Source organism: Gymnogyps californianus, chromosome 10 (assembly GCF_018139145.2).
Source record: "Gymnogyps californianus isolate 813 chromosome 10, ASM1813914v2, whole genome shotgun sequence".
NCBI classification, from domain to species: Eukaryota; Metazoa; Chordata; class Aves; order Accipitriformes; family Cathartidae; genus Gymnogyps; species Gymnogyps californianus.
In genome coordinates, this window is record NC_059480.1 from 29,148,886 (window position 1) to 29,293,064 (window position 144,179).

Genomic DNA, 144,179 nt, shown 5'->3' on the forward strand with positions numbered 1-144,179 from the left:
TTTCTGCTCCTCCTTCCCCAAAGGCTGAGAATCCTTCCCTCATTTCAGAAAGCATCTCAGCTGCAGACACACGTGGATCCCTTTGAACAAAACTCTTTTTATTTTGGTTGTAACATAGTTGTTATTACTGCTCCTGCAGTTGTTACCATCCCAGCCCCGGCTGGCGAGGTGCCACAGCCGCCGGCTTCCCAGGCCACCGGCGCCGACGCCGCTTTGGCAGGAGCTCCTTCTCGTGGCTCTCCTCCGCATCTGAGTGGTTTTCTTTCCCTCGGCTCTCCGGCGAGAGCCCCGCTGCGGGCAGAGCTGCTGCTGCTCGGTACCCGCTGACCGGCGGCTGCGGCCTAAGCCCACCCCGGCACCGCCGCGGTGCGACGGGACAGACCGGACCCGGCTGCGGCGGAGGGTCCTGCGTGACACCGACCTCCCGTGGGGCTGGGGACCCAGGGGCAGTGCCGCCGAGCAGCCTCCTGCCCGACTTGGGATGCGGGAGCACAAACTGCTAGCTGCTGTCGGAGCCGTCCGATTAACCAGGGGAACCTCCGTGGCCGCCTTCATTGGTTAGAGAGGAAAATAAAGTCGTGTTATTTTTGCCAATTTAGAACATTCGTGCTGCTTGACGCTTTATTTTTTTCACTTAGCAGCTAAACGCAATGGTAAATTAAAATGCTGGTGTCATCACAAGTATGGATGCAAATGCAGTGCAAGTGAGCTGGGCGTGCAGCCGACAGGAATGAGGCGTCCTGACGTGCTGAGCTGAGAAACGAAGTAAATAAAACCCTTGAAACGCGAGCTCTTCTGCGAGGTCTCTCAGGCCGTGCTAACCAACGCGGGAGACACCCGAAATCCTCGTGGAAAACAAGTGTTCTGATGTGTTTCCTTTTCCCAATTAAGCCCGTGATTTTTCGGTCAGTAATTCTGATTCTCAGCGTGATTTGTGGGGGACTAACCCAGGAACGGTAACGCGTGGAAATGGGGCTCCCTCCAAGGCCAGTCACCGCCTCGCCGCAGCCCCATTTGCCAGCCGCGGGCACTAAACCGGGGGCAGATGTTGAGGGTCCCGTTCTTTTACCTGCATCTTGGAAGTATTGCCACAAGAGGGTAACAGCAGCTTGGTCTGGATCTATGGTATCCTGGTGCTTTGCATTTATCCTCTGGATTTAGCAATAATACCACGTACACTTAGCATTCTTAATATATATCCTGTATATTTAACATACTATGCACTGTTGAAGAAAAAACCCCAATACCAGCATATAGGTTTTTTTCCACAAATAAATTATATCCCTTCAGTCAAGCGCGCAGATAAAATTAAAAATGTGTACAAAAGAAAGCGGTGCGATTTTTAACCGGATATAGAAAAACGTAATTAAGAAAGAGAACTTTTATTAGGGCAATTTCACTTTATTTTTTTCCATACAGCAAGGTCAACTATAGCAGTAATAATAAAATAAGCATAAAAACAAATTGCAGCCCAGGACAGAGTACATAATTTGGAGCAACTACAAGCAAAAAGTAAGTCTGTGATTACATAATAGTAAAACCAAGCACATCTGTCCTTTCAGCAGATGAAAGTTGCGGGGTTGCAAATAAGTGCAACTTCATTAATTATTCAGTGTGAGTACTGGAGAGATCAGATACGGTAATGGCCTCATCACTTTTTCTTTCCAGCTTTGGCATATATAATGACGAGGTTTCTTGAACGCTTTCCGTTAAAATGGTAAAATTTCCCAGGTTTGTTTTTTCACCTGCTAAAAGAACAGGACCACTACAGCAATAAAAAATAATCACATAACAACTACAGCTACGGTGTGCTGTTTGGTTTGCCTGTTCATGATTTAACTCTTTTGTGAAAGTCAGTATTTGTTTTGAAGAATCGTTTTTGTGAACAATAAACCACTGAAATTGTCAGAAACTGGTTTGAATAGCATATATCTTTAATATATTTTTTGATACTTTAAACATGCAGTAGTTTTTGAATAATGTACGGAATATTTGATCCATGATTTCACCTTGATGGTTTGAAGTACCTGCTTTTTTTTGCTTTTTTTTTTTGCTTTTTTTTTTATTAATGATTTTCAGGCAGATTTGAACCAGTGGAGCTTTTGTCAGTCATGAGATCTTGGAAGGATGGCATATCTTTCCAGCTGAAAAAATCCTGGCAAACTACAAGCTGTCCACATAAAGCAAAGCAACTTTTTTGAAGGGGTATGGAGTGCTAACTCTGTGCCACTTTTGCAAGCAATTTTGTTCAGCCTGTCATTTTATTAGCCTTAACAAAACTCCTTGTAATTATAGACATTTTTATTCAAAATAAGATCTTACTATTATACAGGTTTCTCTCTTTTTTGACTATATACAGAAGTGCAAAAAGTCAACCTTCTCTCTATACGTTCCCACATGCTAAACTGCAGCATAATCAACCCTCAAGAGTTTGCACACACACACTAAAATTCTTGTTACGTAAACTTTGAGTATTTGGATTATCAACAAAAAGTCCCTTGATCTATTGATTATGCAGCTTATTTATAACAAGGCCTGATATTCAGGGATTTCAAAAAATATTTAAACAATATTTTAACATTTGAAATGGATACAGTAGAAAATAAATTTTATTCTAATATCTAGGAACTAGATTTTCTCATAATAACTAATTACAAACAAAATAAATCATCAAAATATTACTCAATTGTCTGCCAGGATTGTTGCGATAGCAACAACTTAACTTCTTACTTAGCAATGATTATATAATTATAAGATATCCATATAAAAGATCTTTGTTCTTTTAATGAAAACTAGACAAGAACTAACAATGACTGACATTCTTACATTGTAATATTAAATCAGTAAAATATAAATCATTTAGTTAACAATAATACGAATACTCATATGACACTACATGTAAATTCAAAACTGAGTATGTTATGAAGAAAACTACTTTTTTTTTTGTATTTTGAAAAAGTCATCAGTAAACTCTAATAAAACAAAATTCTATAAACTGAAATGGTATTCAACTGGTAATAGAAAATGAAAACAATCTAATAAATGTAAGAAATAAAAACTACACTTTTAACAAGAAAAAAATAAGTAATATTCTATAATGTTAAGTAACTACAATAACATGTGAAGTCACCTATACTTTCTTAACACGATTGAAATTACATTGGTATGGGTTTTAACCCGTAATGTAATAATCTAAGGCTTTAATAGATGTACAGTACAATCAGTAAAATCAACACATCATTCTTATACTATAAAGCATCTCTCTCAAGCATAAAAACTCGCAGTAAACTTGGAAGTATGGAGAGTTCTACAACCGAACCCGCGCTTCTTCCACTCCACGCTACGCTACCAGTGACCTGGCCCCCACTTCAGCACTTTGCTGAACAGAGCAAAAATATCCTTTACTAGCTGCAACATCCAAACCACAAAAAGGAATTCCTTTGGATGAATCCATTCTTAAAACTTGAATGCACATCTATTTGTTTTGTTTTTATTTTGTAAAGGCTTTCTAAGGCTATAAGCAGTTAATCTGAACAAAAAAATCACATATAAAACTCACCCAAGTATTTAACCCACCCAATTTCTACGCTAATTAACATCTCCATTTTTTCATATTTTGGTTTGTCATGCATCTGATGTCAGTGCTTCTTTCGTCTTTGTTTAGAGTCACCACGTAAAGCGTGACTTTGATGAAGTAAGAGTGAAACCCATCTCTGCAAAACATTTATAGTCCTTTCGACTTTCGACAGAGGCTATAAATAGAAGCAAAAGAAGTTCCTCAAACGTGTTACTGTGTCTCAGAAATGGCTTTTCCCTTTCGTATATCATGTTATACAGTAAAATATGCATAAATATTACACTACAATGCCTTAAAATAGGTTATATATATGTCCAGTATGGGTTAATTTGTACGGCTAGAGTATCTTTCTTGTGCTGTCTACTGTTACTGTAAAGAATAGTTGGCCATTTCTGAGACAGCTTTGGTTTGAAACAGAATGGTGCCCTTTGACTGATTAGTACTAATAAAGTAAGTGAAAACGTGGTTCTGAAAATAACACTGCAGAAATAATACTCTAATCGGATGTACAGTCTATGGCACTTCATGAGAATCCTTAACAACATGGTACTTAAAGCCATTGATGTGCTTTAAAATATACACAGTCGTGGTTTTGCTTGGCACATTCATCTCTGTCAGATACCTCTCTTACCACTTCTTACAATCTATTACATTAAAAATATTACTCTTAAACAAAAATTACTGTGCATGCACGCTCTCATCTATAATGGCAATTTTAAATACAAGGTGCACCTTTGTTATTTGTAAACCTTGAAAGAAATAAACTTACTTTAAAAAATTATATCTTGGTCTACAGACGTACCAATACATAATAGATTTATGGTTACATCATCGTCTGTCTTTTCAAGGTGACATACATGATTATGTAGGAAATAGACTACATATGCATATTCAAATCCATATGCATACTTCTGTGCTAGAAAAGATAGACAATGTTGCAGTTTTTAGACAATAAGATCACCTCAGCACAAATATCAATTAAATGTACAAAGTATATAGGCAACAGTGTGCAGTGGGTTTCCAAGTTCTTGTTTCATCTCGTTAACATGCAAGGTGTGGATGTCTTACTGCTGAGGGAGTTTCCGAGTGTTGCTTGACGGTATATACATTATGGCTAATGAGCTTGTCCTCTTCTCAACCCAAACACACTGTCCTTTTCTCTTTAGTTATGATCTAGAAAGGAAAGAAGATAAAGCATTTTCAACACAGTCGTAATGTTTTGTTAGCACCACATCAGCCCAAACTTTACGTTTCCAACAGGGAAATGTGCCACCGAGTATCGGGGAAGCTTGCACGAAAACCCCTGTGGGATTTCCCTTCGGTAACGTTCTTGCAGCAGAGGTTCGCTTTACACCCGAATTCTGCAGTGATAAAAGCGCACAATACGCTGGCCTCCCGCCGTTCCCGAGCCCCGAGCCGTGGGATCAGAATGCGGGGGACAGTTTCCCAGACCCCGAAGCCCAGGCCCCGGGCGGCAGCTCCCCACGAAGCGCTGTGCGGGCGCTGCCCAGCAGCCCCGTGCCCCTCTCTCTTCCCAGGCTCTGCTGCCGCTGCCCCTGCAAAACCTGCGAGCCCAACCAGTACTTGCGAGGCACCTAAAGGTCCTTAGAAATCTGGGACCTATGTTCCCAAGGCAATTTTTCTTACTTAACCGCCCATCTAGTGCGGCTATTTCTCTGGTCTCTGTTGCCTATCACGCGAGAGACACCTCTAGAGAGCGATTGCTCCCCCAGCTCGGGACGGTCTCTAGCTGACGGCAGAGGGAAGCCTGGTAGCCAGTTTAGACTGCAGATAAGAGGCATCCCACCTGAGTCACTCAAGCAGTTCAACAACATTTATGCTCAGCTGAAAGGAATAACGATTACCATAAACCCACTGCGGCAAATCAGTTAATCCTCACCCTAAGTAATAATTCCATTATGGCCGAGCCATTCAATAAAAAACCACGGCAGAAATGGAGCGCAAGGGAGAGAAAGGCAATACAAATCACAAGCTATCCTAGGGGAGGTGATGTGCTGCGCGTGGTCTTAATGACAACAGGCAATTTAGTGACAGACTGGAAACTACAATTTACTCATAGGAAGACAGAGGGGGGAAAAAATCTCTCAAGCTTAGGCACACAAACCTAGATTTCAAGCTATGCAGGACAAAGGTGACAGTATAAAAAGCTGACACACGCTATCCGCAATCGCCGTTCACACCGCCACAACGCAGGTATGAACTGTGCCTGCGCTGTGGGACCTCTCCTTGCCGTGCCACCCGTGCCAGGAAAATGCTGGACATAACGCATCGCAGTCTGACAACCTGCGTTCAAGAGAAATCAGGCTTCAGCTAGGCAGACGACTAAACCTGTATGTTCAGAGATGCCGGCTCTCCAAATCTGGACATTTAAAATTCGCTCTTTCTAAAGACAGCTTAATGTAACCACCTTCCTCCTAGACCTGGCCCTCGGCTCCCATCAGTGCTGGAGCCATCATCCTTTATAAACAAAATGTAAAACTCTAATTTTAGACTCTCTGATTTTGCTATACGGATATGTACAAACTAATACTGACATCTAGTCCAACACACTAGCTAACGTGGTCACTGCTAACTACGGGATCTCCGCTCAGAGAAGAATGGCACGTCAGAGGAGTTCAGAGCCTCTTCCCCCGTATCTTATTAGTTTTCTTAGAAAGAAAATACAAACATTCTGCCCCTGAAAAAGACAAATTATGCACACATAAAGGTAAGAAAAATGCAAGCAACAACACATTGGGAACTTACTGTTTGATGACAAAATGTCTACATCTGTGTAACATACTTGTGGCTAGTCAGATGTTCGGCAGATATTATGGGTATCTACAGGTAAAAAATTTAAACAATGAGTAACATGTGCAATGAGCCAACACAGAGACACAGCATTTTGCTATAGAACATAAGTTTGGAAAAGTGAGAATCAGCTGTGAGTTGGTGGATTTTATATTGTAACTATAAGTTTAAGTCAACTGAAGTGCTACAATAGCAACTTAAAACTGGAAAACATTGTGTTAAGTACTACTTGACAAATATAAATAAGTATTATTGGTTGTTTAGGGAATAAGAGAAGTTAAAATCTACAAAAGTCATGCAGTGCAGTAATTGAAAATAGCCCTTTTTGTTGGCCTACACAAAATTCTGTGCTTTCAGTGTATCATTTAAAATGGTAAATTCTACAGTGGCCTTGTTTCAGTCCGATTTTGTGAAGTGTTCACTGCTTTCACTGTCTTGGTTTTTGAATGCCAAACCTAAGATGCCCCGAGCTTGATTTTCACGGCTGGTGAAAATCCACTGTTGAGAAGAGCTGCCTGCTCTTCCCATGGCCGCTGCGGGCATCACGGTGGATCCGCTGAAAAGCTAAGACTCCCCAAAGCAGTGAAACAATTCTCAAAATGTTCGTCTGCGTAAACAGAATTCAGTACGTGGCTCTCTTGAAGTGCCCCATCAACTCAGTTTCCCATTTAAAAACCCATAGTATTAAAATCAGAGTAGATGACCAGCAGTACAAATAATGAACTTATATTCTACGTCCCATCCTTGGGATGTGCAGCCCTCTGTGTGCAGTGCACAGGCCAAAGTCCATGGGAGCGAGCCCAGACAGACCTTGCGGGCCAGGCCCTTGAGAAGGGCCAGCACGAAGGCACGCCGGTGTTGGAGGAGCCGTGAGTAACCCTGCGTTACAGACGGGACCAGGAGGCCGGCTGGAGGGAGCAAACAGATGCGTCCACATATAGGGAAACACGCTGGGGCACACGACACAAAATTGATTTGTACGATCACAAGTGGCTGTTGCACTTGAAAAGACTTTTTCCTGACGGATACTAAGGCTGACCTGTTAATCCGCACAAGAAAGGGAACGGGGAGGTTTCTTCTTAACTAAATCGTTCACAGGTCTTGGTGTCGGTTTTTCCACCCCTTGTGCCCTCTCCTCCCCTGGCCACTCCACACAACTCTATAAACATTGCCAACTTGTACAGAAATGTGCTTCAAGCATAACGAAGCTTCTCATACCATTTTTTTCTACTGCTGCAGGACAGGCTGTTGCACCCAACTGTGTAGAAGCATCAGGGATAGTGCTGTCGGAACATACCAAGGACCTTCAACACCAGTCAATGAAGATGAAGGGCCAGATCTTAAGACTTTTGGCATGCATGCACATTGCATCGTGTGGCATTAAATAATTTCAGCATTGCTCACATAGTATATACATATATTTGTTATATATGTATATATTGAGGTTTGGCTGCAGTACTGTACTACGTGTGTTATGAGGCTCCAGGGAGGATATGCATGAAATGATCAGATTCTACAACAGAAAGTTTCCCTGTAATCTATCTGGGAAAGTGCATGGTTATTTAGACAGGGATGATTTTAAAAAATAATGATGTTTTTCTGTGGCTTGGCTTGTTCTCACAACTCTCTGGACTTACGGAGGATATAGAGACACACTTAAATTAACTGCATGGTACAATATATTACAATACTAAGATACTTTGGGCATACAGGTGGTTGCTTGCTTAGGTGACACGTATGCAGAGGTAGTCCTACCTATAAACTAGTTTCTCAAAATACAAAGTAATTCTTACGCTAGTTTAAATCCGTGAGTGACACGGTCATTCAGCAAATGTTTCTCAAGAGCAGACAGTGCTACCCGCTAAGCAGATAAACCTGAGTAGTTTTTGGAATTGTAAAATATCCAGGTCCCTTTTGAGACTCGGGATGTGCACACCTATATATCACTGCAATAGTATAATTTTTGGAGTAATATTTTTGAGAGATCAGTAAGCAGACAGGTTAACAAAGAATGTACAGCTGGGCGTAGTACAAAATGGTAGTGCTCAGCAGCAAAGGTGGAAAGGCTCGAAGCCAAAGACTCTGGACTCAATCCTGCGAGAGCCTGCAGCGCTTGGCACCCTCAGTGGCAGCGCGGCGCCCGGCAGCGAGGCCGGGGGCTCCTGGCTCTGCAGGAGCCGGCGCCATCCACCCCAAGCACAGAGGGGCACGTGCAGCAGGGCACGGGCACGGGCACGGCTGCTTAACGTCCAGCTGCAGCTGCAAACCCGACAACTTTATGATGGGATTTTGAAATTGTTTAAGGAGTTAGCTCTAATGACTTAGGGAGCCGAGTATGTCAAGTGAGCCTGCCTTAAAAACTGACGTTTATCTCCAGAATTAATTACATATACAGAACCACACCTGCAAAATGCTGAAGAAAACGTTTAGTTCCCTCTTCTAAAAGGCACATGTGCGATTCCCACTGAGTCAAGAGTACTACCTGCATGTTAGAACAGAACTGATGGTTTCATGAGACAGGCAATTCTAACTTCCTAGTAAATCTCAAAAAATAATTTGTTTTTGTAAGAGGAACAAGAGGGTCTTTAAAAAGTTTTTATTGTTGGACTTTCAGCCAGATGTACTACAGAAATCTGCATTTTTGACAACCCAGCTAGATAAAAACAACAGGCCACGTTCTGTTCTCAGGTGCAGCTCCAGCTGGTACGTGTGGGGACTGCAGCTCCTCTGGCCCCTGGTACTCATCTTTAGAGCATCGTTTCTGGCTTTTCTGGGAGGACTTTTAATCACTTATTTAGTAAAGCATTATTCTTTTATTCCTGAAATACATCCAAACATGGCAACAATCGGGGTAGCTATTTAGAAATAAAAACAGACTCTAATGGACATTTTCTTAACTGAAGTCTGTCTACTGCAACAAGTAATTGGCCATTTCCAAGCAGAATCACAAGCTGAAACAAAGGTTTAAAAGAAGTTTCTGTGTGGCCCATGCTCAAACGTTTTTGTTTGGCTCTTGGAAGAGGAGAGGCAGAACATGTTCAGACTGCTAAATTCAGACTGTTAAAACTGTGATCCTGCAACCCCTCTGCACAAAGGTTTTACTGGCCTTCCTTGGAGTTCTGCACTAAAAGGAACTGTCGGCTTCACAGAAATAGAAATAAATAATGGCTTCCATGTATTATCCCTTTCTCTTTACATCTCTCGGAGCAGAAATAAGCAGCGTGGCCCATAAATGTTAAGACTGAGTCAGAAACTCTATTATCAATTATTTTTAGCATCAGAAATGGAACTGCAGCACCTTTTGAGCATGGATAAAGGCATATTAAGCTGTGCTGCAGGTCTTAGAGAGAATGTGTAGGCCAACAAGAGGTAAAATCAAAACCCCCATGCTCATTAAAAGCACCAATTTCAAGTTGTCTGTAAGGAACAAAGCTGTAAATTAGCAAACCTGGTTGGCTGTGGCTGTTGCAGCGAAGGGAACACTTGTGGCAGATGTTGTTGCTGCAGACACAGTGGCTGGCGTAGCACCGTGCACCATGGGAACTTTCGGAAGGAAAATCATATAAGCAAACATACAGAAGAGTGTAGCAGTATGGGAACCAGAGCGACATGTGGTAGGATAATTGAGCATGGTATTTATCACAGCAAAAAGCCCGAGACGTCATTGCCAGCGCGTGACATGCAACCACAGTGCAAAGCAGGACAACATTCCAGGGAGAAAGAGGGGAGGGAAATGAAAGAGAAAAAAAGGGGAAAATGCTTGTTACCATCAAATCAAGAAAATCGACACAAACAAGCTTAACCATTTCAATACAAAAATCAACAGAAGAATTTTTAAATGCCCTTATATTTACAAATTTTTGTCTTTTAAAAATTCAACCCAAATATTTACTGCAAACAAAAATTAATCTTGTTGAAGGACAGTATACGTCTATGTGGCTACAGTAAGATACAGTCTTTATTTAACACAAGATAGTTTCTAAACACTGGAACTCATAGTCCAATCAAAATCCACCAAGGAACAATGTGCAATTCAAAAAACTGCTATACAAAATTAACAACGTCTATGTGTCCATGTCAATTAAATAAAACAATTGCATTTAATTGACAGGTGTTAGTGCAGGAGGCTAAGGGAGATGGATTGGCACGAGAGCTGTAAGTTAAAATCTAGCAGTGGATTTTGAGGGTCCGTGAGCTGCACCACAGGTTTAAGATAATCAAGAAACAAAGCTGGCACCTACCAACACTTGTAGCGGGTGTCATGCACAATATTGAGCCTGCCCATCATGCATTGCAACAGGAAGGTGGATTTGGAAAGGGAAAAGAATTAAAACAACCCATCACACGTGTAATTAGAAATTTCATTTGAACAAAGAAGAAAAATTGTTATTATGGGAACAGTGGCATGTAACTGTCAGCACAATCAAACCATACAATAGCACAGTGATCCATTAGAACTAGTCTTCAGTGAAGGGGAAAGAGCTGATTGTGTGCTGGTATATCGTGTTTGCCTTTGCGGCACCGTGGAATATTAGCAATATTAGCATGGCTAGGAAAAGTTTCTTTAGCTTTATTTTAAAACTCTTTCAGCCTTAAATCTTTTTGCCTTTTGACACAAGCTTTGTAATGGTCTTTACCCTGGTTTCCTCAGATCAAAAGAAATGCTTTAAGCCTGCACCTGCCTACAGGTACCTGAGGTCCACCCCTGCTAGGACACCGGGACACAGGGACTAGCCGGAGCGAGGGACCAGCGCTGCTGTGCCCTCTCCCTGCAGCTGCTCGGGAAGCGCAGCATGCGGCTTGTCTGTCCGGGGCAGACAGACGGCGAGAGGAGGTGAGCGAGGCTCTCCCCTCCTGCTAGAGCAGCCTTTTCAGCTGGGGCCCTTCTCGGATGGGCTGGAGCGACGATTCCTCGCAAAGCTCTTTTCCTTGCAGAGCGATGACTTGATCTATACTGTTTCATTAGCCGCAATCTGACTGCTCCAATATTTAGGTAATATAGAGGCAAAAACCAGGTGAATTTGGCATGCAGTACTTTTGTCATATCCGTACGACCCCTGTGAGCTGCCGGTGAAGTGGAAGTGATCCTGACTGTCCTCTGGTCTGTTTGCTTAATATGCAGGTCAGAGGAGCGAGTGAATAGCTGAAGTCTCCTATGCAGCTCACGGCAGCACCTAAGAATACTTGTTCAGCATTTTTTTCTACATTATGGGACGTATTTTAAGCTGGTGGTGTCTGGGCTCACAACCTGCAACCCTCCTTAGGCTACCCAAAAATAATTAAAGTGACAGCACCTGGTGAATTCTGCGCTGCAACTTCAGAGCCAACAGCAGCATGGTGGTTTTAGGAACATGACGGTATCATTTTTTAAATATCACTAAGTTGGCAATTCTGTTTACTTTACATAGCAAAATGCCTTCCACCAGACTGAACTCAGAATCTTCTATTTTTGCTTCCAATATGGTAAAGATATACTGATATTTCAGAATATCCATTTTTAATAAGCGATTTACTTTATTATTTAACAAATAACATCTATTAACACCACTAATTATGCTTGACAGAGCAGAAACTGAAATAAACTCTGAAATCTGGGAACAGAGATTGCAATGGAAATGGGAAACGTATTCTAGAAGACTGCCAGTGGGAGCCACGGCAATGCTGCTTCCTTGACATTACGTGACCGTAACGGGGGGACAGGAAATTGTTTTAGCTGGTGCCAAGCATTGTAGTGGCTTGCACAATCTCAAGAGCATTTAACTAAGCAGGGAAGAAGTCAGGCAGTATAATTACTGCTGGGGACAAGGTTATTCTCTGTCATCACTTATCTGTAAGGCTACAAAGAAAAGGGCATAATCATGTTTCCTAATTACTCTTCTATTTCTGTGTCATGGAAGAGACTGAAAATATTCACAAAGAAAGGTTAAAAGAAGGGTAGCTTTTCTGACTTCCCCACAGACAAATCATGGCTGAAGTCAATGGGACCACTTGCAAGATTAAAAAATGGAGCACAATTTGGCTATAAAGTACAAACAGTAAGTAAAACTGCTTTCTCGGTCCCTCTTATGACATCTCTATGGTGTTACTGAGGTTAAGAGAAGAACCTTTGAGTTCTGTCTCTGTGCATAAGTGCCCTATTTATAAGGTTGTACATACTTCACTAGATCTGGAATATTACGTCATTCCATGCATAATTGTGTCTACACGCTAAAGGCAGGTTAGATACTCATAACGACTCTGAAATATCACTGTAAAGCTTTTCAGCTCAAAATTTTAGTCTGAATTATCATTAACATTATAACCAGTGCACACAGTTTTGAAAGGGAATTGAAGCAAATGAACATAAGGCAGAAATGAAAATACTAGCCAGGGTGCAATAACTTGCAAATATGAAGACATAATGCTGTATGACCCTCTTACCAGTAATAAAAATCATTTTTGCTATGACCTTAATATTCATCTTGACTTCAGACTTTGACTGACTAATGAGAATGCATTAATAATAAATGTGCAGTTTCAAATGTTCCCTAGCTTTTCAGCACAAGGCAGAATTTTAATTCAAGGATGTGCTCAGTTAACTGATCATAACTTCATAACCAGATTATGTCTGCAGTGGAATAAAGCTATTTTTATAAATATTCTAGGTTTACTGGTGTTTTAAGCATTTTTTTCTCTTCTCTCCCTCGTATTATTCCCCTCGGTCTATTTATTCTGTCCAATCTACTAAATCCTAATTAAAAGTACCACGACAGACAGCATAAGCACTCGTGTCAAGGTGAACAGTTGTGCCCGATCTTTCCCTCCCTAACATTTTGGAGGAGAGCAGTGTTTTTACACAGACCCAGAAGCCCCACGGAGGAAGGTGCTTACACAGACACTGCCTTAGGAAAGCATCTGTGCACCGACTGAGTCCCAAGTAAGTTCTCTGGTGCTGAAGCTGCGGTAACTAAATAAATATGCAATGCGTTAACTTAACAGCAGAGGTGGCTGAAGCCTTTCCATGGCTGGCTATGTGGTTCAGCCGCCCCGCTGCACTTCTGCCCCTTGCAGGAGCATCAGGACAGCAGCTCCTGGGAGTATTCTGTAAACGTGACCCCTTTCTTCTGGAGGATTATGCTTCTCCAAGACCATCTGGTCACCCGGTTGACATGCACAGGCCAGGAACAGCTGTACACGCACAACTGAGGAGACAGTGAGCTGAGGCACAGGATGGTAACAAGCACCAGGGCAGGAATTTCATCTAGTTGCACATAGGAGCTCTCTATCTGCACGTACAAACATACCCCCAGCCAGCTCACAGTTACTGCAGGACAAAGAGCATGTGCAGAAGAAGTGAATACTGAGTAACCGGTGCTCTGCAAGTTCACAGCCCCACAGCGAAACGTTTGCCCACACGTCTGCCAAGGCGTCAAGAGTTGGCAGCCAGGACCAAAGTACCAAAACAAGCTGTGAACATCTATTAAGTCGTGCAGAGCCTCCTCATTCAGCAGACTAACTCCACTTATTTCAACTAGCCAACACCACAAGTGTTCCCAGTTCTTTCTTGCAACGCCTTTTAGACTCCCCCCTCAGTCTGGGGACAGCTTCCAGCAGCCAAGGTTTCTGGGAGACCTCAAGAGGGGAGCCGTGCAAAGAGGAAGCTTTATTTGAGAGTGCTGAGATGGGTATCTAAGAGGATTTAATCATTTAAAGTGTGCTGGAGCGCCAGCGTCCATCCCCTGGCGTAGACGATCCCCTTATTTGCTTTCACATGCCCTTGCACAGAGGCAGCCAGAATTACGCCTCACAATTTAGAAGAGGTATCTGGGTTTGTCTGGAAAACTCTCAAGGGTGAAACATCAAGAGTGAAGTGCCCTGCAGAGAGGAGGGTCCTGCCAAGATCCTCCACAGGGGTACACACCGACACCGTGTAGGTTCTGCGAGTGTCCTGCCCTCCAGACCTGCTGCATTTTCATACATTGCAGCTGAAGCAACTAAGAACACATACGAGTAATTACACTTTGGGTGTCTGAACCTGAAAAATGTCACTTTAATTCAGACCCCACTGAATTAACCTGCCTCTGCTCCATGGCAGTGGAGCTGAGGGCACCCACGCTCTGTGCTCTCCCATCGGTTCTTAGGGACTGATGGAGAAACTCTATTTCCAGATAACTATGCACAAACAGGACTGATGCTAGTTAATTTTAAGTGGGGAAAACTAAAAAGGGCAAGGTGGCAAATAAAATTTTCAAACTTTCGGAAAAGTACTGGATTACTGGAAAGCTCAAACTGCTGCTATCTGAAAAATATAAAAAGAGAATTTATAGTACCTCATGCTAAAAAATCCTTTACTTTTCTTGTTTAACATATACTAAACTTCAGTGGTCAAGGAAGGTCAAATGAAGCATCAAGAACCACTGCACAAACTCCTGTAGGTTTCAGTATAGATTTGCTAGAGGAAGAGCTGAGGTAAGTTGTGTGTAAGTGCCGACGTGAAAGATCCCGGTCAATGATGTAGCGCAAATGAGATCTGATGCACACGAGCCATAATCCCAGCCTCTAAGTTCAAAGGGCGTGATTCAAAGCAGCTCGAGTACTTCCAGAAATCACCCAGCCCCTCGCCAATTTAATGGAAGCTGGAAAATTGCATGGTTTACTAACTACATCAGTTATGCTTCGCCAAAACAAATCTGTGAAATTGTTTAATATCTACAGGAAGGACTGTGATTGCATAAGCATTTTTATATGAATTTTAGTATGTGGGCTAGAGATCTGATCTAAAGCTTACTCAATCAGTCTTTCTGTTGACTCCAACAAGCTTTGCAACAAGCTTTTACTAATATATTTCAGTGGTGACAACGCATTTTTGGAACCTAAATTAAGTTATTAAAATGTACTACATCAGCAACTGATTTTTGTGCCATTTAAATGATACATGTTGGTTGCATGCCAGATGAAGAAAGAATGGTAAAAGGCATTATACCGAATTCCTGGGAACATACTTGCCAAAAATGTTTAGGGTAAAATGCTTAAATTTTTTTTGGTAAAGATTGAATAGCTGTATATTCTTTTCTGCCCTCCCCTCAACTAGTCTGCATTACGAAGGGCTGTCCTCACAGACTCCTTCCAATTTTTTGAGTACAGATCTATCAGACATCCTCTGCATACCTCCTAGAATGATAGTGCTGTTTTAACGTGGGTTCATATGTAAAAAACTAACTCAGCTGTGTTAATATAGGCATAAATTCACATGACATACTAGATATATAATTTTTCATGAAGTGCTGTTTGCAGAACCAAAACATATATTCCAACTTTAAGTCCCATCACTTGTCCTCTGAAGGGATTCCTGCTTATGTAAATAGTACAGGCATCGATTCTTCAGCAGTTACAGTAGGACAAGTGTAGATTTGATCACTCTTGAATAAGAACAAGTGCACCTCACTTCTGCTTAGTCCAAAATCAGCCCTGAGGCTTTAGTGGTAGAGGCCTGAACCTTGATTTCTCGTGTAGGTTCATGATTAGCCTATCTGCGAGACTGCCTGCCTGTGCCTTTTATGATCACTGCACCATAATTAAAATCAAAACCTTCAAGTGTGTGACTCAGAACAACTGTTGCTAAGCACATGAAGGTAAAGAGGTCTTACAGCAAAGAGAAACAAATGCAACAGCTTAAGAGATGTGTAACGAAGGGAAGTTAATCAAGGGAAAGAGGAACGAGAGAGAAGATTTCAAATTCTGATTTGGGATGACAGAGCGTGACGCAGATTTTTATATTAGACTGGAAAACACCCACCCAGCTTCCGAGAGAAGCAGAGAGAAGCCAGCCTTCCTGCATTCAGCACCTCCTCTGCCCGTGGCTCGCCAGGCACCGCAGGGCTGCCGGCTGGAGAGAGGCTGCCTGCACCTGGCAGCAGCCACCCCGGCACCAGCGGCCGCCGCGCCAGCACCTCTACGTATTTGCCGCCAGGAACAAACGGTTATTTCCCAGTGTATTTTTTCCAGAATTCCCCCTTCTCCCTCCCCAGAAAAAGGCAAACGAGAAGCACTTACCTGGTGGGAGAAAGGCTGTATGCTGCTGTAACTGCATGTTGGCAAGAGCTTGCTGGTATTGGAAAATACCAGTGTTAAAGACTGCGGTGGCACCATTGGTTTTTTCAAGCGCAGGCCTCTTTGGTAATGGGGGAAGTACAGCTTGAGGAATTCCCTGAATAGTGGATGGGTATAAAAATAAAGTCCAGTAAAAAAAAGAAAAAAAAAAAGGGGGGTGGGGTGGGGGGGTCGGGTGTGGAGGAGGACGGGAGGGAGGGAGAAGAAAAGGAAAGAGAGAAAGGAAAAAAGAAAAATCAGTAGAAGGCAAAAAAACCAGGCAGCACCATGTTTATCCATGAGCAAGCAAGCAGCATAGCAGACTTAACTACCAAATAAAAGGCGAGGTAAAAGCTTTACAAGGGAGCACTACTTTAGCCTACCATTACAGCGGCACAGGTAACGTGTTGGAGCCGTATGTTATAGGAACCAGCGTAAATATTACGCTACTGTAAAGCTTCAGGGCTTTGATCAGGAGCGAGGCTATCGGGGTAGGGGGAAGCAGCACTGCTAGCTCCATGAGGATCAACACGTAGAAGCAATGTTAATAGTCACCGTTCGGAGCGGATGGCAGGGCCGCTGGCGCCAACCCACTCCCCAGGCCCCAGCGCCTGCCCGGGCATGCAGAGCGCGCGCCGCATGCCGGCACCCCCGGGCCGCCTCCGCGCCACGAAGCCATGCCAACGCACCCTGCGCCCGCGGCCGGCCCTGTGCCGCGGCCGCCCGCGCGGCACCCTCAGGGAGGGGACGGGATGGGACGGGGACGGGGAACGGGAGGGGAGGGAAGGGAAGGGAAGGGGCTGGGAGGGGGCCGGCGGGGCGCAGGGGCGGTGGGATCCTGCTCTGGAGCCCTGCTCTGGGGCCTGGCCCAGCCCAGCCTGGCCGCCCCCGCGCCCCTTGCCGGGGATGGGGGGGACGGGGACAGGGGACCGGGATATTCCATTTCTACACATTAACCCCAAACTCGACTCTACGATACAGCTACATGCCAAGCTAAAAGGTGAAAGGTCATAGTACCAGGTCAAAGGTTGCCTCGAGGGGTCGCTTCAGTGATTTGACAGCCGACTGAGTCTTAATTAGCAGGCAGCGAGCACATGATGGCAATGGCCAGTGGGGTCAAGCGCATTAACATAAACAGCAAGCAGAGGTGCATCATGGGGGCAGCAGTGCATTTGGGTAGGTGAGAAAAAACAAATAAAAACAAATCACCGGATGCCGTGTACAACGGTAACAAGACTAGGCATGCACAGGGGGCCGGCGGGCGGCCCCCGCGCGGGCAGGGCGGGCAGGGCGAGGCGAGGCGCGGGGCGCTCGCGGCTACGCAGGAGCGGAAACGGGGCTCCCCGCAACCGGCCACCGGCTCACCGCCCGCGCCGGCCGGCGGCGGAGCGCCTCTGGGAGCCCGCGGCTACCGCCTCGCACCACCGGCGCTGCCGCTCCCGCTCCTCCTGGCCGCCGCGCCCCAGCGCGCCCGCTGTGCTCCTCTTCCCACATCCCCACGGGGCTCAGCACAGACAGGACAATATGCCACCACAGCCCTCCTCGGGGTGCTGTCCTCTCCTCGCTAGGAAACCAGTTCCTGAGTAGTTCCAGATCTGGCTGCTACAGCTACGAGGGTTGCTCTAGTGCCCCGGGAGAGCTGCCGACAGCCCTCGGGTGGGGGACGGGGGAGGTGGGCTACAAATAGCATTAACACAGTAAGATCAACTTCAAACTAAGTCTCTACAAACACGGACTTACGGTAACTGAAATACGGGTTTATCTATCTGTGCAACTAGATAGATACGCATCTGCCCACACGCAAACATACAATAAACTATATATACATATATGCACACACACGTACAGACACGCACACACGTATGCACACATATATGTACATATAGATACTCTGTACATCAGCAGGCAAAATTAGTGAAACACCTGAACAGTCTGAAACTACTTCAGAGCAGATCTGGCACCACATGCTGAGAAAGCTCATTGCACCGTGTAGTGACTGGGATCCCCAAGCACACGCACACGCACCCCCCTCCAGCAAGAACAGCTAACACATCAATTATTGTTTCTTGTCAACATACTTCTATTCCAGAGGTGTTTTCCAAACTCACCATGGCAGCTGCAGTCGCTGCTGCCTGGGCAGCTGCAGCTTGGTTAACCTGGTACTGGGCAGCCTTGATCTTGGCTTGCAGGTGTGCAGGAGGGTGAAAATATTTGCACTTTTCCCGTGAGCATCTCCCTTTGATGTAATCCATGCAGACAGTGACTGTGTTGTCGTTGGTGTCGATCATCGCGCTGTCGGCGGGGTGAGCAAACCGGCAGTCGTTCTCTCCCCTGTTGCAGTTGCCACGCTGGTACTCTCGACACACCTGCGACACCGGGAAAAGAAAGTCGCTTAATTTGGGTGACGGGTGCTGCAGGCACGGCTCGGAGCGGAGTCCGGATTTCTGAACGTCTGCGAGAGCGCTGCAAGGACGGGTGCCCGGCCCCAGGCAGAGCACAGCGGTGGTGGGATGGTGGGCTTGGCTCCCTGGCAGCAGGGACTTGGCCTCTCTAAAGCCACGTCTGATGTCAAAGAGCATCAAAACACACCAGGATCAAGAGCCAAGCATACAGCAGGTTTTATTTCGGCTCCCGCTTAGCCGCCCACAGGGCTTTTTCTGTTTTCTGAAAAAACGTGCTGTGGCTAGCTCTCAGAGATCACCCCAAGCACCACAGTGCTCGGACACGGTCGTGCTCCACTGTGATCTGGCTGTGCCTGAGTTAGCAACAGTCGATGCATCAATTAAGGCGACTGGCCAGAGGTGCCGGGAGGATGACTGCGCCGCCGCCCCCGAGCAGCCCCACCGGACGGGCGCTTCATGCCCGTGCCGGGGAGCGAGCTGCACCCATGGGGCGTGCAGTGCTGCACTGGCCACCACGATCCAGGCGCCTGCCTTGAGAAAGCAATCCAAAACCCGCAGCGGCAGCAGCTACCTCTCCCGGGCTGCCCGGGATCACCCTGCGGATCAGCAGAAGGTGGGCCGCATTGGGAAAGAGCAGAGGCTGCAGCCAGAGCGGTCACCGGCCCTGCTGTCACACCGCTGTCGCACGACAGCAGCCAAACGAAGCTGAAGGAATCAGGAATTGCACAAAGAAACCTGTGTGGCTGGAGGGCATCCCCCTGCAGCATCCCCGCTGCTGGTACGCAGGCTCCAGCCCGGCCCCCAGCCGGCACAGACCCCTCCCGGACCTCCAGCCACCACCAGCGGTGCAGACACTAACTTCATCGCCAGTGCGACAAACATCGGCTCCCTCTTCACACACCTTGCAAACCCTGTATTTAAAAAAATGACGTGTGTTCTTTTCATGGTCAGCTCTTCGCAAACCGCAAAACAAAAATGCGTTTGTCATTTTAGTTTTCCAAAGGCTATAGGAAATACAAAGGGACAAAAGCAACCAAGTTTGTATAAAAATAAAACCACTTTAGTAGATGGAATTTCCTTTTAAAGGTGGGTGCCCATGAGCTTGGATCATCAGTATTTCCTCAAGGACCTTGGCTCTGATCCCTGCAACAAACCAAATTTGGTTGTTATTTGGTTTCCATCCATGCTAGTGCGCGAGCTGCTTTTTAACCCCTGTGCTGCTTCAAGCACCAGCTGCCCATCATCTAAGACTTAGGAAATGACATCCCCGAAGGACAAGAGCAATGTCATTTGTGAACCTGCTCGCAGGAAACATCCATTTGTCCAGGGTCATTCTAGCATGACCCTATTTATAGTCGTTTTCCACGCGGTGACAAAGACTCTGGATGTATATTTGCAGCAGAGCCAGTTCAGGCACCTTCATTGCTCTCGTTCATCCCCGTGGCCCTACTGCTCGCAGCTCGGTGCTTGCAGAACTGTTTCTGCAGCACACATGAAACAGACTGGGCAAATTCCTCAGCTGGAAAATAACCACTTGCTTTCCAGGTAATTCTGCAGCCAGATCCCTTCCCTGGTCTAGTCCCCGTGCAGCGACATGGACCACTTTGCCAGCTAGCACGACACAGGGAGTGACTGGGAAAGGATGTGGCGCCTGTTTAAGCCATCAAAAAACACAAGTCATCTTCTGGTATCTGTTGCGTGCTAGCACCATCCCTGCTCACACGAGACTCCCGGTCTCTCTCCCCCCACACTCTCAAGCATACACAAAATGGAGCTGGCACGTCACTGCTTCTGCAAGAGAGGTATGTGCTGGGTCCGTCAGCCCCACCGCCTGCGTTACGGCTTGCTCTCTTTCATCGTCTACGAATACTTTCTGGGTCATGAACCAGTGTCTTCTACCCAAACACAGGCCTCCCAAATAGACAAAAATGGATAATTTCCTTTATTTGTTTGCAGTCTAGAAGTAAACTGAAGTCTTTTCCTCTGAAGATAAAGAAAAGGATGCAACTAATGTCAGTTGACTGTCTTTGCTCTTTGTCTTGTACTGGTGATCCACAAAACCGAGGTCTCAAAACCACTCCACATGTAAGCAAGAACTACTCTATTAATAACACAAAGACGATATGTACAAATTAATATATAAGTGTATAGATATATGGGGGGGGGGGGGGGGAGAGAGAGAGAATGCATCCACAGATAAGCTAATTTTATCATAGTTAAAAACCAAAGAAGATGACCAGAAAACTGAAATAGTTAGGCAGGTAGAGATAATCTTTGGCACGTCCAGAGCAAATTTTCACAGAGCTGTCATGCGGTAGCTGAGATAAGGCAATGAATGGCTCTCTCTCAGTGCTCCTTAACAGATCTTTGAACGATGGTTTACAGCAGTCAGACAGGAACCATAATACTGCTAGTGCTTTTAATCAGTGTGACCAGCAATGGCTTTTCAACCACTGTGATGGTTACCAAGAATGTTTCCAATTCTTGCTTATTTAAAAGCAAGCATTGAAAATGGTGTTATTTTTTGCCACAGGCATGCAGCAATATATCATTCATCTGCTTGAGTAAAGAGAGGCACAGAGGCATGATATGTTGTCTGGTCTTTCAGATCTGGAGAGCTTTTATTTAGTTATTTATTAATAGCCCTGTAATTAGTATCATATTTTTCAACTCAGTATCTTAAGAATCATAAACAAAAGAGGCACCTGTACATCTCTCGCCTGTCTGCAAAAATGCTGAGTTAGTGCTGCAATATTACTGATTCATTGTAATTCACTGAACTTGTTCTAACTTTGGGCTGAGTTTATTTTGATGGCCCTGCTGGGATTCAAGTTGCCCACCCTGGTGGGGAGACAACCGCTGCGTCACCTCAGCTAGGGCAGAGGTCCCACGCTGCTCACCCAAAAGCTGGGCAGAGGTCTGGCTGGAGGGACATGGACAGCAGAGCTGAGATCATTGCCCTTCCACGAGCAAGTCACACCTCCTGTCTCCTTCTCTGCATTGAAGAGAATTTATCAAAATGGGCATACTGTTATCCGCTACATTCTGAACGTTTAAACAAATGGCACCACTAGGTCAGATTTCCTGATTATCCAAGATCTGAAAATCTCCAAGAACTTCTGAGCTGCTGCTTTCTGGCAAAAAATGGTATGTATGAAACAAGCAGGAAACAGCAGCTTGGTTCTGGTCATTCTTGACTCTTGAATACTTCTAATAGAAAATGATGGCATTCAAATGGAAACACATGCGTTTTAAATAAAACAGGCAATTCCTTTCTCTCTCACTTCCCTGTCCTTCTTGCTTCTCTTCTAGTTCACTGGAAGAGCCACACTTTTGTTCAAGATATTTCTGGCAGGAGAGGAGTGTGAGGAAAGCTGCAGGAAAAGCCTCAACCCATGAAATTTCCACCCTGAGATCCAGATGCCTTCCGGGAGTGGCTGAATGCACTGGACACCCAAACATCTGCATGCTATCTGTACAGGCGACACGGTCCAAACACATATGAAATCAATCCTACTGCCAGTAACAGTCACCGACCTTATCTTACAAATATTCATATTAATTCAGGAGACCAGGCACACTGCCTGACAGATTTGTGTTGTCTGCCTGCTTTCCTTAAAATCCCAGGTATATGTATTGAGAGCTTTTAGTTGTGGAACAGTCTGATTCAGTATCCCAGAACATGTGTGCTAACTTAATTAATGCCAGAGTACATCATTCTTGAAAATAAGTATTTAAAATTCTAAGCAGAACAGATCATATTCCAAGATTAGATGCTAACATCATAGCGGTTATTTTTCTCAAGGACAGTTCATTCCAAGGGAGAGCGAGCTAAGCCTTATAAAGCTCTCTTATCATGTCAAAACCAATGACATGGTATCGAGAGCAATAAGCTCACTTGAAGAGCAGGTAGACACACGCTGGCTTCTCTGAGAGGTAACAACCAGACCATGCAAAATCTTTCAAATCAGTTCTTCATTTCTGTAATCTATAAAGTACATTAAAATGTTTTGCTGTTCATAAAACTGATGTGTTTATTTGGTATTTGTACACTAAATTTGGATACTCCAGATTAAATGACCAATACACTGGAAAGCACTAGCAAGTTATCTTCTCACCTACATATTTCACTATTTAAACTGCATTTGCTGAAGGGAAAAAAGGAGGAGGAAAAGGCACCCTCTCCCCCCAACAGCTACTAATTTTGTAAGAGAGCAGCGTGGTGTGGAATTGCAGAGTCGGTGGGTCAACTTGGATGTGCTCTTGATCCCAGTCAAAATAAAAAGCAAAACTTAAACAGCTTAAAGGGTAGAAGCAGCTGGATTTCTTTAAAGTGATCTACATGGTGCAATGGCTAGACCAGAGCCAAGGGAAGGGCCCTGTTAGGAAGGCAGCGCTGGGACAGCCCTCCTCCAAGGACAAGGACATCTCCCAAGAGCGGAGCCCACTGAGATAAAAGCAATTCCAGCCGAGAAGGCTGCTGGGTGCTGACGAGCCAGGACGTTAGTCAACTGGAGAATATGGCTGAGAAGCAAGCGCCCTGCTCGACTGCGTTCTGGCTGTGAGCTGAGCCCACGGGAAGGCTGGTGCTGCCTCCCCGGCGCTGCCGAAGGCTCTCCCCGGCACGGGGTGCTGCCCCGCGGGAGCTCGGCCAGCGCGCAGGGACCCGGACCGCTCCTGCACCGCCAGCGTTTCCTTCCTCAGTACTTATTTTCAGGGGTTTTCAACTTGGCCATCACCCTCCTTTCCATACAGGTTCAAAGCAAAACCACACGGCCTTTTTTTAAAATTTTACTGATTTCAGATGTTTTTGCTGGCTTTTCCTAATTGATAAAAATGGTTTTTACTGCAGACTGTGCCCCTGGGTGTTCTGTGAGAGTAACACTCTCACAACTCTCTCTTGTGCAGAGGAGTTTGGCTCAGCAGCAGTGTATCACTTCTCTAAATAGCTATACAAAGAGAATGCAAGCATCCGGAGGACCAAATCCTGCATGCTGAAGTCCCAAATTTCATTAGCTCCCCATGCACTTAGGTGACAGTCTGTCGGCCAGCACAAGCTCTGCCCCAGAGGCACCACATGAAGAGGTGTCCCCACGCAGCCCCTCTCAGGCTCCCACGGACGTACGTGCTTCCCTGGCCCTGGGCAGAGCTGGTGCTAGGGAACTTCGGGTACGTCCTGCTCCTGCTTACGAACAGAAAGCTTTTGAGCCCACACGTCCCCAACACCCCTGACCAGCGCCGTGGCCTCTACATGGGTGGAAGCACAAACACAGCAGCCGACCTTGGTGCTGCGACCCAAAGGGCTCCCCACCATCGGCATCCTCCTCTCAGTACTCATTTCCAAACCTAGCGTGATTTATTTATGGATTTATCTAATTGCATTTTGGTTTTAATCCACCTCTGGCAGGTATTCATCGTGAAATAGAGTCCTCAAAGGAAAAACATCCCCTGGTGATTCCAAACAGCCACCCGTGTGCCAGCTCAGCTCGGTGCGGCTGCCTCTCCTGTAACCCGACCATGCTTTGGGGAACGCTTTCCTCAGAGAAAACATCTCTAAAAAGGGAAATGATGTGATCCCGCAGAAGGGGAACCTGTGGTGACGTGAGCTCGGAGAATAGTGACAGCAGCAGCGGGAAACGCTCACTGCCAGATGACCCTCCACACTCCTCCCAGCTTGCAGCCTTCTGAGCGGCAGCTTGTCAGTCAGAGATGCAACTAAGAAAAAGGAATTAATTTTCCTTGTAAGGAGAATTAATCCCTGTTAATGCAGATGCGCAGGCAGAAAGAAAAGCATTACAATTACAACTGGCTGCATTTAAAAAGAGATCCTTCTCACTCCTCCCATCATGCTCCCTGCGTTCAGGGACCATATCCAAGAGCAGAACAACCCATCCACCCCCCGCACCCCCAAGCCTGCACACCCTCGCCACGCAGAGGAGATGTTGCAGTACCAGGATCTCCGAGACCTGCTACTGCACTAACGCTACGGGAATGCTAGTGCTGAGCCAGCGTGGGGGCTGAGGGCAGAGAGCAGGAGGGCTGGGGCTGCCAGGACAGGTCACGGCACAGCTCGGCTCTCTCCACCGCTGATCAAAGCTGCCGCTGGCTGCTGCGCAGCGCCGGAGCGGGAGAGCACCACCGGCCGTGCTACAGGGAGAGCCGACCTCTTGCAGGCGGTGTGTGCCCTCACACACAGCCGTGTCCAACAGACAAACAGGGTGACAGGAGATCACCCCGCCTGCTCAGCTTCTCCCATTGCCGCCTTTTAACCACCAGACCTGACCGGGGCTGCCGAGCGCCCACGCGCAGGCTGTGCTCGCAAGCTGTGCTCGCAGGCACGCCCCAAGCGCGCGGCAGCCGGCGGCACGTCGCTGGCTCACCGCCCACGCTGCCGCAGCGCCGATAAGGTGCCGAAAACACTGTCAGGCCTTTCAGATAAGAAAGATTCAGGGCAAGGGAGAGTACCAGCTAGAGAGCACTAACACTCGTCAGGGCTGTAGCAAGGATGATAAGCCGGGCGCAGGAGGCCAGTGGGGGAGTGCCGGCACCATCTGTCCACAGCGAAAGTAAGAGAGAAGCTGGAAGTCATCTCTTACCCAGGCAGCCGAAGCTCTGCCCTTACACCCGCCCCTGGTGCTCGGCACCCGTGCCCGTGCCCCCCCCACGTTAACACCTTCTGGGCACACAATAACGTAGTTTCAAGGCGCTCTTGCTGCTGCCACGGTCATTCCTAAAAGGGCTCAGTATTTCCATTACTTTCTGCAACAGAGGGTCAGAAGCAGAACTGCAGGCATTAACTTACTGTATGATCACTCAGTCACTCCCCGGCCTTACCCGTCACCGAGATACGACATCATCAGCTGAAGTGAAACCTGTGTTATTTTCTTTCACAAGAAAAATATTTTTTATCTAGGAGACATAATAAGTGATACAACTTGTGAGAGTAAGTTACACATATCAGCTCCTACCTCCAGCCTGTCTGTCCTCATTAGCTTTTGGGCAGCGGCGGCGGCAGCGGCAGGAACCGGGACACCGGGGTTCCCTGTCACCAGCATCGGGGCGGTGGGCAGGATCTCCGCTGGGACCAGGCCTGGGGAGACGGGCCCCAGGTAGGGGTTGAAGGCGGCTGATGCGTTGGTGGCTAAGCTCGGTGCAACGGAAAACATCGGCTGCAATCAGAGAACAGAAGAAGAAAGACACTTTAAATATTTATACTTGCCATGCCATCAGCATAATAACTTTTTGGCTATCATCTTGAGCACGGCGGTGAATTTCTGTTGCTAATGGGAAAGACGCATTTGTCGTGTTTGTGGAACACGAAGAACACCCGTGCAAACGTCGCACACGAGCAAGTCCAGGAGGGCAGGCATTCCCCACCAGCCTCTGCTGGTTCTCCTCCTCAAGCTTCCCCTGTGCGATTACAGCACGTGGCAGCTCTTGGAGCAAACTCTCATTTGTTCCGCACTTGAGCAATGCCATCATAAATGAGCGCTCCTCATGGCCACAGGAGAAAGTCTGAGGCTGTCGGAGGGACACGTCCAAAACGCGTACAAACATCCGCTCTCGGGGAAAAAGGCATCTGCGCGAGAGCCCCGACACACCATCAAACCACGCTCAACTTCAGACACAGATAAATACATTTCTGACCCTGATGACAGCCAGCATTGGTTCAGAAATTACAGAGGTTTAATACAGGAACAAGACCAGACGACCACAACCATTTATTTTTACAAAATTAAACAGGCTGTCCATGCAGATATTCAGAAAGAAATACACTGCATCAAGGATATGCCTTATTTAGACTAAAACATTAAGCCAGAGAAAGAGAGAGCGAGCATGCAAATACTGGGGTTTTTGTTTGTTTGCTTGTTTTAAAAAAACGAAGGAGTCAGATGCTCTTGTAGGCTATCACATGTTGTGAAGATAATTGGATGTAGAAGACCAAATAATGCTATAATACCAAATGCGGAGCTGTTACACTGCAGTAAAGATTAAGTAACTCCTCTGCCCCACTGAATGCAAAGGGACTGCACTACCAGTGTAATTGCCAAATAAAATTCAGTCTGGAGTGTTTATCTTTAGTATCTAAATAAAGTAGTTACTCAAGGCATTTAGATTTTTCTTCCAAACTAATTTTTAGAGGGAAAAACAACTACAGAGGTAACGTAACTCTTTTTCTCTGTTTTGTATCTACTTAAGCCAGACAGCATATAACATCACATGTTTTTGTACTCCTGAGGAAATGACTGAACCATTTGGAAGCAAGGAACAAGTCCATTTGAAACACTGCACAAAAACACATGCAGAGATTACTGAAGAAAAAAGACTGAAAGTTGTGTAAATGGGAATAATTTCTTTAACGTCTCTGGTTCTTCATCCATGTGAATGAAAAACAAACCGGCAAATTTTACGGGAAATAAAATATTACTCTTAAATACGCTATTAATTAACTGCACTTTTCACTACTGTGTTATCAGCTATGTAATAATGAACATTAAAACTATGAACCAGTCAGTATTGTAACTTCAGTGTAAAAATAAAACTACAAACCAGTCAGTAGTGCAACCAGTTAGTGTGTAACTTCAGAGATATCAGTGTTTGATTTCAGCCCAATATACTCACTGTACAGTAAATAAAAGACTACCCCATTTATTTTCTATTGAGATCATTTTATACTAATATAAATATCCTGCGGCCTTTAGACCACTGCAAAATAATAGCATATTTTATCAGAGCCACTTCGTATTATTCTGAAACTCACAGGTATTTTGCAATGTGCTGCACACATGTAAATTAGGAGATAAAACCCTGTCCTACAGTCGTATTAGCCCAGACTCGGAGCCACGTTGCTGGCAGAAAGAGACCATGAAGTGGTGAAACCTGGGCAGCACACAACCACTCCTCGGCAGCAGGACTCTGCCGGGGCACAAAGCCACCTGAACGCTCCTGCACCCAGAAAAAATTTCCGGCAATACAGTGGCCTCAGGGGACAGGCAGCACAGACTGGATCTCCCAGGGACTGTCCCCAGCCGCCCCAGCACCGACCCAAGGCTCGGGTGGCTGCGGGACGGGGAGGAGCTGCGGGACTCTGCCGTGAGGGTCACCCCAAGCACGGCCCTGCTGTCCATGAGCATCGGCTCATGGTCAGCCTGGGCTCCCCTGCCTGTAACTCCAAACTGGTCAGAACTGGGACCTTGATGTCATGCAGCAGAGGAGAGACAGGGGGGAGCTCCAGGTCAGTCCGAGCTGCTGGGCTCATCTCTGCTGTTTACTGCCCACTTGTTTTCCAGTGAGCTTTCACTTCCCCATCTTTAGAAGCAGAGGTAGTATTTCTCTATCACCATGACCAAACCATACAACTACTTACTGGCCTTGCAGTTTGGGCCCTACTATGCTGTGCATCATGCAAAACAGCCAAAAAAAGAAAAAAGCAGCTCCTGTAGATCAGCAGAGAACAGAGGTGAAGGAGGGCACAGCCTTGGATACAGCTCTGTGCTGCCAGATACCCCATAATCCACGTCGTCTCCTCTACTGAATAATTCTGCTCTAAAAATGCCTGTGCACAACCAACGGGAACCTCACCAGCAGGTCTGATCTCCACGGGTCTGGCCTTTCAGAGGCACTGCTCGCTAACGAGGTCTATCGATTGGGAAGGAGACACGGGGGCACCTTTGGAAATCGGCCTCTGCAGTGCAGCAGAGCCACAGCTCTTGCCAGACAGACAGACAGACGGGCTTGTTGCCAGCGCTCCAGCTCGCCAGCCCCGAAGGACCGGCTGCCTGCAGGGAAGGAGCTGGACTCATTTAACACATCTTTAACAGTCATCTACCAAGCACCCGCCATGCCAAGGAAAGCACAGGAGTGTACCACATACACAGAGAGAAACACTGACAACCTACAGCTACTTGTGAATTACAAACACACCCGCAGGAAGGTCCGGGACCTTGTTCTGCTGCGGATTCACACCTGCAGCGTGCAGCGGACCGCCCCTGGAGCGCCGATGCTCTGCAGAAACGCATGCCTGACTAACAGCCCCACGGTTCAGGCCTCTACAGAGCAAGCAGCCTCGGGGCTCCCCGTGCTCCCGGCGCCCCGCGTGCCCCTGGAGCTGAGGAATGGCCCCAGCGTCTCCAGCCACCTTTGCAGTCCATCTCCGCTCTTCTGGTCTCACGTCTGCATCTTCCTGCTTCTATTTAGCATTTTTCACACTCTTCCACACTGGAAAAGGCAAACCCAGGGTCTGACATTGCTATTGTGAAGCAGCACAGCATCACTCCCTGATGCGCTAGTACCAAACTGATGCACTAGTACCAAAGCCATCATCTAGCTGAGCCCAATTCCCCCTAAACTGGTTTACAAGCAAGGAGGGCAGAACCGATCTGAGCAGGCAGAGCTCTTCCTCAGCATCTCAGTGCTTGCAGTCAGGAGGACACGCAATCCCCACTCACCGTCTGAAATCCCCTCCCTCAAGTGCCAGCTAAAGACAGATAAAAGACTGAACTAAAAAGGAACGATGGGAAAAGTCCACAGACATTACTTGCAACTAAGATAATTAAAACATTTATCAAACAGAAATATGAGTGAAAGGATCCTACTGCTTTGCTTACCAAATCAGAGTCTCTCATTAAGTTAGTTCACTTACTTTTATTAAAGCATAGGGTATTGCTTTTGTAAAACAAAACAAACTGACTGAAGCATCATTAGATATGATGATATAAATCACTTGCTAGAACACCCTGAAATAACACCTGTTTCAACTGTGCTAAAAATAAAGTAATTTTAAGGCCAAATTAGTAGGATGACATCCATTTGGAAACACTATTGCTGGGACAGCCAATGGCCCTTGCTATGACTACTCGTATTGAATGAGACTGAATTCTGAAAATACACAGTCTGTAATGTTTGAACTCAAGCAACGTACACAGAAATTACTCAAGCACGGGTAGAAGGTTTGTGCTGCCCTTCAAAATCCACTGACTTAAATTCTGCTCGTTAGGGACTGTGTGAGTGTAGCATAAAGGAGAATTTCAATTTGATTCAAATGTTATCCTCACACTAGCCTCTCTTTGTATTAAAAAAGAACGTTAATCCAAAGGACTGCATTAGTATTATTTTTCATGTTTACCCAAATGTTGGTGTGTGCCCACACACTGCTTTGCATAAACCCGAGAGAGCCGTATTTGGTTACAATTCATGAAACAAACAAACAAACAAAAAGGTTAACAGAGAAGAATATTTTAAGCAATGGTTCTTACTGTTGGCTGCATTTTGACTTAAGCTTTCTCATAGTCCCAAATACAAATTTGCTGGCACTAATGCTGTATCACTGTACTCAAATCAGGAAATACAAATAAAATTGTGGCATGTGCACACGTCTGTTTTGAGCTGCTGAAATTGAAAAAGTCATTCTGAGGTTGCTCTGGAGTTAAAGCACGTAAAGTACAGCCTGCTTTTGAGCTGTCCAGCTGCACAGACACTTAATTTTGTTCCTGATCCGAAAGCCATCAGCAGCAGGCAGCCCACAGGCAGCCCCATTTCTCCTGCAAGACGGGAGGAAGGAGCAGGCTGCACGGTGCAGTGTCAGGGCATCCCCTGAAGCACTGCGGTGCCACAGCATTTGGTGTCTGCGCGCTGATGCTGCCTCAGCTCATCTCCTTGCCTAGGTGATACAGCCAATTTTATTTCAAGAAAAGCCAATCAAAAGAGAGAAAACAAAATGTGGTATCTTCTCACACGCTGTGCTAACAGGTACTAAAGTCAATTTGCTGTGACGATCCTACCACAACATTTTCTGCTTTTCTCCCCCACATATACTCCTTCTTGAAACAGCCGAGGCATAAAGCTCTGTGAGAGAGTAACAGCTACATTAACTGAATCAAATAAGCTACAAAATATTTACTGGTATTCTGTAGGCCCACAAAACGTGGGGCCAAATAACCATTTGGCACAAGTATGAGAGTCCTTTCTGCTGAGATGATTTTTCCTAAGGATTTAGCTGTATTTTGAGGAGTATTAATGGACGCTATGGTTTTTGAAATAAAAGTTGAAGAACTCATCTAACAGAGTGAATACAGGTTTCCTAACGGAAGGTATCTAGAGGTAAATTAAACTCCCTAAATTCTACCTTTGCCAGCAAGAAAGGAATAAAAGAACTGTCAGAGAAGTGCCAACGCAGATATATTTATTTTATATATATTTTTCAACTTATTTTTTCCTTTGCTGCCATTTTACCCATTGAAAGAGAGAGCTTCAGCCAGGGGAGCATTGTTTGCCTTTTTATGTAGAATATACCAGCCTTGCTCATACATTAATCAGCGCCAGTCTCGCTCATACATTAATCAGTACCCTCTAATGTCTGAGCTATAAATTTATATCAAAAGGGTTCTGGGCCAAATTTATCCATAGGTTAGCTCGAATGACCTCTCTGGATTGCATTAGAGAGGGATCTGGCACAGGGTGTTCAGCTCCCAAACGTGTATGTGCATGGCAGGTTGATGCCAATCATCTTTACATTTGCTGAAACGAGGGATTACTGCAGAGCAAGAAACTCAGCCACGGCGTTTGACTTTGTGGAACACTGCACTGCGCTTACTTACTAAGGTATAAGAGAAACAGATATGATGTAATATATGATCCCATTTTACTGTGACCAGATGAGAGATTTCTGATAGATTCTCCTGCCCCCACCCCTTGGCTTTTTGTAGAAAGTATGATTATCTGTACTTCTCCTTCCTCCTGCCAAGCCTGAGCTGTGGATCCTGCAGGTCAGACTGACGTGCACCATACATCACTCGGGGCAAGCTTTCTGCTCTGCCTGACAACATGCTGTAAAAAGCAAAGCCCAATTCCAGCAAGTAATTCCCTGAGAAGGTTCCCCTGAGTGAATGGAAAACATCCAGTGGGAATTTTCTCAAACCCAGGGATTTCCTAAATTGCAAAGGAAACTTCTATTTATGAAAACCCCATGCAGATCACTCACTTCCTTAATTTTAAGAAATAAGTTGCAAAAAATGAATGAAAGTAACAAAAGATTAACAAAATTAATTAAATTAACAATATTCCTGCAGGCAGGGGAGAATTAAGCAGTACAAAGACATAGAGACCAGCATGTCATTGTATTTGATTTCTCCATCAGTTACCGACGTTTGTGGGATTTTACAGGCATGTAAGCACACCTGCTAACTTACTTCAACTACAGCTCATTGTACTCATTGATGGAAGCCAAAAAGCGCACGTACCACAGGCTGCAACGGGGCACCAGGCATCATGGCATTGGCAAGCTGCATCTGCTGGGCCAGCATGGCCATGTTCTTCTGCTGAATCAGGTTATTGCGTCCATTTATCTCCAGCTGCGTTTTTAAGTGTGGTGGTGGGTGAAGATATTTGCAGTTTTCCCTTGAACATCGACCCTGAAGAAGAGAATTGACACAATTGGCTTAGAAGCTATAGGCATATCTTCGTTCCTTATGTCATCGGCTAAAACAAACACAACACAGGCCACAGACCTAGGAGGAACGCCCTCGGCTACTTCTCTAGGCTATCACATGCTGACCATCGCAAGACCAATTGTCAAGAGCAACTTGACAATTCTAGTATCAGCTGCTTGCTTTGCTTTTCTGAACTATGTAGACCTGCAGTATAACTCTAAAAAACACTGTTTCTTTTAAAAGTTGCTGAAGGCGAGCAAGCATCAGTCGTTTTGAAAGTATAGCATGCCCATCCTCTATGTGCACACGTCTTTGCTGAGTGAAGGCTATGCCCGTGGGGACTCAGAACGGCTCCCCGCTGCCCACAGATCTGCCTCCAGGAAGCAGGCGGCTGCAGAGCCAGAAACCCAGCAAAAGAAATGCGGTCCGGCTGCGGCAGTGAGCCTACCAAAGCTCACGTGCTGCTCTGAAAATGTTCAAGGCTCGCTTCTCTTTCTGCTGTGCAGGGGCACAAGAAGCACTGAGTACAGAGCAAGACGTGTGGTCAACGTAGCATTATTCCCAGGAAAACAGCACAAGCTCTGCACTTTCACTAGACTGGGAATACAGCATCTTTGACAAACACATCTTACACAGGATGCATTTTTGTTGCAATTGTGCAAACCAAACAAGAAAATCAGAACTGACGTGTTTCTAAATTTTTCATTAAATTCAGACATGGTAAACAACAAATTTCATGCACTGATTTTATTTGGATGAAAGGACATGCATCAACTTGACAACCACTCACATCAAGAAATAATAAAAAATAATTCTATGTACAATATATATCCCAACCCCACTATACCTCCTTGGTACCAAGTAAACCAGCTTCGCACAGAAGACAACCCTCTCTCAATGCAGTCTCTTGCTCGGGGCGGCTGGGACACGGGGAGCTGGGCCCGAAGGTGACTTCTGAAAACTAGCCCCAGGTCCCCCCAGCTATGGCTCCATTGTAAAAACCTCTAAAATGGAAGGCAGAACCAGAGAGAAGGGCACTGCCGGCACAGCCGCTCAGACACGGTGTGCGGCAGAGGGAGGTCGGGGAAGAGACATCCTGGGGAAGAGAATCCCCTCTTCTCATGGCATGTGAGCTGTGATCTCGCATGCCATGAGACTTCAGAAAATGCAAATTTATTAATATGGAAGCTTTACACACTAATTGTTCTTTAAAATTGTAACACTGGAACCCATACTTTCACTAAAGGGATGATAACAATAAAAAAAAAAACAACCCACTAAAAAGGAGAACTGAATCCTTTTCTGGAAAAAACCAGACTCCTTAAATTACATTTTATTTCCTTTACTCATTCATCTTTGAAATAAATCCAAACAGGAACAATGACAAGGCAAAAGACAGCCTTAATTTAAGTAAGAAACAGTTTTTATCAGGAAACAAATTAATTCAATATAGTTTGACCTTATACTGTAATTTTGCGCAGAAAGTTAAAATGTATTCTTGTTATAAGATCTGCCAGAAATCTAATTTGTACGATGATTTTTGTCTCCCCTTAAGGCTGGGATAAACGCTTTGCTGCTGCCCCCCTCCCAATCCATCTCTCCTGCTGGCAGTCCAAAGTTCTTAAAACTCATTTTCATAGTTATTCAACTGACATCTGAGCGATCCTTGCATAGGAAGGTATACCTGATACAAAGGAAAATACTTAAAGTTTTGTGGCTATCTCTAGGCTACACACCAAGATTACAGAAAGCCCTACGTATATGAAGACCACTACTGTAATGAACGGCAAAGAAAGTTCATCTTTCAGAGCATCTGTTCATAATCCCTGGGCATATTTCCTTGAATGAAATGCATTTTCCGTTACAAGCTCCTGTCCACCTCCAGAGACACCACAGAAGAGCTGAGCGACTGCTGCCAGGCACAGTGGGAAGGCGCAGACGAACAGAAACCCCGGCGCAGGCTGCCCCGGCGCTCGGCCGTGCCGTGATCGCTGCCGCCTTGTTGGCCCTGGGCCGTGGGGCTGCAGACATCAGTCTTCTCGTTTGTGGCAAGAGTCGGAGGGCTCCCCCGAGCCCTTTGGCGTGGGGTCTTTGCCTTCCCCTTGCACAGCCCCGTGAGGGGGCTCCCACGGGCATTCGCCGGTTGGACTGAGGGGTGCTATGGGCTGTCCTTGGCAGAGCTGATGCACGGAAAGGACAACTGAAATCACTTGCAAGAAAATCTCCCTAATAACACAGCTCCAAATGTTGGAAAGCAATCAAGACAGGGGCCAGATAATGCACAAAAGCTAAAAGCACAACTATACTACAGATAAGACAGGAAAAAAACATGTGCAGCCTGAGAAAATATTTTTACAGGGGAATAGAGTTTCCTACTGCAAATAAGGATTAGGATACTTCAGTAACAAATGTTAACGATTCATAAGTAGAAAAGACAAATTACTGGTGGCAACAGGAATCGGTGTTTATGGAGTCTGAATTTTAGTCCCTGTGCTATTAATTGAAACAATGTTCTTATATGTGTGCATATATACACATATACATGCATGCATATATGCAGCTGCTGGTTGCTGTTCCACCCGTGGGAGCTCCCCGGGACACCTCCAGCACGGCACGGCGAGAGCGGCGGGCGGCTGCCGGCGGGGCTGCACCCGTCCGTGTCCGTGGGGACCAAAGCCAGCACCCAACAGCCCGGAGCAGCGGCCAGACCTGCGCAGGGGCCAGCGCAACCTGGGGGTGGACCAGCTGAAACCATGCGCGGGACATCTCCCACCCGACGCACGGGACGTCTCCCACCTGGCTCGTCTGCACAGCATGCCTTCGCTCGGGGGAAAGGATGCTTTCAGCCTGGGGGGATGCTTTTGGACCAAATGACCCTCAGTTCTTTCCTTTAACGCCTTACTGACAACACAGTTCAGTATTTAAGCCATTTTAAGCCATTATTTAAGCCAGCACACACCCTCCCAAAGCATTTCACAACTATATGAAATGGAAAGTAAAAAGCAAGCACTTTGGAACAGCTTTATTTATGTCAATTTTGCTCTTGATACTAAAACCAATCATGTTAATTGTTGCTACTGCTAAGTAACACAGGGCAAAACTACACATTTACTAGCTGCCTGGAAGATGGTATCTTACACTAGCACAGTGTAAAAATCAGACTTAATTACTGCTAAATGAGTATCGTGAAACTACAACAAGTGTTGCTGGAACCAGAGAGGAGCAATTAATAAACCTGATTCTGAAATGCAGATTAAACTCAATGTCCTTATTTCAGTGGTGGGGTTCAGGCTGCTCCACACCTCTCCAGACTGTATTCAAAGTCTGGCAGTATGTGTTGTTACATCATGACTGCTTAACATACTTCATAGACTTAAACACTTTAAGGCCAGAAGAAACCATTCCTGTGATCTAATGCAACGTCCTCTGGCTCCTGGGAAATAAGGAGCCCCCTCCATTGTTTCCCCATCAAGGCCATCATTTCTATTCGCTTAGCAGCTGATCTTTAAGGGAGACAATTTCCTCTGAGTTAAACACTACAAGAATATACCATGTCCCCAGGTAAACTGTGCTTATGCTTAGTTATCATTAGCCACTATCAAAAAGTTTACATCTTTCTTGTTTGCTTGTCACTTTGGAGCCTAGTGCAGCGTTTAACCTTTAATCTTTTATAATTTTCAGATCTCAGCAAATTTTCCAAAAGAAATGCAGACTTCTCTGTTTGGGAACAGGGTTTCTTGTCTTTTATTCCATGGACCTTTAGAAACAGTCCACAGCACCCAGGAGTCGGAAACCGCAGGCTGAAAACCACTGTCAAAAATCTCGATCAAGAATATGGACTGCATTCATCTCCTTTATACTGCGAGCAGGTAGCTTCTTAATTACCTTTTCACTAGATTCTGGTAACTTCAGTCAACAGAGTTTAAGGCAGATTTTCATCTCTCTGAACCTCTTCTGAACCCTTTGCTGTTTTTTCAATCATAAAAAAATGAGTACTATAAGCGAGTAAATTCAGAGAAGCGCAAGTTGAGCATGCTGGCAGTGTCCCCAAATGCTGTACCAGCACACTGGCAGGGTTTTACCAGAATCCTGCTGGACTAAAACTTATTAAAAATGCTCCTGAGGCTCCTCAGGCGCGCTCTTCAGCGGAGGGCCCCCCCCCCGGCAGATCTCTGGTCCCTCGAGACAAGCGGGACAAGGCCTCCCCCACGGGCAGAGCCAGCAGGGAAACTCGGGGTGCACAGCTTGACACTAAGGGGGGGGGAACACCCACACGGTGCTGTGACATCTGGGCAAAAACCTGTTGCCAAGATCCCGCGTTTACTTCCCTGCTCAGGACTCCTGCAAGAAGAAACCCGGCTCTCCCTCGCGCTGCAGCTGACAGCCGGAGCGGCAGCTCCCCACCAGCAGCCGTGAGGAGAAGAGACCGGTCCGGGCCCAGGCGGACACGGAGCCGGGCATGGACACGGACCCGCTGCAGCACCCGGGGCACACCGGCCCGAGCGAGCCGCGCTTTGTGGCCATGTTGTGGCTTCACCACGGGCCCCCCGCGGGAGGCCAGGCCCGGGCGGCCTCTGTGGCCTGCCAGCCACGTAGGGCAGCACCAGCGGCCCTCCCCGCACATGTCCCCGCTAAGCAATCCTGCTGTCACTAACCAGCACCCGTCAGGTTCCACGCTCCCGACAGCAGCGTCGCCGCGAGAACGCGGCCCCATGCGCTGCGGTGAGCCTGCGTGCACACGCTGCTCACAAACACCCTGCAGACCCAGGAGGAAGAGGGCGAGCTCGGCCCGTCAGCCGGGCGGCTCGGCGTCCTCCCAGCAGGAATGCCGGAGCGGGAGGACGCGCGGGCCGCTCTCACATGATGTTTTTCTCCAGCTATCATATCAACAACGTTCAGGCAGAGAGCCCAGGCTGAACTAAACAGCCAGCCTGACTGTCATTAAATTAGGGTAGCATGATGTCTGCAGTATTTTAAGCTGTCTAGCCTTGGCAAAAGCGGGTGATGGGGAATGGGACAGAGAGGCGTGGGTGGCACTCGCCCGCCCGGGGACCTGTGCGGGATGCCGGGAGGTGCCCCCCTGCACCCCCACGCAATTCTAGGCGTGGGTCTGACATTAGCCGCCCCAACAGGGCTGAGAGCGAGGGTGTCGTTCTTTGCTGGTAACGCCTCCTGCCTCACTCTCCAGCACTTCCCATGCCCGTGTTAAATATTTACAGTTCACTGACCCGAGCACATGGCAAGCACACGCTGAGCTGGGGGGGAGCCGTGGGGGGACCCGGCCGCCTCCTCAGCACCGTTTGGGGAGGCAGAAGGGATGGGGCTGTGGGGCCTCGGGCCCAGCATCGCCCCGGGGGCTCTGTCCGTCCATCTGCCCCCACTGCCTGCTGGATCAGGCCCACCTCTGAATACGTGCCTAATCTAAATGCCATGCAAACATCACGAAATGGCAAGGGCTTGCAAGGCCAGTGCCAAGAAAAGACATTTGTTTGCAAGCTGATCTACCTGCGTGTTACTTTCTGCACCATTCCTCTTCCTAGCAGCATCTTGGAGAGCCCTTGTCGTGCCTGCGTGTGATGCTGAGCTGGTGCAGCTCCCATGCCCTGGTGCAGGCAGCTGGCCCCGGCCATGGGGACATGCTGCACCTCCACCCAAAAATGCCCGGAGGTCCCCGTCTGCCACTCACTCCCTGCCACTCACAGCCAGGTCCCATGCTCAGAGGGCACTGGCAGACTTGCCACTGGCTTCACAAGCACTCAGCACACACCGCTGGCTGTGCCAGCACTGCCAGATGGCATCGGCACCCGGCAATGCTCCGGGGAAGCTGGGTTTGCATCCCGGTCAAAACAGTGGCAGCCGAGTAAGTGAAAAAAGCCAAAGCGGGAGCAGCTGCAAAGATGGCAACTGCAGAAGAGTGGGAGCTGCCACGCTGCACCAGGAGCCAGGACAGGGGTGGGCAACCCCGAATGGCCAGGGCCGCCGAGATGCTACACGGAAGGCATCAAACACAGCTTTCTGACCCTTGCACAGCTCCCTAAGAAATAAAAAATAACCCCCCGAACACACAGAGCACTGAATACCTTAAAAAACTGGTTATTGCTAATCTCACTTTTTTTTTTTTATGAGCTACACACCAAGCCCTGAAATCTAGCTATTTTCCTGAAGATTACTGTGTTTTTGTAAAAACTGCTAGTCAGATTATTGTGCTGAGGAGTTTTTAAATTGGAAATAGGAATTAATAAAAATGTGTCTGTAGGAAAATACTTACTTTATTTATTCGTTTGTTGACAGAAAATGCCTGTTTTTGTCGAGTTTTGTACTTGTTTCCTTAGACAGGTGGAAATGAGTAGCACTGCCTCTCAGCATGCACCCTGCCTTCTCTGAGTGCCAGACAACAGCACTTGCCTTTATATTTGGGAAACCACTGCAACACGGAAGGGACGGAGTGCAGGCAGGGGAACCTTTCTGTGTTATATTACTACTTCCCAACCACAGGGAAATGTGTTTTTCTTACTTTGTTTTTCAAATTCTCTTCCAGAAAAATAATTATTTATTGGGGCAGACACATTTTAGATGTGCAGATTTCTGTTTAAACTATCGGTAAGATACGAGGAAGAAGTATAATCTTTTTAGCGAACAGCAGCTACTATACAAACTTTTAAATCTTATTTGAAATACATGGGCAAGTACACATTTGCTTCTGCTGTCGTTACAGAAGTAAATCTTTTAAACTCATGCTGGCTCTCCATTTTTGTCTTAGTTTTTAATACACAAATTTATCTCCTATTCTGTACATTTCACTTGCATTGCTCAAAAACGCTGTAAAGAACAGTCCAGTCCAGTCGCGGGATCGGGATGCCCCGGCCGCAGCCTGGACGTGCATGCCTGACCCCGGCGGTGTTCAGTCTCCTGTAATGCCTTATCGAGGTGCAGCACTGGGTTAATCAAGGTCTGGTGATCAGGAGTCAGGTCGGGGGTCTTTCTTCCCATTGCCTTCAGAGGAGCAGGGGCACATAGCTGTCCCCCAGGTGCCTTCCCACAGACCGCCAGAAGCATCTCCCAGCTACGCAATTTGGTTTTATTCCCCACAAAGCGGGAGGCATTTCGTGTAAATATTTGCAGAATTGTGGAAGAGAAAATATGCAAAATTCAGACAAAAAAGAAACCACAGTCAATCCTGTCTTGGAAAAATCAGCCCAAAAATTCTGCATTCGGAAAATACAGTGTAAGTATTTCCACAAGACTTGGATCATCTGACAAACCTGGTGGATTTTGATGTTACACCTAGATATTTAAGATTTTCATATAGATGAGCAAGAAATGAGTTCATTTCTGTGAGGTCAATACCATGTTCTTCTCTACAACACCATCTTTCTGTGAAGCGCAGCACGTCCTGTTTTTCAGATCCCACACCAAATGTTAGAAATACAACGGCAATTCTTGCTCTCTGAAAATAATTTCCTTCCAGAAAATACCCTGATTGCATGTTTAATAATGAAAAAGTATTCTTGGGATTCACTTTTGAGATTGCAAACTCCTTCATCCGCTGCAGTTATGGCTTAGGTAATATGGGTACTAACAAGTTTTACTTTTTCCTTGAGGGAATATTTAATGGAAATATCAGCAGAAGTCAATAACTAATTAACAAGAAGATAATTTGAGCTTAGTGTGCTGCGGAGCCCTCCGTGCAACTGCGCTGCCACCCAGCAGAGAAGCGTGACCCACCGGCAGCCCCGAGGCACGCGGCGCGGTGCTGCGACATCCCCGACGCTCACCCATGGTCCCGGCGCAGCCCACAGCTTCGGCCAAAATCCTTCGTGCCCTGCAAAGGCTCTTTCAAAGGCCAGACGTGAGCCTTCCCCTCACCCACTGGAGCAGCAAAGATCATGGCAGCAACCTCACTGCTAGCACCGGGTGGGTTTACAAATTAACGGCACCCAAGTTGCCTTCGTCCAACCACACAATCTGCAGAGAAGATCTCAGGGTGGCATCGGGTCCAGCTCCTGCACCTGTGACCCTGGCGTCTCCAGCATGCGACCGCTGGTTTCCACCTCCACTCCAGTAAGGTGTGTGCAAACCCCCGATCTCATGCACGCTCAGACCAAAGCGCACATGCTTTGTGCAAGTATCTGCACCAGGGTCTGAAAAGCAGGTCCCTGACTTTGAGTAGTTGCTATTAGGCCTTCAAAGCTGTTTTAAGAACTTGCAAACATCCACGGCTTTCATAAACTTTAAGCCAATTCAAATTTAAAATAATTACTTTCCAATACCTCCTTAGAAACACCATCCAATCTGTCATGCAAAGGAAGAACAGCAAACTCATCACACTGGTGGACTTCGCTCCAGCCTAAAACTTTCTTGGAAAGCACAGCCTGGTGATGCAATAAATAAGGTCTAATTAGCAAACTCCTGTCGCAAGGTCATTACTCCTCCAGGCGCAACCCGTCAGGAGCCCACCTGCGTGAGGGACCTGCAGGATCTCAGAGCAGCCCCCGCGCAGGGGCATCGCCAAAGCCGAGACGCCCTGTCCTCAGAAACTCTGCGAGCAGGCAATGGGAGGTTTTCCACACCGAATCCTTGCGGGGTACAGGAAGGCAAGGAGCACCCAGACCACCCCACCATGGCCTGGCACCCGCGGTGCCATCACCCAGTGCGACGCTCAACATGAACCCTCCTCTCCCAGAAGGAGTCCCGGGGAGCCCACCACATCCACCTCCAGTACCCCCCTGAATCTCAGGCTGAGGTTTCCAAAGCAGGGCTTTCCCCGCGTTTGGTTATTTCCACAGGGACGCCATTTGCAGTAACATGATGTGTAACTGTCATCAGTATTCCCTCTAGCATCTGGACAGGTTCTGGGCTGCAACGGGGCGTGCACAGCCATGGGGGGACACCGCTCGGCACAGTGCGGTTGCAACCAAACCCGCGTGACAGGGGAGAGCGGCAGAGAGGCGACATTGCATTTGCATTTCTATTTGCAATGTTACCGGTGATTAGACAGACTGATAGTGCTGGGATGCCTGCAGTTTTGGAGGGGCATCCTTTGCAGAAGAGCTGATTTGGGAGGATCAGCAAACATCAGACTGGGCACAGCCAAAGTAGAAATACAGAAAAATTTTGAATGGACAGAGACTAAATAAAGATCACAGTTACTGCTGTCATTTGATAAACACCGGAGAGTGCATACTGAGCACAGCAATCCTGCCATCGTTGTTTAAGGTTATCCTTCTGCAGCAGTATAAAACCAGAAAAACCACACAGACCCAGCAAGCCGGTGTGTGCCATTGACTCTGCACGTCCCCGGTACGGCACTGACCCCTTACTTCAGCCAGGGCAAGCTGCCTGACTCCATAGGAGCTTTTCTCTGTGCTGCTGGAGTCAGGTAACGTTGACCACCCTTTGCGTATCTGAAGTAAATACATCTGTATGGACAAGTTTCATAAATGCAGTTGGTCTGGGAAAGTCTTAAAACTAAGCTGCGCCAGCCTGCTGGGTCTGTTTGTTTATGCTATTTTTATACCACTGCGGTAGCACAGCCCGAGTTACTGAGCACTTGCTACACCACTCTGCACGTGTTTATACAAGAACTACTGCTCACAAAAGCAAACGGAAAAGCTTCTTGTTTTTCACCAATCCACCAACACTGTACCATTAAAATATCACCACAGAAGTCCAGGGGCAGAGGAGAACCGAGAGCACCGACGTGCCACTCACTGGGTGCGAAGACGTTACTGGAATAAATCGTGGCTCTTCCCCCAACGTCCCTGGAATAAATCCCCTGGTCTCCCCCGAGGTCCCAGCGCCGGCCCCGTCGCTGCAGGGAGAGCCGCAACGCCCCGCTGGCACGGCGTGAGGAGGAGCGCGGAGCCCTGTGCGGCATGGCGGGGACACCACCGGCCGCAAGTGCTGGGGCGGCTTGCTCGCCCCAACCGCGGGCCAGCCACTCGCTTCAGAGCCGAGACCCTCGCATCCCCGCAGCGCTGCCCTGCTGGGAGAGCAGCCGCCTCCCCTTGCCCCTCCTTAGCTAACAAAATTAAAGAAAAAAAAAAAAAAGGGACTGTCACCTATAAACACAGCGTAAGTACAGGACTGATGCAACAACCTTTCAATTGGAATTTTTAGCATACATTGCTGCTCAGGATGTCCTGGAGCCAATTTAATTCTCCAATTAAAAATTGTTGCTTAGCAACAGGGTTTGAGATGCAGGAGAGAAAAGCAGGGTGCCCGTGACGGCTGGCCACGGGCGGGCAGGACGGGCACAAGGAGCCACCTCTGCCCCGGGGTGCACAGCCCATAGCCAGTGCCGGACCCCCGCCTCGATGGAGGTGTCCATGGGGCACCTCGTGTGCAACAGGTAAAAACAACCCTCCAGTGCCACAGGGAAACACAAACTGCAGCCCAAACTCTGCTCCTGCTTATTCCAAAATAAAACTGAAGTGAAAGAACTACCAGCCCTGTGGAGCTGCTCTGAGTTTTGAGCAAACATTTTTTCCTCAGGTGGTTTTGTGAAATTATGGTTAAATATGTGATCCTGCATGCAGCATTGCTGTCGTCGTCACTACTATTAAATCAATGAGACAACCTCCATGCCACAGGATGCAATTAACCCAGCTTTTAAACATAAAAGCCTCGACCAGGAGCAGGCTGTCATCTCTGCTGATGGCCTTCGGCAGCTACCACGGCCTTTAACCACCTGCAACATTACGATGGACTCACCAAAGCATTTCTGTGCCATCACAGTTAGCGAGTCCTGCTTTTCAAGATCAAACATGTAACCCTCTAATATTTAACAGGCTACCTCCTAAAAACAAAAGAAAAAGCTTCTTGTGGCCCACAGACACTGCTATGAGTGCTGCACATCCCAACTGCACTGCATGAACACTTACTGCCCCATTACTATTTAACAATTATTAATGACTGACATAATAAAACTAATCACTTTTGGGTATTCCGGACGCGCCACGATACTGAATGGCAGCAGCCGCAGCTGAGGACACTCCGCTGACATTTCCTCTCGGCCAGGGGGCTCTGCCTGGCACTGGCACCTCCGCACCGGCGCCGCCGGTCCCCCCATGCTGCCGGTACCCGACCTACTCGCATCCGCGCGAGCCAGAGCTAGCAAACCAGCAGCCACACTGCGCAGCGCAGCTGTAACAGATTAAGTATTTTTGATCCAAAACAAACATGCAAACACCTCCCTCTTTTAGGGAGTACAAATTCCTTCCGACAGCAGAGAGCTCGGCATGTTAAAACCCAAGCAGGAAGATGGCTGTTACGTAAAATCCGAATATTGCCTGTAAATGGTAAAACTATTTATACTGATGCCCATGTGTTTTACGGGAAAACATTTAACTACACATAAGCTATGGTTTGCTTTTTAAAAATAAACTGTTTGCACACGCTTTCTTGTAGTAGCTGGCCTGCCAAGCATACATTCAGATAAACTTTTTTAATATTAAACCAAAAGAGTTACTGGACCTATTTTACTGACTTGAAGCATACAAACCGCAGTCCTGCTGAGTCCATGGCTACGCTTACGACTCCGAAGTCAGACAACGATCGAGAGGCAGGACCACGATCGCTGAGGCACTACACAACGTCGATGTACAGCCCGTTTTGAGACCCAGCCTGACACAAACCGGAGGAGGAGTCACTGCACCTCAGCTCCTCTGCCAGCTCCTCCGCTGCCCCGGTGCACGGCCGACCGCCCCCCATTGCTGTGGGACCGCGGGTGCCTCTCCCCAGAGCTGGTCCGACACCGTACCCAGCTGCTGGTTCACCGCCAGACCCACCGGCTGGGAGCGATGCTTGCTAATGAACCCTCAGGCAGATTGCCCGTCCGGTGCCTGTGGAGGCAGGCCCTGCAGCACCCCACCACCACGGCCAGGCCCCGGCTCACAGCCCGACAGCCTGCCAAGGAGACAGCCCGGGCTTGGATACTCCCAAATAATTTTCATGTGCAACCAGAATGCCTGCTGGTGGCAAGTGCACATCTTCAGAGGAAGGACGTGAGGGCACTGGCCCTATGAAGACCCCTCAGACCTCTCCAGGCCTGGGCTGTGGCACAGGGACGCCGACGGCGGCACGTGAGCTGGTGCTCGCACCCTCTGCAGACACGCTTTTTCTACTTAAGGTGAAAGCTGAAAATTAATTCAGTTTTTTTTCCAGGGGAAAACGGCTGTGATTGTTTTCTTTTGTCCAAAGCTGCACACTCCAGATGCGTGGGGAGCTTGTGTTTTGCTCCCCAAGAGGCATACAAGAGGGTACGGGCATCCTTCACCCAGCCACGTCCCTGAGGTTCCTCCAGAGGCTGAGCCGGACAAACCCGCCGCTCGCTGAATGGTAACGAGGTGCGCTTCATCATTAGCTGCTCACACGGGTGGTGTGAGCACATAACCGCGTGACGTGGCCCTTCACTGGGGACCAGATTACCGCGGGAGGTGTAAATCACACCTGTTAGCAGCACTCCATCCCAGTGAGCAAACAGCCTTTTAAACAAGAACTATGCACTTACCCATCCTGGGATGGAAATACCTGATTTTATACTTTGCACAAACCATCCTGAGGATCTACCCTTAAAAACAAATTTCTGTTTTTTAAATTAGGCTGTTCCAAAATTTGTTAAACTTCAGGCAGTCGGCCCCGTCACCTGTGCCCCTGATCCCTGTGCAGGCCCTGGCAGGGCCGGCCCTCGGCACACACCGCTCTTGACTTCAAACCAGCAACTTTCCTGACAGCAGAGGGACGGGGGGACTCGGGGCTCCAGCCAAAAGTCCGATTCAACATGTCAAAACAGGATCTGCCCGCAGCCTCACTGGTTCGCGCCTCCTGCACCGCAGTGATTTCATTCCGAGGGGATAAAGAGGGATGTTGCTGTGTTTTGCTGTTTTTGGAGCCATTTGAGCAGCGCATTCCTTTGCCGGTTCCTCCGCAGCACTGGCACACCAGAGGAAAGCCTACCAGCTCCAGAGCACCAGCAGAAGGGCAAATGCTGAGACAGGATAATCAATGCTTTGTGCCAGAGTAAAAAAAGATGAAAATCATCTGTGTATTTCTGGTTTTGTAAGTGGTTTCCATGCATAAAATGAAAATACGCCACAGAACGGCAAACCCCAGCAGGCTCTTGTTTCTACATGCAATAAGTACATTCCTGGCACCATTGTGGTTGGGCTACCCCGCGAGCAAGCGTGCCGGTGCAGCTGCCTACGACAAACACATGGAGAATCGGGAGAGACAAATGCCCCCACCTTGAAATACACATTTCCCCCTCAAGGACAGTGAGCGGCTCGGCGACATGCGGAGTGTCAGAGGACGGCAGGCGCAGAGGCTGGCAGTGATGGATGTGGCAGTTTAGGTCTCTCCCCTCGTTAGCAGCTCAAGCTGCCCTTCAGACCTCATCCATTTCCCCCATTATCACCGCCACGCTTTGATCCGCCCAAGCACACTTCTCTGGTCTGGCAAACCATCCCTAAATGTCCTGCTGAGCGACAGCCCAATTCCACCTCCCCGCCAGTCCCACCTCCTGCTTCCCGCGGTCGCGGAGGTGAGCAGGCTGCCACTCGCCCCAGCTTTATACTATTAGCCTCAAAATAATTAAAGAAACTTATAAGTAAGGTAGAATCCAACCTACAAAGCAAGTACAGAGCCGCAGTGGTCAAGGTAAATCCCTCCTGCAGCCATGGCGTGTGAGTGCCTTGGTCCGACGGCAGCCTGGGGAAGGCACGGCACTGAGCCAGTACGGCCATGCAGGCACCAGCAGCCACGACACCCGCAGCAGAGTCCCTGCTCACAGAGGGAAAGCAGCAGAAAATATGATAAGGGGTTGATTAAACAGCAGTGGATGAGAATAAATATGGACAACTGCTGAATTTTTATTAAACAAAGGATTTCACATGAACACACACCGGCCAGTCACAGCTGAATATCCTCATTACAAAACACCGAGCTGAGGAGCACAGCGCTGAGTGCTCACTGCACGGCCACAGCACCAAGTGACACCAGGAGGGCGGCCATGCCCTGGGCCACATGTACACTGAGACAAGCTTGCAGCGCGCAGCCAGCCAGCTTCCCCGGCCCGGTACAGCCCCGCGCTGCCCCACGTCACCAAGCACAGATTTCTGTCAGCACTGACATTAATGAAGTTCTCACAGAGAACACATTTTTAATGAATAGCAACAATAAAATAAAATGATAACTTTCCAGAGCCTTCAATTCAGCTTGAATTTTTCTCCTCGTAAGGCTTTCTGTCGAACTGCAATAGTTGCAAAGTGTTAGCAAAGAAAAGCAGAAAGTATTTTTAACAACAACAAAAAAACGCCCTGGGTTTTATTAGGTAGCTGAAATATGCATTTATTCAGCCCTTAAATACAGGTCTCGGGGAGCGGATTTGTAGTTGGGAGTGTGACAACATCACGAGAGCAGAGGTACCTTGCAGCCGGTGGTGACACCAGTGCAGCGACACCATGCACACCGAGCCATCAAGGCCAACGCTTTTCCTTGCTTGTGTTTCGACCAATCTCCTCTGCAAAGCCCCAAACCAGCCAATTCACAGTGTCAACAAGACCCAACACAGTTTTGCTTTTATTGGTCTTTACCTTCCTCCATTTACCAGTGGGCTTTAGCGTTAAAGTCCCCGCAGAGCAGGAGTTTCCCTGGCAGCCCCGGGCAGGCTCCCGAGCACCCCGGGGACCACCCTGGGCACCACCCCATCCCCACCTGGCTCTGAACAGTGCCTCAGCAAACCTGGTGCGTGTAAGTGCAGCTATTTCATTTCTGACTATAAACTTATTTATTAAACTTATTAAAGGTCCTGTAGTAGAAAGCAAGCAAATAATTTCTGCCTTTAAAGCACTGTAAACATTTAGCAGATACATTGAGGACATTTGGTTAAGTCCTGCTTCCAGGAATACCAATCAAAGTTCTGCCACGCTCCAGAAGGAGTTCAGCTTTGGTTCAGAGCTGTTTCAGGCTTGGTTTAAGACTGCTATTTCTCTAAGACCTTAACCCAGGGTCATCCTGCCTCCCCCCGCATCCCCTCTGTCCCCCTGGGGTTCACGCTCCGGTGCAGGCACCTGGACAGAGCCCCTCTTGGCACAGAGCTACCTTCCTCGGGGCTGAGGAGGAGGAGGAGGAGGGAGCCGAGGGAGCGTGCCCAGGGCAGCGGGCGGCCACCACTGCCTCCTCACGCCCCCAGCTCAGCCTGGCCAGGCAAAGCCAAACACGCTGCCTGCAAGCACGCTCCTTCCAGCTTCACACTTCATCACGGCCGCTGGTCCAGGGGATGAGCTCCGTCTCGGATAAGCCCAGCTGTAACGTCTATGCTGTGCTGCAGCTATTGCAATGCATCATTTTGATTTATTCAGCTAAATTACGTCATCAGTGGCTGAGCAGAATTATTTCCAAATACCTTTCACTGATTTATTTCTTTATCATGTATTTCTTTCTATGATTTTATGGAATGCACCCGGGTGCCCCGCCGGTGGCAGCCCCCATGTCCCTGCTCCGGCTGCGCCGCGCTGCTTGCCAGCCCGACAGTGCCGGTGATCCCTGCCTCCTGCAGGCACCTACTGTGCCTTTACAAAAGGAGAAATCTGACTCATTTGAATTTGCGAAGATGCTTTGTCTCACTTTTTTGGCACGATGTGATCTTGGTTACAATAATTAAATTGATTTGGCTACAAGTTTTATACTTTCTGATTATCTTTGTGCATCTTTTCACATCCAATGTAGCAATAAAACACACTGAAGTGACCACTTAATGACGTCTTTGTGTGTGTATCTTGTCGATAAAAGTCTCAAACCCTCTAATTTATCACTTCGGCTTACACTGCTAATGGCACTTGTACGGGAAGAAACGCAGAGCAGCCATCGTATTGCCATGAAATTCAACAGGCTTAAAAAAACAGAAGGAAAAAAGAAAACAGATTAAGCAGACTCCCAGCATGAAACCAGAAAGAAAGAAAACAGCATAGCGACAAAACCCGCCCCGCTGTTTCTGAAGTCCGCCGGGAGCTGCCCTGGGCTTTGCTGGGAGGGCTCAGCGCTCCTGCCAGCCCACGCACGGGGACCGAGGCAGGGGACGCACTCCAGGACTCGCCCGAGCCTCTCCCCGAGCCAGTGGCATGGGATGGATGCACCTTCTGCTCCGGCCCGGCCAAGCCCTCGCCCTGTCATCACCGGCAATTCAAACCGCACAACCCCGAGCGGGAGCAGGCAGGGAGAAACAAGGGGAAGCGCAGAATGATCCCCAACTCCGGGAACGGTGGCATGGGGACGGGGATGGGGACAGGGATGCAGATGGGGACGTTCACGCCTGCACCACTTTGCTTTGCACCCTCCTCCTCCTGCGCAGCACCCACAACAGCGTCACCAAAGCGTCTGTCCAGCTCAAGTCAGTCTAACCTGGGGGTAAGGTGGCCGCTGGAGACTCTACCAAACCACCCCAAATCTTTGTTTCGTAACAGCCATTGGCAAATGCATCAATAGCTTACGGAAATATAAACATGTTTCTAATCCTTCAATACAATTTGGGATTGATATTCGTGTTATTACAAATATTTGTATATCCACGTGTCTGTATATACACATTATATGTATCAATTTATCAATATTTATATTTACACCACCACCACTCCCACGTCACACAGACTCTGTAGACTGAGACAGAGTAACACTGGATTTCTTCCCAAGTAACCCTCCACCTGCCCCGCAACCAGTGCTGCACTGCAGGATGAGAGGGAATTGCATTTTTCCAGGCCTATACAGGAAAACCAAACGCCCCCCCAAGAGCTGGTTATCTCCCAGGGGTTGCACGTGGGTAACGACAGTATTAGAAACTACAAAACTTTCTAGCAGGGACTTCAGAAACTGCTCTCTCTGAACTCCTAAAGCCATAAAATCCTGTTAGAGCAATCTCTAGTAATCCGTATGATCCTTACTCAAGCATATAATAACTAACATTTTAAGAGTAAAATGAATGACTTTATGTCAAGATCAAGTAAAACACACGCAAGATTTAACCTATTTATCGTTACAGCTTCACGCAGTGCCAGCCAGCAAGCGGCTGCGAACAAAGCAGCGCTGCACAAAGCCTTGCCAGCTGCAGGTACCGAGGATTACTTTTATCAACATTTCTGTCCACAGTGTATAATCTCCCTGCAAATGACTCGGTCTGAAAAACAGTCCCTCTGCTGTCCAGCCTCCGCGCTTAGGATCTCAGTAGTTCCAAGTAAATGATTAAAATGAGCAGTAAGCTGAAGATCCATCGGGTTCCACTGCAACTGTTTAATGGATGTGCTGCAGCATAATTAATATTTAGTAATATTTTCAGGCTTCCGATTTGTTTTGACGTGGTATGACAGAAAACAGGCAAGTTGTCAAATGCTGCATCCAGACTGGGGGAACAAACAAAAAGGACATGGCCCTTGCTCAGCACAGCTGCTGAAACAGACCAATGTTATTTATGGCAAATTTAAAAAGAGAATGCCACAAGAGAGATGACACCATGTATGTTATCATATACTTTTTACATAGTTGATGTATTTTAAAATTCTTTAGAAACCCACCCTGGTTGTCTGCAGGGCTGTTCCCATCATCCCACCCCCAGCTCCATCGCTGCCTCCAGCGCCTGCCTGCACGCTCTTTACAGTCCCATTGACTCAAACATAGTCGTCTTATTAGATATCAAACGTAACTTTTAAGGTAGATATATGCACATGTAAAATACAAAAAAACCACCAGATGTAACTATTTTCATTTGTTTTTGCAGCGCACTGGCATTTTAAGTCTCTTCTACCTCTTGAAAGGGGAGGTGGTTGGCATGGTGATCTAAATGGGATAATTAGTGTCCTCACCCAAGTGTAAATACGCAGGAGAATTCTCCATTATAGGTGCTATATTTAAAACTGAATTGCTACAGTTTAAAAATAAAATCTTGCTTTTGTGATTTCAAGAGAGAGAAATTGCCATTACCTGTCGCTTACATCTGCAAACAGAGAGTAAGTTGAGGCCAAATACAGTGAGCTCGAGCTCACAGCAAGCGGGACACGGTGCTGGGGTGGCCCTGGCCGTGCCTCTGCGGCAGGAGCGATGCCAGCCTGATGCTCGATTTACAAAGCTCTTCCCTAAATTGCACAGGCACGACACAGAGCACTATTACGGCATCTTCATAATAAGTTTAACCTGGAACATACAGAACAGGCAAAGCAAACAAGCGGCACAAGAGGGGGCAAGGCACCATTGCTGCGCTGATCCTTCTGCACAGAGCCCCGGGACCGAGCCCGGCGGGTGGCACCCACTGCAGCAGGGACCCCCAGCCCTGGCACCCCTGAAGGCTGCCGTTAGCTCCCACTGACACCCGCGGCCGCAGCGCATCCCCAGCCTGGTGTCCTCCCACCCGGCATCCCCAGCCCGGCATCCCGCCGCCCACCCTGCTCAGACAGGGCACCCGGCCCTTCCGACCCACTGACAGGACCAGCACACACACCCCCCCGCAGCTGGATGCGGCCAGAGACTGAAGGGCCCCTTTCAAGACACGCATGGGGGCTTGAGGTAAGCTCCAGAACATGGATCAGGAGGGGAGAGGGGGAAAGCCTCTCCTCTTGATACTAAATCATTTACTTTAGAAAGGGGAAGCGCACCTTCCCCTCCCTGAAGCTGAGACGAGGCTTTATGGCAATGATACACCATTGCATTGCAATTATGGTGTCTGAGACGTGAGCGATGTTAACAGATTACAGCTCCAAACTGCCATGCTTCTTTCTAAACGGGAGTGATTTGATAACCAATTCATTATATACCCACTGCAAAACCAAAAAAATCCTTTAAAAAAGATATAAAATATTTTCAGAAAATTTCACTTTAATTATACATGCGATTAATTTCCCTCTTTAAGCTCTGCATCTCATTTCCAGCACGTTGCTTCAACGGCTTTCCACAACGCTGTAGCTGCATTCACAGCTGTGCCTGCCTGCACTTCCACCGCTTCTGCAAAGGGCCCGTTTTTTTTAATAATAGTAATTCGAAGGCAGTCCTTTATACAATGGGGGAAGCGGCAGAAGCCGGTGAATCCTCAGCAATACAGCAGCATCTGGAGCTGCCCACATTACACCTCACCATCACTGCTGAAATGTATCCCTGTTTTTCAAAGCACAAAACCAGCAGAGCACTGTGGACCTGTGGGACTAATTTAAAAACAAAGACAAAACCAAGAGCTGATAACAGGCTGCCACAACACTCAAACAAGACACAATGTGGAGGTGCGTTCAGAAAAGGAAAGCCTGAACACAGGCGTTCAGGGTATAACCATGAAGACGCTGGCAAAGGGGAGCCGGACTGAGACAGTCAAACAGTGACAAAAAGAGGGATGTTCCCCAGCCTCACTCTCCTGTATTGAAGTAATCTCACCAGTTTTGTGTGGATGTCAGAAATCTTCATCGCTATAAACCTCTTCTGTAACTTCCTACAACCATCAGACTTATTCTGAAAGCTCGTTCTGTATTTACTCCATCAAGAGAAGTGATTCCTACAAACTTTCATGCAGTATTACCTGCTACAATGCACATTACTTTTGCTAGTATATTTTTGCAGTGGTGGTGTTTCATCGCTCCTGAAATCTACTCGTGCTGGGTCCCTTGTAGGGTTAGGTTTTAAGCAAATCGGCATATTGTGTTAGGCAGGTAGTGAAACTCGGGAGGTGTCTAATCTGCCTCCATCCTAATTAATAATTTGGCTGTTGAGGGATGAAGCCCCAGGTGAAACGAGGACACAGACTGCAATGCTCTGCCGTGCCGGGCGAGACGTCAGCGGCCGCGCAGCCTGCCAACGCCATGCAGCCTCTTCTCGCATTTATAGTTAAGGTCATTGCTGAATAACAAAAAAATTAACGTCATATCAATAAATTGTTCTCTACTTTCCAACAGTACACCAACGGCCCTCCTTTAGCAATCTGAAGGTCAACTGCTGTCATTATTTTTTGTCTGGATTTTTATTGGAGAGAGGTTGATTCAAAAGCATTGGTGAAAATTGCAGCCCCACACCACCAACACTGGAAATCACTGCTGGAATCGTAACCTGAAAATGCCAACACATTGACATGTTTGGCCTTTTTTATTGATGTGGTTTACGTAACAATTACATATTTCTCTATTTTCTTGCCTTGCAAATGGAGTTTTTAGATCTTGCTATCCCCTTTGTAGTGTTTTTCCTTGTTCTTAGCAAATACAGTATCTTGACACATTTTAAGTACACTTGGAATGAATTTGTCAGGTAAATCGTTTATTGATTGAAAAATAATGACTTTGGATTGACTGAAACTATTTCTAAATTTTACTAAAAATAACCTAACATCTGTGAGAAAAATAACTGGTAAAATGCTATTTTATTCAAGTAAAGTTAAATGACAAATTCTGATTGAAATATGGAAAATTATTAAACTTAATTTCAAAACAGCATTTGACTTTGCAATGTAACTGAGCACAAGTGAAACAAAGCTTTCCCAGTTTGTATTTTGTGCGGCCACAGCATCCGAACAGAGAACCCCACTATCTGCTTTCTGATGGCGAAACCTCCCAGCAGCGTTCCCAGTGCCCCGGGCGCAGCGGATGGAGCTGCTGCTCTCCCACCCACCCACCCACCCACCCCACCGCATGGACCCTGTACGGTTGCTACGCCGTGGGTCCCGTGCCTGCACCGGGCATCTCAGCGTACCGGCAGCCGCCGTCAGCCACGCTCCACGCACCCTGCCCCGTTCGGGTGACTGTGCCGTGCCGCCCTTCTGTGCTTTTGATTTCTTCTCCTGGCAAAGTCTCTCTCTCAACCAGATTCTTTCCCCAAGCAAATCCAAACGTAAGATGTGCCTGTTCAGGTCCACTTCTGCAGCAGAACTACCCTACCGCAGCCCGGGCTGCCTCGTCACTGCCTACCCTCCGCTTCAAGCTTGCAAAGTCAGAGGTGAATGGATCCACCAAAGGGTTAATTAGAGGCTGGAAGTACCAGAACTGTGCTTCCTACCTCAAAACACAGCCAGCTCACAGAGGACCTGCTCTAACACCTCTTTTGTGACAGGAGAGGCCCACTGGCTTGGGATGAATCAAAGGAGCACCGGGCAAGTTCAGCTCCCCTCCGGGGATGCTACCAGCCCCAAATGTTAACTGAAATCACTGGAAGCTGAAGGCTTTCAGTGCCCTGCAGGAGATACTCAGTATTCAGCAAGACTTACCTGCATCACTCCTGCCTGTCTCCCTCCTTTGGAAGGGACGACACTGGGTACGGACTAATTCCAGCTCATTTTGGCATCTCAAAGCTGTGCTGAAAAATTACCTTATGTTTCAGTCAAATACTGAAAAATCGTACTCCAAATTTTAAACATCTAAATGGTCATTTCCACCACTTAAAGGCACATGAGGTCTCAGCTGGGAGGACCAGTGGTTCTCCTGTGAGCAGGCAGACTTGTGCAGAGAACAAAGGGGATGCCTGAGCACACACCGACAGCCAAGAGCTAAATGATGCCTTCTCCCTGCTGATACAATCGGTTTAGGAGAAGAGGACTGGTTTCTGGGGAAAGGGAAAAGACAGAATGTGAAATTTGCCGGGACCTGAGGTACTCCTTACAAATATGAAAATTATTTTCAGACAAATAAAACATTTCCCTGAAACCAAGGCCAACCACTCAAATGTGAACTGTTCTGTGAATCAATACCAAAGCCCAGTGAAATGATCTCAAATGCATCCACTGAGCTCTGCTCCGAGATGCCGCTTTTGTTTGAATGTGAGAAGCAGAAAGCGAATCTTCACCAAGTGAACACCAAGCATGCAGCTCTAATGAATCTTTACACAAGTAACGAAGAGCGGGTTAGTGGCACTATGGGAAGCAACTGCTATTTTTACCTGGAAAAGCGAGTAGCTACTTTCTCAGCGCTAAGAACGTTTTTTCCAAAAGTTTGCAAAGGATAACAATTTTGAACTACCAGCGTGAGAAATGATCCTGAATCTCTTTCAGTCATGCCACACTGAAATCTCCGCTGAGCAACACGCTCTGCTTCTCTGTGCAATTCTGTAAGAGCTAGCTGGCATTTTTAGTCAAACCAGACAAAATAAACCCAGCACATTTTGCTTGCTAGGAAAACCCACTAACTGCAGGACACGGCCATCCATTTGAGTTGCTGAAAGGAGGCACGGAGAAGTGACCTGATTTTCAGGAATGCAAACAGCTCTCCAGTCCCTTAACCCCCACATGCGCGAGACATTTTACAATACAGCAAACCTTCCTAGATGGAAACATATTGCTTCAATAACATCCAACCTTTTCTACTTAATTACTGTACGTACCCAGTACTGCCAAAATAAACCGAGAGGAGTAGCCATGGAGGGGAAAGGGGAGAGATGTCAGGGGACTGTGACAGAGACTCTCTTGGGCATTACAGCACATAACAGCATTTTTACAGCTGCAGGGACACCCATGTGGGTGCCGCTCGGGCAGAGGTGTGCAACAGCAGAGGACAGGCTGCCTTTGGCAGCTGACACTGAGTTCGGCCTTTGGCAACACCAAAAACATAAAACTTCTGGACCTTTTTATACAGTTTGCTTATACAGTAATCAAATTAAGGCCATTCAGTCTACTCATTTAAAAAAAAAAAAAAGAGGAGAGACTGAAATAACACACACAGCCACACAAGAAAGGCCTCTGCAGGAGGCAGGGTTCACATTTACCCCTAACTGCACTGGATTTCAAAACCGGTTTAGTCTCACGTCACAAGACCACAAAACATTAAGCCCCGAGATGTAATCTCCACGGGGACTTCAGCTCTGAGGTACATGAGGATGCCGGGGCTGATGGACCACTAACGTCCATCACAGCGGGCAAAAACTGGACATTGCAACCCTTAGAGTAACGGCGTGAGGTCCCACGTGCAAACCCAAGCTGACCCGCTGCACCAGGCATGGGGTGACTCACACTTCAACAGCGAAGGTTTGGTTTGGGTTCACGCTTGCCACCACCACGCTACCGCTGATGGAGGCACATGGAGAACCGACCGAGTGCTGCCCAGCCTTGCAAACCCCAGCGGTGCCAGCCCGGCTCGCTGCTCCCCGGGGCCCGGCGATGCTGAGACACTGCTGTGCCACACTGCTCGGGGACCGCTGGTGGCTGCTGCTCAGGGCAGCCTCTGCCGCAGGAGGAAGGATGCGCCTTTCGTCTGTGCTCGGCTGCCAAAGGTCCAGCTAATCCCAGTGCCAGGCACGCGACAGAATCCAGCAAGTCAGCACAGGACAATGAAATGGCACAACGGAGACTGACCTTATGGCGTTGTTTAAAAAGAGACACAAAAGAGAAAAGGAAAACTTCACAACACACAGAAAAGGAAAAATGCCTAAAGCTTCCAGTAACGAGAGACGTGAGGCCAGAGGACGTCCCTCCTCTAGCCAGCATCATTGCTGTGACCGAAAGGACAAAACCACAAATGTACTTGAGTAAAGCAGAAAGGACTTGTCCAACAAGAACTTTACAAACTAAGAAAAGCTGAAGAATTTCTGTTCTGAAAAAAAAAACCCAACAAAAAATAATCAGGAAATCTTTAACAATTTTTAAGAAAAAATTCCACCTGTTTTTCACAACAGGGAACTCAGTGAAGCCAATGGCTTCAGCTTTTGACACAACAGTGATTTCCAAGAAAACGCATCTTTAAAAAACAACCACCAACCCCTCTGCAGTCAACTTGGTCCTCCTAAGACCGATGGCAGAAATGAGCGCTGCGAGCAGCGGCTCACAGCCAGGCCGATGCACACGTGCCGGCCAAGCCGTGGGACATGCACGTGCTCCTGCACCGCAACAGCCCCCATGGCACACGGTCCCGCTGCCCTGTCTCCGAAGGACACCAGGCATCGCCACCAGTACCACGTGATGCCCCGAGGCGCAGCCACTCGTGTCACCCCGGTTCTGGCACCCCTGTGTGCCACACAGCCCAGCGGGCACGGACTGCCGGAGCCCACAGAAAGGTACCTGCGGTGGCAGGTACACATACCGTGACAAAACAGGTATTTAATTTAACTGTATCCCTGGGATGGGCGCAAGAAGAATCCAGAGCGAACAGTTGGTCTGCATATCCAACCAAGCCAAGAAGTGTCAGCATCTCATTATTATTTATTGCTCTGATGGAGCTGGAGCTGTCAGAAGCTGCTGTAAGCAGAAGTACAGTAAACAAAGTGGTAATTAATGTGCAATCATGCACCAGCACAGGACAAGGCCAGCTGTCCAAGGGTCAGCGTGAAACACAGCTCCTCACCACATCTCACCATGCTGCCCGTGCTGCAATTAGACAGCTACAAAGTTTCCCGTAGCTTGACATTACTGCACTTAACAAGTTATCAACGGCAATGAAATTTTGCAAGACTTAATCAGTAGTTCAACAGGAATTAATGAACCCAGCAGCATGCACCTATGAGCAAGGACAACACACGGACCTCAAGCCTAAAAGCATCCACAGATCAGCAACAGCTCCCGAAACCTGGGGTGCCGCTGCCGCCCACAACAGGGCACTGCCATGTCCCACACCTTTCCTCCTGATTTCTGTCGGCTGGCAATTAAATATCCCTGTCCCTTTGAAATTTTTCTTTTAAAGCTTAATTCTGTCTTTTTTGAAGTGAAAAATCAAAGAACAATCATTAAAAGATAAAGATTAGGCTGACAGAAAATTAGACTTGCGTTTTTCCTTAAATGTGCAAGACAGAACAAAACCACTGCTCTTCTCTTTTTCCTCCCTCCTGCATCACAATTATAAGTAAAATCGTTAGCTTTGGCCCTTGTTTCTGCACGTGGAGATGCATGTAAACACGCTACCTGAACTTTATATTCCACCAAATAGTGAAATCTTTCTCCTAGAGTTAGACTGATTACTAGAAATCATAGATAAGAATGAGTTTTATGTAAAGGAACAGTAAATGCACTTCAGAAGGAAATGGGAAGGGCTGGCTACCTGGCACATAACTCCCGTGGACACTTCACAGATGGAAAAAACCCAAAATTACCCACCTGCCACAGGGTAAGGCAGGGGATACTTTCTGTTGCTCTTCACAACTCCTTCTTGCTCTCCTTGCTGGCTACTCGGCGCAGAAGGAAAGGAGGTGTTTGAAGAGCGGAGGATTTGGTGGAGAAGAGAGATCACACATGCAATTTGTCAGACAGTAGGTACTGAAACACAAGGGAGATGCAGTAAGCCGAGTTTTTACGAGACCTGGAGGCCAGCTCTACGAAATGTGCCAGGAATAGCTGGTGACAGAAAGAGATGTCCTCAGGACAGGTAAGCAAAGCTCTGGAGAACTGTCAAAATCAGCGCCATTACAAAAAAAAGGGCAGGGAATAAAAAAGAAAATAGAAACAATTGATTTTGATAGGTAAGACAAAAGAGCAAGAGGAAAACGCACTGCAGAGAGCACACTACCACAAGGCAAGTGAGTGGAAAGGAGAGGAGAGGAGAGGGGTGGAGGAGGAGGACTGAAGAGGAGGAGAACAAAAGGCTTGGCAAGACGAAGAGGGGGACGGGAAAGCCCAGAGGCTCAGGCTCTGCCCACACCACGACAGCAGCACTCAAGGGGGCTGCGGTGGGAAGGTCACATCTCTGGTCCCGAGGCACTGAACATGGACTGCAGGCAGAGCGCGGGCAGAAGCCTTGCTAACAGCTCACAGCTCACTGCGTACGTGGTACCACGTGTCCTGACTGTGGCTGTGGCCACAGCCCAGCCAAACTCCCCATGCTGCCCCATCTTCCTTTAAACTTTCCCCAGGCCAGCGCTCATTAAATCCTCTCCGCTCGTTCATGTCCACTTGTTACCCCTGTTCCTTACCTTCAACGGAGGGCAGAAGGCTTCCTCTCGCTCTGGTAAAGATCCAGAAGACACCCATAATTCATGTCCCGGTGTCTGCAATACTAGGAGGTGCAGAGAACGCCGAGTCAGCGCCTGCGGGCAGCCGCAGGGGCGGCAGCGGGAGCCAAGCCAGGGCAGGCGCTTCGGAGGCAGCCCCCTGCCAAACGCTAGCCAAAGCACTCGCGCCACCAGGTACATGCGGTGCAGCTATTTATATGGTTGCAAATAAACAACGAGGACTTGCACAGATACCTTTTATAGTCAAAAAGAGGTGTTTCCTTCCACACACGTCTAACGGCTGCTCAGGCGGCCCTTTGGCCGAACCAGCCAGGGCAGCTGCCTGCACCTGCCTGTGCCGCAGACAGCTCGGCAACCAGCACGGCACCCAACAGTGCTCTTCCCTGGCCATGGAGAGAGCATGCCCAGTGCAAATGATGTATCTGTGTAAGTAAAACAGGGACAACATTAAATCTAAAATACGGGCTCTGACACAAGCACTTACAGCACACTTAAAGCCTTGCCTGCTCTTGTAGGAGAAATCCTCTAGAAGCAGATAGGGAGAAAGCCTACAGAAACGAGGAGTGCTTTGTTATATGGTCATTGCTCATCACCATAAAACCCATGGAGCCTAACTGGGAATGGGTACTGTTCCATGTAATTTAGTAATTGACAGAATTCAGCACACGCAAATTAAAACAATTAAAATTAATACTTTTCACAGTGGTACGGTGCTGTCAAAAAGGAAAAAAAAAAAAAAAGAGGGAGATGCTCTCCCCTGCGCAGCCAGGCCTGCTGTAGTCTGTGGGTGACAAGTGTTTTAATTCTATGTAACAGAAACTATTTTCCATTCTGTGTTATTTTTCATGCCCAGTTTCTGCTGGGCACTATTCATTGGCTACCAGCTTTATCCCTATTAACTTTCAGAAAATGTTCCTCTGAAGGAAAGCAAAATTTTAAACTTGTCCGAAGAGAATGTATCGCTGCAGCATCCCGCAACGCAGCCGGGGGAGCAGGCAGGGGAGGTCGCAGTCAGCTGCACCAACTTTGCAAAACAAGTTCTTTTCCTTCTATTTAACTGCGCCAGCAGCATTTCAAATATTACTAGTTGAAGAATTTAGGTATAAATTTCAGGGTTTTTTACAAATTGGCTGATTTTCAGAAGTGCTTTGTACCCCTCATAGTTTGTTGAAATGCCAGTGTAATTAATGGTATCCCGGGCACAAACACCACCAGAACTGGCAGCGGCTCCGGCAGGATGAGCCTGTCTTGCTGCAGGACCTCCGGACCTGGCATTCGGATGCCCGCTCCTCCGAGACGCAGCAGCACTGCCTGGCAGCCAGCAGCCCCTCCTGGGGCACCGACACCCCCCACACCCCACTGGCCCCCATCCCGCCTTCTGACAAACAGGGGAACGCCTCAAGTTGTTTCTAAATGCTCAGGATGTCTGAGTAAGCCCTTGGTGGCAGAGCAAGGCGAGGCCCTGAGTCAGTTACACATGGCCACCCCTAATACACAAAAATAACTTGTTTATTCCTCCTGATGTGTTATTTTTACACTGGCAGCTCCGGGTATCCGTGGCGGTTTGCTGCCACTGGTCCCAGCGAAGGCATGCAGCGGGGACCGGGCGCCGGTTCGGGGACGTCCCTGTTCGGCCCGCCTCGGTGCAGAGGGCTGCCCTGTGAGGCTGGGAGAGGTCCTCATACCCGGGGGGGTCTACAAGAAACAGTTTCAGCCACTGCCCACCCTGCCGGCTGTGCCGGGCACCCGGGGAGAGCCATCCTCCACCGGCCAGTGCCTCCACGCTGCCCTCGGAGCTCCAGAGGGAAAGCCTTCGCCTGAGCTGCTGCTGCCAGAGAAGAAACATTTGATTTCCAATCATCTGGAGGAAAGCCCTTCTAAATCAAAACGTGCCCACAGTTTCCAACGAGGCAGAAACAATTCTTTCATACACACAAGCAGCATTTATCAGCTCAGGATAGCTGAGGACAACTTAACGATGCCCACCCTGGCTGCACCCATACCGTTGCTTAAAGGAAGAACCAAAGTGCAACTTTCCCTTCTGCAGATTGAACGTTGGTTCACAGTGCATTCCTGGAGTAACCAGTTAAAGCTCTTCTGGGGTTGACTTCTCTTTATAAGTCCTGGGTTTGGTGGATACAAGTCCAACTGAGCGAATGTGAACATCCATAAGGGCTGCTAGTAACAAAGCATGGCTGGTGAAAGGTATGTGGGAACACAACGGAGCCAGAGCGGGACAGCGGCAGAGGAAGCTGCTGGCAAGTAAATATTGCTCAACAAGACACCAGTATTGGGGAAAAACTGACAGAGTGGAATAACAGGAAGCTTAGTCACTTCTGGACAAAAAAAGCAAAGCATACAAGAGAGAGGGGTGGGAGGGGAGCTGCGCGGCAGGCCGGAGCGGCTGGGCTGCAAGGGCCCGGAGAGCGGAGCTCAGCTCGCAGGACAGGCAGGCGTGGGCAGGGGACACACTCTGCTGCGGACGCCAGACAGGCCGGAGGAGGAGGGCTGTCCTACCCGGGTGCCCCGCAGGGTGCCAGGCCGGGGCGACGGGCAGCCCCGCTACAGCAAACCCTTCCCGAACACAGCAGGATCTGCTGCACAGGCTCCTCTTGTCCCCAGGCGACTCCAGCTAATGACTTGTGCTAATGACTGAAGTTAAACTGTGACCTAGTTAAACCACATCCCCAGCTTCTCCTCCGCCATGCCTAAGCATGGAGAGCACCACAACTTGGGGGCAGATAAGAAAATACTAGAGGAGGCCAAGGAGGGCTGAAATACAGCAGTTAGAATTTAAGGATATATTTAATTTTGAACAATTACCATTATCATTCAAACCTACCGCAGAACAGCTTCAGGAGGTGAGTCAAGTACGACCGATGCAGCACAGGACGCCCACCACCTTTCACAGACAGGGATCGCTTGCTCCCATTAGGAACCACCACAGAAACGGCGTTGGAGATGACCAGCGGCTGCGTGGGAGTGTGCGAACCACAGCCGAGGAAAGTACCCAGACAGGCAGACCATGGACCGTCACACCAAAGCATAACCCTGGAGAACATTCTGCTGGTGTACAGGATTAGCACATTTCTGGTAGCTCTCAAGCAATACAGTATTCAGACCATAAGGGTACTTTGCAGAAGCCTCAGAAGTGAGGAGAAAAGTTGAAAAGAAGATTAGATTTCCCTGATGTCGATCTTCCACATGGAAAAGTACTCGTTACTCTTAAAATATGGTCTGCACTGCTCACTGATGAAGGGATGTTAGTAAAGGGACTACGGTAGAAAAACACAAATCCAAAATTTTAATACATCATCTGGAGGGGCATGCATAGCAAGAGAGAAAGACAAATTTAAAATAATTAGAGGCTAGATAAAGAAAGCAACCAAACCATGCCATAAATGAAGACAAGCTTGATTAACAAAGTTTTTTACTGCTTATGCAAATGAGGGAAGAAAAGGATGTAATAAACAAACGGTTCAGCAGCAGAGAAATAAAAAAAACTTAACCAAGTTTATGGTTTAAAAATTACTACAATGAAGATTGGTCTATAAGTAATTCAGATTTCAGTGGCAAAAAAAGGGAACCAGTTGATATATTTGATACTGGGAGGAAAAGGGAGAGTTAAAAGCCTTTAACAAAGAACAAGTTTAAGCAAGCAAGGGTAGCAAAGGAAAAGTGTCATGGGCAAATAAAGGCTGATACATCAGGTTTGTTTTACCTAGCAAGTGTGTGCTAAGGCACAATAAAAGCTTCCTAACCAAATAAACAACCTACCAGTCCCTGCAGGCTAGCCGCAGCCGTGGCAAAATCAAGCAACTGGGTGTACGGCTGGAGGCCTGGGCCAGTGAATCCAAGCAGTGGAGCAACACATGAGACCTCACATAAAGCACTCCTTCATGATACATTCTGGGACGCACTTGTCATGTTTATTTAAAAAAAACAAAACAACCAAACACAACCCTGAAGTGGTATAACAGCTACATGGAAAAACAAAAAGAATGAGAGGAGGTCACCAATCGTAGCTGGTGGGAAGGGCGGCTTGCCTTGCCTCGTTAGAAACGTCCACGTTACGGACACACCACCCGTGCGGCATGGCGGGGAGCGGCTGCGAGGCCGAGCACAAGAGAGCACGCGTGTGGAGGACACCCCAGCAGCCAGCGCGCGGCTCGAACGTCCCGGGGCAGCACGGGACGAGCCCAGCACCACGGCAGGAGCGCTGCCGGACACTGCGGTGTGGCCCTGTGGACATGCAGGCAGAGGACAAAGGGCCTGCCAGCGGGCACCTGGGTGAGGCTGGCCGAGCAGAGCCGGCATTGCCTTTGCAAACCTCACCCGCTGGACGCTGTGCACAGTCCGTGCTCACGGCACGATGGGCACGGAGCAGCCCTCCACAGACCAGAGGACCGGGGAGTGCCGCAGACGCTGGCTCCTTTGGGTCTCCGCTGCTGGTACCGTCCCAGCTGGACAGCCAGGGCTGGCCAGCAGCACAGGAAAGTTCTGGAAGCAGCTCCCTGGCCACGGGCAGCACAGGACGGTGGCAGAGCTGCGGACGAGACGGCGGGGCTCAGCGGGGGATGGAGCGGGATGGCTGAGCCAGGCAGCACTGGGTCCACCAGCCCAGCCTGTTTCTGCCCGGCTCCTGAGGGGGTCACCCAATGCCACAAGAAAAGTTTTGTTTAATTTCTAATTTGTGGTGGCCAGCTGCGGCTTGCCTTCACCGCGCAATAATGAAACACCACCCGCGGCACGGGCTCAGTCCAGTGTCCAGCCACCGCGTCCTCAGGCCAGCGTCCGGCTCCACCACCGACACGCCATGACATGATCCAATAATCATTAACACTGGGACACGGAAACACTAACAAAAATTGAAAGTTTCAACCCATACCGATGAAGAATTTCTTGCTCAGAGCTCTGTACTGCGCTGCCTGAAGCGGAGGGGAACGGCAGGACACTGCTGACCCGGCAGCAAAGCTGGACTCAACAGGCCCTGTATCAGTCACAGATTTTTTTTTTTTTTCCATACAGCTTGGGAATAATTTCCTGCACTAAGTGCTTTCCAGGCCTGATAACACTGATACTGTAGATCAATATTTTACAAAGACAAAGCTGCATGACGGATGTATGCACTAATTAAACCATATCTAACAAGCAGCGCTGCTGTAATCACACACTCTGTATCCCTTTTAGCTTTTACACCAGAGGTTTGGCCTTGCTCCCTTTCTGCATAAAACAAAATGACAACAAAACAACAGAACAAAAGATTCACTGTAGGTCAGTGATACACTGTAGGTCAGCGTACAAATAAAGATAGTATCTACGTTGCCTGTACCAGTGCAGTGCAAATATAATTGAGGCTACGAGAAAACATCACTTGCTCTGAGGAGCTCTCTATCTTCCGTTAAAGCCCCTGTATAGGCTTTACTTTTAAAAATGCAACTCTTTGTTAGACCAACTACATACATACATAGCATAGATCCGCGCTGCTAGAACAAGTCCGATAGTTCTCACACTTGAGGAGCTGGGACTCCATACGGCCCCAGACAAAGCTGGTAACACATGGACCACACACCGCAGCACTGTTGCGGAGCGGGCTGGGAGCTCTCGGCTCAGCCGGGGACGGTGCCTGTCCGTCCCCTTAGCTGCAGGCACATCCCCGCATCCCCTGCCCGTTCCCGAGGGCAGGCTGCTCGCTGGCCTTGGCGCCGGCTGGCAGCCCCGGCACGATTTTAAGATACACGCATTGTTCTCGTTGGAAAGGACCCAGGTAAAAGCCCGTGTGTGCTCAGAAACATGGCTGCAGGATGAATATTTGGTGTCAAAGCCTTGAAAAGCTGAACTCTGTTGAAGTCACGTGTTGGGGGGAAAAAAGGCAATAATAGCTCAAAAAAGCTTATGAAATAGGTGACAATGACGTTAGAGGAGCAGAAAGTATCTATAAACAGCAGAAACTGCTTTTCAGCATCTGTAAGGTCAGAGCATCTGGGCTCTGAAGGAATAAAGAGGTGACGATTAATCTGCCCTTGCTATTTCACTTGAGTTGTTGAATAGAGGAGGTCAATGGACATGAATTAGTGGGAAACACAGATGGCAGGGTTCATTTTTCTAAAGTTCACGAAATATGCCAAAGTACTGCTTTGTGGTCAGAATTCCCTTTAATTGTTTATTTTAACATGGGCACTGACAATTGAAATGTCTTGTCACAAAAACAAGCTGTGTAGACAGAAGCAGCAGCCTTCCTTTGGATGGAAGTTCAGCTCCCAGGTCCTTTCAGCGCGGGGGCTGCAGCAGCAGGCTGCCCCAGGGGCCGGGGCAGGGGTGGTACAGAAACCCCAATGCCACGATGAAAAGAGGGGGGCGAGTATTTGTTTTACAGAAGCAATCTTTCTGTAGGAAGTGGCATTTGTACTAATGGCAGTTTAAGTTCATTATAAGACATTTCAACAGTTCCACTACCTTTCCCGTATACACCGAGAAAAAGAAAATACAACCTCTGCAGATATTATCTGTAGTGCGTATGAGCTCAAAAACACGTCTATGACCTGAATGCTCTCGCTTGAAGTGCTCAGCCACATAGCTGGTGGGAAATTAAAAATTTTCCATGTGTGGGAGCCAGCTGAACCGATGAAACAAAAAGAAACATTCAGAAGGAAGACCAGCGTATCATGATCTCATTTGAGAAGCACTTTTTCCCTAAGTTCAGCATGTGTGAGGCAGAATCAAAGTCACAGAGATGAGAGCATTGGCCTCGGGGCTGGGCTGGAGGGCTGCGTTACAGGTGTTTGCTCTTCAAGAGCCTAAATTCTCCTTTGATATATTTCACACAGATCTATGAGAGAGGAAACAACTCATTTCTGAGCATTAAAAGGAAATAAAAACACCATAGTGAGACCAGATTGGCTCCAAAAGTGGTAAAACAAGAAAGAAGTGAAATAGCAAATGAGAATTTTTCTACACTATAACCTCCCTACAATAAAACAAGTTCAAGCTGAAAGCTTTGCCCACCACTACTGCCAAGCCCTAAAAGTCCCGGCAAGGTATTTCACGGGATACGGAGATGTGCTGCTCCCAACAGCCAGTGCTGTCCCCTGCGCTGCCCCGGCGCTCGCATCCCGCTCCACTGCAGCACCTCCAAGGGCAGTGGTGAAGGACCAGACACAGCTTCACCGGCACACACCTCCCTCCTCTTCCTCTGCATGGATAAAGCCACTAGACGTCAGGCTTCTCAGCAGTGCTGGCAAAATTAATTTTCCCACTCCCAGAATGAGGGCTGGAGCCTGCCCGCTCCTGTCACAGAAACAGGAGGAGGATGGAGAAGAGGAGGGAGAAGGAGAGATGGGACCAGAAGCCAAGACGAAAAGAAAGGAGGAAGAAGGCTGGAGGGAGAACTGGCGCTGCTGCCCATGGTTGCTCCCACTGCTGTTCCAGGCGATGCCACACCATGCACCACCCTCCTCCTCCTCCTCGGGCTTCACAGTAATGATAGCAAGATCAGAGAGCAAGGAGGACCCTAACTGCTGATGCCTTCACGTGCTCCTGGACTTGGCCCTATCAACAGTATCTGAACTTGTATTAGGCAGGCCCTTAAAAAGAGTTCCCCGTCCTCCACCGAGTGCTCAGCACCAAGTGTTTCTGCCTGGGAATACAGGTCCCAGCTTCCAGCAGGTAAAGCACCTCCCAATCATCAGAGCACTCGAAGCGACGCAGCAATGCCACCGCCACTGGAAATCCCTGCCTTGCTCAGCTCCCGAGGGCTAAGACATTTTTTAAACAAAGTTAAGGAGCAGAAGCTGAACTGAGTAATTTGTCAAGTGATCAAAACAGAACTTAAGTAGTCACTTAATAACATTTAACTACTTGTCATTTAAATAGAACAGATAGAAAAGAGTGAAGCAACTATGGATGGTGCTGGATAAGTGACCTGTCGTGGTTTAACCCTAGCCAGCACCATCCATAGTTGCTTCACTCTTTTCTCTCTGTTCTATTTTGCTGTACTCCAGACAGCAATAAAATCCAGCAATGCTTTCCAAATTTTAAAAGTTAAATATGGGTGTACTTTTAGCAACTGCTATTTTCAATTTGTTTAAGCACAAAGCAGAGGTTCTTAATTCACAAAAGGCCTTTCCAGCTGCTGAAGGCTCCTTTTTACATACAAAATCAAAGTCAATACACAAAACACAGCAGCCTGAAAAAAACTTGGATGAGCCACTTGGCACCAGTTGCTGCAATTGCTGGAATAATCCATAGAAAGGCCAAGAATTCAAGAAACATGGGACAAAATTGCTGGTGTCTATGGATGCCGCCCCAGTGATCCACGGTCACCTTATCTCCTTGCTACAGGCAGGGTCACAGGGTGCATCGCGATGATAACAACTCTCTGTCGTCCCAAACTACCGACCTCCCACCCCGAGGGAAATCCCCATTTGCGTCCTCAGCAAGAGTGCCGGTCGGTACCCGCCCGCCCAACGCCACACCGAGCAGCGACACGTCACACAGCATTTTGGAGGCCAAGGGCTGTGCGTTCCTGCTACACCTTAGCAGTAACACCCTACAGCGTCACTCTGCCAGCTCACACCGCGAGGCAGCTTCTGGGTGTCAGAAAGGTGTCACTGTCACACCTCCCGAAAGACCAACGCCAGTGCTGTCCAGTCTCAAGCAATGTATATGGGGAACGAAATTAGGAAAACATTACTTTTCAAAAAGTATTAAACCATCAAGGTACTGCAAAAATACATGCAGCAGTAATACCTGTCCACATGCACAAGCCAAGGAAACCCACCACAACCAACCATAACTTTATCAGAACACATACACACACACACAGAGACAGAAAAAAGTCAGACAGGAAAGGGACGTTTCAGCTCCTTTCTGGAATCAGCAGTAGAGAAAGTCTAAAACCGAGAAAGTAATTTTGACAGTGTAATTTACATCATAAAGTTTAATTTTTAAAAACTGTCATGTGAAGTAAAATAGATCAATGCGAAGCTCAGCTATTTTTCAAACCGGTGCAGTTAACAAGGGAGAAGAACACAAAGAGGAATCAAAATCAAATTACTTTCAGGGTCTTTTTTTTCCCCCTTTGAATAGCAGTAGGTACATGAGACAGACTGCAAGGTGAGACTGGCCTTACAGCACAGAGATCAAAGAGCCAGTCTGACTGCTACCCTGATTTCCCTGGAGTGCGGCGGGCTCGCTACGTCTGCGTTTTCCATCCATAATGCAGTTGCCAGTTCTGTGCTATTTCAGCAGACTTCTCTGGTGGCCCAGCAGACCTCCACCACCAAACAGCCGCGCACCAGGAGAGCTGTACCAGGGCGCCGACCTAAACACCCGGCATCACCCCAAGCAAGGAGCCTGACTCTGAATTACAGCGGGCTGCCCTCGCCACGGGGGCACGACTCACACTGCCCAAGCACCCAGACACGCCGCGTGGGTGCAGACCACCGCAGCCAGCCGAGCCCGTCCTGCTCACCACGCGCAGTGACGGCGTCGGCAGCTCCGGAGGGAAAGCGCGAGGGAGCACAGCAGTGCGCTACGTCTACCTCAGCCGTGCAGGGCCCGTGCAGGTAAAAACTCTTCTCCCCATCAGCTTTCCACTAGCAAACACCACAGACAGAGCAATGAGATACCCTCGGGGACCTGCCGATCCTGCCAAAACTTTCATCTCCCAACGCCCACGGCGCCTGCGGAGCTGCCGGCAAGCCATGCTCATCAAGCCCAGTCCCAGCCTATTGGAGACGCTGCCTCTTCCCCAGCCTCAACTGGAAGGAAGAAGGGGATGTCTTGCAGTGGGGTGTGAAAGGAAAACACTAAGCCTTAGCTTTTGTGAATGTTTTCCTTTTCCTAAAATGTTTTACGTTTCAAATACTTTACTGTAAAAGTTTTATTTACAGATTTTGCCAATCAGAAGACAGGTGTTTTAAAAAAATAATTGAATAGTTCATCTGTTGCATTTCCTCTACTTTACTAAGTCTTTAAGCTTTACCACTGAAAAAAGAAAAAAAAAAAAAAAAAAAAAAGTCAGTGGGTGTCTAATCCGGCTCAGGTCACTTGGTGTTTCCCTCATGTCTCTCGAGGGAACAGAACTCTATCCTTACCCCAAAGCCCTGCTTCTGTTAAACATAACGAGTACACTTCCCCTGCCTTTCACCCACATGTTCTGGGGGGAGCTCTCTTTTGGTTTCCTGCACACTAGTCAACTGACGCCAAAAAGAAAGCAAGTACAAAAGAGTCTTTAAAAACAGCCTGACTTAAAAACCTATACATGATATAGATAAAGCCACAGAAAGCAATGCACTATGATTAGTAAATCACATAACAGTTGGAATACTTCTTGCTATCTATGTAATGCAAATGCACAACACAGGTATTACAAATAACTATTGCCGACGTGTGTGCACACACACGCGCCTGCTCTCAAGCACCGCAAGCCTGTCTGCTTGCAGCTAATTAACGAACGACACCACCTCTCCGTGCCTGGGTGCCAAACACTTTCATCAGAATCCAAACCCATCGCTGGAACCTCAGAGCAATTTTGATAACAGATCTAGTTAAACTTCATGATCCTTTCAAGTACATTTGAAGCAGCGTTTGCCTGGATATAAAGCCATTCAGCTTGCACACAACTTATAAGAGAGCTGTGTTGTGTAAGCAGGGCCGGGAGGCACCTCGCAGCTCAGCCCCTGCGGCGTGAGGCCGGGCTTCATCGCAGGCGGCACTGGAAGCACCAGGGCACGCGCGGCCGCCCTGGGGAAACGAAAACTGAGCATCTCCTGAAAGCTGCTCCTGCTAGCACAGGGCCTCCCCGCACCTCACGCTGCTGGGGCGGCAGCGATCAGCCCCAACACACCCCCAAAAGCAACACAGCTCTAAAAATCTACACCTCCTATTCCTCGCCTGACTTCAGTGAACCTTGCTTTGTGTTACTTTCTGTCATTGATTTGTAATGTTTGTATATATACACATATATAAATCGTATATACTGTGCATGTAAATAGTATATAGTGTGTATATACACATATATGTATAGCACAGAGTAAAACACTGAGTTGAAAGCTTTATAACAAGCAAATTTAAAGTTCCACTGTAGCCATTTTTTCAGTGTCTAACCATTTAGGTATTTACATATCTAAAATCACTAGAAACATCTGAAGAATAAATGTGTGACAAACATAATGTAAAAATATTTTATATATTTACAGACATTAAAATATCTTCAGTTAACGGCCTGAAACATTAAGAGGCAGCCTCTGCTTCCCTTCATATTTTCAGTGCCTTAATTAAGCCAAATATTAAGTTTCCAACAAGGCAAAATTAGGTGCACTTTCCTCCATATTCAAAAAAATTCCATCAACAAGTATTAGTTTTCTCTTCAGATATATTTAAAATCACACCAGCAACCATGCTTGGAACTAGGTACAAAAAACTGTCTTGCAAAGAGCTGGCAGAAACTGAGAACAAACGCATTTTCTCGAAGAATTTAAGAGCCCTTCTGTATGCTACATCCAACCGATGCATTGCCCTGAACAGTTTAGTTCTCGACGTCTCTTGTGTTTTATGCTTGCTTTCTTTTCCCCTTCTGTCTGCTCACACTTTTAAAACCGAGTCCTTTCTCCTTCGGTATCTTTCAGGTGGTGTAGCAGCATCTGCCCTCCTTCAAGGTCATGCCTTTTTTCTCTCTTCTGTCTCTCCTTTTAATTTGTTTCTTTCTTCTGCTTCGTCTTCTTTTCTAGTTAGAGATTTAATCGCCTCCTCACACATATTATTTCTGTAAACTGGAGAACACCCGTGGTCATCACCTCCTCTTCCCCTTTGACTACTTTCTTTTTTCACTTCCCTCTGAAGATCTCCATTTCTGTGCACGTTGAACGTGCCCTCTCACCGATGGCCCGCGCCATCTCACCTACGAGCGCCTTCCCCGGGACCGGGCTCAGCCCCGAGGCAAGGACGGGCGGCTGAGCCTGGCTGCCACCACCACGGTCCGTTCTCTGCTCAGGGCCTCAACCACGGTGCAGTGGCCAAGAGGAGCCCAGCAGCGCGGGGGGCCGCTTTCCTGTGCAGACCACGGCCCCCACGCAGACCCCCCGTGCCGTGCTTGTCAGACGGGGGTAAAGCTGGGAAGCTAACAGTGCCATGATTCACCTCGGTGCAGGGGTACGCCAACGCCGAGCCCCGCGTGGGGAGGCGGCACTGGCGACGGTCCCCCGGCCGTGCCGGTGCCTGCCTGCAGTTTCGGTGAGGCAGCTGCAGCCGGGCTCCCATGCCCAGGGCCAACAGTCACGGCGGGCGCCCAGGTTTCTGCAGGAGCCCAGCCACGGCGGGGGCCACACTCAGAGGTCTGGGCCCCGGCTGGGTGGCACTGCCTGGCTCCGGCCCCGGCCCCAGCCCTGCTCCCACCCCAGACAAACCTCAGGGCAACAGCTTCCCCGTGCAGACGTGAAGCGCAGTTAGCGATCCCCACACTCTTGCCCCCCTGAAGACAAAACCCAGAGGCACAGGTACCTTCAGAGGACCCGTCCCACTGTTATGAGGGGCTGCCCAGCACCGACCAGCACCCTGCCCGGTAGAGAACATCAAACCCACCCATCGCTACCAGCCAGAGCCAGCCGCCAGTTGGATAGCCGCAGCTTTCCGTCTGAACGGGGTTTTCTCCTCCAAGATGTGAAGTGAAAACAGACACACAAGGAAGGGGTGAGGGACCAGCGTGCAGCCCGCTCTGCCGAGCCATTCAGCGCCGCAGCGGCTCCTCCTCCTGTCCCCCAGCTCTCCTCCAAAACCCAATACATGTATACGCTATCTGCTTTCACTTACAGCTAAATGTGCTGTAAAAAATGAGGCAAAATAGCATTAACAATGTACCAGTTCCTTAGCTGGCTATGATAAGGCCATTTACATAAAAATCTTAGCACCTAAACGTCTTTGTTCTTCCAGCCTTGAATTAAAACAAACCACCCAACCCCCTCCTTACGGAACCTCCTGCAAAAATATGTCTTTAATGTACTGAAGCAAATAAAAATAGACCTAACAGAACTGGTTGAATTTCTTATATACCAAATAGAATGAAATTTAAAAAACCTTCTGATTTCAAGAAATACTTTAAAAAGGAAGGCGTAAGTGCAGTAGCTGCATTGAAAGTCTTGCATACAGCAACTAAAATTATATTCTTCCTTCTATACACAGTTGTGCATATTTTTAAAGAAACTACTCGTACCACATTCCACTCATCTAAATATTCATGGCTTCCATCCTGTCAACATTCACGTACTTGAAAAACACTTACAGGCGAGTTACCCCAGGGAGTTAAACAAACACAGGCTCCACGGCACTCCAGCAGGTACGCACCCTGCTCGCTCAGCGCCTGCAGGACGATGGTGCTGAGCTATTTGCACGCAGAGCCCATGACCTGAGTGGGCACTACCCTAACGAACCTGTGTGATGAGGGCAAATGAACCACCCTGCCACCCACACTTCTCACCAGGTCCTGCGCGGGGTCAGTAACACAATGACAGTTAAATGAATGTTAATTGTGATTCACCACTTCATGATATGTCTGTTCCAGATCATTTTGGTATGAGATATTTGAGTTTATACTCAATAAAGTTTCTTCCTATTTCTCCCTCCTTTTTTTTTTTCCCCTAAGTATAAAATCAAGCCATCCATACTTCAAATAGGAGATGTGATATAAAAAAGCAGCCAGAAATTCTGGTATTCTGGACCTTAACCACTACAACTGGCACCTCTCCTTAGGAAGAGCCGTTTACGTCGACATAAAGAAGCCATTATCAACTGATACCTGCAGTGCATAATTAAAAAAGAAACCAAACAACGGCCCCCCCAGCACTTCAAGGAGGTTTTAAAACCAAATGAGAAATAATTCCCAAGTCAGGTTTTTCTGCATTTTTGAAATCAGCATTTGAATTAATTATCTGCATGATTCAAAACTTTTTTTTTTTAAAGTAAAATGAGCAACATGGCGTACAACTCGCACCGTGGAACACTCATCTCTCTTCAAAGTAACCAGGCACGTAAAAAAACCTTAATCATTTACAGCTACTTCAATTAATGCCTTTTAGGGGCAGCAACTATAGGAAAAGGCAGTTGTCGGCTCTGACAAGCAACCGACGGATCTCTCGGCAGTCACAACTGCTACGAGCATCTCCAACAGGCTGAACTCTACACTCGTCTCTGAGCAGAGGGCTCCAAGGTCCTGCTCCACCGAAACGTCTGAAGACGGCAGCTCAATGATTGCAAGATAACAGGAATCACTGTAAGACCTCTGAAGAAGGCAGAGCGTATAAACCAGACTTTGACTCTGTGTACAATTTAAGCTTATTTCAGTCCATTTCCAGGCTTTAGGAAAGTAATGTTCCAGGAAAGCTTTAAACACAGTAATCCATGATCTAATAAACTGAATATGGTTGCCAAAAAGCTGGTATTTCTGCCTTCTCACAATGGCATTCTCACCTTTGCCAATTCCTTTATTTTAATGATGCAAGTAGCTATACCACAAACAAAAGTCAGCTGCATCACACTGTGCAGGCATTTAAATTTTGGTTTATATATAATCACTGTGCCCTTCTCCGTCATGTATGTATCTAGATATTTCTGAAAAATTATGCAGGCTATTTATATGGCTGGTCTTAAATTTTCCAATTTATGTGATAGCATCCATTCTTCTCTCATTTGAGGCTCTAGGAAAACCGCTGATTTAAAAAAAAAAAAAAGATCACATGTGTTTCTACTTGTCTCCTTTCAGTTTTACTCATGATGCTTCAGACAGGTCCTCTCGCTGTGTTAGCAAATGGCCAGTTTAGTGCGCTGCATCTTACTGGGTTGCCATTTAAATATTTTTTAAATCCGTTTACCTGGGCTGACTGAGGTCTGCCACAACCGCTCCTGAGAGCAAGGCAAGCCCTGCCCGCCTCTGGAAGTATGGATCGAGCTGGCGGCCGCATCAGGGGCCAAGAGCAAGTCCAGAGGCCGTAATACAGAGGGATTATTTCACTCCCCGCCAGCTGACAGATCCCACCGCCCGGGCTGCCAGGTCGCGCTGGCTGCGCTTCTGTTTTGCTCTCCCTCTCCCGCTTCCTTTCAGTCCTTGAGTGATACCTTCTTCTACGTTTTGAAAATGGTCCTTGCTTAGCGCATCAATTTCCTTATATTTAACACGTATTTTAGTTGATTTGTTGCCACCAGGCTTATTTAACAATTGCATGCAGAAAAGTGAATTTCTCACCAACACTATCACATTTTTATATGCCTTTAGGTTTATCCTTCCTGAAGAGTTCAATAAGCTTCCTTGCAAATTTATCTCCTCTCAGCACAAATACTGCTCCATATATTCCACACTTTCACAGGTGAGAGTGCAGAAATGACACCCGTGTGTTCACTGCTCAGTTTGCACATTAATGAAATTAACACTAGCAATGTTTTCTAAACACAAAACACAACTTGCAAGTAAGTTGTTACAAGGAAGCTACTGGGGGGGAAAAATGTTTAAATACTTCTAAACACTTTTTCCAGCAATATTTTAAACTATTGTCCAATCCTATATTGATACTACCTTTGCTAGTACCATTAGGAAAGTGCAGATAGTTTTACTTCCAATGCAATGAAAAGCTGATTTGACTTTACAGTCTGGAGACTCTTTAACTCGTGCTCTCAAGAGTTTATAATCATTTCCAAAAAAGCCAGTTTTAACTGAAGCTGCATCATACTACTGTTCTAAAAATCCCTTTTTTCCTCCTGTTCAATCCAGCCAGAGAAAAAGATTAAAATCCTTAGTTCTGGTTACAGTGTGCTTACCCTTTTGCTGCAGGTATATTTTGCCAGTTTGCAGCTCCACGCACGTTCACATCTGTGCAACAAACGCTTGGCCAAGTGAGAAATTCCCCCGATCAACAAACCCCACCACAAGCTCCCCCAGCATCAACTGGAAATATTTAAATCACAAATTTCTTTTTTTCTATGAAACAATTCCTTGCGCTCCACTGTCAAAAAGAACTTTGCATTTTAAGGTACTCTACTTTGAAATAAAGCTGCCATATTTATCCACGTGTATCCATCCATCCATTACCTGCATGCCTTGTGCAAGGGAAGCACCTTACTCTGCTCCATAAAAGACCAGGTGCAGCCTCAGTGTTCAATAAACAACAGGAATAAATAACAACGTAATAAATACAAAGAACTGACTCTTCTGTTTCCTCCAAGGAGCATCTAGTTTGGGTGTGAAATCTTTAATCATTCCATTTGCCCAATCAGGGTTTTTCCTAACTTGCCTGCATTTTCATTCAGTTACAATCACTGCATAAATCCGAGCTGTCTCTTAACGAAGTCCATTGCAGGGAAGATTTTACCAGGGGACTGGACAAGCAAGGGTATGTTAACGCAAATGATCTTTTGAACACGCCCAACCACCAGAAAGCTGAATTACAGGCACGATTTACCACCAAAAGCTGGCTCCAAACCCCGATTCCGCTGTAGAAAATGGGAAGTGACAAAAGAGCCAGCAGCCTGTCCAGCTTCAGCTCGCCCTGTCTCTAGCTGTACAACACGCTCAGAGCTGCTGCACGCTGACGGCTGAGTTCTGCTTGAAGAGCAGGACCAAGTATACAATTTTTTTTTCTCCAAGTATTTGCTTCACCAATGTATGTTTATAGTGAGTCCCAAGGTCCCAGAAAACATTTCATTCTGTCTGTTGTTTTCAAAAGACTTCAGTTAAACGTGCGTACTCTTGTTCCTATATTAACAAACGAAGAAAAAATGCGCACTGTTCTTGACACTGCTATGCTAGCTACTACACACAGCTAAAAATCTGCCGGGCTCCTGTGAAGTGAAAACCCCTCCATGGGCCAGTCAAGGCTGGAAAGAGCGCTCTCAAAAAAAAAGTGCAACCTCTCCCTCGCCCAGTATAGAAGACTAGCACCGAAATCGCACAGGACTTTAGACTGAATCCCGTCAGGATAAAGAAATTCACTCCTGCAATGGATTATCAGTCTGTGCTCGTAGAGTGTAACCACTGTTATAAATTCATCATGGAACTCTGCTCGCTCACTTGCACACTTCTACACATGGTTATTCCTTACATTTCTCTCCAGCACGTACAAAGCATGGACTAGTCATATTTGTTAAAATCCACTCTTGTGTCTTCTTGCAATCTTAACCTAGTAACGTTTATGATCAGCTTGTATTTATGCTTTCAAGACAGGATGTTTTTAGAAGGACACACATCTAGAGAAAGGACAGGGAAAGGGCAAACAACACTGGAAAAGCTGGAAGTTGAAGAAGCATTAATATTGCTAGGGGCTAAAATGCCATAGGGCTTCTGATGTTCCTGAAGTTCAGCAGGTGGGTACTTCCCTTGGACAGCAACTCAATCCACGGCCAGCAGATAGGAAAGACTTAAGAGCAGAAAACAATGACCTTTACCTACCTTTAGTAGTGGTGGTTACCTACTACACCTGCAGCTGCCCTGGGTTTGCGTGACTGCTCCTGGATTGTGGTTTTTTTCAGCGTGCCCACAAACAAATGATCCTGCTCCCCAGGTACACTGCAGACCCCCTTGTACTTGAGCCGACTCTTGCTCATGATCTGCCCCAGCCATGAACTGCCACGTTCCTTCCTGGGTTCAACTGAGCGCTTGCTCCTACTGGTCCCACAGGCATCTCCCCCAACAGAGGTGGCCTCTGAGCCACCCACCTCCCGCGTCCCCACAGCACCCTCTCTATGCCAGCCGCTTCCTGGCCCCTTGGGCACGTAAGGACATGTGCCTTCCCGTGCAGCCGGCACAGCAGGATGGATAGCGTGCACATACACGAAGGCCAGTTTCCATACTTTGCCAATTCATTTTTCGAATTTAAATCTCAATCTCACAACTGTTTATGTTTATATTTAAGCCTGGAAACAATCCCATTCAAACTCAGTGAAATGACACCGACAAAAAGTAAACGGCTTTGTTTCCTCAAAAACCTGCTCCTTTCTTCAAATAGTACTCTCTTCCTCTTTTGCTAACTCTCTGTACTATTTCGCCAAGTTAGGAATGGTCCAGAGGAATCTGGAGCCGAAGAGAGTCTTTCCAGGAACTTGACGGGACTTGAAGTGCTCTCGAGATGCAAGCTCGATTCAAACCCGCTACCCCAGCCGGCCCCTTCAAACCCTCCTGCGAAAGCACCACCACTCTTCAGCAGCCTTTGAGCAAACTTCTGAAGTATCAGCATTTTCCCATCGCAGCAGCACTAGTGCTCCCAGCATCCCATTTCTGAAAAGCCAGAGAACTTTTCAGGATCTCCAGGGCTGAGAGCTGGCAGTCAAAGTGCATTGGGGTGCAAAAGGCTGCTGAGTTTAGCTCTTTTATCAACCGGGAAGTTTACGCAGTGACTGGGATATAAAAAAAACGCAATCTGAGGAAACAGATCCTGTTTATCACACCAATATATCTGCTATATCCAGGAATGCCTCTACTCACTCTGAAGCAGGGACACCACCTCTCGAGGCCATGCCCACGAAATGCAGCTCCTGTAATGGAGATCCCTGCTCCGGACTGGGCACACCAACACCCAGGGGGACAATGCCCCCGACAGCACCCATCAGTTCTGCCTTAGTGCTGCCCCTCGGGAAGCCCCGCTGCCCGCCCGCGGACGGATGACAGACCGGCTGGGCAGGAGGCACGCACCGGACCAGTCTGCCATGACCCTGCCAGCTCCTCACCCTGCAGGGCCAGTGCAGGGGCAGCTCCCGCCGGGGACATGCCAGAGCTCCCGGAGCTCAAACCAGCATTGCCTGGGTAGGTGACCAGTTTCCAGCAGAGCTTCTGGTGGACCATGTGAAGCAGTGGTCCTTCGAGGTCTCCTACGTCGCTGCTACTAATGCAGCAGGAGCTCGCGAAGCTGCTGCGTCCCACAGCTTGCCATTGCTGGTGTGAAGCACTCCAGCATCACTACGCCCTGCAGATGAAGTAGCTGGATTTATTATTCTTCTTTAAAAATCCGCTTCATCAGACGTTAGTATTTTCCTCTGTTTGATCAAAACATTGGAGTTGCTTCCAGCTACCTCAACGGGTGTTCTGTATCAGTTAAATAATTAGATGTTCCATAATGAACGGGATAAGTCATAAGTATTTCAATAAATTCAAACATGAACCCCAAAAAGGTTTTCTTATTTGCATAATCCTGTGTTTCATTACCTGACAATTCAGTGTTTACTTAAATCTTATTTCAATAGCAGTAATCCTTCTAGTAGCCCCATGCAAACGCAGGAAAAAGGCAGAACTCTGGATCAGAACAAAAGCATGTCTTTTGTTATTTTACACAGGCACTAATTTAAGCACTGCTGTGCAGCCCTGGACGAAGAAACTAAAAGCCTGGATCCCCCAGCCGTCGCGTGGGGCTTGCACAGTCAGGCGAGCAGGGACCAGCTGCCACTACGCTGCTTGCGCGCAGATTCACCTGTACAAGTCCAGTCCCTCGCGATTAAGGCTGCCAGCAAGCACGCCAATTAGCACAGCCGGCAAGACAGGGATGCAGTGAGGTGGCTTCAGATCCTTTAAAGACTAGAAAGATCTTCCTCTTATTTCCCCCAAGCATTGTAACACAAGCCTCGTTGGAGGAAACACACAGCGAGGCAATTGGTGGACAAAATCAAGCAATTAGTGTCACTGAAATTGCGCGTTGTCTGGGATCCTGGTCCTCAGAACGGAGGAGCTGAACTGATGCTGCAGGCAGCGCTCCCCCTTTGAAGGTGCTCCAGCCGGCACCGGACTCTGCTTTCTCCCTTTTGTTCCCTTTGAAAGCCACACAGAGCAGGGGAAAGACATAGGATACAGAAGAATACTGTTTAATTGCTCTTCACCAAAGCCTTCCCTACCCCAATCCTGTGCTTGAGTGTGGGGCACTGCTGCCCCCTCCGAGTCTGGACCCCGACCAGCAGCAGGATGGTGCTGGGATGGTGCCGGGAGCTGGTTCCCAGGGCGAGAACCACTGCTGTGAAATGGGGAGAGCAGGCGCTCGGCTCTCCACCGAGCCCGACCCCGTGAATCTGTCACCAATCCATGGGGAAAAACAACACAGCACAGAAGGAAGCACAAGAAAACAGAGAGAGGATTAAAGACGTGTCCATTACTAATCATTCCCAAAACAATGCTGTTTTTTTCTGTTAACAGGGTTTTCTGAATCTGACTGAATTGGTAGGAGGGCTGCAGACTCAGACTTGCCTTGGCTTTGGCCAGTCTCCTAGAGAAGAGGTCCCCTTCTCAGACCTTAGACAGGGCTCTGACACGGGAGCTATTCCTGAAGTGAAGCACAGGCTTCGAAGCAGCACCCAGAGCAGTATTTCCTAAATAGCATCCAGTTGGGCTAACGAGGCTATGCAGTCCCAACGAAGAAACATTAATGCTTCTCCAAAGTCAAAAACCAGATGTGATCATTCGGTCTTGAATGTAATTTGTTGCTTCCAACAAATTTAAGAGTGAACCTTGGCAACAAGGCATCTGTATTTAGAAACACAGAGACTTGGGGTCATCCCGGGAAGGAGAGAGGCCTCACAGGCTGCTTCTGACCACTCGTCTGAAGACTGAGGACAAATGACTGAATCTTCTTGACACGAGACTTTCTTATTTTATGCCTCTTTAAATTTTCCCCGCAAATTAGTTCAGAATTTTACTGATTTTGACTGTACCCAGCAGAGTTCCTGACTGTACATAACAGAAACCCATGCTGGTTTCTATTATGTACAGCCTCTGAAAAAATGACAGTGCAAATGCTGCAATGCAATGTCTTAATTTTTTTTTAATTTCTTCCTGCAGATGTAGAGCTGAAACTGTAACATGAACTCTGAACACCATAGTGAGCCATAACTCTTTTGTCCGAATATCTGATAAGATTTCAAAATGCCATTTATATTCCCACAGAGGAACACGCATGGTTTCGATCGTTTGGTTTTTTTAATGGACTGTTTGCCACTCAGCCTAACAATTGCACCATTTTCCCAATGTATTTGCCACTTTCCCTTTGCTTCCTCTTCTGGAGCTCAGCCTACTGGCAGAGGCACAGGCTGAAGAGGAGAAAAATGGCAAATCAGATCTTAGGAATTTGAACGCTGTTTATATTTTTTTTTTTTCCAAGGGTTACTGCTTTACAAGTTTCCATGGAATCAGACGTGTGTCCATCTGCCTCCCAGCCCCTGAGCTGAACCTCATCTCTGCGCCCTGAATGCTGTTATTGCCTCGCACTCGAGTGATGCCATATACCACAAAGTCAAAATTACTGAAGAGTCACCTGCTGAAGTGTTCTGTGTTTCTGGATTTTTTCTTCTACCTTACTTAAAGGAGAGACAGAGCCAGTGATCTGCTATTCTCACATTATTAGTGAAATACGCTTACCGTGATTTTCTTTTCTTTGTATTAAAATAAATAAATGAGGTCCTTATTCTACCCCCTTAGGTAAGGATAACACGAAGGGGAATGACAAGTCAAAAAACTATTATTTTTTGAAGCAGTGCCAAAGTAGAGAGATTTGAACAATTAACAATTACATCTCTGAGGTGGTAGAAATAAGGTGCTCACCGAGTTCATCTATAATAATAATAATAATAATGCATTTATATGTTTTTAAGGCTTATTGGTAAAAAGCGGCATGTCACTTTTACAGAGTTCAGGAGTTTCATTTTTAAAAAATAAGTACTTCCACAACAGAAGACAAAATACAAACGTACAATGTATTGGTGGACCTTAGACACAAGGCACCAGAGCTTCAAACTCAGACTTCATCAGTGAAAAGACTTGAACTTCTAGTCTCTAGCTTTTTCTTATAATTTCAAGAAAGCAGAAAAATGTGGAAGTTCAAGACTTTTCAGCTGTTGAAGGAAGAGTAGGAAAAAGCTTTTACACCTCATTGGGACACCCAACTTGAGCATGAAGTAACCACCTTAGCAGGAGCATAACTTAAGAGAGCAAAAATTTATTTGAAAGTTGCAGTGCCCATAGTGAACATTAGCTCCAAAGGGATAAACTGTGATTCAGACCAAATCCTGTGGTGCTTACCGAGTCCACTGAAATCATGTGAAGTTCAGATCAGTTAGAACCGGCATGTTTTGGATCACAACGGTTCACACCCCGCAGAAAGCCCGCTGACTGCAGTGAGGTACCGACTAACAGCAGCGCTGACCACAGCCAGGCAGCACTACGGCAAAGACAGCCTGAGTCCTCATCACTCTTTCCCCACTTTCTTCCTCATTGTTTTTATACTTTCAAAAATGTATGGCTAGGAAAGACCGTGTGGCAGCCAAAGGACGTGGCGCGCACAGACAAGCTGCAGGCAGGCTGATGGGGTGTCCTCAGCGCATCTGCAGCCTCCCACAAGATTTGCATTTGACATCCATCTCCCCATTGTTAAGACATCTTTATCTCAGTTTTCAGGAAACGTCAGATGACTCATCTATCGGAACATCTGACGAAGCTAACGTAATTTCAAAAATGAATTCTACTTAGGCATATTTTTCCAAGCAAAAAAAATATGAAGAAAAATGTTTTAAAATTATGCTAAAAATCTAATTTTTGTTGCAAACTCGTTTCCTGATTTAGGAACTCAAGAACTTATTTTTGCTGCAGACAGTTTAACAGGCTTTTAGGCATCCAAATTTAGGAAAAAAATCCTACGGCATTTAAACAATGCAGAGCCAGAGCTGGAGCTGACTCAGCCACTCAAGTGCACAATTTGAATATACTACATAATCATTCTTGTTTTAAAATTATCTTCCTAATATCTAAGGGCTAGATTATCCCACAAGCATTTATCTTGATTAATGCACTACCCTAAGGACAGCCTTGCAGATTTCATTAGGACTAATTATGAAGCAGGGTATTCAACAGCAGGATGATAAAATCTTGCTCTGATTGACATGGCCCTGACCTCTTCCTTGCACTACCTCGCCGAGGTCACAGAAATGCATGTGTCTTCCTTTTGCTCCCCCACACTCCTAATTAACATGTAACAACGGCTGTTTGTTACCGATTCAGAATTAAGATTAAGAACCCATAAGGTGCACGCACAGGACATGTTTCCCAACAAATAACACGTGCCCAGAGATCAACGCTGCAGTGCCACGGTTCCACAAGCAGCCCCTGCAAATGCCGACGACGGTACCTGCGGCTGGCAACGCAACATGGAGGAGAGATTCCCGGGAGCAGATACCCCTCTCTTTTTCCTCTAGACCTACATAGACAGTTTTTGCTTTCATTTCAGGGGGGGGGGGGGGGGGGGGGGGGATATTATTTTACCCAAGCTGAAAGTTCCACTTCTGAAATCTATTTTTACCTCCTACGAGCAGACCAGATGAGTCGTATTTGCTTGCGGCTGGCTGTGTGCTCTGTGCGCTCCGTCCCTGCACAACACCCGCGGAGGACACCTGGGACGGAGGCCAAAGTCTGGCCGGGCAGAGCTGAAGGGTACTGCCATTTCACGGGGTCCCCTCAGAAAGTATTTGCTTTGCCTGTTTATGTTCTAAATATAGCAGAGCACACCGGCCATCTCCAGCTCATGAGTAAGTATTCCTACCAGGGGCTGCAGGTCTCTGCAGCACTAACACACACCTGCCTGATGTCAGCTAATGTAAAGCATTTTTTCTAAGACACACTAATTCTTGGGAGCGTTGTGAGTGAAAGATGCATTCATAGTTTGTAAAGAAAAATTCAGTGACTAAATATCTGTCTTATGTCCAAGAGACAATGCAAGAATAGCTGTTTAGTTAATAATAATATTACCTACATTTAGAAGAAATCAAGTATTTTAATATTAAGGTCAATTTTTAGGTGTACTGCTATTTTAGTAAAGAGCAAGGACATTACATCCACACTGAATTATTGAAATATTAAAAATTACTTTTGAATGTCCTAACCAAAAATCTTTTTTTTTTTTCCTTTGGTAAACTATTAACTGACCTTACAGGGTCTAAACAAATCTGGTATAACACTTCCCTAAATTGTTTTTGCGTTAACATCTGAAGTTTGTGGTATTGCAGAAAACGTAACAAAGTAACTAGTGCTTGTTTAGCTTAGCACACACAAAAATTGACAAAGATCTGAAACAAAACCAATACTGAGCAACTGCTTTTCTGCTGTGTGGATTGGACAGGGAATTCACTGAAGTGATACATTCCATTTTCTGTTTACCAAAGGTATTTTCATACATTATACAAGCTACTTAACTAAAAAAAAAAAAAAAAATTAAAAAAAAAAGTGCTCCGGAGCCCACTGACAAACACACGCGTAAGGCCCACGTTGCAGCACCATGCTCCCGCAGCAAGCGGCTCTCCTGGCTCTGGCAGCGGCAGCAACGCGACCCGGCCCTGCTCCCCAGGCTGCAGCCAGCGGATCCACCGGATCCCCCGGGAGCCTCTCCAGCACACAGCACCTCACCCACAAGTAAACCTTTTAGCATGAACACAAGTAAACGTATCTGGTAAGCAGTGTATTTTTAAATAGCAGATTCCTTCCCAGCTTACAACTCGGCTACTGCGCTGACTTTACATGGGCAGCAGACGACTTTTCCAGAGTACTTTGAAGCAATGTAATAATGCTGTAATGTTACCTACAGTTATCCACGGACCTTGCAGCTCTTTACAAAGGTGATAATTATCTCCTTCATTAAAAAAGGAAATGGAAGAGCCCTGCTGACGGGAACAGAAGAGCCAGCCGGGGACTGGGAAGCCTGGCCAGTCCCCGGTTTGTCTCTCTTCCAGACACAAGCCCATGCTGCCGCTCCAGCACCGCCGGCCTCCTCGTCCAGCACCGAGATTTTAATGACCACTTCCAACGACCACGGACGTCAGAGATCTGTGTGGAGGACGCCGATGTACAGCGAACTCAGGTGATGCCTCCCATAGCGAAGGAGATTCACGTCCAATTGACTCTGGCATCTTGTTTCAACCTTTTCGGTTGGATCCTGGCTCTGAAAAGCGCAAGGCTGCTGCGACCGCAGTGCGCCGTGTGACCAAACAGCAGTTCAGTGGGAAATCAAACCAGGGCATACTGCGGGCACTATTTTACCAGTAAATACGTCTTCACTCTTACACCCTCTCACACAGAGGCAGGTTTAAGTCTCCAAGGCCAGGCCCGTGTTTCCAGCAGGTATGCCACTGTGGGTGCAGCGCTGCGGCACAGCCGTCCCCGCTGCGGCAGGCCACGCAGCCGACGCCGACACCACACCGGCGGGGCGGGCCCGGTGGCACCTGCGGCACCGCGTCCTCACCATGCCACGCCACACCACGCATGCCTCGCCGCGAAGAGGAAGCGCCAGGCGGGCTCGCTGCCGCCCAGGGGCGGTGGCCACGGTGGGCAGAGGCGCTGGGCCGCTCCTGTGCCGAGGGCGATGCCTCGGGGCCGGGACTCCCCGTCAGCGCTGGCAGCCCCTGGCACTGCTCCTACCTCCAACGTTTTTTTAATGCATAGAAACATTTTATTTCCACGTTTTGAAATGAGTTTTTCTCCCCCCCTCCATGCGTTATAATTACTGTAATTTTAAAATAAATTTGAACAACTAAGAAACAAAAACATTTCCATTGCCGTAAGTTAAAACATGGCTGAGGGCGGTGGGGCTGGGTATTTTGGACCCGAGCGCATTTTAAAGATTCACCCTCTACCCTGATCTGAGACAAGACACATTTTTAAACTCAGGAACGTTGCAGGATTGATATAAAACCGCTATAAACCCACTTCCTGCCCAGCTCCCGCTGCCATCGGGGCCTGGCTGCACAAGCGACCTGCAGTAGCTGGTTACAGCTACAACTCCCTCCCCAGAGCACGTCTCTGCCATGAGCCAACTCCACGCACTCGGGCTCGGCTCCACTTCCCGGGATTTGGTCCCAAGAAGAGAAAAATTATACTGTAGAAAATCTGACAGGCTTTTTTCTGCTTCCCAACTTTTGGCTTTTTATGACTACTGAATCAATTCTGTACTGTTTGTGAGATGAGTATTTTAAATGTTAAGATTATTTAATTCATAAAAAAATGAAGGGAAGGCGCTGGGATCCACACGTTTAACACCTATTACTGAAACTACAGCTACAGTAAAACAGCAGCCATACATTTACAGTGCCTAACTCGGATATGCCTCCTAAAAATCACAGTGAGGCTGTACCCTCTCTGCTACAGCCCTGCTTGCACGTCTAGAGGCACCTTGCCTTCTGCTAAGCGTCGTCCTTCCCTTAAGCAAGTGCATTTGTGAAAAAGACAGGACAACCACAGCAGTCCCAAACACAGAAATACAAGCAGGGTGCGCACAGACACCCAAATAACCTAGGGAGGAAAACACTCTTCTAAGATTCACCATCAGCTGTCCAGAGACACCGACAACCCGCTGGTAGTTACGAGATGGAAACAAATCCTCATATTGCTTACGTGGTTTGTGCTATTAAAAACAAAGAATCCTTACAGTGACTTTGCTGTTTCTACGTGAAGTGCCCTTTATTCCAGCGACAAGCAGAGAATAATTTGGAGGCAAAGAACCAGTCACTGCAGCCATACCGGAGGATTTGAGCCCTGCCAGGCGTATTTTCCCTTCATTCCCCCTATCCTTCCCCTTCCCCTGAGGAAAACAGCAAAACAAATCAACAAGCATCAATGAAATAAAAGCAGCAAAACAACCCACTGCTGGCAGCCAGCAATTGCTCCCTTTCGGGCTGCAGGGTTTCTCTGGCTACAACTGCTTCTTTCATTAACCGTATATCCTTGAAAATAATATAATATTTACTCACTTTCAATGAATCAAAGCAGGCGATTACGCGTCCGTTTTCAACTTGGCAGCTTTTCGATGGGTGTGCAAATTTACATTCCGTGTCTGGTCGTGAGCAAGTCCCCCTTTGGAACTCCCTACACACTTCCAGCGTTAGCCATTTTGTGTCCCGAATCGGCGTGACACTAACAGCCATCTTTAGATTTTACAGGTAGTTAAAATTTCCAATAAAACGGACAAACGAGTAGCTGAACTGATAAACTGGAAATGATGAAAGCGCCACCTCCAGAATACTTTTTTTCCCCCGCTCCCTATTTTAAAAGTACGTGTAAAACTGGGTGGCTGCAACCTCAAGGAAAAGATGTGCCACCAGGAGTTCACAGCGTGACACTGTTAATCGACAGAGGTTTCGTACTTAAGAAACGCTAGGATTACCAGCAAGGTGAACGTTAAAAAGTGTGGCCCGGGACTAGCCTCGTGCGCTCAGTAACCCATCCTGGGTGCCAACCGGAGCCCACAATGCAAGCATGGAAACGTGGCAGACCCTCTGACACGGGATTTCCAAGCTGCTTTCAGTAAAGTTGTCTGAAAGGTAATCTCCACGCAGCTGAATTTGCAACGGGGTTTTGTGGTGCAATCGGTATCGATTAGTTTGGCATAGACAGATGCAGCAGTTTAGAGCAACGATCGAGATTGGATTTTTTTTTTTTTTTTTCCTCCTCTCCTTGATTTTCGGGCAGATGATATCTGACCTTCTCAGCAAACTTTTTATTTTTACAGTAAAGCAGCCTACGGCAAGGCCCGATAGCGCCTTTCTCTCGGTTTTGGGTGGCAGTGGGGGTGTCTGGCTAGAGGTGGCGGGCGGATGCGCTGTCGTCGCAGTCTAGCTGGCAGCAAGCAAGGCAAAAAGCAGCGGCTGCTCTAGAAGCGGTCCCAAGCAGCAGAGACGTCAGGAAAGGCACTTCTTAGTACCAACCTGTAGAGAGAAGAGACACGTTACAATTCACCGGGCGGCATTTCGGGGGGTGTCCCGCGGAGCCGCCGCCGCCGCCGCCCCGCGCCGGGCACTCACGCCAGCCGCCGCCGGGCTGCGAGGAGAGGGGCCGCTTCCCCGTGCGGAGCCAGGCATGATCGGGAGCGAGCCAATCGCAGATAGCGTTGCAGCGATATTCCGGGCAGGAAGCCAATGGCGGGGGCCGTCTTATGAAAGGTCGCGCCTGTCAGACGCTGGCTGCGCTGCCCCGAGCGCCGAGCCCGCCCGCCCGACGGGGCTCGCCCGGCCGCCGGAGGACGAGCGTGTGGGCCCGGGCTCTACCCGACATGCAGCGAGGGGGACGGACCATCGCGGCGGCGGCGGCAGCAGCAGCGGCGGAGCCGCCGGAGCGCCCACGCGCGGCGCGGGGAATGGTACCGTCCGCTGACCCGCCCGCCCTCCCGCCTGCGCGCCGCCGCCGCCCCGCCCCTCCGAAGCACCCCCCCCCCCCCTGCACCGCCGCCGCCGCGCCTCAGCCGGTACCGGCTCCCCGCAGGGAAGCGGCCCGACCGAACGGACGCAGAAAGCCGGCCCCGCCGGCAGCCCGTTACACCGCTGCGGTAACGGTGCGGTTGTGACCGCCCGGGGTCAGGCAGCGGCACGGCCGGCACGACCCCTCCCGCTCCCGCCGGCGTCGGTGGTTGCCTACGGACGGACCCGAAACGCCCGCTTATTCACAGGAGCGGCTCGGCCCTGGTGCCGCAGCCGACTGCCTGGGACAACAGCCGTGCACCGGTATAACCCCAAAGTCGGTAACACGCGGTCATTTCGGGGTCACTGCGAGCTACCCTGGATCTGTATTCATCTGGGACCGCAGGAAATGCCGTGCCTGCACATGTCCGACTGCCCCTTCCAGAAGAGAATGATTACTCAGCACTCTGTTTGTTTCCCCCCGTTAACATACTGCAGGTGAACTACAAGCTTCGTGATAAACATCATTCACTTAAAAAAAAAAAAACGAAACCAAAACCAAAAAAATGAAACACCAAGGCATTTAACATCTAGAAATGAGAGGGTAAACCTTTCCCCTCAGATGCCAAGGTGGAACGGGTGTTTCTTTGAGACAAGTTTCAGATGCCCAGCTTTGCCACAGAAGGCTGGTGCCACGTGTAAATATAACTCTATAATAATCGTAACTCTTGTCCCAGCCTGGAGAGCTCAGAAGAGCAGCCTGGAGCACCCGCAGCAGTGCCCGCCGGAGCCCATGGGCAATGCCAACAGCGGGACTGCTCCTGCCAGCACTGCAACCCCCAGCAGCATCCCACCTGCCCGCGTTTTGGGGGAAGGTTGTTCCCGTCCCTGTCTTTCTAAAGACGCTGCTCCATGATCTTCATATTCCCCCCCCCCCCAAAGCAGCATCACTGACACCGTCATCAGAAACACATCTTGCGAGGTGATGCTGGTCAGCGTGGATGCAAACCAATAGACGAGGCATATCTACAAAGAGTCTTTTTCCAGGGACTAAGCGATTAGAACAACAAGCTACAGGAGAAGTAAAGCACACCTAATATAGCTAATAAGATTATAACAGGCACCGTGGTTTCCTTGCCAGGACACTCCTAATCATGCCCAGATTTTTAATCCCTGCTAGCAGGAGACAAACAACTGTGCATAATTACTTGCAAGCACAAGTTCACAGCTAGGTGTCTTCTTGGTAAACACAGATATTCATTTGCTTCAACTGCCTAAACCTCAGAAGTCAGAGTCATCCTGTGCCAGCAGTCACTACTGATCAGCACTTGGGGATACAGCAGAGACTCGAGTCTTGAAAACTCGGTCCCTAACAAGTGCTCAGGCAAACAACGTTGGTTCTCCCACGTGTGCCACGCTACGCAGCCATGACAGGTTAGCACCAAGAGATTTGAAAGTGCAGAACAATATGCCGGGACCTCACGATGCCGCCGGCCCACGGCTGCATGCCAGCGGGCCCCCCTGGGCACCCCGGTGGGACGGGCTCCAGGCGTCCCCAGCCGCCTCGTGCAGGGCTCAGCAGGACGGCCCTTCACATCAGAGAGCTTTCGGAAGCCTAAAACACATCCCCCGGCCTCCAGCCAAGGTGTACCGCAACTCACCCTGTCCTCCACAGATACACACAATAGATGTATCCGCTTCCTCCCACCATCACTCCTGCACAGCACAAAACAGCGACTTTTGAGTGCTGTTATGAACATTTATTCCCTGTGAGGGAGAGGGTGATGCCGATGCAGGCAGGAAGAGCTCTACAACAAAGCTGTGAAACAGCTCTAAGCAGGGATTTTCTCCTGTTCATCAGTTTGGTATACAATCCATACCAAACATTAATTTTTCTAAACACCAGGAAGAGTTAGAGCAGCAATTGACATATTTTACATGCTAAAGCCAAAGCAAGTTAAAGGCCACATTTTCAAAACAAGGTATTTAATTTCACTCTCATTACAAGAGTAGTCACCCCTAATGAGGAAAGATAGCATGAAGGCAACATAAAAAATGAAAACAGATGAAAACAATCTTTTGTGCTCACATGGAGTGAAAGGAGTAATCTTCCTGGTAAAACTCACAAAACTATGTTTTATTCCTAGCTTTGTACTAAGTTTTCTATTTGGAGTCGGACTAGCCACTTACTCGCAGCGAAATCCTGCTCCTGTTGAGGTCAGTGACATACGTGTAACTGCACTGAACGAGGCTGAATTTCACCCTTCGTTCTTCAGGCTGCCAGCTACAAAAAGAAAAGTATTACTCTGAGGAGCTGTGATGCCTCAGAGGTAAATCTTCTGAATGTGAAGAAATGCTAGATGTGTATTTTGTCTCTACAGTTAACTTGAAGAAAAATTGTTTTGTCAGAATTTGTTACCTACCTGAAAACATAGCCAGAAATGTCAGCTTTAAAAATAGCCTTCTAGCAAAAATAAAGACTGACTTCAGACCAGAGGTATATCTTCAGTATCTCCACTAAATAAAGGAAGATGTTAGCATAGAGTTGTAATTTTTTTATCTGTATAAACTATTTTCCCCTCACTTTGAAATTCTCTTGTGATACTCCAAGTCAATAAGGAGTCCCCAGTAAGCCTCATATACTAAAGGATACCACTGTCTTCAAAAAAAACCCAGCAGATATATGTGATGGCTCTCCTTGGGCTGTCTCTGATAAGCTAGGAAAGACTGCAACAAATCCAGAGGGAGGAACCACAGAGAGAGGACAGGAAAGGAGTTGCGTTGATTTTTATTATTTCTTTCTAAATTCAACCAAAACTTGGGGGCTGACAGTTTCCAGACTCCACCTAGTAGGCCATTCAGTACTAAAGGCTGTTCTTAAGCCACAGCTGGTTTTTGAAGTTCACCTTGTGAAATCTGGAAGTATTTGCTACTTATCTTGGGACTGTTGCAACATTGGTTTGGACAAAGCATAACCTTGCCTTCACTGATTATTAGGAATACAGGGAAAATGAAGCTAAAAATATTGAAAGCAGATTAAAAAGTGATTCTCAGAAAACACAAAAGACAAAAGTAACACTGAGAAGTCATTCCTTAAGAGGGTAAGAGAGATGACTTAGTTGTCTGCTGAGCTGGGTCAGTGAAAATGATTAAGAAACAGCTTCACAAATCAATGGAAAGGTCATCTGAAAATGCCCAAGAAAGTGAAACTAACACAGGAAGGACCATGTGATTATGGTTTCTCAGTTCTGATTAAATACGTTCAATTTTTATTACTTCCCATTACTGCCATAAAGAAATGTTGTCCAGCCAGGTGAATGATATGTTTTTCCTCCTCTTCTCGTTACAGTCTTTGACACAAAAATAAGGTATCTGAACAGGAGTGTCTCACTGCACGGGGAACTCTTCCCGAGGAGCCACTGTTTTCACTCTTCCTGTAACTGGGTTTGCTAAACGTTCCTGTTTTCTCCATCTCAATTCACACACGTCTCTCAGGAAGAAAGACGTATAAAGCTGGACAGGCAAAAAGCACAACACTAAAGAAGAACATGGCAGTGAAGAATGCTATTTTTATGCTTAGAGAAAGTGGAAGCTGAAAATACCAGTCTCAATGACATGAGAACTGTCAGCAAGAACAGATAATTACACAACATGACTCCATCCTCATGACAATGACTCTAATGAGATAGGAAATGGAATAAAATCAATATTCTATTTACATTGACAGTACAGTCTCAAAGCTTGAAATTGCCAAATGGCTGTCTTCTAAATACAGAAATACAAAAATTACTGACTGCCTTACAGTATTTTCAAAACACCTCTGCCAAATTCAAAGTTTACCAATAACATATCTCCACATAAAATTTGGAAAAGACACAGCAATTACTTCATGGCACAATGGAGGGATATAATTATAGTGCTGTCACAAAATTAAGCAGAAACAATGAGCTAATTAACATCTTGGCCACATAACAGTGAAGGATTGGTTAAATATTCTTTAGTAAACTACTGCTGAACAAACCAAATTTGTCTTGTACTCTAGCTCTGTAGGAACTGTACCCACTACACCCATACGACAGCACGTAAAAGCAAAAAGACCCCTCTCTCAATTTTGTACTTTGGCACATATAGAGAAAAAGTAGAGTGCAAAGGCAGCAGTGGAGAATGGCCAGCTCGGAAGCGGGAATGCCCGGACACTGTACCATTTCAGATGTATTTCACAGCCCCCCGCAGCCCAGCAATTTGTGACACAAACAGAGCTTGGTAAAACTACAAGCACGCATTAGCATTGAACTACTAAGCAAGTCCCACACCGGATTTGTAAAAAAACTGCCAACACTATCTCTATGACCCAGATATTTTGCATAATATACATAGTTTTAGTAGTAGTAGTACTAGCAGTGGTGTTTTAAAGGTTATTTCTGTACTGTTTTAGCTCTGACAGAGTTGGTTGGGAAGGCAGCGCAACCTCCCACTGACTTCAGTGGGCTTCTTAAGCAGATCCTCATCAGACGTGTTTTTATCTTGAGTATATTTCACAGTTTCTGAAACCGTTTTAGCAGTAACACCTAACTGTGACATTACATCTGAATTTAACACATCCAAGTGTACTTTGTGCGTGAAAACCGGATAAATAACGAAAAAAGAGGCACCATGTCATAAAGTGCCCCCAATTGTGCACACATTACTGCAGTGTGCAAGAAGATATTTCCTCGAAATCAGTTCTCCAATATTTACATCCATAATCAAACTGTGAACCAATTCCTGACAACAGTGTAACAGCACTGACGTACAAACCCCATAGCCCAATCCTTTCTTACTTTAGATTAGAGTTAACGCTATTTTCAAGCCAGAAAGTTAAACTGCAAATTCCATAAACCCTCCTTCCTTTAAAGAGTAGACGGTTATGAATTAACCACTATTACTGTGACTAAAAAAACCTTTAAAGTCAAGAAATATGCCTGTTGAAATTTTTCTTTTTTTATAACCTATGGTATATATCAATCCCCTTTACAAAATTCGGGGCTTCAGAGACATGCAGCATTCACATTATCTGACAGCATTAGATGGATGTGTATTTATAAACTAAAACAGGGAAAGGTCAGTGTCCGTCTCTAGACTAGGAAATGTGTATACTAGCTATTATTCTGCTCTTTCAACTTGTAAGCCAGAGACACAAAATGGCAGGACGGACGACTCTGCATTTAATCCATTTTGCCGTTGATTTATGTATTACAAAGCAGTCACATATCCATCCACACCACTGAAGTTGCAAATACTGTTTCTGGTAGTAAAAACACATCCATACTATAATTCCTTTACCATAACATTTACATAATGTATTTTAGAAATAGGAAGTTCTGTATTATCCTGGCAAAGGAGAATTTCAACTATAAAAGAAGTGACATTTCCCACGCAAGTCTAAAAAAAAAGCTGTTTATCTTTAAAAACAACAGTAATCTAGTGATTTAACTTAAAACTCCGAGAAGTAATTTTTTTAAAAAAGAAAACAAACTGAATTGAAATAACCAAAAGCTCTTTTATTAAAGTCAGCCTTATGTGCTTGTTCTAATGAATATTAATTTTAAACACTGAGTTTCTATACAAAGACATTTCAGAGGCCATAACTAAACAACTATGTACCCTTCTAAAAAGTACAGAGCTATTTATTAATCAGACTCTTGCACGTTAAAGACATTTTTTTTTGATTAACTGCCAACGTACGTAAGCCAAGCGATGCAGGAGAGGAACGAGATGACCTACGTCAACGGCATCACACCAGGATCAGTCTCCCTCAAACCCAGTGTCTCCTCTGGGGCAGCACGGGGTGCACGAGCACGGCCGGCCCGGCCTGTCGGTCACTCCGAATCGTCCGCCCCACACTGTCCCCTGCCACCAGAAAGGCGTATTTCACGTCTAAAATGTTTCCTACTCTCTCCTGCATCATGCACGTGTGTGATTTTAGAATTCCTGTTACTTCTCCTGCTTGTTTCAGTGGGAGCAGGCTGGCGGTGCCTCTCGATTATGCAGCCAAACGTTAACAAAGACCGCCCTGCATGCAGCGGGTTTGGGGTGTTTTCCTCAAGAACACAGCCACATGGTGAACCTCAGGACCAGTCCCACAACTGAGACTCAAAGCTGGGAGGTACTTGCAACAGTGGCAAAAAGGATAGCTACACATCACTGAAAAACACTCCCATATTGACAGGTGATTTCTAACTGTACATGTGTGTATATACATAAAATGTGATATATATAAAAAACATGTTTATCAGCATCATCCATGGTAACAACTACTACAGAAAAAAGCAATGTCCATGACTCAGCAAGGGAAGCAACCTCTTCCCTCTAACATCAAATTCAGCTGATGCCAATAGTTTCAGGGAGGAAAAGTGACCCGGAGGAGCTCCCACTCACAAGAGATGCAGCAGACACCCAGCCTAGCTTCTTGCAGGTCACATGCCTTAACATCTACTGTATAGCAAGGGAAAAAATACCGGCACCTTATTACTGCTAAGGTTCTAAATTAAATCTACATGTTACCTCTAGAAAGGCTCCCACTTTTCACAATCAGCTATATTGTTTTTCACTTCGCTTCCTAAAGCAACTGCCCCGTGGCCCTGGTTGCAAAGGGTGGCTTTTTTCCTTCCCCAGAAACAGATCCCAGCAGTGGGTAAAACGAGTCTTGAGAGACCACTCTGGCGAGCACCTGATGGATTACGGTGTGTACATGGTCAGTACTAACATTACTATTAATTTATCACTAATAGCATTTGCTCCAGCCAACAAGCTCCTCCGCTTAGCTTCGCTAACCTGCCCCAGTCCGGGCACCCCCTCCCGCGTTTGCCCCTGTCACCAAACTCTAGATTTCAAAGTCCTTGTCCGTTCGCATGACGTTCGTTTTGTTACGCCAATAATTACAAACTAGGAGCCTGGATGCAGCCACCACATCCTTGCACACGTCAAATTAATCGGCGAGATGAACTCTGAACTTAACTACCAGAAACGGCAAAGGCCACTCACGTCACCTGCTCCGAGCCGGTGCATCGTCCCGCTCCCGCTCCCACCCCGCCGTCCCACTCCCCCCAACCACCACGCACCTCTGCTCGCCCTGCACAGAGGCGGACGGCTGCACCGGGGCCGGCCGGGGAGGACCGGGGTGTCTTCGGCAAAATTTAGTGCGGGGCGCCTTCCCGCTAACTGCCTGCTGCGTAAACGGGCACGCTCCTAGCGAGGCGAATCAGAAGTTCTAATTATGTGGATTGCTTCATCTTGGATCTGACTCGAGGGCAAACAAAAAGGGACATGAATGCAGATAATGAGGAACACGTTACACAGAGTTCCGCTTTCGACAGCAAGTTAGAATTCGGGTTTCGATAGCCTGGTCACTTCAGCTCAGTAATGGTCAGCTGTGGCAATGCTGTGACAATCACATGCTTCTCTCCAAGGATGAGAAAATTACACGGGAATGGGTGAAAACGGGGTCGCCGATGCAGCAGGGACTGAAGGAGAGCCGCGGGCACTGCCAAGCCGTCGCCCCGGCACCACAGCACGGCAGAGCGGCACTCCGGCACAGCACCTCCGAGAAAGGCCGGGGGACCCACGCCTCCAAAATCACCCCAGACTCCAACAATCGCAGCACTGCCACACCGGAGACACCCAGAGCAGCGAGGCATCGCCAGCTTAGCGCGAGGGTATAACTGCCTGGCTCCTGTTAACACTAACATGAATCACAAGGCGACGGCAGTGCTGGAAAACTACTCCAGCATCTGTTGCAAGATAGGAGATAAAGCCGACTGCGTTTCAGTTCAAAGCTTTCTGTTTCTCAAAGAATCTCAAATCCAAAATAGAGTATTTTCTATGTTTTAATACATTCTGGCCTTACATTTGATTTATATTTATCAGTCATATCCTTCCATTGTATGACTTGTCAGAAAATACAATGAATCTAAAATAATTTCTTTTAATTAATTATGAAAGAATCTAAATCCTAGAGAATGGGATTTTTAACTCTCTATGCTTTGTCACCATCCAAGGTATCCGAGATAATTATTATGCACTAATATAACAGCAAAATGATTCTTCAGTATACAGCAAAACTAATCAAGTTTAGGAGATGCTTTCCTTGACTTAACAGAGATCACTACACATACAGTGCTCAGCACCACAGAAACACTTATTCATGCGATTAATTTTGCATCGTGAACAATCTCACCCAAGCTAAATAAATACATGTTTCTTCAGATATCAAGGAAAAGCTCCAAATTAGTCACCAGTATTAAAAAGAAGTAATAAAAACTGAATGACTATGCTTTATTTTAGGAAAGAAGTGAAGAATTTCTTTGAGACTGTTTTTTAATCAGTATTTGCTATAATTTATTGTTGTGCTTGTTCATCTTGAATCATGATATTTACGTAGCCAACAATAATCATGAAAAACAACCCACTAACGGCCCCTGTTCGAACAGCTGCTTCTGCACAAAACCTCAGCCAGAAGAAACGCTACGACTGACAGAGGTGAATTACGAAGCGACTTCTGAGCAAGGCTGCTCCCCACGCGCAAGACTGCAGCGATGCAGTTAACGGGGACACCCTCCCGGTGCAGTGCACTGTGCGCAGGGTTTAAGGCTGGCTTTCCTCCCCTCCTCCATCAAGAGCTGGGTTTGGTGATGAATTTTGCTAACACTCAGTTTGTTCCTGGATTCCCCGATGTCTGAATGACCCAGCTGGTGTAACGCTGCTTCAGTACATGCTTGCATACAACTTTTCTCTCGTTTTTAGCCTTTTGCTGTGGGTAATAAAGACGAACTTACGGGAGGATGAAAAAGAGATTTCTGGTTACTTCAGCACCCAGAAGGCCCTTCCAGAAGGTCTGTGCTTGTACAGGAGGGAGCTGCAATGCTGTCACGCCTCCAGCCCTGCGGACAGCGCTGCAGCAGAAAACCCAGCCACCGCCGGCACGGGGTCCTGGGGCGTTCCTGGGGCCACCGAGCGAAAACGGCTTCAGGGACACCACTGGTGTAACACACAAAGGCACAGGAGATCACCCACAGGCTGTTATCATCTGAGCTTAATAAACTTGTATTTAAAAAAAAAAAAAGAGCAAGCAGCAGCCTGGCGTGGAAGGTGCAGTGAGCGCGGTGGCACCTCCTTCTGCATCACCGCAAATGGTAGTTCCAGGGGGTTTCCAGCTCGGCCAGTCAGATCTTTAATCATTTTTGTTTCTGGGTTATGGATCGGGTCATAACCCACTACCTCGCTAAGTTTTTATTTATGGCTGTTGCACGGATGACCTATCCGAACTGTTTCTGAGCTCACATCTTCCACAGAATAATCAAGGAACGTCTCTGAGGCAGAACGAATGCGGACCCTTCATTACCCTCTTGCATCCTTGTATTCCTTGTGGTGTCATGTTGTAATAGCTGCCGGATCGCTCGTGTTCCAACAACACGTGCCTGCGACTTGCTCTCTCAGCCCGTTCTGCTTAGGTCAGGCCGAGGGAGCAGCATTTCCCACCGCTCTAGCAGAGCCCTGCACACAAGGCTCACAGTCTGGTCTCCAATACAGTCTCCTTCCTGAGCAAGAAGTAAACTGTGTCCTTTTTGCTCGCTCTGTAGGCAACCTTTTCTATGCTCAACCGGTGCCAAATCACAGAACATATAACCTTCAAATTCCCATTAATTCTTCTTGCAGGAGAAATGGCCTCTATATATTCATGCAACGTAAAAATGGATCACTTTCCCCAAAATGCGTGCTACAACAGAATAAAAATACCAATGTTAACACGTCAAAGGACCACAGGTGTGGACCAAAAATTTTAGACAATTTTTTGAAAGTATCTAAAGCACTCAGGTTATACCCCTTTCCTTAGAGTTACTTTAAACATTCTTATTGTTTAAACAATCCAAAATAACAGCCTGAAGAATAACGCTATATGAAAACCCAATACAAAAAAAGTGCTCAAGCCCATTTAATGGTGCCACTCACGTGCTGAGCGCTAATTCTGCAGCTCCTTGTCTATTTTCTTTCTAGAGAAGAGCCGCGGCCGAGGTCCCCCTGCCAAGCAAACGGCGAGGCTGCGAGCCCACGTGCTCGGGGAGCTGGCGCAGGCACAACCACTGAGCCACCCCTCAGCCTCCAGGGACGAGAACCCCCCGTGATCCCTCACTGACCCCTGCGAGCCCCCCAGCACTGTTCCGATTAATGCTCGTAGCACTGCTCGGCAAGCGTAGAGGCTGGCATGATACCCAAAACATCCATCACCGCTGTCCGCCTCCGCTATTTTTATCTGCTTTCCCCTAGTATTTCTCACATGGAAGACTCCTGTCTATCCTCTACTTGAGTTCTCCTCGATGTGTCCCCTTTTTCATTAACGTACCTGTGCAAGCTACCCAAATTGAACACCACAGTGAAGGAATTTTGGAAAAAGCTCAAAAGATTACCGTTTTCCTTGCATTCTCACTCTTACCTCTAAAAGCCATTTAAAAATACTGAATATGAAAGTTTAAAATTCTAGTCTTATACAAAAAACACAGAATTTTTGGAAAATAGCTTCTGAAAAGATTTAAGAAAAAGCAATTTTTATAAAAATGGTGATTAAAGACAGAATGCTTAGAAGTTGTAGAAAACAAAACAAACAAACCAACCCAAAGCAGTAATTTTGTCAGTCATGCAGAAAAATGAGTGAAAGAAGTTCAAATTCTTGTATTTTAGTTGCCATTATTAGCTGTATTTAATTAGAAGAATTGAACAGAGCTGCGTCTACTTTTCACAAAAAGTCACATCATTAAAGATTCATTTATGGAATACATTTGCACATAAATACAGGAGCTCAATAAAATGCTGATAAGCAGCAAGCAAGATACTTTCCCAGGGACTTTCTTCTAAGCAGTTTGCAAAGCTAAGTCATAGCAGCAAGTGCCTGCACTCCCAGAAGAACATTTTTAACTGTTACACATCAAAAAGCTGAAAAGCACACAATTACATTATCGGTATCACGGACTCACTACCTTTGATTTTTCACTGCTTGTGAAAGAAGTCTCAAAGTCAGTTTAAGTTTTGCCTATGTATCGAGCACTAAAGGATCCCCGTATAAAATTACATATGGAAAGGATTTCACTGAAAACCAGAAGTGATCATACAAAGTCAAGAATGCTGCCCAGGCACTAATAAAGTCTTCCAAACACTGGCAGAAACATTTTTTGTTCCGATTTCTTTCCCCCCACCCCAAGCTTCAGAGAGTCACAGAAAAAAATACTAGAGCTTATTTCTCACAAGTAAATCATGCTGTGTTTATCAGTCTGTGCAGTTGACAGGACCTTTCTTCCATGGAAACCAGATGGCACAAGCAACACCAAAATAGCCAGCGTCAGCTGGGACGGCGAGCACCGACCCTCGGGGATCGGCGAGGAGGAGGAAGGGCGGGCGGCTCCGCACAGCCAGCGCCAGAGCAGCCGCCATCCCGCCCGCACCTCCGCGAGCAAACTCGGCAGATGTTGGAGCACCAGCTCTCGGGCGCCTGCGCACACCGACACACGCGTTTTCTATGGTGAATCCAGGCCTAATTACTGCTGCCTTCAGCTTGGCAACCTGCTCGGAAAACCTGACACATCTGCCTGGTTCAGCGAGCTCCCGGAGCCTGCACGCTCCTCCACGGTGCCCCCGGGGAGCGCAGAGTTTAAAGGCTCGAGACCTCGGGTATATCTAGACCCAGTTAACGCAGCAAACTTCGTTTTCTCCCACAGCAATTTACTTAAATTTAAAATAAAAGCTTATCCCCTTGAACACTGTGTAGGTGTCACTGCAGCGGAGACGACGTCACTGCAACGCCAGAGCTAAAGCAGTCCCAGGAGCGTGCTGCCGTCCCGCATGCCCCACGGTGGGCTTCAGCCACGCACCCGTGGACCATCCCCTCCCCGTGCAAAGCGGGGAGCCCGGGGCTAAAGGACTACCGAGAGAGGAGCGCTGAGGGCCTTGCGGGACCGAGCTGAGGAGCTCTAATCGCTCTCCCTTTTTTAGAAGGAAAAATTCCCATTAACTTCTCTGGAAGCAGGATTGGGCCCAGAGCCCAAACATGCTCCGGGTTCCCAAGTCCTTACTCACCGCTCACAGTCGGACTCGCTTGCGCGGGAGCCAGCAGCGCAGCAGGAATGCGCGGAGCCGCTCCAGGCGGCGCGGGCAGCAAGGGCTGCAGGAGCCCAGGGTCCGGCACCGGGCTGCTCGCCGCTCCTCCAGCCTGCACTGCTGGCATCTGCACCCGAGCTCAGCCAGAGGAACAATCCTGCGCTTTGTACTTGCTGCGTTAAATACCATACGTGTACTTTACAAATGCCATCCCTCTCTATCTGTGGGTATGTATAAAGGGTGAATGCAGATGCCGTCGACTGAGATTCCCGTGCAGGCTCTTCAGCCAAACTTGAACTTACAGCCACCCAAGCCAGGACACGTTATTTACAATGCTTTCGACGTTTTACTTTTCTCTCCAAATAATACCTGCTCCAAGTTCAGGCCCAAGGCATACTTTGCCTTGCCAGATGATCTGTAACCATCTCATGACTTATTACATTGTTATCATCACTAAGCTTAGCAAACAGGGCTGCTAAGTCTATTAATCTTCTGAAACTCGAAGTCTGGAACCGTAGAAACAAAACATCTCGCTACAAGATACATAAAATGTGGTATAGTGAGATACGGGGAAAAGTCAGCGCGTGCTCTGTTAATTGTCTTCTGTGCCACCGCAAGCGAGACTGACACACTTTTGTGAGAACCAACTCTGAATGTAACGTCACTGACAAGTACGCAAGTGAAAAAAAAATTCCTTTTTTTTTTTCAGCATTCCTTTTACAGCAGCAGCCTCCCTCAGGGGCAGACAGTAAGGTATGCTTCCAATAGGAAACCTGGACTGTATGCAGAAGTTTAAACTGCCACCTGTAAATTCAAAGAAAGAACTGATAAAATGAGTCCAATTCAGCTGGGCGAGCAATGGAGGGCTGTATGAAACCTCACTTTTCAAAATGTCAAATGACTAGACATATTTTAACCTGTCTAGTATTTTTTTTTTATCGTGCTGAAATTCATTCTGATTCAGCCACCGATACACAGCTTGCATATTTATGTCCCAAAAATATTTTTCTGTGAAAACAAATATTTGGCATATTTGCCAAAAGCGTAAGGTCCTAGGAGCAACACAGGCAGTTGCACACTTTCTGACAGTGCTCAAATAAGGGCTGGAAGTCATTTCTCTCCGAGACTTCTTGCCAGCAGCAACCGGCAGCTCCAGGAGGCAGCGGGGCTGCAGAAGGACACACAGACCCGGGGGGCTGAGCTGGCAGGCGGGCTGCACGGCAGCACTGCCCGTGCCCCTGCGCTGGGTTAAATGCTCATTATACACTTGGCTTATGGAAATGATAATCTGGTTACACAAAACTCACAGCTAATTGTGGTTTACTCAGTCCTGGCTTCCTCGGTTTTCCTGTGCAATTTGTAGATTCAAACGAAAATGAACTCTGAGCACACTATTTAGCATCCTAGTGACAGAAGTATGCTTTTACCTTATAAACTGCTACTGATATTTCTAATTAATAGCAAATAGCAATTATCCCACTGAAAATGCAAGCTGCATTTAGTGAGAACTTAAGTTAGACTTTAGTGAGGACAGATGATATCTATTGCAAACTTTGACTTTTTTTCTTTATAGTACATTAAAAGAGAGTTTTCCCAGCCACCTAACCCAAAGACATTTTGGATAAATATATTCTTTTATAATAATGCAGCATATGCACATAATTTGAAACATGGACTATTTCACAGGGTAGCAGCTGACAGCAAGTAGACATTTTAAAAAAATAATTGATCCCCAAGGAAAAGCAATTCTCCTGATACATAGCTGGATTTCATCCTGAGGTCAGCACACATCAAACCCTCACACAGTCATCAAACAGCCCGATGGGCACAGGCAGCCTCGTGCGCGTCGACGAGCACCAGCTCAGCGCTGCTGCTGCCGCTCTCCTGTTGCTTCCACAGAAGCTAGGGAAGAAATTTCAGATCAGCCTCAGAGCAGGAAAATTTACTGCTGGTTCTGAATGCACGTAACAGTGTAAAACAACATTTGTCACTGGCTTTATTCTCCAAGCAAAGCAATGACTAAGACAATCACCCTGCACAAACTGCTGAAGGTAGAACGGGAAGGGGCGACATCAACTGCTCGCTTGAACATCCTTACCAGGAACACGCTCCATTATAAAATGCCATATGCAAAACCTTCACCTCTCAACTCTTCGTATTAAATGTTTTGGGTTTTTTTTTATCTTGGGATGTATTCAAGTTTCATCACAACTGTGACACAGTTTTAATGGTCCCTTCTCTTCCCTTGTTAATTGCTGCGAACTCTCATTGACACTAATGGGAATTACAATTGCACATATTCACAGCAGAACAGACTCCAAATGTCACCGAGGGTAGCAATACAAAACCATTCACATGTTTATCCTTTCGGTAAGTAATTACGGGGTAGTAGGAAGGAAATGTTGTTTACTTTGCTGCATTACTTGGGAACCTAAGTTTACAATATATAATTGTTAATAAAACAAAATAAAAATCACAGGCAACTGCTGTAATCCCTAAGAAACACAAATAGTGGAGACCACCACACACGCAGGCAACGGAAAGCCCTGGAGCGTTTGCCTGCCCCGCGTCCCCTGCCGCCCCTCTGCCCTGCGCGGGGCTGGGAACAGCACCGCAGAGCTGAACGCAGGAGTCCCTAGGGAAGCGATCACACCCAGCCAGATTCCACACCTTACAGCTCTTAGGTGTATAAAGCACATTAACCAAAATCCTGGATCTACACATCTGAGCTTTGCTCGCACTCCGGCAGTTCTCTGAGCCCTCTGGCAGCACCTGCGCGTTTGTGCGCAGGATTATTGTGCCACCGCTTACAAACGAACAACAGTACAAAACCTGGTTATTTCAGACGACACTCGATCGCTGACATTAGTGTCCTTCCTTGTTCATCCTGGAAAACTGTCATAAAAATATACAAAATACAACCACAGTAGAATTCCTTCTGGACAGGAGTAGTTGCAGGAATTTTCTGATAAATATTCATAGTTACAGAAGTCATCCTCGGCATGGACAAAAATCATAAAAATATGACAACAAAAGGGAAGAGAACTTTTTTTGCAGTTTTATCTTAATGAGCTGGTCTTTGTTAACACCAAAATCACCTCTTCGTCGCATTTGCATTTAAAATGTGCATAAGGCAAACATATTAAGCCTTTGAAAGTAATGCATAGTTACTGCAAGGCGTCTTTTATAATCCAACAGGTGTGACTTCCTCGGTGTTAGCGCTGTTAGAAAAACCATGTTTGCTGTTTATACATGCAGCTCCTAAGTAGCAACCATCCTTTATTCTGGACATCAAGAGATGCTAAGGCTCATCCTCCTAATTACAGGCATTCCTGTGTCATTACCACCTCCGCATTAAATCTGAAGCAGCAGAATAAAACACGTACTTAAAGGAAATAAAAACAGAGAGAGAAGCCTATGTTTTAATCTGAACTGGCCATGAGATCTTCATCTACACCACACATATAGGAACCTTTACTGTGGCCACATAAGCCATCCTGGACAGTATGGCAAAACCCATGGAGCTCTAATGGTCTGTCTCGTCTGGGCAACCGAAATAATGGCCCTGTGGAGCAACACCCTTTTGACTGCCGAATGCTTGTTTCAGCTGTTTGGCGTGATGCACCACCACCTCCTGTACTTCAAATTTATTTTTCCGGTTTCCAATACACACGGGCTCTAAGTTCACGGAAGTCCGATGTGCACCTGACACAGGGATGCAAAGCCATGCAGCTGGGACACTGTGCCAAGGCCACAGAACGGTACATTTACCAGTCCTCTAAAAACCCCTTGGAGAACAGACTGCACTGACTGACATTACAGATTCTTTTCAGTAGTATCTTCCCTGCTCATGAAATTTTGGAAAGTAACATTTTCAGTGCTCCTGAGACATGCAAACTGGACAAGCACCAGAAACCTCCATGCAAAACAGGTTTCAAAAGAAAGCAACAGCAGCACCTGCTACTTTCAAATGCTTGTCAGTGTGTGGTATTTGTCACGGAGGTGTCTAAAAATGTTAGTTTATTCAATCTTTGGCCTCGCTATAGGAAGCGGAATATAGATAAACCCAGTAGTTATTACCTAGTAATACTAGAAAATGATGAACAGCATCTGAGACGTAGTGAAGCAACAAAGTAGTAGAATTCAAGAGGTGGAGTAATGCAAAACAAAATTAACCTTTCTCCAAAACTGAAAATTAATGTCTACATTTAAGGCTTGAAGCAGCTTGATTCACACTTATTTCTGATTATATTGTTGAACTTCCCAAAGCAGAATGAACTAACAGCATTTCCAGTCTAAAGTAAAATCAGCAAAAACCCATGAAATTTTTACATGCCCCCCCCCCAACATGCCAGCACCGGCAGCAGCAGAGGGCTGCGTGCCCCTTGCTGACCGCAGCCGAGCACGGAGCCTTACCCGCACCCCCAGCCTCTCCAAGGCACTCATGCTGCGGCTGCTGCGATGGCGAGGTACTCCAGGAACCCACATGGCACCCTACGAAACCCCCATTCCAGTATCTTGCTCAGGATTACGCTTTCGCCATCTCCTAAGTCTCACTGGGATGAACTGGGCTGAAAGCCCTCACAACACTGTACACCGACCGCAGCGAGTCACCAAAGGAATAACTTCTTGGCCCTGATTGCCTACAGAAAAACCTCTGAGTAAAGACTATTCTGAATTATGACTATGATTACTTCCGCAATTAGATAATAACATACCAGAGAAATTTTAAATTAAAATTCTCTGCTTACACTAATTAAACTGTTTTGTTGATACTCCTGAAGATAGATACCATCCATTACCTTGTTAACCTACCAGATCTACAACTCTAACGCCTTCTGCCACGAGGGTGAAGAACGCGGGTCAGACATCTGCCTAGGAGGGTCCGAGCTGTCGGCAGTCGTCGGATACATCTGAACTGGCAATTTCCCGTGTTTCCAATACAGCTTTCAGCCCAGAAAAACACGAAGCTCGTGCCTAGCCGGCACGTGGCACAGCTGTGCTTCACAACACTTCTGAGACAACGAGCATAAAGCAGGATTTTGTGGGTAAATGAAAAGAAATCACAAAGCCAGGCTGTTCCCACCACCGGGAACGCCGGCGCTGTGCAGTGGATGTATGGAAACCATACCCTCCGCTGCAGCTGAGGGGAGTTTTCACAGGACAGCTTTGGCACTGCTTCCCGACTCAAGTGAATTACAAATTGCTCACATAATGCCCCAATTTTGCCCACTGATTCAACTGCCTCATAGCACAACAAAGCATCCTTGGACTCAGACCCTGCCTGCCATTCAAAATAACTTTAATCCAATGACAGCTTTAAGGAAATGAGACAATAAATACGCCCTGTCACTTCTGCTCCCATGTATCAGACTAAGAAATCTGTTGCCTGTGTGTCTTTCCTCAGTAGCCCGAGTAAATAACAACCGCACAGTCCTGTGCTTTTAGGTGTCACGTAAACTAGGCAGGCTCCACAATTACCATTAATTCATACATACAACGTACAGGGTAATAAGTTTTCAAAATTTTCTCAAGTCTGGAGACTAACTGGTTAGGAAACTTCGAATGTTCAGCCATCACCATCACTCTTCTCTTTAAACATCTTTTGTTTCAACTAAGCCTAAAGAAGTTTTGTAGCTCAGAAACCCAGCCTTTAAATCCAGGGAAGTCCAATTCCATTTTACAATGTTCTAGTCTACACCTGATCTGACACGAGCCGAGGAAGGCGGAGTGATGCAGGCCTCACAAAATTTAAACTGCAAAAGCACATGCTGCAACCACAGAGCTCAGCTCAGCGTGCGCCCAGCGTCCGTGTCCCCGTCCCCTCCAGCCGGACCGTCGGGGTGCTCCGCTCCCTAAAAAACCTCACTGGCAGCGCTCCCAGCTCAGCCCGCACCGCCCTGCAAGCGGAGAGACTCCCGACACCTCGGGTTTCTGCACCGGTGCGTCCCAACCTTCCACACACAGCAGTTTTGTCACCCATTTCAGTGAAAGTGGGGACGCCAAGCCTTTAATTTCTTTCTCTTTTATCTACTTTAAATTATCATAATATTGTTATGTCAGCAGGTCTGGCAAGGGTCAGTACCCAACACAAGCAGACAGCCCCGGCGGGAGCCTGCGATCCATCGCAGCTTCCAAGCGCCCAACCTCAGGCTCTCACCCTCAAACTTCCCCTACAGCAATAAGTACCATCAGTTAATTATTCATTATGCAAATTATTTCCTTGTTGTCACTTTGGAACAACATTAGAACCTGTTTCATTAGAACCTTTTTTCCGTAGTGCTAAAGAAGATACAGTCCAGTTATTTATTCAATGTTATTACTCAGTATTTACATACTCTCTCCGGTCCGTTACATCCCTTTGTCAAACCTGCTCTCATACAGTTTCACGTTCTCTACTTGTCACCTGTGTCCTTCTGCTACTGCCACGTTTTGCAGCATATATTCCCTCCCTCAAAAAAACACCAAAAGAAATTATTTCTTTCTAAAAGAAATAATCGTATATTTTTCTAAAAGAACCATTTTATACAGGCGACAACCCTGCATTTTTCTCTTCCACTATACTAACAACTTAACAAACCGATTTGTTTGCAGCAACTAGGTGCAAAACAAAGTTCTGACTTCAAGAACTTCCTCTAAAAAGAAAAAAAAAAATGCTCTATTTCCACCCAGTCAATCTAGGAACTCCCAAAGGGACAGGCAGTACAGCGAGCGCGCATCAAGATGGGATTTTGCTCGACACCGCGACGTGCATGCACCCAGGCTGCCGCCGTCCCTTTGAAGTTACCGTCTTCTTTAAAAACCTAACCGAAATAATCGCGCTTTTTTGGAGCACCCGCATTTCCAGGACACAGGCGCGGCGCAGCCGGGCGGGCAGCCCCGGCACAGCGGCCTTGCCGTGCCCGGACCCGCCGCTTCACACCGCCTCGTCCCTCGGACACCCCCGGCCCGCCCGGGCCCTCGGCCCTCCCGCCCAGCTCCGCCGCCGCCGCCGCTCGGGGCTCTCCCTCCCCCGAGCGCCCGGGGGAAACACCGCTCGCCCCCGCACCTGCCCCGCACGGCAGCGGGGCCGCGACCGGGAAGGGCAACCGGCTCCCGGGACGGGTCACGCGTGGCGAGCTTCCACAGCCGGGCTCTAACACCTCCGGCTCCGCCAGCGCCAGGAAGGGACGCCCGGGCAGGCGGGGCCGCGTCCCGGGGCGCCCCTCCCGGCCCCCCTACCCCCGGCGGAGCACGGCCTCTGCCCCCCGGCCCGCGCCCCCGCCGAGCCGAGCGGAGCGGGGCACAGCACCCCCCCCTTCCCCAGCGCCGCTGCCGCCGCCGCCGCCCCTGGCAGGCCGCCGCCCGCGGGGCCCGCCGCAGCCGCCGCGCCGGGGAGGCCGCTGGGCCGGGCCGGGCCGCGGGTAACGACGCCCCGGGCACCTGCAGCCGCCCCCCCGCCGGCACTCACCTCTGGCATGCTCGCGGGGCGGGCGGGCGGCGGCCCTGCCCGGGCACGGCGGTGGCGGCCGCGGCGGCCCGGCCCAGTCAGGGGCGCATGCTGACAGCGCCGCCGGCGCGGCGGGCGGGAGGCGGCGGCAGCGGCCCGGGCTCCCCGCGCCGGCCCCGGCCCCGGCTTCCGCCGCCGCCCCCGCCCCGCCCGGAAGCGCGCCCCGTCCGCGGCCCCGCGGGCAGCCCCGGGCCCCGTCCACGGTCCCGCGGGGAGACGCGGCCCGCGGCCCCGCGGGGAGCGCGGCCCCCGGCCCCGGCCCCGGCCGCGCTCACCTAAGCCAGGCGCAGCCTCCGGGATCCGGGCGACACAAAACCGAGGCAAAGGCGAAGAGCGGAGGCGTCGCGGGCTGCCCTCCCCCGGGGACTCGCCTCCTTCATCCTCCCACCGGCGGAGCGGCCCGGCGCCTCATGAGTCACGGTGCCCGAGCCCCAGCACACGTGCCCGGCCCCGCCGCCGCCGCCTCCGGTTTCGGAGGAAAGACGAAAAAAAAAAAAAAAAAAAAAAAAAAGGGCAGCGAAGCGGGGGGAGGGAAGCGAGTGGAAAATGTCTCCGGCAAAACAGCCCTGCCGGCACTGCTGCCCGGCCTGCGGCGTGAGGCCGTCAGCGCAAGCGTCCTCAAACTGCATTGTCCATTACCATACTGTTTTCTCCAGGCCCCCCCAAAATGCTTTTCCTCTCATGAGGCACATAGTACTGGTCTTCTGCCCAGAGCAGGCAAAAAGACCATGCTTTCATCCCGTTTCCCGCTCTTTCTGCTTCTCGGCAAATAAAGCGCACCGCAAACTGGTCATTTTTGCCCGCGTGGTCCCAACGAGGCAAGCCCGAAGGCTGCCGGCTGCCGCTGGGGTCCCCGGGGAGCTGGGGTCCCCGGGGAGCTGTGCCATCCGGCGTGGTGCTCCCCACGGGCGCCCCGGGGCACCCTGCACACGCTCCGGCCAGAGCAGGTGGCTGGCACCCACCGCGACAGCCGGGCGCTGCTCTGAGCCTCCCTGGGCTCCGAAGAGACCCTGTCCCTTGGAGAGCAGCACGCCCATCACCGAGGCGCCAGTTCTGCTCTGCCGGGTGTCACACGGGCAGGCATCGGTACCACCACGCCGGTGACGCCAACGGCGGCAGCGCAGAAAAAGGATCGGCAATAGTACAGATTAGGCAGACACAACGTAAATGCGTCCCTTGCCAGGACACTCACGCCACGCACGAAGGAATCTCAACGGAACAGCGTGGCACTAACCTAAGGGACAGAAAAAGAGAGGGATGTACACCTAAATATGCAGAGAGGCAGGCAGGCTGCCAGGTGGGGGGGGGGGAGTGTACGGGGGCACCGGGGGACACACAGGGCCCAGTCCCACCAATGTCAGCCCACTGGGACATGGGAAGCAGGACGGGAGCCCCAGGGACAGCGGTGGGGACAAAACGATGGAAAGAACTGGAAATGCTCTGCCAACACGAAGACTGGAGGAAGCACAGCAATGATCTTCCAAGATTTAAGGACACTATAAAGAGCAGGGAACAATCTTGTCTCTGGATTTATGGTGGTGAGGACAAGAAAATGGGCTTAAGCTGCAGGGAGAGAGATTCAGGCTGGACTTAGAGGGAAAAAAAAGGACTGACGAGGGTACTAAATCAAGGTTAGACACTCGTCTCAAGGAGTGATTTAGGTACACTCCATCCTGCCTGGGGCAAGGGAATGGATTAAGTGACCTTTTGTGGTCCCTCTTCTAGCTCTTTCTTCCTCTGACCCTGCGAGGTTTACTCTTTTTGAGCTATACTTCTCTGTTACAGTGTGCAGCCTGTTCCATCCCCGAGGCTCACAATATACCTCTTACATTGTTAACTCTTCTCTTTTTTTTTTTCCCCGTTTGCCATAAAAAGAGTCCCGTGCCTTTGAAAACTATGTTTTTCAGTTCTCTATATTTTACCATTTTAATAAAATCAGTGGCAGGATTCTCTGACTTTGTCTTTTGATATCAAGGCAGCAGTCATGTCTTAGCCAAACTCCCACCCAAACCCTACAAATATTTGCACTGATCCCAGGAGACGTGTTGCTTAGTATTTTTTTCCAAGTATTATATCGTACGAAGCAACTGTTTATTGATAAGGCTGAGTATATTTCAATGCATATACACCTACATTTTTAAAAAAACTCAATTACTCTCTTTTCCCTTAAACTTTTCGTCTCAATTTCTGTTTTTCTTCCATAGGGAACAATTCAGAGAACTGTGACCTTACGGCGAGCGCTCCAACAGTTTCTGTTCCTCCCTGGTCCCCGTTACTAAATGTAACGGTAGGCCGGTTAGTCAAGACAAGGAAATTCCTTCTTCCCCCTGGGCGCAGGCCCTGCCCGAGCAGCTCCCGTGGGTGCCGAAGGCCAGGCTGGTGCCCGGCCCCCAGCCTGCAGCTATCTCGGCGGCAGGTTGCCGGATGACCAGCACGGCCGCCGGCTGCCAGCGCTGCGCTCCCACCTCTCCGCAGGAACAACAGGGAGCTTCCACAGAGGCTTTAACCGCTCTTAGGTTGGGAAAGCGTTATAAAATGGACATGTCAAACGCTCGCAGCGCCACCTCCATAGAGCTTTCTCCTCGCTTTGGTTGTGAAAATTAAGAGCCATCAAATAAATGAGTGTTCACGGAGAGACGGAGAGAAAGAGTGTGAATCGTATAAACAAGTTCTGCTGCCAGCATACTCCACACCGTGCCAAAAAGACATCGTAATGTCTATAAGGAGGCAATTTTTTCTGAAGTCCCGTCGTCGTTACGCATCGGTCCTTCACCGGCAGGGACTGCAGCGCGGGGGCATGCACGGCAAGAGAAGGGGTTCAAGGGCCGCTGCAAGGAGCTGGGTACCACACACTTCAGAAATTAAAACACAAAGAACTACAGAAGGCTTTTCCGCGGTTAAGTTTTCAAATTTGGTCTGATCTCCCTTCTAGCTCCCTAACAGCTCGGGCCAGTGCCCCAGTCCAGCACGGGCACTTCACCAAAGGGCTGATTTAATGCTCCGGCACACGCGCTGCTCGGGATGTCCCGTGCCCCACATCTCTCTTCCTGCTCACCTCCTTTTGTGTGGGAGCACCAGATACGCCGAACGCCTCTGTCCTTTACACCTCACGCTCCTTGGTGAGTTTATTCTGAATTCTGGTGCCTTCTATTCGTTACTACCGCACCAGGTTCTCTCGACTGGAAGCACACGGCAGCCACAGCAGCACTCGGGGCTGGATGCTGGGACAAGCAGCGGTCGTGCAGTGGTGCCTTGCAGCTGGAACATAAAGACGCGGCCTCCCTCCCCCCGAGCAGGCTCCCATTTGCAGACATGGTTTAATTTCAGCCTCTCTCTGTTTCCACAGACTGGGACTCTCATGCCATGTATTTTTTCAAATGGTAAGGCTGGTGTTCATCCCCAGTCAGCACGAATAGCAGACTACAAGGAAATGACAAGGCACATAGACACCAGAGAAGACGAGGAAAAAGACAAAGGGTTTATCTCCAGTATCAGGAGTGTAACTTGCTTGTGTTAAACATCTCTATCAACACAGACACCTTGTTCCAACTTTATTTTTTCTACCAAACACACTGGGGGTTGTAGTTCTGCTAGAACTTTGTCTTTCCATCGTCTCCCTCTCATGCTTGTCTTTCCCCCCCAAATCTTGTCATTTGTGTTTCTAATTCTGAGCATCACTTGTTACCCATACCCTGTTGTTCCAGAATATGTTTATTTTTACCTTACAAATGAAAAAAATCAGTACTAAAGTGGCATCTCCACTGCAATTGAATGCTACTTTTATTCATTTATAGATACTGAGCTTCTGTTGACTTCTGAAATTCCAAATGATCGCTCAGAATTACATCTGCCACATCCCTCAATCCGTAACAGAATAAGCCAAACCACTTTGCTGTTTGCTTTGAAATTTATTAGGCTTGGAGACTAGAAGAAATTTTCCTTTAAATTTGCCTTTTTCCCTGATCCATACTCGGGCCTGAATGAAGTAAAGAGTTATGTTTTGTGAAATGAGGTGATAACGTGCTTTTCAGCTTTAATGAATAATTCCTCCCTTTACTTTGGGAGACAAATAATATTACCTGCTCAAGAGATCTGAACTCCAGCTGTTTCCTTCTTAAGGCTTTTTGTTCTATTATACAGCCTAGCATTAATATAATTAACTTTTCTTTTTGTGTGCTCTAATCACACCCTGCAACAGACCGGGCAGCACTTCCGAACCCGTAGTGAGAAACGGGATGCCTTGACCGTCCCTCCTCGGGAGCTGCCCAGACCGAGCAGCCTCGGGGAGCATCCTGGAGTGCTGAGTGCCCGAGGAAGCGAAGGCACATCACGGACTGGGAGAGCTTTCTGATATTTTTCTGTTTATCTTTTTTGGCTTTTTCATAGAAGCTGGAGACTGAAAGGACATAAAGAAACACTCATTTTTCTTTCAGGAAAATAGGCCGTGAATTTACACTTGTGTTTCAAAGAAGTTTAATCCAGATCAGTAAAAAATTCATGACCATTGGTATCCCATCGTGTTTTTACATTTGCCTGACTTACATGACTTTGCCTGTCATTATATAAAGCAGCAGCGGTACAGATGCACTGCTCAGATAACTTCAGCCTTGGTTGCACACGCCTTCATAGTCTCTGGGAACAAATATTGTAATGGATCATTTGTTGCTCTTCCTGTTTCTGTTCTATCACAAAGAAATACGTGAGGCTGTTTCCTCTCTATACGCTTACATCAGTACGCTGGGCATTTTCAAAGCAGTTGTTCTGGTCGCAAAGTTTTCTGTACAAACTCCTCGCTGCCCAGATTTCTCTCAAGTAACTTCAGGAGACCACTGTCTGCACAAATGACCTTTTCTATACACAGAGCTAGCTTTAAAAAATAACAGCGTCTAAACTGTGCCTCCTTGTCCTGCCTCGGCAGCGGCAGCAGAGCGGGTACGTGGACACCGAGATGCTCACAGCTGCACAGCTGGAATGGCAGCTCCCTACCCAGCCGCCTCCACCCCCCGTTCAAAGGGCCTGGCTCCACAGCCGTTACTCGGTTGCGTTGGTAATTAGGTTTATTTAGTTTCATTTTCCCGCCAAGTCCGTTTTCACGCGGCAGCACGCAGCGACCTGCCCGCTGGGTTCGGTACTTGCTGCCTGCGATGGCCGCAGCCCTGCCAGCCTCCCCTCCGGGCCCTGCTGGGGAGCGGGCACCGCCGGACCTTCCTTCTGGTGCCGGCTCCGGCTGGGAACCCCACTCAAACACATCCCTTCTTTGACAAGGTACAGGGCCAGCTTGCCTTATCGTTGGGTTTGGGCCCTGTTCATCTGTGTTGTTGTTTCTCACTGTATCCTATACAGTGAATGTATTCTATTTCACATAGGTTTATATAGGTTACGGGGGGCTAAACCCTAGAGCACAGATGCCAAGCACAAGCTCAGCAGTAACAAGATGTCCAGGCAGGGCATGGTAAAGAGGAAACCTTGAGGAAATCTCAGATCCAGGGGTCTCCCAGATTATCGGCTGATAATGATAATAATTACCATCTGGGATACCAAACAAGACAATGGACTAATTATCTTCCAGCAGAGAAAGATAAAGAAATATGTCATTGTACACTTAGCTTCATATGTCATTCAAACAAAAAGACCTAAATTAGGAGACAAGGGAAAAGAGAAACACGTTGTGTACAGAGAAAGTATTTTGAGAGACATTTTATGTTTTAGAGTCACTATGTGGTATTACAATTGAAGCAAAAAAGAGGAACTCTCTTGGCTGAGCTAACGCAGCCCTGGCAAGAGTGAAGCAAGAGTCTGACCTCTGAAAATTGTGCAATGGTTGCCTGCCCTTCCCTCTGAAACCCGGTGAGGAAGGCTGCAGGGCCAGCGATGACCCAGCCCAGGCTGGCAGAAGCCCTGCAAGCACAGCAGTGGGACACCAGCGTGTCCTGGGTGCCCTGCGTGAGGATGGCTGTGGGCATCCTCTTCACAACCACGCCTCAAGTGGCATAAAAGCACTTCCCGCTTCAGTTCCTACTTCAAAATGATCTGAAGGGAAAAGTTTGAAGGGAAAACTGAGTGATAGGTCATGCTGTAACAGGCATGGCATTAGGGACATAAGGTGAAAATATATTTACATTTTCTCTTTGTCATTACAAATGTGATAAATACTCTGAAAGATGACTTACGTCTGCAGAATTAAGAAACTTGTATTATGGACGCCTTGTAGATCATTTCTAGCCCTCCCTCAGAGATGGGTTTCTTCAGACATTTGGTATGGGCAGGAGAAGGTAACCCATGATGCACGAACCACGGCTAATTTAAGCGTCAACTCAGCAACCATCTTTCAATCGTTACCCCATAAAAGCAGCCACCCCGGCAGCCTGCTGCCTCCCCCGCAGCCTCAGGGTCCCTATAGAGGCCTGGTGCCTACAGACGGTCAGGCATAGGTGACTGGAGGTGTGCAAACAGCCAGCGAGGACCAAAGCCTCCAGCTCGGCTTGCACCAGCGCTCTACTTCAAACCCCAACTCCTACTTGAGTAAGACTGTAAATCAAAAGGAATCTTTTGCTAAAGAAGAAGAACAACAAAAAAAAAAGTCAGTTAAGAACCTAATTTAATTCAGAACTAGCTGAAAAAGTGCCCGGACTCTCAACTTTTAGCTGGCGCTGGGTGAGGGCAGCCCGGATGAACCGCCAGCCCTCCCAGGTGCCCCATGCCCGGCACGCTCCCCGCCTGCGCTGAGCTGCACCGGTGCCTGCAGCACCCCTGGCCAGGAACGGGCGCAGAAGGGTTTGTTCCGCTGCACTGGCTGGACTTCCAGCTGCGCAGCCGAAAGCAAAGCTTCTCTGCTCAGTATTTACAATAACATAGCACTTAAAGGATAACTACATTAAGAGATCCGCAGCCTCCTCAGCAGTCGGCCTCCTGGCCCGCGCAGTGACGACAGCAGCACCGGGCTGCTCGTCGCTGCAGACCGACTGCAGAACTCCCACCCGCGAGGGGTACGGGGTGCTGCCGTACCCCTGCCTGTGAAACGGATAAGTAAAAATCACAGTGCAAACCCATCTAGCTTGAAACATGTCTTGTGGCTTCATTTTATCATACCAAATAGCTGCAATGCAATAGTCACCAAATAAACCTTGTACTCTAATTTTCCTTTTTTTTTTTCCTGGCCTTTATTAAAGGCAGATACACAAGTTACTTCAAACACAGCCTAAACACGATTACGATCCTGGAAAAGCTGTTCACTTCCTTATGCTCTCATTTGTTCAGCACTCATGAAACTCAAGTTCCCCAAAAAGGTCTGACATTAAATTTCAGCCGATAAAGAAAGCAATCGTTACATCTCTTCTAGCACAGTGCAACTTCTGCAGTAACGAACTTCCGCTTCTGCTTCCCAGCAACATGGAGGTCATTGCTTTCACACTACAGTGCTAAAAGATATTTTTTTTCTGTCTTAATGATATTATCTGCATGTGCATGTTAGTAAAGATAACGCACAAATTTCAGACTTGGCCCTTCCGCTGTATTGTCCTTTTATTTTAAAGCCCCCTGCAACTATTAAGTGATAATATTTTTGTTAAAAGTAATAAAGTACTTAAAATCTCTACTAGTCTACAAGCATATAAATGAGCAAAATCCACGTGGCTAATTTCACAGCAAATGATTATTATATATGCTACGCCTTTTGCGCTTTCCGTGAAGATGATTTCTTTATTGCTCTTCAGTTCGTGCTGGACCCAGCAATGCCAGGGTCCACTTCCACTTTAACCTCTGTGGGGAGCAGCATGGACGCTCAGTCCGGGTGGACCCTGCCTGCGATCCAACATCGTATTTAATCCCGGAAAAACTGGTTGGATGTTCGCCGGCAGCAACGTGTTTCACGGCAGGAAGCCGAGGGCTCACTCTCAGGGGATTAATGTCATTTTAATTTCTCATGGGCTTTACCAACGACTCCCGGGGAGCTGGAGCGGGGCCGGGGAGCGATGCTCCGGGGACGGGCACCCACCCGCCTCGCCCAGGGCTGGAGGGGACCCCCGCGCGGGGGGAGCCACGCTCGGCCCCCACTGAGAAACACACCCGAATTGCGGCACGACTATGGTGGTGGCACCTCAGCGCAAGCGTCCAGCCCTGTCTCCACTCCACCAACAGCACAGAACAAACCGTTAAACCAGCTCCGGGGGCTCTTGTAAGCACGTGAAAATCTTTCTCTCAACTTCTCCAGCGGAGGAAGCACCGCAGGGGATTAACTGACAAAATGAGAGTAAAACCAGAAGAAAAGAGAAAGATGCACCCGCCGGCGCTGCGGCGGCCAGCTCCCGCACCGGGTTTGTCCCGCGTGTTCCTGGGAGTGGGTCGGTGCTCGCTCAGGGTCCCAGGGGAGCTCCACGCCGCGGGGGTCCCGCCGTGCCCCCGGCAAGCGCCACGAAGGGTTGGCTTTGAAATCTGACTGCTACTTTGAATACTCCTCAGAACTGCAGAGTTTTGTTACTTAAACTTTGCATAACAAAATCTTACATTTAGTGCTCATTTTTTTTAAACGTATCATTTAAATCTTCCCTAACTTATCTCAAGATAGCAAGACCCATATGCCAAAGCAGGCGCAGTGAAATTCAGACATAACGAAACAATTTAGCTTTCCGAACAACTTACCGTAACCCACTAAACAACTGTCCACTATTCTGCTGCGAATTTGCACGGCCGGCAAGGGCTGCACAGCGGGGTAAAAAGCGTAATTCTTACCTGGGGGCCGTCCTGCACGGGGTGCGTCGGAGCGTGCTGCAGCGCTCGGGCAGCGCAGCCACCGCCTCCTCCGGCAGCGCGCGGGGCTAATTACAACAGGCGGTTTTTTGCAACAGCGGGATGGTGGCCTAGCGAGGGGGGAAACGGTGAAAGGCCAGAAGAATTACGCTTTCCAAACCCTATAGGTCTAAGGATGTGAAATAAGCTATTCGCAGTAGCATACAGCAGTAACCATGGCGACGGGCTGTGGTTTGCATATATGTTTTCTTAAAGAAGCAAAAATTACTTTCAGCTAATAAAAAAAAGAGACGCAAGGGGAAGTGCTTTTGCATTGCAGCCACATCTCGAGTTGCAGCGTGGCTCGCTGCCGGGGAAGCTCGCGTCTCGGGCACAAACGCGCGTTTTGAAATGCACCGGTTGAAGACGTCTCGGCTGCGACCCATTAACCTGCCCGTTGGCATCTGGCGGGGCGACAGGCTCAGGCCGCCCAACAAGGCCAGCGCCCGCAGTCCCTGGAAATGGGGCGATGGTTGGGGAGGTGCCCCTGGGGCTCCCTTCCTGCTGCGAGCCACAGATAACAGCTGCCCGGCCGGCACTGCTGCTGCTGCTGCCGGCACACTGCTGGCAGTGCCTGCAGCACAGCCGGCCTCACCAACCAGAGACATTTAGACCCATTTTTGTTATTTCTACTGCGGCCGCCGCCATCTCTGGGCTTCCTGCGCAAGCAACAGCCCTTCCGCCCAAAGCCCTGCAGAGCAAGAGCTTGCTGCGCGCCGCAGAGCTTGCTAGAAACGTCCCTTGCTCAACCCAGGGAGGGAAACGCTATCCCCCTCCAGCTTCACCAGTCACTGCCAGCCTTTGTAAAACCGCAGAGCAGCTCCCAGCCCGGGGCAGCGCCTCGGCAGGAGCTGGCTGCCGGTGGTGGGTATTGCACAGAGCAGGAGGGGTGCGTGGGTGGCAGCTGGGGAGCAGCAGCGCGGGCACCGCTGCAGCGGAAATGCTGTCTGGCTTGCTTTCTGCTTGTTTAAGCCGCTTTCCGCACACGGTGCAAGAGGGCCGCGCACTTGCAGGGCACGGTGCACAAAACCTAGGCTTGCAAAGCGGCCTGTTTCTCCGGAGCTGCATCCCTTAACTGCCCGTGCTTCCAGGGTGTGCTGGAGGTGCAACCTGCAGGTAAAAGCAGCCTGGAAACCACTGCAAAGGGATGCTGCAGTCAACACTAGCAGTAATTATGGACAAGATTTCTTGTTATATCTTTCCACTCCCCTCTACCAGTGTCTCCCTCTACTACTGTCAGAAAGCTGGTGTCAAGGCACGAAGGTTCACCATCTCATCCTACAGGATGTTGCAAGAGTTAACAGAATAGCTTTGCAAGAGTTACTCGGCCCATCTCGTGGCACGTACCAGCTAACCCAGCGCTGGTGTGCTGGCAGAGCCCAGCCAGCACAGCCCCAGCCAGCCCCGCCGCTCGTCCGCAGCACTGCGCAGCCCTGGCAGCAAAGGTGGCTGCACCAGGGACCAGGGGAGGAGGTGTCTTCATTGCTTCTTTGCTGAGGCCGCTGCAAGAGCTGCCCTGTAGTGATGCGGAGTTTCTCCAGAGCCGGTCATTTATATCGGCCTCGCTGAAGCCCGAGGTGAGGCGGGAAGGCAAAAGCCAGCAGGGATGGGCAGGACCGGTGCTGGGCAGTGGCCTCTCCCGGCAGCAGTGAGGGCAGCGGTACAGCCCTGCGCGCTGGGGAAAGGAGAAGTCGCACCAGCATCAGGGCTCCCTTTTGTAACCGCGGCCAAACTTCGGCACCGCGGGCTGGCTGGAGGGAAGGCTTCTTGCGGCAGGAGCAGTGGGGCAGCGCCGACCCGCACGCCTCTCCCTCGGCGGCAGCCCCCAGGGTCCCCCTTGTCTGAAGGATTTTAAGCTCTGGCCGCTGGCTTGACTCTTTCAAAGAGCAGAGCATTGCAGACAGCATCTCTCAAGGAGCTGTTGCTGGGAAATAACACAAATAGGTAGAGTGCTCAGCACAATATATTTACTATACTATGCTTACATTTGTTTTGCAGGCAGAGGGACTTAACTACTGATTCCTATGGGATGAAGCACCAAAAGCTGTTTTTTGGGAGCAGGATGCTCCAAGTTTGATACTTTGGCACCTTACATAACACCATGTTTCACCTTTATACCTGGAAATTAGGAGATGATTTACAAACCAGCCTTCTTCCATCTTAAAAGCCCCAACAACAACTGTTAACGAAATACACCTTCACACGGACAACCCTAGGAAATGTTTTTCAGCGACTTACAGAGAGGTGTTTTGCAGGGCAGCTGCGGTTCAGTGGTGCGTTTCAGGAGCGACGTCCTCCGGTGCCGCACCGAGCTGCTGTCAGACTCTCCTCGTCCTGGCCGGCCAGCACACGGCAGGGCACGGACACTCGCCCCTAAAAACAGGCTCTCGTTCTGTTAGAAAGTGATTTAACTAGGTTGGCAAACCCCCTCGTACAGACACTGTTGAATTGTGTTAGGATTGTTTAAGCTGAGGCACACGACTGAATGAGATCAGATACTGCTATCATCACATGCAAGTCCTTAATCCGCAGCAACTGCAGCGGGGAACACATTTAATCTTTAAGTGTCAATTGCTCTTTAATATATCGTACATTAAAATGCATTAACTATTTAAGAGAATTCATACTACAGACATCAACTAAGCGGTGAATTTTTAAATGATGTATTTATACAGCTACCACTTGTCTGGGGGGGGGTGAAGTCCAAGCCCACAAACTTCACATGTGTACCTAGGTTTTACGATGAAAAAGATTAAGGAAATTTACAGTGCATAGGTTATATTTTATTTTTGAAAATTACTGGTGTAAAATATGCAAGCCACTGAACACAACCTCAGGAGCAGGGCTGGCAGGAGGTGGCAGGGCGAGAGAAGGCACTGCTGCTAAGGAGGCGGGGGGAGAAACACTGTCTACCCCGCACATAGTAGCCCTGGGGAGATAAAGCATTTCTATATGCTGACCCACCGCGCTCCTCTAATCGCACATCTCAGCGTTAGAAAGATGCGACTCGCAGCACGCCAGCCTCCCCTGCCCCTCGGGGTGCTGCTTTCCACACGGCAGCGTTCCCTGCTGCACATTATCACAGGGCAGGGTTTCTGAATTCACGCATCTGAGCGTCACGCTCTGCCGGGACGCGGCGGGTGCTGCCCAGAGCTCCAGCTCTCCCCGCCTGCAGGGAAGGGTGCCCGTGCGCGGGGCGCATACGCCGGCACCCTGCCAACGCAGGGGTGCTTGAGGCCAACGCTAGAAGGCAGCGTGTGCAATCTCAGTACGTACATTTACCAGCAAAATGCTTCTCGCAAGATAAAAGTCTCGTAAATGTTATTTCTCAGTAACTGTCCTTGAGCCTCGGGACGCAGGTAAGCGATCGAGAGAGTTGAAAAGGGCCTGGTGCGCCTGAAGGATTTTATGCAATTTTTCAGCAACTTCAGGCTTTTTAATCAAAGAGCTATCATCCCATTTAAAATCTTGTTTTTCTTCCCTCTTCAAAAGCATCACAGTTACCCCAAATCTACCAGGACCATGTAGCCTAAGAGCATATTCTGTGTTATGGCACGTCCTGCGAGGCACAGGGTAAACTTTATTTGTGCCAGTTTCAAGAGTAAAATCTTTCCCTTCTGGGGTTTGCATCATTAGTTTAATCAACTGATGTAATTAACGTAGTAAACAGAGCAGGAAAAATGAAGTTACCTTCTCCAGCAAAAAGTACTTCTCTCCTTTTGGTAACCAGCAATCTTCCCCAAACGGAGAGTTCAAACGTAAAGCCAGATCCAGGACACTGCAAAGATCCAAATCCTGAGTCTCGATTTCAATTGCTAATAAATAACAAAATACACATAAATTGCAGAATGTAAACGATAAGCTGATTTGATTTTACTAAGATTTTGGAACAGTATTCTAAGAAATACCTATTCCTAGTGCAGAATTTGGTGCATATTCACAAGGACATGGATACGATGCATGAGGGAGCTCCACTTTTCCCATCCAGAAGCCTTTTTCCAGGCAAAGCACAGGCATGCTAGTCATTTCTCTGGGCTTTCCAGAGGTTCAGCAGCCTGGTCAGAGTAAAACCTCCGATGAGGGTGAAAGGTACCCAGAAATTTCAGCCACAGAGATACAACAGATAAAATTTTCCGTGGGTGTCAGCCACCTGTGCAGGAGTCCAACGTGCCCTCGAGGTCTCCGTCAGCACGGAGGCATCCCCGGAGAGGGGTCCTGTTCTGGTCTGAAAAATCACGGCTAAAATGACAAAGGAATTTTCTCATTTGTCGTACAGTTCTTGCACTGCTGGGCATAGTGTGTTAGCAAACATCGCGCCTTCTTGGCTCTTCAGGTAATTCACTTTAATGGGATGTAAATACATAGGCTTATAAAATGTTTAGAGCAGGGCCAGTACGCTTTCCCTGCAGTGTCAGATACGCAGCTGGGGAAGTCTTCACGCTCTGACGAATGAGTAAAACTGTTCATTAATTACTGATTAAAGGCAAACTCGTTGGCACATTTTTGCTCAGACTGTTGTTTGCTTTGCTGTGTTTCTTTTGCATCAAGCTGAAGTGTCGTCGACACGAGACTGCTTAGGGAGATTTATGGTGGTAGGTCAGATGACAACACTTTCTGTCTAGCTTTTTTCCTTTTTTATTATTATTATTCCTAAAGAGTTGTCCAAAGCCTGGGATCTTTCTTAGGCCTTATTCCACAGATATTAAAGTAACGAGTTCCTTCAGAAGGGCTTCCTTCTCTCTTGAGCCCAAGTTACCTCCAGCGGGAGGAGGACAGCCGGAGCCCAAGCACAGCGTCGCTGTCTGCCTCTTGCATCCGCACTGGAACAACATCTTGCTGCTTGACAGCTCATCGACGCTTTCTGCATGTTCCCCAGCTGAAGTCATGGCCCTGCGTGTGACTTGTTGCTGTGGAGATGCCTGTATCGCAAACACAGGAACATGATGCCAGAGAGCAAAACATTATGCAAAAGCAGAAGAGCTGAGCAAAATACTTTCTTTCCCTGCAAATGTCATTAGGAATTGCTAACCCTGTGGAGGAAGGATCTTCAGAGAGGACCGTGAATGGGTCTGTTCCCGGGGCCGTGCCGGGGCCACGCGTGCCATCCCGAGGGCAGATGCCTGCACCCAGGGCTGGTGCCACGCAGCAGCAGCAAAGCCACCGCTGTGCCGCCGTGCCTGCCTCCTGCGCCCGGCGCTCCGGGGATTTGTCGTGACTTGGGCTTTTGGTTTGAAAATGTAAATGTGTTGAGATGTTCAATTAGTAATTCACCTGACAAAGCTCTGAAGAACCCCTTGCATGGCGTGGCAGCCACTTGAAAAGCCTCAGAAGGAGAGGAGCACACGGTGCTGCGGACTGTGTGGGACCGGGGAAGCGACAGGGGATAACACTCCCTGGGCGAGCTTCGGCTCCTTCCCTCCCACAGCAATGCTGCTGGGGGGGAGCGCTTCACCCCCAAGGGCCGTGGGGAGCCATAAACTGACCCTGCCGTTACAGGGGTGAACTCGTATTATGACTTTTGGGGGGTTCTGGTGTTGTTCGTTGTTACAGGTCATTATTGTATTTTTAATTCTATTTGGGACGCCACTTCAAAAGAGAATCTGGGTGTTGGAAAGGTGGGCAAACGTGACCTGAAGATTTACTGGGAAACCTGCAGGTCTCAGGTCAAAGCCTGGAAGAAAAGGCTCATTCAGGAAGAGCAGCTCTGCCGAGCCTCTCAGTGCCGGGGAGCTGGGAGCCGCTCTCCAGCCTCCCGGCGAGCCAGTCCCAGCGTTATCGCCCGCCGCTGCCTGCAGAGGCAGAGACTCAAACAAATGTCTGGTTCAACAGCGGTTGTGGTAACTGCTGGCAAAACCCAGGGTGTACGATTGCTCATGGTTTGTAAACAGCCCTACACTACTTCATTTTTTGAGCCAATAATGTGATTTCATAATTATGCAAGTTATAGTGGCTGCAGAATAGATGAAGAATTCACAAAGCAAACTGTTCTTCTGAACACAAATATCCTCCATAATGCTGAAAGGCTCCAAGTTTATAATCAGTTGGTTTGTTGTTTGTTTTTTTTTTACAGAGAATTTCTGCTTTTTTGAGGGAAATAATTCTCATTAATACCTGTTCTCTGTTAAAACGTTTGAGCAAGAAGCAGAAATGTAAGAAATACCACCTACGTACTTCATAGCATTCGTGTGTTATGAAGGATGTAGCTGGCACGTACACTTGCATATCGCTTGCGTATATGGTGTTTCCCAGTTAGGACATTCACTATTCGACAGAACAGGACCTGAGAGAGAACAGCGTAGCCGAGAAGTAACAAGAGCTAAAGCTGAGTAATTCTCCAAGTAAGCTGTGTGCTGAAGTCAGCAGGGATGCAGCCAGCTCCCGAGCCCCAGGTAGCTCTGCACACAAGTCCCACTGACACAGAAGAGGAAAAAAAAAAAAAAAAGTCTTCGTAAACCCCATCGAAAAGCATTAGAAATGCCGGCAGGGCAAGCCGCCTTTGCGCAGGGAAGCCAGGCTGGCACGCTACAGCCTGGTACTTCCCTACGGCCGCTTTGTTCCTGGGGACTCACAAAGCCGTACCAGCCACTGCTGTCACAAACCTCACTTACAGACCTCCCAACTTCAGTGAAAGCTCTGCAAATTTCTTGGCCAAAAGGAGCCAGGAAGGCACGCAGACCTTTGTGCTATATATAACCCCCTAAAAATATCAGTGCTCTCCTATGAGGGAACTTATAAAACTGGCCAACCTCTTCCCGAGCTGGCCTGCTCTTTGATAAACAAGCTGGACATCCACTGTACTTCTGCTTCAGCAGTGGCGTACGTGGGGCTGAGCACAAACAAAATAGACAAAGCTCGCTCCCTTTTCGATATTCTGGTACACAGCCCCACCAGCATACATCTCGCCAAGTGGCATTTCCATCACTGGTACCATCTGTATTTAAAAAAATCAGGATTGCATAGTACAAAAATGTTTATACGCTACGTGATCCCGGCCCCACAATAGGAGCGGTATTTGTGCTAGTGTCCTTTGAAAACAAGCTTCGTTCCAGTTTTGTACATGTTCCTGTTTGTTAACTGCAGCAGGCTCACTTGCATTTTCATTTCTTCCGTTCTCATTTCACAGCGTTAGCAGAGAAGGGCTATGACATGCCCAAACCTTTTTAAAATTAGCGTTTCCATTGCCCTGGAGACCCCTTGCATTTTACACCCGTGTCTGTGCTTCTGATGAGATGGTAAAGCCTTAATAAACCTTTTGCCAAAGCAAACAAACTTTGGAGTACACCTAGGAACTACAAAATGCCCAAATTAGTATATTTGTAGAAAAAGACAATAGGATCATTATTAAAATACTTTGTACTGTAAAAATGAGATTTCTAATATGATTTTCGTACAGCAATCACTAAAAATGTGATTGCTGTATTGCTAATCGCTAATTGTGATTGCTAATATGATTTTCATACAGCAATCACAAAGTTTCGCTTCCAAAAGACATGCGGCAGACCCAGACCTTGCTGGGAATCCGAGCGATAACCTGCGTTGCGTGTTTTCTCCAAACTTTGGTGACGACAGGAGTCGAGGCTGCTCATCCCCACCCGCGAGTCTTTAAAGCCAGCTCCCTTTGGAGACTGCTGGCATCGGCTTCAATTTCTGTTCTAGAATTTATTTTTTTAAACAAGCTGGGAGCTCTTAACAAAGCCCAGAAAGCCCGTCTGGGTCGGCCCCGGGGCGGCTGTGCCATCCTGGGGCGGCTGTGCCATCCCAGGGCCGGGAGGCTGCCCCGCTCCGTGGTCCTGCGGGATGAGCTCGGTGCGAGCCCGGAGCTGGTGCCCATGAGTGTGGCTCCCGGGAACCCCAGCCTCACGCTCCAGGGCCGTCTCGGGACTCCCCTGCTTCTGTTTCCCTACAGCCAAACCCAGCCCTGGCACCCCGGACCCGAAAGGAGCGGCAGTGCCGCTTACGGCACAGGGAACTGCGGGGTCAGCCGGAACGGTCAATGCATGTCCCAGCCGGCTGGTGCCATCTCGCAGGCGAGAGACAAGACTGTCTCTAAACCTGGGGAGAAATCGCTAGCTGCCATTAAGGATAAAATAGAGTCACCCATGCTTTAGCTGCTCCGATAAGGAGCAACTGAAGCTATCTGGAAAGCACACGTGCTGATGGCACACGATAGCAAGGGAAGGAAGGGATCCCTGACACCGCGCTGCGTACGAAAGCCGTGCAATTAAATCTGTTTTTTTCATCTGTGGGATAGGAATGATGACGAATGACAATGGGGGGGCAGAAAAAAAAAGGAAGCTAATATATTAAGCTGAAGTTACATGTTCAAATGATGATCTAGTAAAATATAAAACCAAGAAAAAAATCCGTTTGGAACTTCAAGTTCCACTTTTTTTTTTTTCCCCCAGTGAAAAAGGAAGAATTCAGGCCATTTCCATCAGAACAGAACTGATCCTATGGTGCTGTTTTCTTTTTCTGTTCTGAATACATCAGTAGCTTTAATACTTTCTTATTAAAGCTGACGTTCGTCTGGCCAGAAACCCGACTCTGTTCTTTTCATTATTTTTCTGAATTTTGGTCAGGTCTTTGGCTGTATTTTGAAAAATAACAATTTTAAAAGTTTTCAGGGGCAGGAGCATTTTGTTTTGTTTGAAAAGAATGAGGACGCTTTGATTAATTTGTAAAGGGTTCTCTGAATCGGAGGAAATGTGGGAAACATATGGACAATCTCTCCTCTCCCTAGTTAGGAGATAAAGTATCCTCTCTCCTCATTTTCGTCCCAGTGTTTGGAGATAACAGCTTTGCCTTCCTGCTGTATATCATGTCGAACAGATCCAGATTGGAAACAAAGGTCTCTTCCCTGATATGGGAACGAGTAGCAGGATCCTTTTATATTAAAAACCAGTGTAATTTGTAATAATAAACTGGGGCTGCGAAAGACCCTCTTGTACCTTCTTGTACTGTTTAGGCAACTTACACAATTTCTCATGGAAAATAGGAAAGTCAAGTGCAGACCTGTGCTGGCCGGGAGTTATGCCATGGGCACATCGGCTCTGGTGTCGATGGGCAGCAGCGGGAGCACCTCAATTTCCCTGAGCTCCATCTGATACAGAATCATTTAGGTTGGAAAAGACCTTTAAGATCATCGGGTCCAACCGTGAGGAGGAGGTTGGCTCAAGGAAGTAAAACATGTAATTCCTGAATATGGAAGATGGGCAGTATATAAACACAAAGTACACCAGGTAAAATGACTGATACTTATTTGGCTTCTGTGTTTTGCATTTTTTCCTTTCATACGTTAAATCCCAAACAATGTTGATAGCTATTAAAGGCCTTTCTGCTGTTTGTTTGGTTTTTTTTTTTTAACTAAAAGTATCCAGGCATAAAATAATAGAGAGTTTTAAAAAGTGAGCCAGTGAGTGCTTTGGAGAGCAGGCTGACAAATCCTCCAAACAGCTGATTCTTACAATCTGTTTATACTCAAGACTGCTTTGCTCCTTGGACACGTGCCAGCATAAGCATGGCATTTAAAATAGGCAAGCCAGCCGCGCTCCCATGCATTTCATTCTTAATACAGGAGGATATCTTTATTTCACCTTCTAATTAACTTGATTTGTGAATCTGGAACCAGAAATGTTCTCATTTCATATCAGGAGCAGTATACGGTGCTCCATTAATGCTAAGTTACTGGACTGGTAAGGTTACCAGTTCATCCCCCACCCTGACCTTCTGTTTACCAAAATACCTTTTCTTTAGTATCAAATACTGGTATAAGACCTATGACACAGTTAGTTGTCACTAACAGCTTTGCTGTCTGACATTGCTTTCAAAATCTCATTCCATGCCATGGGAATAATGAAAATCTTCAGTCTGAGTATGCTACAGCCCTTCAAAATGCCATTTTCCCCCTAAGAGTCACAACTCATTTCATTTCTCCTAAATCCCAAGGACTTTAAGAAGTGGATCACCAGACTGAAGTGTTTATTATTCCCTGAGGAATATGGGTTTGTTACTGCAACAATTCTGCCAATGCCAGCCTCTCAAAGGATGGACTTCTTGACAATGCAGTGCTTTAAGCCTTGTTCACGTGAGACAAATGCAGGTGCCTGATACAGCAGAGTCATAGGTTTTTAGGAACAAAAGAAGTTTATCTCCATTTGCTAAAAGGAAGCATGTGCTGTCACTTCCCGACACGTTTTCTGGAGCTTTGTGCAGCCTTAGGTCAGCAGGTCCCAGCCGAGGGCATCGCTCTCCTTTCTGCGGGCAAGCCCTCCGCAGTGCAGTACACCACCACGGATGTTTTCTGCGGATTTTCAGGCCCAGTGCTTTATTTAATTTTCTTTTTCCATTCTACCTGTTATCATCCCACTGCCTGGCCAACAGCCAGCATAACTCCTCTCCTTCCCTGCTTTTCACAGCCTCCCTGTTCTTTCAGAGCAACATCACATTCCTGCCTGTACCGACCCAGCCAAATTAAATATTAACTCCTGGAAACGTTCCTCATTTCTCTCTCACTTATCTTCAGGGCGAGGCTCCCCCTAAGCTCTGAAGCTTGCTGGTATCGCGGTGCCTCTGATGCCGACGGCACATCCCGGGCACCGCGCAGCAGCTTTCCAGAGGAAGGCTTTCCCCTCCCGGTGCATGGGTTGCAGGCATGTGCAGCCAGAAATACCCGGGCTTCCTCGGCTGCCGTGCTGTACTACACGTTGCTAGCTAACCTGCTGCTTACCCCTACGTCCCTTGTGCCCTTCTGTTTCCCGAGGACTGGTTGTGCACACAGCTGATCGCCAGCAGGCATAGCTGGGGTTTTTCGGAGCAGAGGGCCAGCTTGCTGCCCCGTCTGTCTGCATCGCTTCTCCCCTGCCCGACTCACAAGCTTGCGTTGGGTTTGTGGGATCCCTACCGAGCTGTGTCATCTGACAGCGTAATTATCTTTCCCTTCCACATCCTGAATTGTATTAAAGGTGATCTGACTTAACCTCACCCCTTTGACATCATAGTGAAGAAATATTGCTGACCTCCTTTAATAGTCCTTCATCCTTTCTATAAATCCATGCAGAACTGTCTCTTCGATACCACTTTATAAGGCATGTTATCAAATGGTCTATCAGTCTATAAAAGGTAACTTCACCATAAACCCTCGCTGGTTATAACTTCCATCAAGAGGCTCATTCTCTCTTGCTTCTCTTATTTCTTCCCTTACTTCGGTAGGAAGACTAGAACTGAGTTTACTACAGAAGGAAATTATTTTTCTCCTCCGAGGTGGTATATACAACCCCCTGCAGTAAGGCTTCTGGAAACCACCAAAACCACTGCTAACGTTTTCAAAAGTCACTAATCCTTAACAAATTGAGATACATGTCATCCAGCCAGAAGTTTCACATGGATTCTCCCCTTGTGCTTCTTCCGTATCGGTAGCTTCTTTTGGGGGGTGTTTTGTGCATGCTAAACTGGTTTTCCGATTAAATACAAGAGTAAAGCAGAGGGTCATTAGCGTGCTATATGTGTAAGAGCTTTTCTTATTCTCCTAATCCCGTATAGATGTATTTATCCGCATCTGGTACATCAGCCCCATGCAGGCAGTAACTCACAGTGGTCTCCACGGCTGCAGCACACAGAGAAGCCATCACGCTGGTCACAGCCTGACCAAGCCGCGGGTACCCCGGTCTGACTTTACCAACCTCCTCTGGAGCCTCCAGATTTTATGAAACCACAGCACAGGCCACGTAAAGAATTCATTTAATTACCATGAAGCCACAGAGCAGCCCATCTAAAGCAGTCACCTAATGAGCAGCCTCTTAACCTCGCCCCCACACCCCCCCTCCAGCTGTGAAAACCGGGTGCGAGCCCCGAGCATCCCCCGCCTCCGCAGGCAAGGAAGGCACTGCCGGACCCGCGTCTCCTGCCATCCTCAGCACGCCAGCATCTTATCCAACCATCTTGAATAAGCATAACTTCAGACACTTCTATCTGATCTCTAAATCTACTATTTCCAATGTCGGCTGCCCAGCTATAAGATCCATGAGAGGCATTGCCCGTTGCCTGCCTTTGCATCTCCCATGTTTTGCTATATGGTCATCAATGCAGCTTCCCCAAACGTACAGCTATTCCCTCAGACACAACCTGAGAGGGTGCGTGCTTTTGACTCACAGGCACCTGGCCAAAGCTGTGCTGAAGTCACTCTGAAGGAGAAATGTGGCTGCAACACAGAGGACACCCCGCAGGCAACGGGAGCCCTTCGAAGCGAAGCCTCATGCCAGCACTAAGTTACAGGATTTCCACCACTTGCTACAGGCTTTGGCAAACTTCACGATCAGACATTTTCATTTATCCTCCTTAACAACACTTGAATTCTATCAATTTTAAAATCTTAATTCTTAACAAAACAGTCTATGACAATCCCCCAAAAGTAAATTAGATCAGCATAAATAACACTGTTTTCAAACCGCTATCAAATCCATAACAGTTTTAAATGTTTAATGGAATTAGAAATACTTGGTATTAGAAGTCAACTAGAGGCAACTCTGATACCTTCATCTAAGAAAGAAATATCTTCAAAAAGAAAGAAAACAACTAATTATTGATTTTTTAAAATATAGATGCCTATTAATCTAACTCTTTACATTTTATGACCCTGTATTGCCAGACAAGACATAGCTTCCCAAGCCTTAGTATAAACAATGCTTTTGACAGCCACAGAACAACTCTTGTATGTTCAATAAAAAAGGAAAAAGCCCAGCAAATATCACAAATGTCTCTTTACTTACCCATGACCAACCGTCATTTCTTTGTGCCAAACTCATCCCTCCAGTATTCCAAGCTGGCCTTCACAGGCCAAATCCCAGCACTCTTTCTTTTTTAACTAAATACAAAGTATTAGACTTGTACGCTATTTCACAGTTGAAGGCCCACAGGATTTGCACAAGTGGCCTTTCACCTAATGATAAAAACTTGATATTTTATCGTGGAAACATTCCCTTCGACCTTATTTCCCTCCCTCCAAAGAGCCCAAGTGCCCAGTTCATATACTAGGACCACACAGCAGCATTTATTCTAACAGCAGAAAATGTCCTGTAGCCAATTTAGTAAAAAATAAAATAAAATAGGATTTGGGAACTCATACCGGTAACAAATCTCTTCCGTAAGCAAGCTGTGGAACGGACACGGTAAATGAGGTGTGCCTTGCTCCCCCCCAAGTGTTCACCTCTCCCCAGTCCCTGCGCCGCACACCTTCATCACGAGCCTGGTAAATCACAGGGGTTAACTTGGGGATTGCCCTGATGCTCAGGGACTCGTGCTGAGCCCAGGCACAGGCACTTCTCTGCCTCCCCTGCCAGAGCTCTGCCACCTTTTTTTCCCCAGGAAAACTACTATTTATACCAAAATATTATAACAATGCAGCCGCTCCAGCTTCTTATTTGTCTGAAGTACTGCTCTTTAAAGGACTACAGCTTGTTAGTTTGAAATGAAGGAGACTGAATTAAGCAGAGACCCTGCAGGAATTCAAATCTTGGACATGAATCCGTCTGAAAACCTACAGTGGGCAATAACACAGAAACTCAGGAGAAACAAAAAAAAAAATCATTTTCCCAGTCTCTTGCCTGGTTTGGGTCCGCAGCAGCGTCCCTGGTTGTCAGGGCTGCGTGGCAGCATGGGGCAGCCTCAGCCCAGCAGGCAGCCAGCAGCACCCTGCCCGCACACCCGCACCCTGCCCCACCACCCAGGCAGCACCCCACCATAAACGGCTGTCCCAGCAGGCAAGGCACACTGGTCTCCTGCATCTCCCCAGGTCATGCTGGAAAACCAGCACACCCCCTCCACGTGCTGGGCTGTATGAGCACACAGCTGCAAGGAGAGCATCACCAAACCTTCCCAGAGCCCCAAGAAGGGCTGGCTCTGCATTTCATACCGCCACCGAACGATGCAATTTAGCAGAATAGCAATCTGCTGGAGCAAATAAAGAGTCGCACCTGAGGGACAGGTCTGCTAACCTTCAGTATTATTTTGTGAAACGAGCAAGATGCTGTTGCATGCTTCAGCAATTAAATGACATTTTGAGCTGCAGTTCGAGTAGAGGCATCAAATAGTTTACCAGCCACATTGAGAAATGAAGAAATTCTTCATGGAAAGACTGTAGCCAACTACTTATTCGTTGCTCTTAATATTTAACTAAAAGTATGTATGCTGCTGTGCAAGCAGAAGCAGTAAACTCTGATCTGTGTGAAAGCTCTGGCATTTTGGCATTTTATCAAAGTATTTCCTTTGCTTTGCAAGAGGGTTTTATGTATCCGTGATCCAAAGCAATCACATTTTCAAAGTATTTTGTTGCAAAACTGCCGAGTTGCACAAGTGGAAGTACACTGCAACTCTTCCTTTACACAGAATACAGCAATTTCAGGAACGGAGATGTTTTTGAAGGATCACAATCTAAAGGACAACTGTCATTTTCCCCCGACGTTTGTTACAGCAACATCAGCTGATTAACATTAGCTTGCCAGAGTGGTATTGGCTGGATTTACCACTGAAATGCTGTGACCTATTAATATTGCTGGCTCACTTTAACACTGTGAGTAGCAGAATGGCTCCAAATACACAGCCTTTCACATATAGTAAAATAATACACAGCCTTTCATGTCTAGTCACACTAACAGTACTTACATAGATGGGAAGTCTATGATAGGGAGCACAATTCCCCTCCTGCCAACGAGGGAGATTAAAGTTACATTTCAAAGTCAGATTTCATTTTGATGTGAACATGGAGAGTTATTGCAGGTTAGCCTACACATACACTTAAATAATTACATTCTAATGAGCGTAGCAGACATGACTTTCTGTGCCCTACATATCTCTAGCCAAATAAAGAGAATGCTATTTTTTTTCATTTTTTAGCAAGGGAGTTGCAAGCTCTGGCGACAGCAGTGCCCCAGCTCCAGCCAGACACCTTGCGATGGTGGCGTACGCATTTTTGTACACCGGTATTTAGTTTCACACCCCTTCTGCCAGCTCCGGCAAAGCCAAAGGCCGTTTCGCTCCCCTTTTAGAATGCCAGCCCCCGTGCGCCAAGAAGGCAATGCCGTTCCTCTCCTTTTAAGGCTGGCTGCACGGTCCTGGCCCCTGCAGCACGCTGGGGTGTCGGAGCTGAGCCCTGCCTGCAGCCGAGGTGCGGGCAGGCAGGCAGGCAGGCGAGCGGCAGCGTGCCGGGCAGGAGCTGCTGCAGCCGGGGAGCAGCACAGGAGCCAAGTACCAAGAGCTGCTCTGCGAAAACACTGCGAAGTCTCTCCGGCTGCTGCTGGAGATGACGTTTCATACATCTTTCCGCAAACAGCCGAGTTCGGGCCACCAAACGCCCTGCCCTCGTCCCGTCTGCCGTGCATCTGCCGACCAGCGGTGCTGCTGGCAGAGGGAGCGGAGACAGGACCGTGGGGTTTGGGGACCCCCGGGGGTGTCCCACGGCCGGGCACAGCCGCCTGCTTGGGCACGGCCCTCCCTGTCTGCTTGGGCTGCTTTGAACGACAAAATGCAACCCCTGCGGTGCCAAAATGCAAGGGTTTGGGGAGCGCTCGTGTCAAAGCCCAGCCAGGAACGCTCAAACGGAAAAAAGACCTGTGAGTGGGTGTTGGGGGTGGCTGTTTCTGGGGGGGCCCGTCCGGGGAGGAGGGTGGCAGGACCTGCCCTGGCTGGCTGCCGTGAAAGGCTGTAGGTGTCTGGTCTGCGTCGGACCTACCGCACAGTTCACTGCAGGGAAGGAAAAGCGCGGCGAGGAGGTTGCTTCCACGTTTCAGCTCCCGCACGTTTCCTCCGGCTCCAGGGGAGGATGGCTGAATGTGCTTGAGGAAACGGGGCTGCAAGCGGCATCCCAGGAGAGGACCGACTGCAGCCATCCCCTCCGGAGTGGGAGGGTGGCTCTGGGGGAACCCGGGAGCTGCTGGGGGAAAAGCAACGCTCAGGCAGTGTGAAACAACTGAGACGGGCCGTTTAGTTCCCTGCCTAGGAGAGAGCATCACTTTTTTATCACTTTATTGAAGCGATGCTTAAAGTTCTCCTCCAACCCTGAAAACTGAAGTACTCAAATCAATATATCTTCTGCACACACTCTTTCTCTTTTTCTTCTTTTATGTGCAATTTTTAAAAATTAATAACCAGCTCAAGTACTACATAGATGACTGTTGGAGCAGACCACACAAACTCCGCTACCTGCTTTTTAGAGATTCCTTAATTTCTGCGTAGCGTTTCTGGGGATGGGCGCGCGCACCCCTTTAGCCCAGAGCCACATCTCTGTTTCCAGGGCTGCAGCTCACTCGAGGGCTTTCAGCTGTCCGGGATGTTGCAGAAAATGTTAGGTCTTACTGTGAGTACCTGCTAATGCAGAGCAAGATTGCTCTTGTTCCCCGGCCAGGCCAGGTTGTTGCCATTGAGGCAGGAGGCAGGACGCAGCAAAGGGCAGACAAAGGGGGCAGGAACCGAGGGGGGCTGCTCAGGGCCCCGCGGGGCAGAAACCCGAATTTCTGCTCAGCACCAACGCTGCCGTTTGCAAGCCTTCACCCCCAGAAAGAGGGAGCAGCTGCCTGGCTCCGGTCTGGTTTTCATCAGCGGGGCAGCGAGCGCCGTCGTGCCGAAGTTGGAGTCGTCTCACGGCTGTGCAAGTGCCACGGCTCATCCCGTTTCCCTCGCTCCAAGCGCCCGCATCGCTCCCCTCCGGCGGGATCCAGGGATGCCGGGTGAGCCACCCGCCACCTCCACCCGAGGCAGTCATTTCACATCAACTGTTATTTCAATAACCAAGGGAAGGGGACAACTTTATGGCTTCAGACATTGTTTCCCTCCTTTATGTCTTCACATGTCAGTTATTTAATGGTGGTTTGTCTATTCTACTCATTAGCCACTTGGCCGGGGTTTTGGGGGTGTTTTTTTTTTTAAATATCAGTTTTCAGTGTCGCAGTAAGAGAAAGGAAAGACTCACCGAATGAGTGGACATTAGGATATGGTGAGACTGTAAACTTTAAAAAGAGAAAAATGTTTTCTATATAAATGAGACAAATCTATATCCAGTCCAGAAAACCCAAAGATTATTTTGCGTACTTAGGGGAAATGCAATAGCACACTCATCCATCCCTAAATGACCAAGATGAAGAGTTGACAAAAATCAGGGGGAAATCCTGGCGTTTTGTTGACATAAGAGTAGTAAAATCGAGAAACGGGGCCTCCAAAGTACACGTCACCACCACCATCAGTCCTTGGGATTTTCAGATTTTTGAAGTATTTAGTAACAGGAAATAATCTGGATCAAGGTCTGCCACCCACGTCATCCCCCGCCTCTGCCCAGCCGATGGATGCTGCACGGCAGGATTTGAGTCGTGCCGGGGCTCATCCTCACTCCCAGGGACAGGCGGTGTTTCAGAGGGGCTGTGGACGTGCCGCTCCCCCTCCCCAGAAGCGGGATGATCCCAAACGCACCGTTCAGCTAAAGCAGCCGCTGGAGCTGTGCAACACCCGACACGAGAGAAGCCGTGCCCGTGCCCGTGCCCGTGCCCGTGCCCGTGCCCTGCCCACCGGCGGCATGGGAGCATCCCTCGCTCCGCACGCATTGCGAGTGGCAGGATCCTGTCAATGAAATGTATGTAATGAAGGTGATTCTGTTAAAAAAGGTGAATGATACTCTTAAATAGTCTACATTAAAGAAGTGACCTTATTTAGGCAGTGCTCTAAATCAAAGAACATTTTGCTTGAGTCTTGTTTTTCTTCTAGCAGTTGACCAAATGATTGATATGATGTTGTCCTCACCATATATATAGCTTGTCAATCCCCAAATCTTTATTAAAACTACTAGAAAACTTGATATTTAGGAAGAGGTCTTCATGCTCCTTGACGATGGCTGGGGCAGCACAGCTGGGAGAGCTTTGGTTTGGCTTCTGCGGATACAGTCGTTATGGTAAAGGCTTGAATTGCAGATTTTCACACTAAACATTCTGCTTGTTGAAAATCGTTTTCTTGTACAGAAGGCTGCACAAGGAGGCAGGGGAATTAGTTGACTGCGTTACTGCAGACAGTAGTAGAATTACTCTCCAATTACTTGTAATTAGAAGTTACAAAACATTGCCATAGTGATTAAGTCCCTAAATGACAAATAGTCAAAGCTCTATACGTGCTGGACACCAGTTTTCGAGTTTCAGAAGAGTGAATTGACTGTTCCTATAGGTCAGAGGGTCCGTCTGTGCCGATGAAACGTATTGCCAGGGTACAGCAGTTGTTCTCAGCAGCTCTTCACAGAGCCTGCCCCAAAAAGGGTGCCGAGTGTAACAAGAATTAGCAGCCTGGCTTTGGGGTCTTTCAAATTAAAATAAAAAAATCTACGTTAAATCTGATGTTTTGTCATAGCAGTAGCAGATAGCGACAGTCCTTATTATGCAAATATGCTACAGCATGTTAACAATGTGAGAAAAAGACAGAAAAAGAGAAAGGAAAAAGAAAAAAATTAACTCTGTATCTGCAGAGCGCAGGAGCGGATCACAAGCGCTCTGGAGGAGGCTGTAGACATACTTTCATTGTGGGGTTGTCAGTCCTCGGGCCACCTGCCTCAGGACTGGATTTTTTTCCCGGCTGCATTCCTCGGCTCACAAGAGCATCCCCTGCGGCACTGTGCCCAGCCAGCCCCTCGTCCGTGAGGCCGCGGCTCCGCAGGCAGGCGTGGGAGCACGCTTCGCCAGCCCCCAGCAAAGAATGTTCTTATAAACAACGTTAACGCAAACAGCACATGCTCCGCTCCGTCTTCTGCACTTACAATCCCCTAGAGAAAAAAACGGTAATTCAGCCTACAGAAACACACGGTAAGGGCCCCCAAAGCGGAAAAGTGGAACCGCGAGGACGGCGGCAGCACGTGGGAAGGGATAACTTTCTGCCGTGGGATCTGGAGGGCATGGGAGATGGGTTAAACTGGGGGCGGTTGCCACAAACCCCCGCAGAGGGGCCAGCACAGCCGTGCACGTCCCTGTGCCCCGCAGCCCCCCCGGCCAGCACCACCCAGGGCTGCCATGAGCAGGCACGTGCGGTGCTTTACGCTTTACAGCTCATGGCAGAAAATGGGATACGGTGGCTTAAACCAAATATTTGGACGTTCCTTAAGCGTGGTGTTACAGGTTTGAAGGGAAGCGCTGCAGCGTTACGTCGGCAGTGACACCCCTCCTGCCAGGTGCCAGGGCTCAGCTGCGGCTTTGGCTCCCGGTGCAAAAGTTAAACCAAAATCTGGTGTCTGTAGGAAACTTCTCAGTCACTGCTGATTGCAAATTCAAATTCCAAGGTATTCTAGTTCACAGACCACTACTGCCTCACCCTTCGGTAACTCCCTGTCTCTTCAGTAAACCGTAGTCCTCAATTTCTTTAGAAGACGCTGCTAATTCTCACGGGTCTAGTTGAGGCCTACTTTCAAACACATGATCTGCTATGAAACACCATCCAAACAAGCATTTTTATAGCACATATTTTCCCAGTCTGAGGAATTAACCAACACAGATAAAGTATTTTTGGGTTGGTATTGTGTTCACAACATCTCAAGAGGCTGCATTGCTTCGTTATGACAACCTCCCGTGCCAACAGCCCGTGTCCGTACACACCCAGACCCATCCTTTCATGGCCAAATTAAACGGTATCGGATCAAAAAATGGGAAAACAACAGAAGTATTACTTCTGTCTTCCTCTCACCTAGGATCCGAGTCTGGCCACATCAAAAAAAACAATTTCAGGGATTTTTTTCTGTAATCGCACATTGCTTGAGAACTACAGACAGGCTGATGTGCCTACCACTCAACCAAAACGCGGTGACAAACACAAACCCCAGCAGTCAGGCAGCAAACAGAAAACACGCCATTCACTTCACTTTGACACAAGCCAAAAAACGCCACGATCTGTTTTTCTGTGACGCAACTGTTCATAGAAACAGCCATCCCGTTCGTAAAGTGTACGGGCTCATGACCGTCTTCTGGAAACGCTTGCTTCAGAGCACAGCCTTTCCACAGCCTGCCACCCCATTGAAATAAAAACGGAACAGTGCTCCCTCAGTGAAGTTCAGTTGATGCAATCGTTGCAAGCTACAGGCGTAACAGGGCATAGGGCAATATCTCTAGAGCCTTGGGTTAATGATTAGCTTATTCCGTAACCATAAGCTGGATTTTCTAACTCAATATTTAAAGTTGTACTCTTTATATTTAAGTAGTAAGCATAGATGCGTGTCATAAAAATCAGATTTCAGGTAAATGAATATTAGGTCAAATTTTTTTATTTTCTTTTTTAGTGAAAAAGGCGCTAGCATTTGGGGGATACACAGACCTTCACAGTCTGTAGGGCTCCATGCAGCACCGGTGGGGACGGGGCTACAGCAGTGCTTTGGCCATTCACTAGCTGAACTGTTACTCCATGTGGAGCATGGTGCTGGAGGTGATGACTTCAGATGCTGCTAATGAAAGAAGCAGCAAAAAAAGAAAGGTCAAATTCAACAGCTGCTTTTAAAGATCACTTTAACTGAAAAGTCATACTTGGTAAGTGCCACATCTGGGATCAACCAAATAACAGTAATTTTGGGGAACAGGCTATTGATGGAGAACTGAGATGGCCAACAGCGGAAACAACTTCAAGATGACAAAGGCTGCTTCGTTTGGGTTCTGCCAAAAGCTCATCTGGAGCTGCAAAGGGCAGAATCCCCAGCCCAGCGTTCCTTGGTGTAGCTGCTGTGTTTTTGGAGACCTCTGCTCTGGGGGCAGCATCACCTTCCGAAACACAGTCCAGGCTTCTCGCTGCAGCTCGTCCCTCTGCATCTCATCTGCAGTTGCACTTCACAGAGCACTTCAACCATCTCCAGCGGTGTCCTTTTACTCCCAGGTCTCTTGTAGTTGTCTGCAGCCTGGTAACCTCACTCCAGAATGAACTGAACACACGACGACATAAATGGTGATAAAATCCCAAACCTCTGCAGGGATCCCTGCAGAAGACGAGGCGAGACGGTAGCCTGGTTGCAGTGCCAAAGTCACTGCTGTCTCGTAGCACCGAGGGCTGTAGATAGAGCGGGGACATCTCTCGGGCTTACTCCAAAGCAGTGGAAGATGCGTGTGAGTGCAGACTGGCTGCCTGTGTGTCTGGAGCAGTGCGAAGGGATGGAAAGCCCGGCTCCAGCCCTGACCTTCCCTCCTGGTGGACGGCACCGCCGTCCTGGGCTCCCTGTGTGACAGCGTGCACGCACTCCAGACTCGTCTGCTAGCACAGAACTTATTTTACCTAATCCATGAGCTGTTACCCAATTGCTTCCTAGGGCCGTGGCCATTATGGATTTGAAGTGGATTTACCAGTCTGTTTCCAAGCTCAGAAATGACGTGAAGGTAGAAACTCTGACTTAATGAAGGAAAAAAAAAGAAGTATCCTTTCAGACTTCTTCATTCTCACAGCAACCTCACATTATTAGATTAATATTAAAAGCAGAGCTATTTCTTCCAACTGAATTCCCATTTCAAAAGTGCTGGGGTCCTCCACTGCAGAGGGAGTGACATTGCCGATGATTTGCCAGCCTCTCCTCCTGCCCCGGAGAGGCGCGTCCGAAGCTGATGTACGCTGGAAAATGACCTGACCACTGGATTGATCAGCTTTCTTGCCAGGCTCAAAAATTCTTTTCCAAGCTGAAAATAAATTCTCATCGTTGAGTATGACTCTGGAGCATATTTGTATCTTGGTCTGGCCCTGTCCCAGGAGCTGCAGCGATGCTGGTGATCGCCTCGAGCAGTAACAGTGCCGTCAGTAGGGCGTGAAGGAGGACAGCAGAGCGGGGCTTCACGTTTGTCCTCTCCGAATACTCTGTTTTGAAAGATTTTGACACTTCAGGGGGAAAAAAAAAAAAAGCTGCTAATGAATCCACTGCTAGCCTGTCGGCATACTCATCCTGTTCCTGCAAGATCTCCACAGGGCTGCCTTTGCACGCAGGACAGACGTAGAGCCCGGCGCCAGCCCAGGGCCGTTCGGCTGCTGGGCTCCTCTGTCGGCTGCAGCGGGTCGGGGCCGCAGGGCTGCTGGGGCAGGCGCCGCAGAGGGATGGGATGGCAGCGCCTGTGAGGTGAGGGACAGCGGTGCCGGTGAGGCAGTCATTCAGAAGAATTCACTTGGGGTGGGCACAGCGTAAAATGAAAGGAAATAAGTACGAGCCTCCTGTCCCTGACCACTGACGGAAAGAATGTGCGAAGCACCATTCAAACAGGAGTCAGTTAATGGGAAATATTGTGCACCCCTTTCTCTGTGCTAGTCTGAAAAGAACGCCATCTGCGCCAAGTCAGCGGAGGACACAACTGGGGAAACCAGACTGAAACAATTATGTGTTTCCAAGGGCTATTATGGGACAAGACAGAAAAAAATTTCCAAACCAGAACCAAAACTTGGAGCTTTAGCAATAACATAAAGTTCATCTTTTTGAAGGTGAATAGATCACTTTTGCTTTAAAGAATTGTATGGGTTGTCATGGTTTAACCCCAGCCAGCAGCTGAGCACCACACAGCCGCTCCTTCACTCCCCCCCAGCTCCCAGTGGGATGGGGAGGAGAATCGGGAAAGAAGGTAAAACTCGTGGGTTGAGATAAGAACGGTTTAATAACTTAAGGAAAATATAATACTAACAATAATGATAATGAAATGTAATAATAATAATAGTAATGAAAAGGAATATAACAAAAAAAGAAGGAAAAAAAAGAAAAAAAGGAAAAAAACCAGTGATGCACAATGCCATTGCTCGCCACCCGCTGACCAATGCCCCAGCAGCGATCCGCCCCTCCCGGCCAGCTCCCCCCCGTTTATATACTGGGCATGATGTTCCATGGTATGGAATACCCCTTTGGCTAGTTGGGGTCAGCTCTCCTGGCCGTGCTCCCTCCCAGCTCCTTGCGCACCTGCTTGCTGGCAGAGCATGGGAAACTGAAAAGTCCTTGGCTTAAGATAAGCGCTACTTAGCAACAACTAAAACATCAGCGTGTTATCAACATCATTCTCACACTAAATCCAAAACACAGCACTGTGCCAGCTACTAAGAAGAGAATTAACTCTGTCCCAGCCAAAACCAGGACAGAGTAAATGCTTAAGAAGTAGCTTTAAGAGGCGCTGGCTGGGGAGGGGGCGGCGATGCCGCAGCTGGCTTCAGGAGCTGAGCAGAGGGGGGGGCAGGCGGACGCGATGCCGCAGGGGCCTGGATACGGCCAGAGCATGTAAAGAGCAGTGATGAAAGAGGGCTTTTCGGAAAGTAACATCCAGCTTTTGAGCTGTGGGTGCACCAGTGGCATGAAACGGTGCCTTGTATGTTACTTGAAAATTGGTTGCAGGAGAGCATCATCCCCAGTCCTCCGCGGGAGCCGCGGTGCTGGAGTGGCAGGGGGACCGGTGCTGGCGCCCAGCTTCTCCATCACTTATGCACCACGGATGATCAGCTGAGCAGGAAGGACTCCCAGTCTGGCACGATCGTTAATCAGAAGAAAAGAAAAGGTATAAGGAAAAAATGTACCTTAGAGAAGTCAAAGCACATGAGCTAAGGCTGTGTGTCAGAGGGGAACGGTGAACTGGCCAGTCCTCATTAGAGATTTATTATTAATGACCACATTAGGCCAGGACTACCTGAAAGATGAAAATTTGAGTAAATTGATATAAACAGTAAATACCAAACTGCAGCCAAAGAGTTCTGTCACTGTATGGCAGAATACCGACAGACAGCATGTGAAAGAGCAAAGGTATATTCTGAGATTTGTGTTTCCATATTTTTGCTCTCCCACTCTGACAAGTGTATGAAAAAATTACCAGCTTTGGATGCTAACGTCATGCTCATATGTAAGTAGTTTTAAATATTATTTATGGTGGAATTTCATCCAATCCTGCAGGAAGCAACAAAATTCATGGCAGGGTTACAGAAAAGCAAATCCTTCGTTCCTAAGCACAAGAAACTGCTCAAATTTACATTTGATATTCAACATTCAGTAGTGGCAGAAAGATTTAATCATCTCCCAGTTCCTGTGTTTCTGCAGCAACTCAAGTGACACGCACAAGAAGCTGTGGAGCGAGTCGCGATGGGCACACCGAAGGCAATCCAAGGGATCCCAGAGGGGAAGCAATAAAGCCGTATCACCAGGACGCACCATGTGCCACTAACTGCTGACCTGGGCATTAACCAAATCTTTGTACAACCACCCCAAAAAGCAAAGCACAGCGGTAGCCCCGGCAAACGGCTGGGAGGGGGCAGAAGAGGGGTTTCTTGGAGGAACGAGGTGGCCAAGATGAGCAGCTACGTCGGTGAGCTGGAGGCTTTCTGACCAGGTTCCCAGGAGGAACGCCTGGTGAGACACCGCTCAGGCAGCCGGAGGGCAGAGGACAGAACCAAAACACCGGCACCTGCTGCCAGGCAAGGGCCGGGGCAGGCTGCTGGTGTTTTAGGCAGTTACAGTTTCAGCCGGCCGAGTCCAGCGAGCCGGGGCTGTCCCTTGGAGGTGACGGTGGCACTGGCAGCATCTTCTGTCAGCCTGCGGGAATCACTGACATCGGTTATGGGAAAGCAGCCTTGTAATAGGAATTTAGGAGAGCAATAGGTAATGGAAGGGAGAGCAATAGATAATGGAAGGTGCATACACATGATTTTATTCTTACATTATGAGTAGAGGGATTTAATAAGCATTGACTCATTTCCTGATATTCCTATTAGAGATAAAAATGCTAGTCAGGCTGCTTTGTTGTTGTTCGGCTAATCAGTTACTGTTTGGTAATTTTCTCAGCAACGCTTTTAAACACTTAGCTTCCCACTAACTATTAATAATTATTGCAGGCTGAATTGCAGATCTGGCAAAGCCAGTGGACAGTGCGTTTTGCTCAGTGAGATAAATATGCAAGTATCTGTTTTTTTGCTATTTATTTTATAAGCAAAACAAAACCCCGGAAATACTGGTAGCATGAATGTAAAAACTACTTTGCTAGAGTTTTTTATTCCTGAAGATACGCTTTCTGTGATTGAATCTGCAGTTATGATGTTAATGGAAATTTACCTTAAACTGTTTAAAGTGTAATTAATCACTTTTCTATTATACGCCAGTACATTTATCCTTTATTTTGCTATTTGATGTGTAACTCAAGTATTTCATGCTTAATATTACTGAGCTGTCACAGTTTAAACATATGAGTAACAACAAACCGAGGAGTCACAGACCAGACTTGGGTTTACCTCTTGTTGCCAGAGCAAACTTTAAACCTCTCCCGCTGCAGAGAACTTGACTATTTGCCAACGGACCCACACGCCGACCCCCCGGCACCATCGCTCTCGGGCCGCCCAGCGCGCTCTGTTAAACGAAGGATCTCGGCGGGGGAACGCCTCTCTCGGGGCGCAGGGTTGGTCGCGGTGCTGTCGTAGCTGCAGCGAGCAGATGCAGTAAGTGCAATGAATCACGTCTCATTGTCGTGCCCGAGGTTAAGTCTGAGGTGCCCCAAGAGAGGCAAAGCGGGCACTGAGCACAGGATCCCCACCACCGTCCTTGCGCCTGCACCGAAGACCGGCCCTGCCTTGCGCTTCCTCCACTGCTGACCGAGCCGGCCTGACGCAAGAGTCGTATTAACAGCAGGCAGTTTCATGCAGGAAAAAATTCAGGATTTGCAGAACGCACACATTTCCTGTTACTTTATTTAAATAAATTTAGATTTTTCTGATTTTTACAACACTTTTTCAGCTTTCTGCATCTAAAACAAAACAAGTCATTCCGTTCAACTTCTGATCATAAGGGTATTGAAAAATCCTACCGAAGAAAAACTCTCCAAACCTTCACGTGACCGCATTGTGTCGTGTTGTGGTACCGCCTGTGCAAAGCAGCGTGTCAGGAGTGAAAAGCCAGCTGTGGAGATACGCTCCTTCCCTGGGTCACGGGATCTCACGCTCCTAATTCCAAAATATTTGTGGTGCACTGCTGCTTAATTAATAGCCTTCAGATGGCTGAAGCAAAGTGATGGATACGGGTGAAGAGCAGGGGAAAGTCACAGACAGAGTACATTTCTTGCCCGTGCGTGAAGTCAAGCTTCTGAATACTGCATTGTTGGCCGAGTTGTCTCTTCACCGTTCCAGGCTGGTTTGCCTCGTCCATGGCAGACTATGCCCCTACAGCAGAGCAACAGCACACAGAGAGTACTCTGCAGAAGGAGAGTCCCCAGTACTGTGGGCATCATTACTTGTACCTTACGTTTTAGAAACGGATATGAAGAAGAAAAAATGTGAAAGATCAAATTACAGAAAGACACAAAAATAAATAAAAAGTGCACATCCAGACAGCAAGTCCATTAAAACAGATTTACAGGTTGCCTGTTAAAGGCATAAAGCAGAAACCTTCTTTAAAATAAGATTTAAGTCCAGCACAAGGAATCAAATTGAAGTACTTCATGCTAAGAAATACTGTTTGCGAAAATTATGTTCGATTATGTCGGTACATCATACAACAGGTTGAATCATTGTAATGATACGCAGCAGCTTTCGTAAAAAAGCTGGTTTCTCTGATGCAATTCAAAATAGGAATAAAGTAGCTAAGAGGAAGCATTTAAGTCTGTTTATTTTGATCGTTGTCTTGTGTAAAGCAATACTGAGTGTTACACAGAGGAGTCTGAAAACCGTTTTAAGAAGTATGCAAGCTCATTCTTCCTTGCACAGGCGGTAGGTCTTGAAAAGCTACTTTCATAAATATAACAAAAGTCACACAAAACTCCTTGGAACCTCATATATTTTACAGTGAGCAGAGCAACTGTTAATGAGAACAGGATAATTATAACTAAACATTAATTCCTCGCTATTTATTTTGGTACCAAGGTCAATTCTGATGTTATTTCTTCCCTTGCCAAGTTGTACCAAATACTACGCCCAAAGGTATTGCAGTCAGGAGAAAACAAAGGCTACATTAACCTCTGCTGGTAACTGGAAAATTCATTTCTGGCTTCTTTGAGGATACCACTGCAATCACTCTAGGAAATAACAAAAATCAAAACAAAGGAGAGAGCATCTGCCCACCGGACTCCGGCTCCATGCACAAGATGAAGAGGAAGATGAAAGATGCGCAACTGGTCCTAGGCGAAGGCAAGGACGAGGACTGGGCCAGGCATTCAGGGCCTACAACGCTCATCCTAAAAAACAAACAAAACCTGAATTCAAAGTGATTTCATGGAAATCAAGCCATCTAAAATGTCTCCTGACGCTTCTCTAAGTGAAACAAAATGAGCAGCGAGAAGCACCACGCTGACAGTCCAAGGCAAGGAGCAGGATCTCCCGTCGGGCATCCCTGCGAGTCCCTTGCCCTTGCCGTGCCAGCGCTGCAGACCCGAGCGGGGCTGGCCAGGGCTGCAGGTCCTGCACCTCCCGCGGGGACGGAGCCCACCCTGCCCTGGCTCGGGGCTCCCACGGGAGCAGTGCCGGCGGCAGCGGGACGGAGGGCTCTGCCCGTCCCTGCGCCCAGCTTCCCGGGCAGGAGTTATGACAGAACAAGCTGCGTGCCATCTTCACAACCCAAACGTCAAAGTAGGATTTGGGATGAGATCTGCAGGCATGGAGCAGATAAAGTCTGATAAAGTACTCTATCATGGTAGACAACACTGGCTTGTTGAAAGAACCATATCTCTGCATCATTTAAGTTACACCCACTGCAGTCTTGCCTTAAGTACACAGAATTTCAATTAGAAAACCCAGAAAAGTGCCTGCCGTCCCCCCAGCCCCACTGATTGGGGCACTGCTGCATGCTCCGGGCTGGGCAGGCGGCTCCAGCTCTCCGCAGGATTTATTTCCAACAGAGTGGGACACTCGTCCAGGCAGCTGCCAAGAACAGACATCGTCTGCGGCACAAACGCTCCAGCACATCATTTCCCCAAATGGCCTGAAGATCATGTTTCACAGGGTATTATCATATCGAAACAGCGAACTTCACCACAGGCAGGAAAGCAAAATTAGGAAAAATGTCACTACCACCATACTTTTATGTTTTAGTCCTTAAAAACTGCTGAAACAGGTTTCCCATTCGATTGAAGCAGCTCTCTGCATTACACTGATATTATAAATGGGGTAAATCTGCTGAGCTCCCATAGAAAGAGCCTCTCTCTTGTCTTCCCCTTCCAGCCGCTCCACACCAGAGCCAGAGGGCTCAGCGTCAAACAGGAACGTGCCGGTGTTCAGCCTCCTGATTTCGGTTCAGGCAGTGGTTTAGTTACCGGTGAGGTTCCCTGGTCAGCAGTGCCCAGGGATCCGCAGCCCAGGCTGCAGCTCCGGCTTCAAACAGGCCAAACTCTTTGCTTAAGAAAGAATCCAGTGACTGGCTCAGCTCTGTTTAAGAAGACTGTAAACATAGAGGAAAAAATCTGTCCAGATAGTCAGAGAAAAGGGGGGGGGGCGGGAGGGAGGGATTCACTCTTATTATGCCATTTCAATTTTCAGGACAACGGTCCATCAAATCCCTCTGCTCAAACGTACGTATTGGCCAGAACCCTTTGCTATATACGAGCTATAGGGGAGAGAGGGACCGATGCGTGGGGCTGAGCTGGGAGGCACCGAGCACGGCTGTCCCCATAGCATGGGGGACCCCGAACCCCCCAGCATCCCCGGCACTGGGTCTGCCAGAGCAGCACCCAGGCTGTCCCATGAGCTCAAGTGGGTTTACGTGCATTAAGGACTAGTGGACCGCGTCTGTACTCACTAAATCCCGAAAGGGCTGTGAACCGATGCGTTGTCACGGTGTTTCGATGCAGATTTGCTGCCCTCTCTCAGGCTGCAGGACTCGCCGAACAGACACGGCCTCTGACGGAGGCAGCCAGGCAGCCTGGCTTCCAAACACATCGGGCAGCGCGGAGCTCAGAAGCAGCACGAGGCTTCAGCACAGCCTGCTGATGTATTTTAAAGGCACCGTCCTTCAGTCCTTCCCAGCATCTCTGTTTTCCCTGCACAGAAGATGTTAAAAGTTTTCCAAGAGAACTCCCTGCAGAAGTGCTCCCCTCCCCTCCCCTCCGGCAGAGCTGGGCCAGGAACAGGCGGCTTGGGCCAGGAATGAAATTCCTCTGCAGGGAGGCTCCAGCCAGCGGGTCCCCGGGACGGCACCAAGCGACCGGCCGCTGCGGCGGCTGCTGGAGGACCTGCCCCAGGGGGAAAACTCTCCCTGCTCCCTCTCAGCTGCCTGTACAATCATTCAAATGAGACCTTAGAAAAACAAGGCACCTTCAAAAACATGGGTGTTAATATGCAAACTGATGCTAAGCCGATGTTACAGCCATTATAAGATCAAGAGTTGGTGTTTTCATGCCATTCAGCTCCATTTTCACAGGGAATTATTTCCGGCTCCCCTTGTATTCATGTCCGAAAGCCCCGTGGAACTGGAGACACCTTTACTGAAATTTGCATGAGGAAAGCTTAAAGTCACTGTACATATCTTTGGGAACAATATGCAAATCATACTCAGCAGTGAGTGT

General features: G+C 47.9%; 1 protein-coding gene across 3 annotated transcripts; it reads right to left on the bottom strand.

The window, feature by feature from the left end:
- Positions 1 to 1,366: 1,366 nt before the first annotated feature.
- On the bottom strand, positions 1,367 to 105,958 carry MBNL1 (muscleblind like splicing regulator 1). Of its 3 annotated transcripts, XM_050902738.1 has the most exons (11): positions 85,950 to 86,100; positions 84,900 to 85,853; positions 32,097 to 32,267; positions 25,827 to 26,027; positions 18,565 to 18,822; positions 17,474 to 17,527; positions 16,421 to 16,574; positions 10,630 to 10,665; positions 9,837 to 9,931; positions 6,344 to 6,418; positions 1,367 to 4,750 (listed from the first exon to the last, which is right to left on the bottom strand). In XM_050902738.1, exons 2-10 carry the CDS (start codon positions 85,071 to 85,073, stop codon positions 6,362 to 6,364), a joined length of 1,200 nt encoding a protein of 399 aa, XP_050758695.1. In that variant the 5' UTR covers positions 85,074 to 85,853; positions 85,950 to 86,100; the 3' UTR covers positions 1,367 to 4,750; positions 6,344 to 6,361. The 3 variants fall into 3 exon arrangements, with proteins under 3 accessions (XP_050758695.1, XP_050758696.1, XP_050758697.1); XM_050902739.1 differs by lacking the exons at positions 17,474 to 17,527; positions 85,950 to 86,100 and adding an exon at positions 105,895 to 105,958; XM_050902740.1 differs by lacking the exons at positions 10,630 to 10,665; positions 17,474 to 17,527; positions 85,950 to 86,100 and adding an exon at positions 105,895 to 105,956.
- Between the last annotated feature and the right edge of the window lie 38,221 nt (positions 105,959 to 144,179).

What these genes read in the sequence shown, in the direction of transcription:
- MBNL1 (XM_050902738.1), bottom strand. Translation starts at nt 85,073, where the DNA reads ATGGCTGTTAGTGTCACGCCGATTCGGGACACAAAATGGCTAACGCTG. An exon ending in GTGCCCCGTTGCAGCCTGTG is followed by an intron (nt 26,028 to 32,096) that starts GTACGTGCGCTT and finishes CTCTGATTGCAG; the next exon opens with CCGATGTTTTCCGTTGCACC. An exon ending in TCGAGGCAACCTTTGACCTG is followed by an intron (nt 16,575 to 17,473) that starts GTACTATGACCT and finishes TCCACTATTCAG; the next exon opens with GGAATTCCTCAAGCTGTACT.